Source organism: Manis pentadactyla, chromosome 5 (genome assembly GCF_030020395.1).
Source record: "Manis pentadactyla isolate mManPen7 chromosome 5, mManPen7.hap1, whole genome shotgun sequence".
In the NCBI taxonomy this organism is placed as follows: Eukaryota; Metazoa; Chordata; class Mammalia; order Pholidota; family Manidae; genus Manis; species Manis pentadactyla.
In genome coordinates this window covers 116,840,657-116,984,835 of record NC_080023.1, presented here as the reverse complement: position 1 = coordinate 116,984,835, position 144,179 = coordinate 116,840,657, and positions in this window count along the sequence as shown.

The window sequence follows — 144,179 nt, the reverse complement described above, 5'->3', positions numbered from 1 at the left end:
CCGCTGGCCCTTATAATCTCTTGATATGGAGATGGACTACTTTCTCCACCTCTTGGAAACACCTATTGATATAGAGATGCACTAAAGCCAGATGAAAGATTCTGGAAGTATTGAAATTTTACCCACAGTATGATTATGACCGAGTATATGATTGTGTAAAACAGGAAAAGTAAATCCTAGTGTGTTTCTAAATCAATTTCTTCTTCCTGTGTTTTTTCACACCCTCAGAATCTCTAGGAGTAGGACTTTTCTCTCCTTACAGTTCACTATTTCCTCACAACTTGCTTTCCAACTAAGGCTTGATAAGTAAAACTAAATAATTTTATCCTTTGCCTAAACTGTCTAATTTTAATAAAACTCATAATTTGATTCTTTTTAAATAATCAAAACAAATTAATAAGAGTGGCCTATCTGAAGGAATTGTGCTTTTTTTTTTTGCCTTAGGATCAAACGGAGGATTTGTGTCCAAGTGTTGTCAACATTTGGCCTTTCTTCTCCTGTATGATTGATTATGAGGAAGGCATTACCTCCAATACTTATCCACATTAACAAAGAGGTCAAATAGAGTTAAGTAAACTAAAGTGAGGAATAATAAGAAAGAAACATGTGATTAGAGAGAAGATTTGTATTTTTAAAACTGTCTTCCAAAATACCTCTATTAATACAATTTAAATTTTATTATATTTAATTAATATTAATTCAATTTAATTTTTGAATAGGTACCCATTTCTTACAAGAAAAAATTCTCCCCTCCTCTGAAATTTGAGTACATTTCTTAGAAATATTATTTATTAATTCATTCAAAAACATTTATTGAGGATCTACTCTATTGCAGACCAGTTTAGGTGTGGGGACTTCTGCTGTAGGTCCACATACTATCTCAACTTTCTTTCAGCAGAGGCTGCCCAAATAGAGGCTACATTCCCCAGCATTCTAAGGAGCCATGTGTGGCTGAGGAACTAACCTTTTTCATTGCAGGAAATATGTCCTACTTGTCTTAATGCAATGCTGAAATTCACAGAACCAGACTGAAGAGCTGCCAGTAGTTAGGGTCAGTGGATATTATCACTGTTCTGAGATCATACCTCCCAAGACCCCACACCAATATGCAGGTCATTTTGGCCCCTCTGCTGAATCTCCCCAGACCTCCTTAAAGCCACAATCTGGGAAGAAAGAATCCATGCCATGTACAGAAAGGGTCCTTGGGCCTCCTGAGGCATGATGGCAGGTGTCCACTCTGATCTCTCATTGTCTATAGCATGCTGATTGAACAAAATGTTGAAAACAAGTCCGGAAAAGAGTCTTGCTTGTACATTTGCCTTTAATTATTATATCTGAGTAAATTTATAAAGTATGTAACTAAAGCACATGAACATAGTTATTATTAAATAAAAAGCTTCTTCAAATATTTTTAAAGCACACTTCTTATTAAATATTATTACTTGGTAACTGAAAAATTTTAGCTTTAAGGTTCAAAATCCACTATGTTTGAACAGGTTTCATTGTTTATGGAAAAGGTGTGAAAAACATGAAGGGGAGACAAAAACAAATTTTGCTTTAAACTAGGACTTGAGGACTAATCTTTTCACCATAATTTACAAAGCTCTTTTAGATGCAATAATTAGCTAAATGTACATGTCTATACACAGGGGGACAACAAGAGTTGGCCTGAATATTATTGCTTTATTGAAAAATCAGTTTGCTGATTTTCATCTTGCTCACCCTCCCATTCTTATGATTTGCACATTATGAGTTTATAGTCTATTATGGGGACAAGCATACGGCTAAGTGATTGCACCAGCATTTGTAGGTTGTGCTAAGGTTTATCGTTTTGCCTGCATTTGGTTTCCATACAACTTAAAGTATTGAGGATTTGTTGAGAAGGAATTAAAGTGGTTCTCAAACTGGAGTGTGCATCAAAATCACCTGCAACTGGGTCAAATACCAGCTATGGAGCCCTGGAGTTTGTGATTCAGGCTTGTGAATTTACATTTGTAACAAGTTATCAGTGACATTCATGCTGCTGGTCTGGGGAGACACTTGAGAAACACCAAACCGTACAAAACTAAATAGAGTTGTAGTGTCCTACTTATCTATTGCAACTTAAGAAACGCCTTAAAATTTGGTGTCTTGAAGCAACTTATTATGAGAGCTCTTGGCTCTGTGGATTGACTGTGCTCAGCTGTGCTGGTTCTTCTGAGGGGTGAGGAAGAATCTGTGCTGTGCTTCCAGTGGCTTTTGGCAATTTTTGGCATCCCTTGGTTTGTAGAGCTCTGATTTCATCTTCACATGATATTCTCCCTTTTTGTGTCTGTGTCCAAATTTCTCCCCTTTAAAAAGATACCAGTCATGCTGGATGAGAACCCATTCTAATGACTGCATTTTTACTTATATATCTCTGTAATGATCTTCAAAAAAAGACACATTCTGAGATTTTGGAGGTTAGAATATGAACATGAATTTGCGGGGACATAATTCAACTCATAACAGATCATCCTTGATTCAAAGGGAAGGGTTAAAAAGGGTGTGAATACTGGCAGATTTGGTTCATTTATTGAGCCAGCTTTGCATATCAACTACATTTTCTCATTTTGAGAAAATTCCAGATGACAAGGTGTCTTGCAATGGGTTTCAGCCCTGGACAAGTTCATTATGGATTCAATGAGACCAAAGAAATGACAGTGGGATGTTCTCGGGCTGAAAGGTCTTTTACCCAACTTTATTTCCATGGGGGCATCTTGTTCACTAGAATCCCATCCACTCAGAGCGACTCTACATTCAGCAAGCGGGTCTCTGCCTCTGGACCTCTCAACCCCCATAGCTTTCTCAGTCTCTGTCTGTCCTTAGCACTGCCACCACTCCTCTCTGCTCTTCTGTAACCATGCAGCCTCACAGCCCTGCAGCTGTGCAGCAGCCGTGTTGCCCAGAGCACTGGACGGAGCTCTTTATAAAGAGTCAGTAACAACGTATTGCCCACAAGTGTGTAGTGATCTAGCCAACCAGAGCCAGGTGAGAATCCTGGCCATTGGAACCTTCACTTTATCCATACAAGGAAGTGTGGAAGAAATTGCCAATTTTTTTTTAATATACCCAGTAAATATTTCTGCTATTTCTGTCTTAGATTCACTCACCCACCCATTCATTCTTTTTTTTACAGCAAATTAATATTCACTGACCATTTACAAAACACCAAGCATAAAGTAAAAAACCAGGGTGACTAAGATGATCAAAGAAAAACTTTGTTTTGTTTCAACAATGAAAGGGATAAAATAAGAACTTTAACCTTTAAAAAATTGCCACTGGCATTATCAATAATTAAAAATGGAAATAAAACAAAGAATTCACTCATTTTAATTGTATATAATTATGGTTAAACTATTTTCCTACCCATTTGTACAGAAATACATGCCCCCCCTTTAGTTTTAATTCACATGCAGATTGAAAATTTATGTTGGAATGATAAATAATTAGGAAAAATATCCTGTCTTATATTTCACAAGAGTCCAGTTCCGCAGTTACTGTATCATAGAATTCAAGAATATGGTACTACATTAAATTTTTATTTTCAACCACTACAAATTTAAAGAAAAAAGAGGCCAATTGAATACTCAAAACTTCTACTTATAGAAGGTATTTCTAAATATATGTTAATTTATTTATGGTGAATATAGTTAAGTGAGAAGTTAATCACGTTACTTAAAGAAAGAAATAGGTGAATAATATCTTCATATGGATATTACCAAAGATAATTCTGTGTGTTGCTCTTATTTACATTAACATAATTCAGTTCAATGTATTTAAGAAACTATTCACTGATGATTTACCATCTACAGTCCCTGGGCTAGAAATTGATGCTCTAATGGTAAACAAACAGACACATCTCCCTTCTTGGAGTGAATTTTCTATTGGGAAGACAAACATCAAAAAGCTAGCCTGTTATGAATACAATGAGAGTGTACTAAATCATCTGAGTTTAAGAAAATAATATTTAATCTGAGAAGTAAAGGAGAAATAAAATATAATGGGGGTATGGCATTATCTTTGTAGTTTTTAGAGAGAGCTTACCAGAGAGTTGATAGAACTTGGGAATATTCAGAGATAACAGAATCTTCAACTGATTAGAATTTAAAGAATTCAAGTTTAACAGCTGGTTTGAGAAAGGAGCCTGCAGAAATAGTCAGGGACAAGATCAGTAAAGCAAGTGCAGATTATTTACTGCAATTAGCCATCTTTTATTTGTACTTGATGCTTAAGCTTTACACATTATTGAATATATAACACACATTTTATTTGTTATTGTATGAATCAGACTCCTTTTTATTATGCAATGTATCTTTATATTAATTACATATATTACATATATGTATTCATAATATGTTTTATACAGATAATTCTGTTGAAATAAATGGATTTTAAAAAATATATATGGTGTTTTAGATTTACAAATCCTTTTCAGTATCTCTGAAATCTTCAGCAAAATGTCTGTCTGCTATTTAATGCAATTGTAATACAAATATGGAAAAACCATACTCATTTACTTAGATGGGCACAAAGCTTATAGATTAAGATGTATGAATTCTCACTCTTTTTCTGAAGAATAAGAATATTCTTTATAGCACTCTTTATCTAGAGTGAGGATGAAACAAATCAATATATTATTCAGTATATTAACAAGCAAAACACAACCGATCTTTTTTTTATTAAGGTATCATTGATATACACTCTTACGAAGGTTTCACAAGAAAACAATGTGGTTATTACATTCACTCTTATTATTGAGTCCCCCTATACCCCACTGCAGTCACTGTCCATCAGCATAGTAAGATGCCACAGAGTCCCTTATTTGTCTTCTCAGTCACACTGTCTTCCCCATGAACCCACATAGACCGTTCCCCCACCCCAGCTCATCAGTGGAAGAAAGAGAAACAGAGCAGGGAGGGGGGTGGAAGCCTAGGACTGCTGAACACCCAGCCCTAGAGATCTGCTTTGGTAGAACAAAACTACATTGCATGGTGCTCTGGAGATTAGTGGGGTTGGAAAGCTAAGACAGGCAGAATACTTGGAAAGACTGAGATTCCAGCTGTTTATGGAGGAAAGGGATCCACATTCAGCTGCTCTGGGAAAAAGGAATGATGAGTGGTCTGAAAGGCTTTCTAGCAGCAAGAGGGCTACTGAAGGGGTGAGATTTGCACAGCACTTGCTGCACAGGAGAAGGGATAGATGAACAAGGTTGTCTCGGCACACTCTGCCCAGCAGGTTGGGAACTTCCAGGAGCTTTAGGTGCTCAATCCCCCTAGCTGGCTACTCAGCTCTGAGGTCCCCGACTGTGATATGCAGCCTGCTGCGCTGTCCTCCTGGCCTGCTGGCACTGGCTCACAAACTGGCAGCCCCTGCCATGGTATCAGGCCAGCCAGAGGGAAGTCCCACTTACAGGCACTACAGTTGCAAAGCACAGTGGCTTACACCTGTATGCTCAGTCCACTGGTTCTGACAGTGGAGCCATGCACTTCAGTCGGGTAGGAGGAAACAGCTCTTTCCTCCACCCAGACACCAGCACTGCTCCCCTGCAACCCCTGACATCACTCCAGGGACTGAACAGCCCCAGAGACGAGAGCTTCTGGGCACTAGAGGGTGACATACAAATATAAAACATCAAATGAACCTGGTTCAGACCAAAATCACAAAAACACCAGAAAAAGGCCCAAGTGATACTATATTCACCAATCTTCCTGACAGAGAGTTCAAAATAAAAATCATAAACATGCTCATGGAAGTATAGAAAAATTTCAAGAACTCAGGGACAAATTTAGAACAGAGATTCCATTATTAGGAAATTCCATAACTGAAATGAAATATACAATGGAGGGATTTAAAAGCAGATTAGATGTAGTAGAAGAGGCAGTAAATGAAATAGAAATGAAGGAAGAGGAATGCAAAGAAGGTGAGCCACAGACAGTAAAAAGGATGTCTAAGAATGAAAGAACATTGAGAGAACTCTGTGACCAACCCAAATGGAACAATATTCTCATCATAGGGGTACCAGCAAAAGAAGAGAGAAAAAAAAGGGATAGAAAGTCTATTTGAGGAGGTAATTGATGAAAATTTCCCAAATCTGGGGAAGGGGGTAGTCTCTCAGGCCATGGAGGCACATAGATAGCCCCACACAAGGGACCCAAGGAAGACAACACCAAGACATATAATAAATAAAATGGCAAAGATCAAGGATAAGGACAGACTTTTAAAAGCAGCTAGAGAGAAAAAAAAGATCACATACAAAGGAAACCCCATCAGGCTATCACCAGACTTGTCAACAGAAACCTTACAGACCAGAAGGGAGTGGCATGATATGTTTAATGCAATGAAGCAGATGGGCCTCAAACCAAGAATACTCTACCTGGTAAGATTATCATTTAAATTTGAAGGAGGGATTAAGCAATTTCCAGATAAGCAAAAGCTGAGAGAATTTACCTCCCCCAAACCATCTCTGCAGTGCACATAGAAGGGACTGCTATAGATGGAAGCATTCCTAAAGCTATATAGCTGTGACAAGGGGAAATGAAACCACAGCAAAGAAAGTAGAACAGTTAATTACTAAGCAGATGCAAAATCAAATATGCACCCAACAGAGGATCACCTATCTATGTGAAACAAATACTAACAGAATTAAATGGGGAAATAGAATGCAATGCATTCATTTTAGGAGACTTCAACACAACCACTAAATCCAAAGGACAGATCAACCAGACAGAAAATAAGTAAGGAGACAGAGGCACTGAACAACATATTAGAACAGATGGACCTAACAGACATCTATAGAACACTCCACCCAAAAACAACAGGATATACATTTTTCTCAAATGCACATGGAACATTTTCAAGAATAGATCATATACTAGGCCACAAAAAGAGCCTCAGTAAATTCAAAAAAATTGGAATTGTACCAACCAGCCTATCAGATCACAAAGGTATGAAACTAGAAGTAAATTACACAAAGAAAATGAAAAATCCCATAAACATCTGAAGGCTTAATAAAATGCTACTAAGTATTCAATGGATCAATGACCAAATAAAAACAGAGATCAAGCAATATATGGAGACAAATGAGAACAATAATTCAACACTGCAAAATCTGTGGGATGCAGAGAAGGCCTTGCTAAGAGGGAAGTATATTGCAATACAGGCCTACCTCAGGAACAAAGAACAATCCCATATAAGCAATCTAAACTCACAAGTAATGAAATTAGAAAAAGAAGAAAAAATGAGGTCCAAAGTCAGTAGAAGGAGGGACTTAATAAAGATTAGAGAATAAATAAATAAAATTGAGAAGAATAAAACAATAGAAGCAATTAATGAAAGCAGAAGCTGGTTCTTCAAGAAAATGAACAAAATAGATAAACCCCTAGCCAGACTTATCAAGAAAAAAAGAGTCTACACACATAAATAGAATCAGAAATGAAAAAGGAATAATCACTACCAACACCACAGAAATACAGGGAATTATGAGAGAATACTATGAAAATTTATACGCTCACAAACTGGATAACCTAGAAGAAATGGAAAACTTTCTAGGAAAATACAACCTTGCAAGGCTGACCCAGGAAGAAACAGAAAACCTGAATAGACCAATTACAAGGAAGGAAATTGAATTAATAACCAAAAAACTACCTAAGAACAAAACTCCTGGACCAGATGGTGTCAGTGCTGAATTTTATCAAACATTTAGTGAAGATTTAATTAAAGTTTGCCAAAAAGTAGAAGAGGAGGGAGTACTCCCAATCTCATTCTTTGAGGCCAACATAACTCCAACATAAAACAGGCAAAGGCACCACAAAAAAAGAAAACATCAGACCAATATCCCTGATGAACATAGATGCAAGAACCAGCAACAAAATATTAGCAAACTGAATTCAAAAATACATAAGAAAGTTCATCCATCATGATTAAGTAGGATTTATTCCAGAGATGCAAGGATGGTACAACATTCGAAAATCCATCAGCATCATTCACCACATCAACAGAAAGAATGATAAAACCACATGATCATCTCCATAGATGCCGAAAAAGCATTTGACAAAATTCAACATCCATTCATGATAAAAACTCTCAACAAAATGGGTATAAAGGGCAAGTACCTCAACATAATAAAGGCCATATATGACAAATCCACAGCCAACATCATACTTAACAGTGAGAAGCTGAAAGCTTTCCTTTAAGACGGTAACAAGACAAGGATGCCCACTTTAACAACTTCTATTCAACATAGTACCGGAGGTCCTAGCCACGGCCATCAGACAACACAAAGAAATAAAAGACATCCAGTTTGGCAAGGAAGAAATTAAACTGTGCCTGTTTACAGATGACGTGATATTGTACATAAAAACCCCAAAGAATCCATTCGAAAACTATTAGATCTAATATCTGAATTCAGCAAAGTTGGAGGATACAAAATTAATACACAGAAATCTGTGGCTTTCCTATACACTAATAATGAACTAGCAGAAAGAGAAATCAGGAAAACAATTCCACTCACAATTGTACCAAAAAGAATAAAATACCAAGGAATAAACTTAACCAAGGAAGTGAAAGACCTATACTCTGAAAACTACAAGACACTCATGAGAGAAATTAAAGAAGATACCAATAAATGGAAACACATCCTATGCTCATGGATAGGAAGAATTAATATTGTCAAAATGACCATCCTGCTTAAAGCAATCTACAGATTCAATACAATTTCCATCAAAATATCAACAGCATTCTTCAACGAACTAGAGAAAATCATCCTAAAATTCATATGGAACCACAAAAGACCTCAAATAGCCAGAGAAATTCTGAGAAGGAAGAGTAAAGCTGGGGAATTAGGCTCCCCAACTTCAAGTTCTACTACAAAGCCACAGTAATCAAGACAATTTAGTACTGGCACAAGAACAGACCCACAGAACAATGGAACAGACTAGAGAGCCCCGATATAAACCCAACCATATATGGTCAATTAATATATGATAATGTAGCCAAGGAAATACAATGGGGAAACGACAGCCTCTTCCACAGCTGGTGTTGGCCAAACTGTACAGCTACATGCAAAAGAATGAAACTGGATTATTGTTTAACCCCATAGACAAAAGTAAACTCAAAATTGATTAAAGACTTGAATGTAAGTCATGAAACCATAAAACTCTTAGAAGACAACATAGGCAAACATCTCCTGAATATAAGCATGAGCAACTACTTCATGAACACATCTCCTTGAGAAAGGGAAACAAAAGCAAAAATGAACTCACAGGACTACATCAAACTAAAAATTTTCTGTAAAGTAAAGGACACCATCAACAGAACAAAAAGGTATCCTACAGTATAGGCGAACATATTTGTAAATGACATATCCAACAAGGGGTTAACATCCAAAATATATAAAGAACTTACATGCCTCAACACCCAAAAAGCAAATAACCTGATTAACAAATGTGCAGAGGATATGAAGAGAACAAATGTGCAGAGGATACTCCAAAGAAGAAATTTAGATGGACAACAGACACATGAAAAGATGCTCCACATCACTAATCATCAGGGAAATGGTCAAATTAAAACCACAATGAGATATCACTTTCCACCAGGAAAGATGGCCAGTATCGAAAAGACTAAGAACAACAAATGTTGGCGAGGATGCGGAGAAAGGGGAACCCTCCTACACTGCTGGTGGGAATGTAAGCAAGTTCAACCATTGTGGAAAGTGATATGGAGGTTCCTCAAAAAACTAAAAGTAGAAATACCATTTGACCTGCGAGTCCCTCTCCTTGGAATTTACCCAGAGAATAAAATTTCTCAGATTCAAAAAGACATATGCACCCATATGTCTATTAGAGCACTTTTTACAATAGCCAAGATATGGAAGCAACCTAAGTGTCCATCAGTAGATGAATGGCTGAAGAAGATGGGGTACATATACACAATGGAATACTATTTGGCCATAAGAAAGAAACAAATCCTACCATTTGCAACAACATGGATAGAGCTAGAGGACATTATGCTCAGTGAAATAAGCCAGGTGGAGAAAGACAAATGCCAAATGATTTCCCTCATTTCTGGAGTATAACACTGAAGTGAAACTGAACGAATAAAATGGCAGTAGACTCAGAGACTCCAAGAAAGAACTAGTGGTTACCAAATGGGAGGTGTGTGGGAGGGAGGGTTAGGAGGGAGAGTCAAGGGGATTGAGGGGTATTATGTTTAGTACACATGGTGTGGGTGATCATGGGGAGAACAGTGCAGCACAGAGAAGGAACATAGTGTATCTGTGGCATCTTATTACACTGACGGACAGTGACTGCATTGGGGTATGGGTGGGGACTTGATCATATGGGTAAATGTAGTAACCACACTGTTTTTTCATGTGAAACCTTCATAAGAGTGTATATCAATCATACCTTAATAAAAAATTAAGAAAAATCTAGTTCTAAATCAGATGAGGAATTATTTTACTTCAAAATTCATTTACTTTTATTAAAATAACTTTAGCATCTAATTAGAGCAAATCTCTTTTGTAAGACATGCTTTCTTTCACATTACATAAATAATTGCTTTAACCCCTAACTTTCATAGTAAATGAGGAATAGCATACAGTGTGTTAATTTTTTTTTATTTTGGTATCATTAGTCTACAATTACATGAAGAACATGATGTTTACTAGGCTCACCCCTTCACCAAGTCCCCCACACACATACCCCTTCACAGTCACTGTCCATCAGCATAGTAAGATGCTGTAAAATCACTACTTGTCTTCTCTGTGTTGCACAGCCCCCTCCGTGCACACCCCACACTATACATGTTAATCATAATGCCCCCTTTCTATTTGCCCGCCCTTGTGCCTCCCTTCCCACCCATCCTCCCCAAACCCTTTCCCTTTGGTAACTGTTAGTCCATTCATGGGTTCTGTGATTCTGCTGCTGTTTTGTTCCTTCAGTTTCCTTTGTTCTTATTATACTCCACATATGAGTGAATTCATTTGGTACTTGTCTTTCTCCATCTGGCTTATTTCACTGAGCATAATACCCTCTAGCTCCATCCATGTTGTTGCAAATGGTAGGATCTGTTTTTTCTTATGGCGGTGTAATATTCCATTGTGTATATGTACCACACCTTCTTTATCCATTCATCTACTGATGGACATTTAAGTTGCTTCCATGTCTTGGATATTGTAAATAGTGCAGCGATAAACATAGGTGTGCATCTGACTTTTTCAAACTGGAGTGCTGCATTCTTAGGGTCAATTCCTAGAAGTGGAATTCCTGGGTCAAATGGTACTTCTATTTTTATCATATTGAGGAACCTCCATACTGCTTTCCACAATCTTTGAACTAATTTACATTCCCACCAGCACTGCAGTAGGGTTCCCCTTTCTCCACAACCTCACCAACATTTGTTGTTGTTTGTCTTTTCGATGATGTCAATCCTTACTGGTGTGAGGTGATATTTCATTGTGGTTTTAATTTGCATTTCTCTGATGACAAGTGATGTGGAGCATCTTTTCATGTGCCTGTTGGCCATCTGAACTTCTTCTTTAGAGAACTGTCTATTCAGCTCCTCTGCCCATTTCTTAATTGGATTATTTGCTTTTTGTTTGTTGAGGTGGGTGAGCTCGTTATGTATTTTGGATGTCAAACCTTTATCGTATCTGTCATTTATGAATATATTCTCCCACACTGTAGGATACCTTTTTGTTCTATTGATGGTATCCTTTGCTGTACAGAAGCTTTTTAGCCTGATATAGTCCCACTTGTTCATTTATGCTTTTGTTTCCCTTGTCCAGGAAGATATGTTCATGAAGAAATCCCTCATGTTTATGTCCATGAGATTTTTGCCTATGTTTTTTTCTAAGAGTTTTATGGTTTCATGACTTACATTCAGGTCTTTGATCCATTTCGAATTTACTTTGGTGTATGGTGTTAGACAGTGATCCAGTTTCTTTCTCTTACATGTAGCTGTTCAGTTTTGCTAGCACCATCTGTTGAAGAGACTGTCATTTCCCCATTGTATGTCCATGGCTCCTTTATCATATATTAATTGGCCATATATGTTTGGGTTAATGTCTGGAGTCTCTATTCTGTTCCGCTGGTCTGTGGCTCTGTTCTTGTGCCAGTACCATATTGTCTTGATCACTGTGGGAAACAAAATTGTATTAGACTCTGAGGTATGTAGTGTACATCATATGCCAGGTAGAAATTCCTTGTTGTGGGAAGTATAGTCTGATGACTGTCTTCTCTCATTATAATTGAATCAATAAGACTACTTTATTGCTCTTTCATCACATCTGTTTTAAGAGTGTTTCATTTTTTTAAATATGTTACACAACCAATTTTAAAAGAATAATGTATTTAATAAAATACATGTTTAAAAGGATTTGATTCTTTATCTCCTTATTATCAGGACTGATGTTGTAGAAGTGAATCCTCCTACACAGTGCAGCATCTGGTCTATTAAAGCTTGTATTATTTGCATGGCCATATGAAATCCCAAAGCAGTAATGTGGGGTCTGTTTGATGTAAGTGATGGAAACTATCTTTCTGGCTTAAGCCAAACAAGGGAAAGGATTGGGAGGATATTGTAGTAGATGATGTAATTTAAGAAGCAGTTGAGCAGATGAACAATAGGAATTTTTGGATTTTCTTTATGGAAAGACTGTTGATTCTGAAATCAGGCCATGTACTACCAGCTTCTTCAGTCAACGATTTCACATTACAAGTCCTACAGAAAAATCTTTACTTTTGATTGAATGTCAAAAAGTCATGGCCATTTGGGTAAGAAAATTCAGAACTATTTGGAACAATACCAATTTAATTATAAGAAAGTAAATATTGATTTTTAAAGTAAAAATGAGTCATTGCTACATGTTTCTTACATGGTTCTTAAATTCATGAAGAATTACACAAATCTGCTTTTTTTGTTCTTTTTAAAATATGTACCTCTTTCAGCCACAGGTACATCATAAATGATTTTCTGATGTGTAAATGCTTAATGTAAAATAAATATTAAAAATCATCTTAAGCATATTCTATAACTCAGATATATCAGTATGTGATGGAATTTTTTAATACACACTGCTTATGTGTCCATTCAGTTAGTGTCATTATCTTATTTATTAATATCTACAGTATTTTTATTGTGTCAATTTGTTCATATTAGTAGAAAACTCCAGCAGAAGTAAAAAAGAAGAAGAAAGGAACTATCCCATACTTTGTAGGAACTTTAATATTTAGTTAGCAGACTTCCACACATCTCTGCATTCACAAGTAAATACATATACACATGAACATTACATAAACAGACAAAATATTTTTATGAGAATGAAGTTGTATTATTTAAAGGCAATACCTTTATTTAATTTTATTTAATTTAAAAAGAAAACAATCATGAAATTTCAGGAAAAATTTTCCTATATTTCCAATAACTTTTTCTTTGCAACAATATATTAGTGACTAAAAGATCACTTTCAATATAAAAAGGTCATTGGAAACTATCAAGAAGTTATAGCTATTATTTTATAAGCTATATGTTAAACAGTTTCAGTGTTGCTCATCTTGTCTTTACTACATTCATGTTGTTCTTTAATCACAAGTCTTCTCAGTCTTCCATCTCTAGTTTTATAATAAAACAAACTCATTGCCCCAAACCAGTTATTTTACCATACCTTTTATAACTTATAGCCATTATTTCAATCCACCTCTTTTTTAGCCTTTATGATTTAGTCTTTAAAAGAAGTTCCCATGGGAGATGCGTTTCCTTGACTTATTGATATATGAGGATTTCCACCTTCTGTCTTTATACTAGATGAACAAACAGGTGATTATAATACTGTTGATCTTTTCTTTAATATTTCATGGCTAGTTTGCATTCATCTTCTGAAATTAATGTTAATCTCTATATACTTGTTTTTCTTATCTGGCTGCCCAAAGAAACAATCTTTGTAGTTGAATAATTTAGCTAGAATGTGCCTTGATTCTAGTAATTTTGTGTCAGATTTACCACTTATAATTTTCATCTCAAAATATTCAATTTTTCCTTCATTTTATAGAAAGCATCCTGTGATGTGTTTCAATTTTCTAGTCCATTATTTGCTTCTTTGTTTACCACTAGTCACTAATTATCCTTATCTTTAACAAGTAATATCTGTTCTCCTTATCTATAATTTCTTTCAACTGACTTTAATCACAATGTTTTCATTTTCCTTCTGAATTCCTCCATGACCATAAATTTATTTTATCTTTTAGAGAATGTATAGCATGATTTCATTTTGTTGAAAGCAGAAACTATAAAGACAAAGAGGTTGCATCCTTGTTTAACAATGTACTGGAGTTTGTGACCTTAGGAAAGTTACTTGGCCAGTTTGTGCCTTAAGTTTCATTAATTTTAAGATGTAGAAACTAGTATTTTCTATCTCAGTATGTTTTTGGAGGCCTAAAAGAGGTAGCACAAACAATGTGATTATAAGAGTTCCTGGTTTTTCAGTAAATATTAGATATTATTATTATTTATCAAATTTAATTAGAAGGTAAATGGTAGTGCAAAATATTGTTCTCATTTTTTTATCTCAAATTCAATCTCTCTATTGTCTCTTTCTATTGTTTGATCATGTCCTTTTTGAGCTTATATATAATGGAATTATTAATAGTAGTAAATTCTTCAAAGTACTCATAGGAAATTAATTTCAAACCTCTGGAAAAATGTTCTCTTTCAACCTGAATTCTTCATCTGCCTTTTAAATACTATTTTTCTTCTTCTTGTGATTTTCCCATTGTATTTGCACAATTTCTAGGCCATTTATTCAATTTTAATTTTGTATAATATGGCTGGCTTTGTCCTAATATTATACTTAAACATTTTAATGATGCGGGAAAATTCATTCTGATAATTTTCCCATCTTGTCTGGGATGAGTTTGCATATGCTCAGGCAATTTGGCTGGGATGGGAGGAGCCAAGAGGACATCCCCCACTCATATCTAGTGCCTCCACTGGGGTAGGTACAATGGTTGAAAACTGGTTGGACCTCTTCCCTTACAGTCTCTTATTTTCCCGAGTATCTGTGTATCCACTGGTTTCTCTTTCCAACAGGGCAGTGGACTTTGTTAAATGGCAGCTGGTTTCCAAGAGCACAAGATCATAAACTGCTGCAACTTGGAACTAAATAAATCACTTTGACTTTATTCTATTGGACCATCAAATCGCAAGGCCAGCCCAATTGTGGTGCTGGACATACAGGCCACCTTCCAAGGGGAAGAGGACCCTATGTGTACAGAGACAGAAATGATTGTTCTTCACTCTAATATATTCTCTAGCACATTTTATCTGGCCCCTATTTGTTAAATGGAGCAATGAATATCTCCTTCATCATTACAAAAAGTTTAGCAGTATATTTTAGAACATACTTCTTCTAAGTAAAGTTTATTGTTATTTCTTCCTCTTCTCTTTTTCTTTGTCCCTATTATTATTATTATTTTATTCTTTTTATGTCACCATAGACCCTCTATGTTTATGATAGATAATTTTAGAATGCAGTGTTAAATGTTGTCTTATACTATTGTTCTGAAATATTGTCTTTTAAGTAATAATATGCAACATAGTAAAGCAAATGTTTACATGTGTGTTTTTGTGTATTTAAAAATTGACAAACATTTTATAAATATGAGACTTGTGGATTCAGGAGATGTTTAATTGGAAAAGTCAAGGAGTTTGATTGTTTTTTTCTTTGAGAATGCTCTTTTCCCCTGATATAGTAATTGACAACCACTGTGGCATTCATCAGCCTTGAGCCCTGAGTGACTATGATAAACTGGAACCCCCTAAAGATCTGAAAATCTGTGGTAGACAAATAGACTGGTTGGGGTATTAATATTTGTTTTTGAAAATTACCAAGATTTGGGTGTTGTCTATTACTATAGCATAACCCAGACTGACATACCTTGCATTTGATACTTAGTGATAACCTCTATCTGTATTCTTTCATGTGGTTTTTAAATATAATAATGTTTTATAATTAAAACTATAAAAATCAGAATTTTTTTAACTTATAGATACAAGTTGCATTTAAGTGACTTTTCAATTATTTTTTTTCCTGTAGTGCTATGGGATTGTGGCTAATTCAATTATCCAAACTAAATAATTCAGTTCGACTTACTTATCTGGTGGAAACTAGTTCACTGTTCAAAGAAATAAGCAATAAGTTATGGAGAGACATTTTTACATTTTCTAATACCTGAACTCAAAAAGAGGCACCAAAGTATTTTCTGGAATTCAGCTATTCGGTATATGTGTTCGGTAATTGTGTATTACCACTTTACTGATATTCCAGAATATAAAGGCTTATAATTCATGTCTTGATTATTTAGTAACTCAAGTCCAGTGAGTGCTAATACACCGTATTAAAATTGTAAGTTAAGTTGAAAGATTCCTTCCCTCATTCTTTATTCAATTTATTCATATGGCAATAATTATCCCCCAAGCCGTATTTCTCTAATTTTTATTTAAATGTTTCAGTGGAAGAATACTTGTATTTAAATCACTTGTACATACTATTCAAATAAAATACTTTTCAACCTAAGTGATTGCATTCTTTATACAACCAGCAAAACATTACACTTGGAAGAGAAATAACAAAAAAATGTCAGGTTAGATTCAAACATTTTACAAAATACTGAAAGACAGAGCATGCCCTTTACCTAGTGGTTTACTCAGAATTCACTGAGAAATTAAACTAGAATTACTTTAAGAATAAATTCAAAGCCATCTGTTCTCTCATTCACAGTTTTCCACTTTTTATTCATAAAAATCAATTGGTAAGCAAATGTATTTTACCTTAGGTGGAGAAATATTTTCTGGAAATTGAAGATTATTTTATATGATGACTAAAAAAAGTATTTTAAATGAAATTTCAATAACCATAATTTATGTTTTGAAAAAATCAATAGAATAAAGTACAAAAGTGAAAATAAAATCTTGAAAAGTGTACATATGCACAGAAATTTAGAAAAGTATATGAATATTTAAAATAAATGTCGTAACAAAATAATTTTAGTAATAATTATGGAAAATATGTTAACAATATCCCCATATTAAGAAATCACCTGCCACATATTCTGATTGTTACTTACATGTAAAATAAATATGATGCTTAGAGAAAAACGAGATTTCTCTACAAATGGTTTGTTTTCTTTTTCCTGTATTAGCTTGAAAATTAATTTGTACTTACAAAATGTTCCAATAATATATTCTTGGAATTTTTTAGCATAAAATAACACCAGCAGGCTTATTAATTTACTTTCTAAGATTTTCAAAATAAAATTTAGAGTGCATTGTTTGCTAATTTCTTTATGATAGCCATCAATAAAAATTAGTACTATGTCTCTGAGAGGCTGATGCTACTAACTTTTGGAATCAGTGTAAAAGGATTTGAGGAATTTCTAATATGAGTTGATAGTGCCTTCTGTATGCATTTCATTAGAATTATAAAATGAGTTGAAATTTAAATCAAGGGTAAATATATTAGAACAAAATACAGAAGCTCATTAAAATTTAAGGTTGAAGAACTGTTCAAAGGAACTCATCATTTTGTTTCTGAAAGAATAGATTTTTGTCACAATTTTAAACATCAATAAATAGAAAAGAACAATAATTTACTTATATGATAAAACATAAAAAATTATTCAAGCTTGAGTCACATGCTGTATATGCATTTTAATTTCCTTATACAGCCTATTAAAGGGTAGCAAATTGTATATTTATTAAGGAGTTAATATCCAAGACATATAAAGAACTCATACAACTCAACAGCAAAAAAAAATTAAACAATTTTATTAAAAAATAAACAGAGGGGACCCAGATAGACATTTCCCCAAAGAAGATATGCAAATGGTAGTCAGCTATGGGGAAAGGTGTTCAGCATTATTAATCATCACAGAAGGCAAATCAAAGCCGCAGTAAGATATCACCTCATACCTAATAGAATGGCTGTCATCTAAAAGACAAGCAATAACAAGTGTCAGTAAGGATGTGGAGGAAAGGAACCCTTGTGTACTGTTGGTGGGAATGTAAATTGTTGCAGCCATTGGGAAAATAGTACGGTGGTTTCTCAAAAACTTAAAAATAGAACTACCATATGATCCAGCATTCCCCTTTCTAGGTATATATCCAAAGGAAATGAAAAGATGATATTAAGAGGTATCAGTATGTCTTTAAGAGTAGGTAGATAGGTAGATGTAAACAGGGAAAGGGAGGGGACTTCAGTTGGATGCTTGCTTACATTCTGCACATTTCATGAGAGCTGTTCTTGCTGGATGTGTGGAGTGAGGGTATCAAGAGTAGACTGGCCAAACTGGGCTACTTCCAACATGGAGGAGAAATTGATCCAAACTTCACCCCAGAATCCATTAACAGTAAAAATCATCCCCCTGTCATTAGTGTAGCAAAATTCATACCTTCCCATGCCATGACATTTCCAGTGAGAACCAAATATAGCCAAAAATCCTTCTGCCACTGTGAGGGTAGAGCAAGTCTGAACTCTGGAAAAACTCTGTTCCTTCTTAGTGAATATTCATCTCCCTGTACATAAAAAGGCTCCTTATTGTTCCCTCAGGACAAGCCCCTCTGAATCTGCCTGCACCCCACTCTTGGGCATGTACCATTATCTTTCCCTATACTCTTGTTTTCCAAATAAACTGTTAAAGCTCAACTGCTCTTTTGTGCCCATTCTTGAATTATTTCTCACAAGGAGACCAAGGCCTGTTTGGGTGTCACTCCCATGGTTTTTGTGGCATTATTCACAATATCCAAAATATAGAAATAACTTAATGTTAGTGGATGAATGGATAAATATGTGATACACACACACACACACACACACACACACACAAACACACACACACACACACACATTGGACTATGTTTCAGCTATGAAAAGTGTGGAAATCCTGCCTGTTGAAACAACATGGATGGACCTCGAGGGCATTATGATATATAGTGAGTCAGAAAGAGAAAGACAAATGAGGTATAACATCACTTATGCGTGGAATCTGAAAAACCTGAACACATAGAAACAGAATGTACAATAGTGGATACCAGGGGCTTGGGGGGTTCAAGGAAAAAGAGAGATATTGGTCAAGGAGTGCGAACTTCCAGTTATAAAACTAAGAATTTCTGGAGAGAGCTAATGTACAGCATGATGATCATACTTAACAACATTGTATTATATACTTGAAAGTTGCTAAGAGAATTGATCTTAAATGTTCTGAACCATAAGAAAAAGTAGTAATTAGGCGATGTGATGCAAGATTTAGGTAATGCCTGGTGGTAATTATTTTGCATATGAGTACTAGATCAACACTTTGTGCACCTTAAACTTGCTTCCTGTATTTATAATACTTGTTGAGTGAATAAATAAACTTGAATCCATGTTTCCTGGTTTAAAAAAATGCAGAGGAGGGGGAGTTGGTCTGCATAAACAGATTCTGTGTGTGACAGAGATTGGGTGAATTTTCATTAATCCCATTTCTTCATCCTGGGCACATGCGCAACAATACTTTCCATAATCACACTAATCTTATGGTGCCATACTTGCTATATGACTTGGCTAAGGACTGTGGGTAAAAGGGGTTACACACTCATGGACTTGGCCATAAGAACTTCTTCTATCATAGGCTGTTGATGTTCACTGGCCAACTGTGCAGAGGTTCGAGTGGTGATTCTGAGACAGGCCTAAGGGATAATGGACACACAGGACGCAGGTGGCCTCTAGATCTCTAGCTTCTTCCTGGAGGAGAGCAGGAGCACTGTAGCACACATTAACTGTGCTGGACTATGATGTGAGAAATAAATTTTTATTGTCTAGATTCACTAAGTTTTTAAGGCTGTTCTGAGCAGCAGCTCAGAATTATTATCCTGACTAATAAAATATAAAACCGAAAGTATACTGTTAAGGGTATTCAAATCTGTGCCAAATATTTAATAATGCTATTAAGTTTAATCTATTCTATTTTGATTGATCAACTTATAAGAAAAGCAGTATTAGTTATATGATTTTTGTTTCATACATTCAAATCCTTTAGGCAGTTCCTAAAAGCTTTAAAAATATAAAGTTTAGAGAGTTTTAAAACTGATTGCCAATCAAAAATAATATAAGATAGAAGTAGCAAATACAAACATTGATTTTGGCTTAAATATTATTCCATTCTTGGCATGCACTTGCCTGTATAAAATGAGGCTTAATAACACATGGATGTGACCATCATTAATGCAATTCACAAACCCATACAGAATGATTAAAGCAACCCAAATCACTCTTGATCGTATTTCTGACGACTTATCAGAAGTGTCTTTATACTGTCATTAACTGAGCTTCTACTTTATGATTTTCTGTGTCCTTGTCAAGTAATTGCTTCAGAACCAGATCAATGAGAATCTATAAAAAGAATTAAGATCAAACTCAGCTAAAATATCCTCTTCAGTGTAGAACTGTCCTCTTTGACAGTAGCATAGCACAATTAATATATGTATATGTTCACTGTGGCCTCCCCCACCTATTCCCTCCATTGGACAAAAGAATTTCAAAGCCTTAGGATTCTTTACAGAATTCAACATAACCTCCAGATGAAGAAAAAAAAGTGTACTCATAACATCTCAGATTCTACCAGTTCAATGCTTTTCCTTAGAAAGATTTTAAGTGTTTGATGGTTGATATGCCTGAAGAAAATGTTCTGCAGGATGGGAAAAAAAGTAATTAAACCTAGTAGCAGTCTTCTTCAAGCTGTTAAGGTAAAAGGCTAGAACTTACAGAACAGTGAATAAGTAGTAATTAAATATCTATTGAAATTTATTCAGGATTAGTAGTCAATATATTCAACTTCAGTACAACAATTATTGGCTGAAAATTATAGTGTGAGCAGGTGCATGTTGGAGTAGTGTTGTTACTGTGCTGAATGCACTTGTGCTCTAGTATGTATAGTTCACAAGTAAAATATAACTCCAACGTGCACACATTGTAAAAGATGTTCAAATATGTGCTATGACCAATTGAAGAATGTCAGTGACTCATGACGAAGAGTTTTTAAATTTGCCTCTGAATTTTTCTAGTTAAAAGAAAAAAGTGTGTATTTGTATAGATTGATTAAAATAATCTCTTATTTTCATGTTTCACATTCAGAGTTATTTTATTTTCCCTATACTTTCTTATAGGCTCACTTTTTTGAAACAAGTTATTGTGCATTACATAATCCTACCAAAACCACAATCAGATTTTCCTCACTGGGCAAAGCTATGTTGAGACCTTGATAGTCCATCCACATTGGGTGAGTCACAGCTTAGAACATTCCAGGAAGTTGCCAGTTATATTGTGCTTCATAAAGGTCAAATATGTGATTGACAAACAAATTGTGAAAATTGTTTTGGAAACATGGTTTTTACCACTGTATATACATACTTAAAAAATGCTAAAAATTGTTCTAAAGTACCAAGATTTTATATGAAACAAAATAACTCATTACCACTCTTTGTTGATGTTTATGAGAGATATTTCTGGTTTAAAAGTAGAAAATCACATAGCAAAATGAGGCGACCCCAAGAAATTCTAGAACTTTATACCATCATTTATCAGAATTGTGACTAAATAAAAGATTTCATTATAGTTCACACATTTTAGGATAAAACTTAGGAAGCTTTTGCTGCCAGTTTTGGGGCTGTTTTTTTTCTTTTAAAATATGACTATGACATAATAAATGGTATTTTTTCAGTAACATAATTTACCTACTTTTCCTATTAATTGTAAAATGTAAAAAATAGTTTCATCAATGAAATAGCCATGTTATTCTCTTTTTAAATTTCTCATTTTATTAGCTTAGAAGCAGTTAGTACACTTATTTACATCTGTTTTCTTTTTGGCATCATATATTTCTGAGTAAATGCTGTAAAATTCACATCAGTTGTATTTGTAAAACAAGATCTATACGTGGGAATAGGATGATAATTCAAATTATAATATATAAATTATGTATATATATTTATAGTATAATACATAAATGTAAAATCTTATAAAATGAAATTATGAATAAATGCTTCTTATCTGATGCTTAATCTTTCCTTTATTCCATATAAAATTCTCATAATAACTCTTTTTTCTCAGTCATAATTCTGTTTTGTTTTTATTTTGGGTGGTGGTGATGAGCCTAAAAAAATTAATGTCTTTTATTCATCTCTTCTAAGATACTGTCCTTTGTGCCTATCTTAGTATAAATTACTATATAATACCTACTATGCTTCAGGAACTATACTAGGGAACATAAAAAGTAATAAAACAAATTTAAAAACAGACAAAAGTCTGGCCCTTGGAGAGCTTATACTCACATATGGATAATACAGAATAAACAGAATAAACTATAAAAGGAGAAAAGAAGTGGAGAAGGTAACAGGTGTTGTGTAATGCTCTCTATGGGCTGGAAAAAGTGCGGGTATTTTTAATAGGGATAAGAACGTTCATAACTCAGAGGTATTATAGGTATAAGCTCTTGTCCTTGAACTAAATAATGCTTCCTCATTCATTGAGAATACCGTGGGGGCTTTGCTGAGCCTCATTGGAGACTATATGGCATAATCTTTCTGATATTAATGAGGCTTTATATTTTTCCTTTTATCTTAACCTTGAAGACTTTATCATGAGCACTGAGACACCCCCGACTTAAGCTTTCATGAAACAAGTGTCTATGAGGCAGGTGGAGCAGTTATTTAGTATAATGGTACTAAACTTCCATAGTATTCTTTTCTAGCTTTTGCAGAATGCTGCATGTTTAATAGAGATGTGTGAAAATAATAGACTCTTCTCATTTTCCACAGATGATCTGGTTCACCAAACTGTACCTGGGAGAAGACACAAGGTGTACAGAAAAAAAGAATTAAAATAAGAATCAGAGACTCCATGCTCCCATTTCAGCTGCTTAACTTTTTGCAGCGTAGCATCCCCTCTGAACCATGATTTATTTTGTTTAATTGTCCGAACAATTCATAAATCTCTGTGAGGTTGATGATGGTTGCCTAACACAGCTATTGTGAGTAGCCAAAGAGGTCATGTGTTTTAAATTCATTAATGAATTTTTAGACAGTAAATAAATATGAGGTGATATTTATTATTCTTATTAAACCTTTAAAGGTACATAAATAAACAGCATGTAAGGAAAAGAGGCAAGAAGGAAGTTTCTAGTTATTAACCTATGCCTGTCCATCTAAACAAAATTTTCTCTGAAGATTTATCTTTGCCTATTTGTGTTAATTTAGTACTAATAAATTGAATTTTATGTATATATAACCAACTGTTTTGATCTTGTATTAGCACTTATTTTACATTGCAAATATGTGCCTCTCATTTTCATTAAACTGAGATATTTGAAGATAAAAACAATTTCATGTTTTGTTCTTCCACAAAAATTTTCATATTAATAGGTTTTTCAAAAAGGATAGAATGAATAAATTAGTATAACATTTTATATTAAATTAAGTGAATTACAAATACCTTGAAATTTCCTCAGGAAAAAATGAAAGAATGCATGAGTTTGTCATCTTTGGGGATGTTTTAGTGTTTACCATATTCAGGTTATTCCTTGAAGCTTTCCTATTATTAGGCAATACATATTTTATTTTTTAAAACATTACAATCCTTAGAAGTTTCACTACAGAGAATAGAGATCATTTTTGAAGATTTACTGGAAACCAACATTTCATTATCTTGAATTCTATTCAGTTTCCAGCCAGATGCATAGTTTAATCAGTATCTCATTGCCATTGTATTTTCCAAAAATCTGTAAAATTTCACACCTATTCACTTGATTCTGAAATCATTACCTTTACTTTTGAAACCTTGGAAACTACTATGTTCCTATAATTATGTCTTCTTGATCTATATTTATAAAACTGTTAAGCATAGAATGTGAAATCATGTTGGTAACTATAAACATGATTTGTAATTTTTGATATCTTATTACCATGTAAGAACTAAATGGCATAACATTAGTTTTCAACAGGATCTTTTGTATGAAGTATATGTGTACATATAATGTTATTTTCATTTTCTCTCTCTTATGAAAATCATGTTATTGTTTGCAATTTGTTGAGGGTTTTCTTTCCTTCTATGAGTATAGGCTCATGTGAATTTATTTCAGTTGTACCAATTCCAAGTCCTTTCATTCTCACAAGTTGGGCAGGCTAAGTAGACACTTTTCCAGATACAGTTCTGGAAAATTTCTGTTCATATAGAAAGTACATAACTACTAAAGTCTTGTACAAGACTGATGATAATAAAATATTGCTCAAGGCAACTAAGTGAGGTTTAAATGAATCCTATCAGAATAACTAGAGCGAAATAAAGTGGTCATTTTGGTTTGATTAGCCTACCCTTTCTGAGAGCATCTATCACATGACTGCCCTTCCACCCTATGCTCAATTCACTGGGATCACTAGCATGTAACTCTTGCTGTGCTCTAATAGGCTGGGGACTTTACTTACGTCATTTCCTCTATTCCCATTTTTCAACTTGTGAAACCAATTGACGTGCTCAAACATGGCGTTAGAAGATAGAACTTAAGTGTTTAGATTCCAGTCAGAGACTGCTTGAGCTTGAATCCCAGCTCTGCTATTAATCTGGTGTATGCTCTTGGGAAAGCTACCTCACCTCCTGAAGGCTGCGTTGCTGCCTATTTTAAAAGGGTGAGATTAAGACTCTTTCAAAGTAAAATTAGCTCCCACTTGCTATGTTGTGGGAATGAAACCACTTTGCAAATACAAAGCACTTAAATGGCGTCTGGTATAGTAAGTGCCATGTAATTATTATTTTGAAATATTGGCTGCTGTCACCTTTCCTCTCCTTAGCTTTCCATTGAAATACCAGATCAAATACTATTTTTTCTGTTAGTCAGTTTACAACATTCTCCAAAAGATTCTCACTTTTCTCATCAGTTTTTCTATAGCACTACTGTTGTGCATTTATGAAACTTAACATGATGGGTCATAGTAGGTTGCATATGTTTATTTCTACTAATCTATGAGCTCATTGGGAGCAATGAATTACTCATTTCTATTTTTACTGATTTTAGTATGGAACTTGTTTATAGTAACACATTAAAATATTTGTTGAGAAAACAAATTATTACATATAATATATGTGTATGCATATATATGCACAAACATATATACAATTTTTAAATAGTTCTAAGTGAAGAATCCAGTTTTTAAAGGAAACACATGCTTTCTTTGCTCATTTAATCAATAATTAACTGTGATGAACATTAATATTCATTAAGTATCTGAAACTACAATGAAACTTCATTTTAACTTCAGGTCTGTTTTCGAAAATTATTTCAAATTTGTAACCTTATTAATTTAGTTCTTTGTAACTTTTAGAAATTTTAAATACATTTCCTCATTAAAGTTTCATAAGCACTCTGTGTGGCAGAACAGATATTGTTAGTCCTAATTTTTAAACTGAAATGATGGTTTGTAGAAGTTAAATAACATGTTCAAAGCAACAAATTAGAAAAGACAACTCAAGTCCAGAGTCTATGCATTTTGTTTATTCATCAAAGGCTTTTCTAATGCTTTGCCCAATCTTCTGTTTGTATCCCATTATGAACTAGATTTAAACAATTCACATACCACTGTTTATAATTTCAACCTATATATTTGTATACTCTTCACAGTAAGCATGGCCTTAAAATATTGACTCCTCTGATCAAGGTTAAAAAACAAAGAAATGGGGGACTTAAAGTTCAAGTTGTGAGTTTGACTGACAATGACTCTTCTTATTCGTATTTTATTATTTTTAAGGTGCCTTCAAATATTTTCATGTAAATTCCACTAATCACTCCAGGAAGCCACAAAAGTTTTCAGCTGAGATTGAGTTGTGCTTTCTTCAGATAATTTTGGCTTTCCTTGTGTTCTCTTTATAAAGAATCTCATATAATTTTGGCTTTCCTTGTTTTCTCTTTATAAAGAATCTCATATTGCCTGCAAATATTTCCATGTGAAAGCACATGACTCTTTATGGAGATAAGCACAAATATCAGATGCATCATTGACCTGTGCTTCTTTCATATAACTATTAAGCTGACTTAAAGAAAAATGATTTATCCATTGCACTAAAATTAAAAGTGCAAAATATTACCTTGTATTAAAGGAAATATCAAATTCAATACTTTTTGAAATTCATACAAAAACTTTGCCTTTCTTTTATGTATCATTTCCTCTTCATCCCAAAGGAAATTTGTAACTTGTAAATATAACTAATTTTTCTCAACATAATAAATGAAAATTGACTTATCCCTCCTAAATATATATATATATTTTTAAATGTTGTAAGTGACTCCATCTGCTATAATATTTTTTTTAAATGGTTGGAGATAATGATTTTTTCCCACTCTAATTTTTAAAATTTTATTGGTTTCAAGTAGAAAACAAAGTGTCTTAATAGTTGTCTACATTATTAGTTATTTATCCCAACTAGTGTAGTTACTGTCAACATAGAAAGATGTTACATAACCATTGACTATATTCACCATGCTGTACTACTATTCCTGTGATGAACTTATGTTATGATTGAGATTTTCTACCCCTTAATCCCCCTTGCCCTCCCAATCCCTCAAGGTAACCACCAGTTACTTCTCAGTGTCTATGAGTCTATTGCTGTTTTGTTCATTTTGTTTTGTTTTTAGAGTCCACATATAAGGAAAATCATATGATATATTTCTTATCTCCATGTGACTTCATACCCTCTAGATCCATCCATGTTGCAAATGGTAAGATTTCTTTCTTTTTTATTGCAGAATAATATTCCATTGTGTATTGCACCACATCTTTATCCATTCACCTATTGATGGATGCTTCAGTTACTTCCATATTTTGGCCATTTTAAATAATATGACAATAAACATACAAGTGTTATAACATCTTTTTGAGTAAGATATTTTGTTTTTCTCAGATAAATTCTTGGAAGTGGAATTATTGGGTCATGTGATATTTTTACTTTTAGTTTTTGAGGTACTCCCATACTATGTTCTATAGTGGTTACACCAATTTACATTTCTACCAACAGCATAGCAGGGTTCCCTTTTCTCCACATCCTCACCAACACTTGTTATTTCTTGTCTTTTGGATAATGGCCTGGTGTGAGGTAGTATCTCATTTCGATTTTAATTTGTTTTCCCTGATGATTTGTGATGTGGAGCATTTTTTATGTGCCTGTTGACCATATATATACCATCTTTGAAAAAAAGTCTATTCAGGTCCTTTGCCTTTAATTGGGTTTTTTGTTTTTTTCATGTTGAGTTGTATGAGTTCTTTATGTATTTTTGATGTTAACTTCTTATTGGGTAAATCATTTGCAAACATATTCTCCCATACTGCAGGCTGCCTGTTTATTTTGTTGATGGTTTCCTTTGCTGTGCAGAAGCTTTTTAGTTTAATGTAGTCCCACTTGTTTAGTTTTGCTTTTGTCTCCCTTACCTGGGGATACATATCCAGAAAAGCTTACTCATGTTTATGTTCAAGAGATTTTTGCTTAAGTTGTTTTCTAAGAGTTTTTGGTTTCTAGTCTTATATTTAAGTCTTTAATCCATTTGGGGTTTACTCTTGTGTATGGTGTTAGGGAGTAATCAAGTTTCAGTTTCTTGCATGTAGCTCTCCATTGTTCCCAATGCCATTTATTGAAAAGACTTTTTTCCCCATTGTATGTTCTTACCTCCTTTGTCATAAATTAATTAACCATATATCTGTAAGTTTATTCCTTTGCTCTCTATTTTCTTTCCTTGATCTATGTGTCCATTCTTGTGAGAGTACCATACTATTTTCATTATTGTAACTTTGTAGTTTGGTTTGAAATCACGGAGTATGATACCATCAGCTTTGTTTGATAGCCCCTTAAATAACCAAAGTACATACTGACCAAAGAACAGACTGTTATGATTTGATTTATGAAAGAATATAAAATCTAGTTGACCAATGAACAGTGTGAGGATTAAGGATATCAACCCCCAAGGCAGTTGAAAATTCATAAATAATTTTTGATTCTCCAGAAACTTAAATGATAAGAGCCTACTGTTATTTATCAATATGTTTATATTGTTTACAAGATGAATTGTCTGTCAGTACCTGCATCAATATAGTCTTATATGATACAACACCCTGTAGATGTTATATGTATTTCTAACAACAGACATCAAAAAAGAAAAAGATAATGGCAAGAACAGGTAAAATGAATCATGTACTGATAATGAAAAAGCAGCAATATAATTGTTTCATGGTAACCTAGCCTATACATCAATGAATGAATCAGAAATTTTTTATGGTACATAGTATTACATTTATATTCATAATATAGCTTTAGAAACATTGTTACATTATTTATAAATGTTGGGACCTTTTGCCTCTTTTAGGCCTGTGACGGCCGCAGACTGGAGGTTTCCATCCTCACTCGTTACTTCTGCATTCGTGGCCCGAGTTCCTGCGCACGCGCTCTTGGCCCTAACTCCGACTCCCCACCTAACCCTAAACCTGCCTAAAGACCCTAGTGACAGATGAGATAATCAATTCCCATTGGTTTCTGTTACTTCCTTATCTTCCCCTATATAACTAAGCCTCTGATGGAATAAAGCTGAGTTTGCTGCGCCCTTGAGGCTGACACATCTCCCGGCTTGGTGTGGTTTTGTTTTTCCCCGGATCTCAGGGGAGGGTGTCCAAGCCACCGACACTTGCCATCTCGCTCAGCCCCGGGGATAACAGGCTGGTCCTGCTTGTCCCCCCGCCTTCTTGCTGCTGAAGAGCAACATATAAACACTTATGATGATAGGCTGATATGCAATTTCTCCAATTATGAGAGAAAGAGGCATAGCACACTATACAGTAATGTAGTTGAAAACAAAGTTATAAATCAGTAAGAAAACTAATACATTATTAATTTATATTAAATATCATTCACCTTGTGCCTATGTAAGGATAGGCTATCCATCCAATTCCACACAAGGCTGGCACATGATCCTCTATATGATGAACACTTAGTCATAATGATGAGGAGGACACAAAAATATCTCATACAGTTCTTGCCATAGAGTTTTTAGATTTCCACACAAAGACACACATTCATACATAATAGGTAAGTTTAAGTGTATTGCATGATGCACATTTACTAGTCATTGAGTGGAAGTGGATCATCCTAAAAGTTTTCATCCTCATCATCTTCATGTTAAATAGGATCTAATGGTGATTATAGTTGATAACACAGTTTTGTATAAGTGAAATTTGCTAAGAAAGTGTAACTTAAATGTCCTCATCAAAAAAAAAAAAAGATATGTGAGGGGATGGCATGTATATTAACTAGATGGGAGGCATCCTTTCACAATGTGTACGTATATAAAATCATGGCAGTGTATTAAATACCGAGTAATTTTGTCAATTATCCTTCAATAAACATGAAAAAGTATGAGGAATTAGCAAGTAAACAGTACTGAGAAATTTATTCTTTTTGGTTTCCTTATTTTTTTTTTGTCATTCCCATTGAGCATTTAACATGGATATGCAGAAAAAAATACAAACGTATAATTTTTAAATTCTAAATAAAAGTTTTCTTTCATAACTTGCAACATTAAGTCATCAATGTATTTCATTTTACTTAATTTATTTATATTTTGCCTTATTCTTTCTCTATATTTTGCTATGTCAATTGACAAAGCAGCAGTTTAAAAGTATTCAGTTGGCTAAAACATAATGTGGCTTAAATTATAAATAGGAACAGAATGGTAATAAATAACCTTTCATTATTGTATACAACTGTGATGTCTGCTACCTTGAGCTAGAAGAATATTGACATCCAAAGTTTTAATTATCAAAATTTAAAGACGTCTAGGCTTGGGAAATAGGTGTTTCTTTGCAGCAATATAATACATGAGAATACATTATTAAATGATTATATTAGATTCTATTTTCCTTTGAGTGTTCTCTTGGTGTACACAATAAAAAACAGGTGCCAGCTTATTCTACAGATACCAGAGTTTAATAATTTTTACCAAGCTTGATATTATTCATCTGGAATCAAGCTGCTGGCATTGCTATTGCTTTGGAGAACTTAATTAAGAATTAGGAAATTTGAGGAACAAATAATATCGTTCACTCATGATAATAAATTATTTAGATGCATTATTTTGAAATATGAATATTATACATCCAATGTTTTGTGATTTAAAAATTATTAGAACAAAGAGAAGCAAATATGACACACACAAAAATGACTTCAAAGACTTCTGCCTTATGGAGTTTTGCTAACTTGGCAATTCAGTCTTCTGTTTCATCTATTAAAATCATTATAATAGAAACTATACCTGATATGTTATCAATGAAACTGTCTGTAAAAACAAAAAAAAATGGAGTTTCTGTCACAACTTCTTTTTTCCCTAAGTCTTAATTAAATTATTCTTTCTTTGAAAGCAATACTCTTATGAATATGAGACATATCTCTATTTTAATCCTTAAATTTTTCTATCTAAGAGAAGACATGTTTGGAAATGTAACTGGGGGATTGTTTTCTACTGGAATTATCTTTTCACTTGCTTGTAGTGCAATCTCCATATCATTCCCAAACCACATCTCTTACTGAGTATGAAGTAAGCTTGCTGATGAAGTAGCTGCTTCTGTGTGAAGCGTGCCTTCTCACTCTGTGATTGGAGTGGTCTGTCTTTCAGACGTGATGTTTCTCCACCCTTGGACCCTGTGGGTGTGATACCCATTGGTGAACTCTGCAAAGCATTCCTCAGCCATTTCCAGGCTTCTCTCAGAGATGCTGGCAGAATTTCATCTTCTGAGACTTCATGGTCTTTTATCGCACCAGGGTCAGTTTATTTGAAGTTTGTTTTTGTTTTTGTATCCATGACTGTATCATAAGCATTCCTCTTATGTAAGTGGTGGTAGATAACAATCCATTCTGCTAAAGGTGGAAAACAATTCTATTTTCTTTTATTAGTCTAATCAGAGGAGCATATTCTGTTCCACTGAGTTCTCTGTCCTTGGGTTGGTTCTCTTAATCTCTTGAAACCAATTGTCACCTTAAACCCCATTTTTCTATTATGAATGCTTGCAATTCCTATTATAAGAAGGAAGAATTCAAGTGTGTGTCCCTCATCTTTCTGTTTTTTTCTTACATACTTTCAGGTATCCATGAGGTATTAAAAAAAATGTTCTGTGCTAAATCTTTAAATTTGAAAGCCATATAAAAGAATGGATCACTTATACTCTCCTGAAAGAAATGAAAGAAAATCTCAAATCATGCCTGCTAGGCCCATGTAATTTGAAAAACTGCCCTAAAAACAATATTTCATTGAATCATTAATATCTTGACTTTCATAGATTGCAAGGAGAATGTAAATATATCTGTATTCTACTTACAATCAATTCCACCTATATAAATAATGATATGCGATTATGTTAGATCACAAATAATATCCAACTATTGATGAGCATTCATTTGTATTTAAAGTGGAAAAATGCTATTTTTAAATTACATCACTTATCCAACTCATTGCCTTCAACAAGATTTTATTTCTTGAAGACAATTAAAATTAAGGGTGCATTAAAAAAATACTTATTTCTCATCCCAATTACAATATTGACTATACTCTATGATGATAAAAACCATGTTTTCACCACCTCTTAAATACTTCCTTCCCAAATTTAATGTTTTGATTTAATAAATTTTTTAATATTATTTTTAAAATCATTAATTACCCTTCACAGATTGCTTACAAATACAAATATTCATTGACTTACTAGAAATTATAAGTATTGGTTGGTGTAGCTAAAAATATGGCATGTCAAGGCATATTTTTAAAGCAATAGATGCGAAATAAATTTTACTTACTATTTCACTTTCAGCAAGTCACAGTTTTCAGCATTAAATGAAATATACAGTTCACTTACATCAATATTTCTATGCTTTTTGTATGTGAAAGTTTACAAAGAATATATAATTGTAGAAATTGCTCATATGATTAGCCAGTATTTCAGGGATTTTATATTTCAAAAGCATTCCTAAGTTATCCAAACAATTATAAACATATTAACTTTTAGGGAACAACATAATGCATATAATAATATAATGTAATAATAAAATTCATCATTATTAATAAAGTCAACTGTCAGCATTTCAGGAATTGTATGTTTTGAAGGAGTTAATATTCCAATAAACCTTTAAGACTCGTTAATTCTGTATTGGTTCTGTCTTATAATATAGTACAAACTATTCCAAGTTTTAAGTATATATCCACTTACAATCTGAAAGAAGGAACGATATTTTAAAAAATATTGTCCTAATTAGTTTCAATAGACCAAATTCTATTGTGTATGAACTAACTAAATGAAGTTTTACCAAGATTTGCACATGATCTTGCATGTCAGTGTTATTAACTTCATGTTGAGAAAGTTGATGAAGAAATTGAATCTTAAAGGGACTGTTACTTACTCAAGGTAACTCAGCCAGTAAATGTCATTATAGTTCAAACACACATTCATGTGACTCTAATTCATGAAACTTTCCCAATTTTCACACAAAATAGAATTTTTTAAAAATTAGGTTTTGAATTTGACATGCTGAGAACCTCATTTACTTAAGCAATACAAGTAATTTGAGTAGAGAGGGTATTCTTTGCTTTGAAAAGTTCGGGCATATATACTTGTGTCTTGATTTAGGAAACACTTCTGGAAAATATAAAACTTGGGACAAGATAGTGAGTCTATTGGTTTATGAAGTATCACAAAGAAACAATGTTAGAGATCAAGTAAAATGGTTTAGAACCTGTGTATGTGTGTATTTTGTATTATGAAAAAAAAGTTGGTTGCATTAATTGTTTGAGCAAAGTACAGTGCTCCCGTGCAGTTCTAAATGCTAAAAATTACTTCATAGGGATTATTTTTATGTGTATTTTGAATTATATATGGACTAATTTTACTGCATGAAGCAAGAATTACAAATGAACATTAAATAAAATGGTGATTATTTTGCTAGTCTGTGGATGAGGGAAAAAATAGGGAGGATGGGAACTCCTTGAGTTTTGTTTTTTCCTCCAAAATAGTCAAAACAAGCAAAATAAATTTTTGAAATATTCCATATTAAACCCTGTAATGGAATGCATCCCCCCAAAATTAATTTGCCCAAATCCTAACTCCCAGTGTAATAGTATTAGGAGGAGGAGCTGTCGGGAGATAATTAGGTCATGAAGGTGGCACTCCCATGAATGGGATTAATGCCCTTGCTCTAAGAAGATACATGAGAAATTCCTCTCTCTCTCTCAAACCTGTGAGGTTACTATGAGAGGTGGCCATCTGGAAGCCAGGCAGAGGGGTCTCAACCAGACTTTGGATCTCTTGGCACCTTGATCTTGGATTTCCCAGCTTCTAGAACCATGAGAAATAAATTGCGTTTGCTTAGCCTCTGAATTGATTGCAATTTATTATAGCTGCCCAAACTAAGACAAACATTTTTCTCTAAAAATGGGCACTTATATTTCTTATACAAGGGCTCTGATTATTATGTATATTCAGCCATTGTAGAACAATAATTACACCAGGAATGCATTAGGGGTTTAATTAAATTTCAGGTAATCAATTATTTCTTATCTTTCCCTTGGCATATAAATTTTTTCCTGGACTATCACACAGTTGTTGGAAGATTTAAACATGAAGTTTGACAGTATTGATCACCTGCTTACTAAAGGCCGAGGTCACCAAGAATGGATTTTTTACCTTTAATTCTATGCCATAATACACATGACATAAGTAAAATGGCCAAAGTTATACAGAAAAATTTATGTAAAGGAATTAATAAAATTAACAACTTCTACTTACCTCCTCAATTTACTTAAAAAATACATTAACATCTTGAAATAGAAGATTTATTTTGCCTCTCTACTACATTTTTGTGGGAAAATAGTTCAGAAATAAAGGGGTTTCTATTTTATCATGAAGTTTTGATAGCAGAGGAAAACTAATTTCCTCAATAAATTAGTGACTTTGATGTTGAAGAGGATATAAATCATGTTCATGAACTTTATATCTCCGTTCAGTAGTGTATTCAATATACATAAATCTGCAGATAATAAAATGTATATTGATTTAAGTTATAATTATTTTTATCTTTTTCTAAATTAAAGATAGTAGATAATAAGAATACCATGTTTCTTATTTACTTTCTTTGTAATATTCAAAGAACAAATGTTATTAGTATTACAGTAAAATGAAACTGTGTAATCAGAGGACATTGATGAAAAGCATCAATTTGAAAGATGAATTTGAATTTCATCTTCTCAGTCACATTGAATTAGTGTTCATTTATGAGTTTTAAATATCAAGAAACACATTATTTCTTTTGCCTCTAAATTATTTTCTAGCTTCAAATTATGCTAAAAATAATTGACTGAGAGCCATTGTAATCTGAAAGAAACAATGAGTTAAATGTTCAACCCACCAAGTTATCATAATTAAAAGACTGTTATTTTTTCCTGTTGGGCTAAACTGCTGATTCTGCTAAGTAACTACTTAGAGTTAAAATGTAATGCTTAATTACATTAGTAATGCAATTTTCATTTAGTACATCCATTTTTTCAATAGAATTATTTTCAATGTATTATAAAGGTTAGAGAAGGAAGGAACCAAACATAATGCCAATCAATACCAGATGTAAATTTACATTTTATCTTTAAACATATTTTCTTCTGTATTGATCCAAGGGTATAATGTCCACAGTTCAGTACTAAATCATACAAAGCCTAATTGAGATTTCCTTAAAAGCATTTCATTAATACACCTGCCAACACATAAGTTAACTTTATAGCACAACATGGTGGATCTTGATAACGTTGGTTACTATTCCCGGTGATTTTTAATGAGGTGAGAGCAATGAAGGGCTATGCACAGATTAGATATGTATATCAAAGGGTATTTGGAGGTTAGCTGCATTTCTAAGGTGATCATGTCTTTTATAATAAATAGAACACTTCATTAGAGTATGCAATTTCATGACAAGTCCCCCAGATTTGCTATGAACTACTTGGGATTTGATTAATATGAAAGAAATGAATATGCTATTCTACTATTCTCTCAGGACATTCAGTAACTTAGAGAACTTGGGTGACCAAAATATTCAGGCAATATAGCTACTGGGCAAACTGGAAGCTGTAATTAAATGGCTAGACTCTTTCTGTAGATATATTTCCTGTGCCTGACTTAACTCTTGCTGTTGTATTTTCTGGGCTTTAGCAGATATCCAGTACATGTTCATTCCCTTTAGAGAAACAAGGAAGGTTCTTGTTAATAAAATAAACTCTAAATAGGAATTTCTAAATCATGTAATCACTCTGCCTTATATTTAAGAAGTAATTGTAAATTTAGTTGTATAGTGTATTTCAGGTCCAAAAGGATAATTTAAAGGGTAATGGTCTATTGTAAAACAAATAAACAAAAAAGTAATGAACCTACTAATACTACTCTAATAATGGTTCATAAATTTCAACCAGTGGTTTGGTTCAAGACTGTCTTTTTAAGGTTTATTTCATCATACAGGTAGAAGCCAATTAGCTCTATATGCAAAGGCTGCTATTTTTAAAACTAATTATAAATGAGTATTTGTCAATTGGTCACCAGGTAGGAACTGAGTTTGATATTTAAAAAACCTAGAATCCAGGTCCTATAGAGTAATTGGTTCATTATTAAGCAAAAACCAGTCTTTGCCTACTAAGTATATAATAGCTTGATGGGTACGGACTAAGAATAGAAAGACAAATTATAAAAGATAGATATTTGAAAGAATCTCACAATTCTCAGGAAGTTGGGGGAAAAGAAGGCAATAACAGTAAAATATTTACTTAATAAGATATGATAGGTCCAATAAAACAGAAAATAATTAGTGTAGAAAACAAAACATTAAAAGTTTCTGTTCCTGGGTCAGTAGCGACTCTTTTAGCAATTGGGTGTGTACGTGTTTTAACTACTTTGAGATGAAGTCCCATCTTTCCTTTCAGAGACTCATCATTTCTCCACTGGGGTTATCTTATAATGCAGCCAGTTATCGGTGTGATTATCAGGAGGGAAGTGGAGGTATATCTTGGTGGGAGGACTGTGCGTTTACTTGTAAGGCAGAGGCCTATGCATTACCTTCAGGAAAAAGGTGGCTTTCACAGGGAAGAGTTCTGAATGGCCACACATTTTAGGAGAATCTGGGGATTCAAGATGACCAAATGTATTGGCCTGAATATTCCTAATGTAATCTCAAAGTGTTATTCCTTTCCAACTACGATGTCAACCTGGCACAGAGGAATTGATGAGATTGGGAATTGCCTCTTGTTTGGAGTTCTGCTATTCTTATAATTAAGTTCCTGGGTCTGGCCATATTTGGTTGCCTTTCAGATTCAGGTGATAAGAGTCTATTTATATGCTTCCGAAGAGCTCTTTGGCTTTCACACTTAACTTTTTAATAGTGATTAAACTCCATCAGCACTTTTTGTCATTTTCCAATTCATAAATTGCTTCAAAGCCATCATTACACTTCATAATTCTTATAGACATTATTTCACTGAATTTCAGAAATTCCTGATACATTGCATGCCTTGGTCCATCGGCCTGTATGCCAACCCAGTTCACCACTGGTGAAAGTTTCACAGTTGCAATACTAGTCTATGTCTGGGCTATCCATCTTTCCCTATTACCCATCACCAGGTGGCATGCCAAGCTAGCTAGTCAGCAACTGGTCCAGTTTCATAATCCTGCTTTAAGGTCTTCTGCCTTACACCACTTTCAGTATGAAATATTGTAAGTCAGATTCTCCACAAACAGAAGTTGACCTAGAATTTCATAGAAGTTATCGAGAATAATTTTGGGGATCAATATCTGTGGGAAAATGAAAGAAAAGGATTGTGTAGAAACACAATTTGTACTGTGAATCAGTGGGAGCAGACACCTCAGTTGTTCCCACGGAAGCTCTGCAGCTGGGATGGTCGTATGGATTGAATTGTGTCTCTCTCAAAATTCATACTGAAGTCCTAATCCACAGTACCTCAGAATGTGACCCTAGCTGGAAATAGGGTGATTTCCAATATAATTAGTTAAGGACAGATAGGAATGTGTGGGCCTGTGATCCAATACAACTCCTGTCCTTAAAAAAAAGTGAAAATCTAAACACACACCCATACACAGGGGAAATGCTATGGGAAAACCAAGGCAGAGATCAGGATGATGGAGCAAAAGTCATGGAACACGAAACCTTTCAAGTCAACCACCAGAGGCTAGGAAAGAGGTCTGGAACAGATTTTCCACAGAAATAATCCACCCTACCCTGCTGACATTTCAGTCTTGGACTTCTAGCCTGTAGAACTGTGGGGACAATTTTATTTTTTTTATTTAAGCACCCAATTTGTGGTACTTTGTTACAGAAGCCCTAGAAAACTAATATAGATTTTTTAGAGTGTTTTAAATTAGGACACTGAGTCCAGATATCTGTATCTATCAACCAGTCTCTTGATATGAGTTGCTCTAATTAGGAGATGAGAAGAGTGGCCTTGAGAAAAGTGGTTTTATTCATCCAAAGCAACTCCCAGAGGTAGATTCATCTAAGAGCTCTTGAGTGACAATACTCCGTGCACTTAGAAAAATGAATGCTTCAGCCTTAGGGCTTGTAAAAGGGAGATCTGAGGGACACATCAGACCATCTGTTATATCTGACTAAGGAATTAATTCCATTGTCAGAAAAGTAAATATTCGTTAATACAAATAAGCAGTGCATAGTTTAAGTTCTGGACCAGCAACTAGGGTTTATTTGCATTAATCCTTCCAAATCTAAATGTAATTATTATGCTACTCAATGATTTTGGGTCCACTAAAATATATATTCCAACATTCAGACGTTTGCTGATGGATTGTAAGGAGCTACATCTGGGTCTAAACAATAAGGTCAAATATAAGTCATAGATATGTTAGCAGAGCAATTAAGCACAGTAACTAGTGGAGACCTGAAGATAACCTGTTTTGCAGAGAGTTGAGCATGGTTTATTTTGTATGTCAAGTTATGGTAGTGAAGGAACTGTTGGAGTGCTATTAATTCCTTTATTCAACAAACATTACATTCAAAATTATAATGTAAAAAAGAGGTACATGAGTCTTTGAGAGAGCATGCTAAGATTTTACCCTATTTGAGCATCAGACAACATATCTCTGAGGAACTGGTAATTGAGCTGAAATCTGTAACAGCTGAGGTAACTGGGTGAAAATTGCAAGAAAAAACAATTCCATTCATAATGAAAAGTATGGACTATGTGCAAAGGCCCTATGATATGAGGGAGGAGTACATGTTAAAAACTGAAAGAAGGCATGACTCTTGAATGGAAAAACAAAATTATAGGAGTCAGCACCAAATTAAATCAGAGAAGTAGATAGAAGCAGACAGGTGCGATGTTTTTAAAAGTATATTAGATTTTGGTTGATGAGTGATATTATCTGAATTTCAGATTTCTTTGGCTGCATTAGATGGAAGAGATTGGAGGGCAGGGGAGGAGAAGATAGGGAACATATTGACCAGCTAATGTGGAGTTCCAGTTGTGAGATGATGGCAGAATTGGCTGTTACTGTGATAATTAAGATGAAGAGATGTTGAAGAATTCAAGAAATAGTTGAGTTGTTAAATCTCTAGGTGGTAGAAATACAGTGACTTTAGCAGTAAGGGAGAGGAGACAGCAGTTATTGGGGGGCAGGGTGATGGAGATGCAGGCCACTAGAAGAGAATTAGGTGCATGTCTGCATGCTTGAGGAAGGATGAAGGGGACAATAACATGTTTTTAACTAAGACATGTTTAACTAAAGGTGCCCCTAAGACCAAAAGAGAATTTTAGCATGTCAGTTTGATGTAATACCTGTAGCCTAGAGGGAATGGTGGCTCAGCTGGAGGTACAGAGTTTTAGCCATCTCTGTATATGTGGATACATATACGTGGATGAGATTGCTTAGGGAGGGAATGTAAAGTAAGGAAAGAGAAGTGGACCAAGCACCAAAATTGTTGGTGCTTCAAAATTTAGTAGCTAGAATAAGGATGGTGAATGTGCAAGAAGCACTGAAAAGAAATTGGCCGGAGATGCGAGGGAAATAGAAGTAGTGTGGGGTCAGTTCTGTCAAGGGAGGAACTTCTTAAGCAAAGGTGAGGAGGAACTTCTGGGAAGTTAAAGTCTGTCAAGTTCCAGACTAAAAAATGTTTCTTTGATTTGAAACAAGGAAGTTCAGTGTAGCCCTAATGTTTCAGTAGAATGACTGAAAAAATGTTTCAGTAGAATGACTGAGAAAGCTTGGACTGAGCTAAAGAAGTGAAAGAAAAAGAGGCAGAAGCAGTAATTTTAGGAGACATTTTTCATAAATCTGCATGTGAAAGAGACACGAGAAGAGTAATGGCTGCATAACTAGAGGATTATATCCAGTCGACACAGGAGTTTTTGTCTTACTGTCTGTGTGGTGGTGTGTATGTGTGTGTGTGTGTGTGTGTGTGTGTGTGTGTGTGTGTGTGTACATGTGTGAGACAGAGTAGATCTGGGAGACTGGGAGCATTTGCTGTTCTGATTGACTCAGCAGCCCTTTTCTCCTTTTTGGGGTAACAGCTCCCTGCACTTTGTCAGAATGCTCACCCCCTTTGTCATGTGTTTCCAACGGTACCTGGCTAATCAAAGCATCGTGATTCATCACCATACTGATCCAGACAATTAGAGCCTTCTGTTCTGTTTTGTTTTGTTTTGATTTTTATGTGTGTTATGAGGGGTAGTTTTCTATTTCTTTTGATTGGTTGGCAGAATAAAGGAAGCCTGGCCTCAGGGACTTCTGCTACCTGTACAAACACGGGGACAATTGGGAGATCAAACCCAGCCTGAACACCACTTGCCCAGCCGTGTACCCCAATGCAGGGGGCTGCTTCTACTGTGGGAGGAGGCAGACTTTTCAGCAGTGGGTGCTGCTGCAACTCATATCACTAGGTCTGTTCTTTAGGAATATGTTTTGATAATTTGTTTACCTACACAGATACATTTTCAATTTTATATAAATTTTCCATGAAGACCAGTCAGTGGCCATTTTCTTGGACTAAGTGCATAAAGAAGCCGGTGTAAAGTTTTGTATAAGGTCTATGTAGAGTGAGAAGGAAATATGAATGAGAACACAGAGCAAGAAAAGATTAAACAGAGAGAGAGACAGAGGTGGGGAGACACAAAGAACTCTGAATTTATATTTTGTGTCCTTTTTAGCCGTGAGAGCCACCACATCTGTATTTACCAGTTACAAAATTAATTTCCTTTAAATATGTTGTCATATTAGCAGCTAGTTAGTTTGACTTAACATTTTGCCATTTCAACTAAAACATTCTGATTAATATACTATTATATATATATAATAATATACATATATATATATGACTCGATTTCTAGCACAGTACTGGTAAGTGTGTCTGCTGGAATGAGGGGAAGATGGGTTTCTTAGGGTGTCTCCTCTGGTCTCTATGCAGTAGGATTTTTCTAAACACTGCTAGCCTCTAGCCGCATTACCACATGTTCTAAGTCAGATGGGAAGTTGGAGTAATTTTTGAGATGGTTAATTTGGAAACCTGAGGCCCAGAGAAAGCACATTTTCTGCCCTACTCTACCATGACATGTGTTTTATATGGATTGGTCTCCTGTGCAGAAAGGTTATAATTATTCCTGTGATTAAATGAGGAAGACTCTCTAATTTGAAATCTGGGTTTCACTACAGGATGCCTGTTGCAGGCCTAAAATCCAATCTAGGTTTTGTGAGTATTAAAATAATCTTCTTGACTCTTTCCTGTCTGTCTCACTTTTTACTGAACATAGAGAAAAAGGGTGTTGTAATCTCCTCAAATTCTGAATAGGTTCTCAGCACATTCGCTAAGTCTTAATTTTGAACTTATAAGTGTATATTTCTGTGTCATACTGTTTGGCATCATAGTCCTACACCTTGCCTAAGTCCTGGTGTCATATCCAGGGGTCTGGGATGCTTTCACAGAACCTTACTCCTTGTACATTGACCTACATCTTTTGATACTGTCCCCTGTTCAATTATAAGAATATTTGTAAGTTAACCATTACTTTGTTCTTGGGCATATTGCTGCCTTGCTGAACACATTTCCCCGCACATATGTGACCCATCTCCTGACCTTCTAGCAACTCTTGCTCAGTCTCCTTGTCTAGTTCCTTTTCTTCCATCAACTTCTGAAGAGTAGATTTCCCCATTACTCTCTTCTCAGACATCTTCTCTTCTCTCTCTGCATTCTCTTCTTAGATTATTTAAATGATGTCTTTGTGAGAGTGAGCACTACATATATCTTCCAGAGCAGACCGCTTCCTTGGTTTCCATACTCATATGGCCACCTTTCTAATTTACAGCTGGAGTGGAATATCTTTCAAGAATTTTAAATGTATCAGGTCCAAAGGTGAACTCTTGATTCCTTTTAATTCAAAATAATTTCTTTCTCTCTGCTTTCATCTACTCAGATATTACCATTCACCTGAAGAGGAAGTGTGGGGGTCATTCATAATGCTGCTTTCTCTTTCACATCTTAATTACATCCATCTTCAAGTTCCATAATTGTCTCACCTAATTTCATGTATAAATTCATTTTCTTTGTTACTGCCTCTATCTTAGAGACCAAAGTATCTTTCTTTCACCAGAACACTGAAATAATTTCTAAGTTGGTCTGCATTGCCAACATGTTTACGAAACTGTTTCAGTAGCTCCTCATCACACTTAAACTCATGGCTAAATTTTTAAGTATGGCCCACAAGATGCTGCATGCTGTCTATTTCATCTGTCTCCTGTTTCATTTCAAAGCCAGCTAACCCTAGATACATTCTAAATACATTGATCTTCTTTTAATTCCCCAAATAAGTAAGCTCTTTTTTGGGTCAGAACTTTCATATTTATAGTTCACTCTCTCTGGAAATATTTCCCTAAAATATTCATATTTCTGGTTCCTTCTTATCTTCAGGTTTCATTTAAAACATCATCTCCTCAAAGGAGCTTTCCCATGGTGTTCATCAAAAAAAGACACTTCACAGTGTTCTGTCATTGGAGATGTTTCTTTCATTGATATCACCATAATATCTAATGACTTCTTTTTTCTTTTGTTTATTAGCTTATTTCTTCACCTGCATTTTTTTTTCCAACTGAACACTCAGGATTGAGTCTGCCTTGATGATTACTTTATATTCTGGCACAGCACAGCATTTGAAATAAAGCAAGTTCTCAAAAAATACTTGTTGAATGAATAACAAATATATTCAAGAAAGAAGCCTAATTAACAGTCATGAAAGTATTTAAATGTGTTTATGTGTATATGAGTGTAAAAATGAATCATGCCCCATCTCCCCAAATGAATCTATCTAGTAGCCAACTGGCTTCACAGTGTAAGTCCCTTGACTAGTTGGGTTGTTCATTGTGTACACAGCCCCTCAGGGTCATTAGCTAGATATTCCACAATGCATAGTAACCTCTAGATTCAAGCATTAGTAACTAGCACTTTAAAATAATTTGGCTTATTGCTGGATGACCCTACATGTGCCTAAAATGAAGACTACCTACCATTTTACTACAGGAATGTGGTACAGAGTTGATTGCATAGGCGAAGAACTAGGGAGTGGATGACATACAGCTACTGTGTTCATTCTATTTTGTTCCCTTTTAAAATTATTTAAATATTTTGGTTATCACTTTCTTGAAAATTTGTTGTCATATCATTTCATCAAAGGCATTTTTTAATTTGGATTAATAAAACATTTTTCTAAAATATAAATATAGGCTATATTGGGAATTGTGCCCATTTAGGTGTCTCCATTTACTTGGCATTTACTAAGAATGGGAAGTAAGAGAAGGAAAGATAGGAGAGAAGAAGGAAAAAGCAAGTTCAAATGAAGAGAAACAGGTAAGCTTTGACCTCCACTGCCACCCTTACCCTTTTCTTTTTTGTCATAGTGACCACTGTGGCCAAAATATAACCATTTTAAGAGAAAAATAAATTGATTACATGAACTACACCTATCATGATTACATTCCAAAAATACTTTCCCTCAGTTATGAAAATTTGATTCCAAAATTACCCTTAAAAGTGTTCTCATTCCTAATAATAGCATCAAAGAAATAATTTTCTGACAATATTAATTTAACTTAGTTTTTCAAGCTTTCTCTTAATGAGATAAAGCCCTTCCTGATTTGGGAGGTAAAATCCCACATGATTTTGTTTTTTAATAGGGCCATTTGATTCAACAGGGCTTTAACAATAAGTGGGTGAAGACACAAATTAATTTAATGGATGAGCCACCAAAGGGCTGATTAGGAGCTAGTTATTGACACATCTTTAGCTGATTACAAGATACATCCAATAACCAGGGGTTACCTGGAAGCAGAGACAAAGGGATTTTTGCAAGACTCCTGAAAATGAAAAGAAAGTATAAATGGTCACATTTATCTTAACATAGTCATCTTGAATAGTACATTAATAATTAAACTTTTGTGACCTAAAAATACAGGTGTAATACCAGTCTGAGGACACTATTAATCAAATGCGCATCCCAGAAATTGGCAGCAGTTCTTTCGATTAGCTATTGCTGGTGCTTTAAAAGGCAAAAGGCATCCTCTGGATATTTCTGAATTTAATTGCCTCTTATAAAAAGACACTTTTTTTCTGTCATTTTGCATAAAATTAGGACTTAATTTTATAATTAAATTTACTTTTAAAAATATTGATTATATATGTGTTAAAATAAATATACATAAATGTATGCATATATTTAAAACATATTTAAGATATACAAAAAAGATCTCTTCCAATAATTGTAATAAACATTTTTAGAGTCTAAGGTAGTTAATCTCAACTACCTATCATCCAAATCAATGAATTGCCTATTTGATTAATACTTGCAGATTGAACAGCAGTGCACTTTTGAATTATTATGAATTATGAGGAACATCCTATTGGCATATTATTTCCAGTTAACACAATTCTGTCCTTCATTATGAGGCCACTTAAAAAAATGCTTTTATGTCTTTACAAAGCTAGTCTCTTAAATCTTTCTTTCAATTGTTGCAAAGTATTATTAAATTACTTCTTAGCTTTGGGTAATATGTTGTAAGTATGAAAGAAATGAGCATATAGATTTAATTTTTCAAATATTTCTAAACGTGATTATCGTTCTTTTTCCTTCATTGACTTGGGCAATCAATCAGTTTTTCTTTTGTTTCCATGTTTATATTCACTTAATTACACAGTGGTACAAATCTTTGTAATGTTTATGCCAGTAATAAGAACAAAATTACCCATTTGTGTTTTTGCTCATAGACAAAAAGAATGGGCTGGAAAATTTGAATTTGACAGTTAGGTCATGCTTTTGGTTTATCTTCCATTCTATCCTCCTCAGTTCACATTCTCTAACATTCTCTCTTCTGGGGAGCAACATACTCAACTACGCTTTCACTATTTACTTCTTTGATTTTCATGTTTTCCAACCTAAGTAGATTAAAATGTACTATATATATATATATATATATATATTAATATATATATATAATGCTACACTACAAATAAAAATCTGTTCATTCAATTAAAGAAAGTAGCAAAGCAAAAATAATAATAAATGAAAACCTGCATACTAACTCATCCCCAATAAAAACATTACCAGTATCATATGATCACCTGAGATTTCTTCCCTTACGTCATCCCATCTCTACCACTTCTATTAAAAAGTATCCTAAAGTTGGTGAACAAATCCTTGGTACTTTTTTCAAATATTTCAGTCATCTACGTATGCTTCCTTGAAATATATATTGCTCAATTTTGCTTGTTTTTAATTTTATTTAAATGTAAGCATATGGTATATATTCTGTTATTTGCCTGACCAGTAAACTGTTGTAATGCAGTTATGTCATTGTTTGTAGCTGAGGTTGATGTCTTTTCACTGGTGTTTTGTTTCATGATTGGCCCGAATTCTTTACTCTTCCCTGCATCCACACCCTTTCTAAGGCCTTAATGGCCAAGTATACTTCCCTGCTCTTTGAATTTGAGCTTGACCATGGCATGTGGACATATTTTGGCCTTGAACTGAACAAAATCTCAAAATATATGCTGTTGACTTTGCAGAAATAGACAAGGCCAAAATATTTTAAATTTCTTCTAAGAATTTAAAAAAATTATGGTGACATTCTGTTTCCATATCAACTGGAAATGAACTCCTATAAAGAGTAGAGAACAGACCTACAGAAGCCTGTTCTGTTCAGAGCATTTCTACTTGACTCTACAGAGAGAGACACATATTAAAAAGAATTGTGCATGTGACTTTTGGCACACTAACTTGATGGGCACCAGATGTTTAGAAAGCCCAAAATGTTTTAAGAGAAAGCCATATTGGCAAAAACATTGACAGCCTGAAATAAAAGGGAGTGAAAGTCTATGTTACATAAGAAGACATCTGAGCCCCCAACTTTGTATCAGCAGGGAGCAAGATATGCCAATAGTATGCACTACAATGTCCTTTTCAGAAATAGCCAAGAAGGATAACAGAAATATGGAAGAAACTTCTAAAGAGCAGAGCCAAGAGCATTGGATAAAAATGGTCAGAGAAGGCATTTCCACATTGTGTAATGAGAACCTAGCCATGGTACTTTCCCTTCTCTAAGTAAGGGTGCTAAGCACCATTTTCCCAATGAGAATTCAGAATTTGTATGTTCTAAAGACTGTCACATGTTTCCCATTCTTCCCTTTTTAATGGGTGTGTTTATTATGGTTTTCCTGTCAAACTGTGTTTGATGGTTGAAACTGGTTTTGTCCAAAGACAATAATTTAACTTTTTAGCTAACAGGTCTGAATTGAGAACATTTCAATTTGACTCCAGTAAGTATGAGGGCCTATTGTATTCAGTGAGATCTTGGTGTGATAATTAGATGAGGTTTACAAGATCTCAAAATGAGGGTGAGTGTATTTTGCATGTCAGAGGGTTATAAATAATTGTGACCAAGAGGGAAGACTATGGTAAATTGAACGGCTGGCCACAGTTCTTTACCTCTCACACCTATAAGCTTGGCATAACCTCAGGACAGGGGGCTTGGTGGGGGGTGTTTTGGTTGCCTGATTTTAGGCTTGGTAATGTGATTTGTTTGGGCAAATTATATGTGGCAGAAGTGAGAGTGCCAGTTCTAAGCCTCGTTCTTAAAAGATCTTGCCTTTTTTCAGCTTGTCCTCATGTACTTCTGCCATCACCAGTATTGCTGCTACTCCTGTAGTTGGAACTCTAAAACAAACCAAACACAGCTAGAGTTGGACCTTGAAATGGGACCACCCCAGTCAAGCCTAGACTAGGTCAGCCACTGTCTAACCCCCCACCCCCCACAGATAAAGAACCCTCCTGCTGACCTGTGAGTACATGCTTGCTGTCTGATGACTGAATCATCTAAATCAGTAGTATAGTGTATCAATTCAGAAGTATATTATATCAGTTAACATACCACAATATTGTATCTTTAACAAAATGCTAGAGATTTTGATTATTTCCAAGTTTGGCAGTTATAAGGTTGTTGATTGTCAACTCTCATTTTATAATTCTATACCCTGCTTTGTAATCTTGGGGCTGAATTTCTGAAAATTGCATACCATTTGCCAGCTGACTCCCCATTAATACAGGGAGACTAGAGGGCTAGAGGGAGGGATGGCTTTGCTTGTTCCCATTTGCTTCCTATTGCTTCTGTTTACTTCTCATAGCAGTAGTTCCATCTGCTTTGTAATTTTACCAAAATTTGCAAAATTTTATTTTGTCCCCTCAGAAACACAGCAATAGACAACTGGTGCCTCTGCTCATGGATCTATATCCCAGTCCACCACTCCTTCATCAGAGGTCTCAGCTATATTCCATCCCTGAAAGTCTTTTTCTCTAGATGTCTGAGTTTAAATACTTTTAATCTTTTCTGTTATTTCCCCTTAGTCCTAGGGTTGTTAGCTGCATCCTGCAACTTTCCGTATTTTTTCTGCCTTTTCTGATACCTACTTAACAAATTTATGCCTAATTAACTTTTCTTTTTAGTATTTAATTCTCTCAAAATAACTGATTTCCAAGTTCTGACTGAATCCTCACCATTTTTTGGAACATTGTTATGAATATTTTTGAGCATTACTACCAATGCACACATTTAAAAGTTTCCGTAGCGTATACCCCTAACAATGGAACTGGATCATAGGCTATTCACATGTTTACCCCGGAGGTAATCCCCACCATCTCTTCAACATGGTTATATTAGTTTAGACATCCAACAGTAGTAAATGAGGGTTCCAAGCCCTCAGCATCCCCATCAACACTGATAGTCTGATTTTTTTTTCCTTGTTTTATTTCTGAAATTATTTCATGGTCATTTTGATATGGATTTTTTATATTACTAGTAAGTTTAAAATCTTTACATATATAGATACCATTTTATGTTTCAGTGGTGATGAAAGTAAGTGATGATACACTCATGGGACCCACGTCTCTGCTTAACTCAGCCCAGTCCAGAATTCAGCACTGCAATAGAAGCATCATTATAAAGGGTGAGTGATTTTCCTAGTCTTTCACACAATGCAGCAAATGTAGGTTCAAGGCTACTGTAAAAAGGGATGATAGGATAAAAGCAAGCAATTGTAGAAAAGAAAATGTTAACATTGATAGAGTAAGAATTAAAAAGGACTCCAACCATTTTCCTCAAATGTAATAGTATAAAGGGATGTATGAAAGGCAGGAAATAAGCTGCCTAATGACAGTTTTAAAGCATCCCCCATTTTAAACCCAAAGGCAGTGTCTCCAGAGCCACTGTCTCATGGAAAATTGAGGACAATTGTTTTGTCTGTTTTCACTGAAAATTTGCCTCTTTATCCAATATTTTCAAAGAAAAATGACATGTGAACACTATTAAGAGAAAGTCAGAAATGGGTTACCTGTGAAATTAAATTCCTTAAATATTGAGATAACATAGCCAGAACCACACGTCAACACCTCTTCATCTAGTTTACATGATTAGATTTTGTCCTAATCTTACAAAGGTAAAACACTTTATCTCTACTGAAGTTAGTGAAGGGTGGACATTAATTACACACAGACATTGTCAGTACTGAGGAGACTGACACCAGCACACATACAATCTCCAAACATATATGTGTTTTCTATCCATACAATACTCTTTGAAGTCAAAGTACAAAGCATGAGAATATGGTCCACATTTGCCTGAGACAAGGGTTTTCCTGTACAGAAAAATCTGGTATTTCTGACATAATGTTTAAAAGTATACCAGGAACAAATTGCACAGAGCTCTTGTAGATTTACTGCATATCCCAACTCCCACCATGTTGATAAAGTATTCACAAATCTTTGAGATGAAAGCCATGTTTTAGGAACTAAGAAACATTCCATTTGGAGCAAGTGATTAAGCTGCCTAGAAGATATTTTTAGCTTTCTTTACAGCCACCAGAAATATTACAAAGAAAAAGAAAAATATTGCTGGCTACGGAGCCTGAGCAAAAAATAATATCAAATCAGACATTTGTTATTTTGTTAAGAAATTTGTAATATGAAGTGGTTTCTCAGTTTCCAGGGGTAATTACTGTAGATGATGCTAGTGTTGAGAACGTAGGCACAGATTTCTAGGGTCACTTGATCTCAGAAACACAGTGACATGTTTCACGTCTTTTCAGATTGATGCTCTGGCCCAGTCCTCCCTGTGGCATGCTCTCTTGTGCCTTCCTTTTCCTTCTGACTCCTTCCTTTGGGAAACTCACCTGTATTTTGCTCATCCTATGGTTTGCCATGGTTATCTTCTTCTCTAACTGACAAACAGATGTGACAAAAACTTCCTTATTCTTCTGGGGAAATCTGTGAGAGAAATGTGCAATTGGGCAGAAACTGTCAGAATAGCTTATATCAAAATTGGCAATTCCTTATTTAACACAAATGACACCCAATTAAGTTTCCACTTATAGTGTGAGTCTGGATTATATCAGGATTTCCCATCACTTTCTCCTGACAGAGCTAATATCCCCTCATCAAAAAACCAATAAACAAAACTCAGAGCATTTATGGCCAATTATGTTTTATGGATCTTAAGTCAACCTAATATTAAACTTGGACTAGAAAGTATGTGTTTTTTTCCCCCTGGTTAGTTTATTATATGATAACCACATTGACTTTTTTTTCTTTTTTAGATAATTATTTTTTATTCAAGGGTAGTTGACACACAGTATTACATTAGTTTCAGGTACACAACACAGTGATTCAACATTTATATACATGATAATTCTAGGTACCAGCTATCACCATACAAAGTTGTTACAATATTTTGACTATATTCCTTATGCTATACATTACATCCCGGTTACTTATTTATTTTACAATTGGAAATGTGTATATATGTGTATATATGTCCATATATATATATATATGAATATATATATATATATAATTTTTTGTGAGGGCATCTCTCATATTTATTGATCAAATTGTTGTTAAAAACAATAAAATTCTGTATAGGGGGGTCAATGCTTAATGCACAATCATTAATCCACCCCAAGCCTAATTTTTTGTCAGTCTCCAATCTTCTGAAGCATAACGAACAAGTTCTTACATGGAGAACAAATTCTTACATAGTGAATAAGTTCTTACATGGTGAACAGTACAAGGGCAGCCATCACAGAAACCTTCGGTTTTGCTCATGCATTATGAACTATAAACAGTCAGTTCAAATATGAATACTCATTTGATTTTTATACTTGATTTATATTTGGATACCACATTTCTCTCTTTATTATTATTATTTTTAATAAAATGCTGAAGTGGTAGGTAGATACGAGATAAAGGTAGAAAACATAGTTTAGTGTTGTAAGAGAGCAACTGTAGATGATCAGGTGTGTGCCTGTAGACTATGTGTTAATCCAAGCTAGACAAGGGCCATAAAACATCCACGTATGCAGAAGATTTCTCTCAGAACAGAGGGGGTGAGGTTCTAAGCCTCACCTCTGTTGATCCCCAATTTCTCACCTGATGGCCCCCCTGTGACTATGCCTGTCTTATATTGTTCCTCCCTTGAGGAATCTTACCCGTCTCTGGCTAACCAGTCATCTTCTGGGGCCATACAGAGAAATATAAAGTTGGTAAGTGAGAGAGAAGCCTTATTGTTTGAAAAGGTTAGCTTTTTACTTCTTTGCATATTTATGCCCTGTGGCTTCTATGCCCAGCATTTGTCTTGAGGTGTCTTTACCACTTGGAAGAATTATGATACTCGGTAAACTTGACATGAGGCACGAATTCTATTTAAGGGTTGTAATTAGGAAGGAAGAAGAAAAGCTATAGAAGTAGCAGGCAGAAGAAAACATGGGAAGATTTATTATTTCTTTGACATATCTTCTTGTAGAGTAACTTCAGCATGGATAGGTTTTAAACTACTAATTTAATTGCACACACACATTAACATAATAGGAGTATAGTTACATAACCAAAGCATACCTGTAATTACCAGCCATCTCCAGTGAAACCAAGAAAACCAGTTAGGCACCTTAGGCATTTGTGAAAACTTATCTATGATATGGTGGATATTGTCCAACTGAACTTGAACAGTCTGAGAGAAATCAGACAAATTAAAACAACCCATTCCTGGGGACTGTTCACATCCCATATGTTCTTTTAACAGTAAATAGTCTGTAGTTGTAAGATTTTGGAGAGCTACAATTTGCAGTTCTCCTAATTCTTGTTTGAGTTCCAACAGTATAGATCCAGTCAAATTTGTTGTTTTACTCTATGCACAGGCCAGCTTAGATATCTTCTTCATTCCCATGGCAAGTCCAGGAACTGGTGGGATGAGTGCATCTACACCTGTAGCAGTGCGTGGATCTTTGTTGGGGTTTTTGATGATCATCTTCTGGCATGAGTCTTCCAGAGAGTGCTGATGTTGGAAGTTCTTTTTCATATTGTATCTTAGTTCATTTTTGGGGTAGCCCAATTAGGCTTTGATCCTCTGTATAAACACAAACAGACCCTTTGCCTACACTTTTATATGCCCTTTATATCATTGTGTAGAACTCATTGGAGGTCACCACACAGGAACTGCTTTTTTTCCTTTTTTTTTTTATCATTAATCTACACTTACATGATGAATATTTTGTTTACTAGGCTCTCCCCTATACCAGGTCCCCCCTATAAACCACTGTACAGTCACTGTCCATCAGCATAACAAAATGCTATAGAATCACTACTTGTCTTCTCTGTGTTGTACAGCCTTCCTTTTTCTCCTATCCCCCCATGCATGCTAATCTTAATACCCCCCTTCTTCTTTCCCCCCCTTTATCCCTCCCTACCCACCCATCCTCCCCAGTCCCTTTCCCTTTGTTACCTGTTAGTCCTTTCTTGAGTTCTATGATTCTGCTGCTGTTTTGTTCCTTCAGTTTTTCCTTTGTTCTTATACTCCACAGATGAGTGAAATCATTTGGTATTTCTCTTTCTCTGCTTGGCTTGTTTCACTGAGCATAATACCCTCCAGCTCCATCCATGTTGCTGCAAATGGTAGGATTTGCCCTTTTCTTATGGCTGAGTAGTATTCCATTGTGTATATGTACCACTTCTTCTTTATCCATTCATCTATCAGTGGACATTTAGGTTGCTTCCAATTCTTGGCTATTGTAAATAGTGCTGCGATAAACATAGGGGTGCATTGGTCTTTCTCATACTTGATTGCTGCATTCTTAGGGTAAAATCCTACGAGTGCAATTCCTGGGTCAAATGGTAAGTCTGTTTTGAGCATTTTGATGTACCTCCATACTGCTTTCCGCAATGATTGAACTAATTTACATTCCCACCAGCAGTGTAGGAGGGTTCCCCTTTCTCCACAGCCTTGCCAACATTTGTTGTTGTTTGTCTTTTGGATGGCAGCCTTCCTTACTGGTGTGAGGTGATACCTCATTGTAGTTTTAATTTGCATTTCTCTGATAGTTAGTGATGTGGAGCATCTTTTCATGTGTCTTTTGGCCATCTGTATTTCTTTTTTGGAAAACCATCTGTTCAGTTCCTCTGCCCATTTTTATTTAGGTTATTTGTTTTTTGTTTGTTGAGGCATGTGAGCTCTTTAAATATTCTGGATGACAAGGCATTATCGGATCTGTCATTTTCAAATATATTCTCCCATACTGTAGGGTTCCTTTTTGTTCTATTGATGGTGTCTTTTGCTGTACAGAAGCTTTTCAGCTTAATATAGTCCCACTTGTTCATTTTTGCTGTTGTTTTCCTTGCCCGGGGAGATATGTTCAAGAAGAGGTCACTCATGTTTATGTCTAAGAGGTTTTTGCCTGTTTTCTTCCAAGAGTTTAATGGTTTCATGACTTACATTCAGGTCTTTGATCCATTTTGAGTTTACTTTTGTATATGGGGTTAGACAATGGTCCAGTTTCATTCTCCTACATGTAGCTGTCCAGTTTTGCCAGCATCATCTGTTGAAGAGACTGTCATTTCGCCATTGTATGTCCATGGCTCCTTTATCAAATATTAATTGACCATATATGTCTGTGTTAATGTCTGGATTCTCTAGTCTGTTCCATTGGTCTGTGGCTCTGTTCTTGTGCCAGTACCAAATTGTCTTGATTACTACAGCTTTATAATAGAACTTGAAGTTGGGGAGTGAGATCCCCCCTACTTTATTCTTCTTTCTCAGGATTGCTTTGGCTATTCGGGGTCTTTGGTGTTTCCATATGAATTTTTGAATTACTTGTTCCAGTTCATTGAAGAATGTTACTGGTAGTTTCATAGGGATTGCATCAAATCTTTATATTGCTTTGGGCAGGATGGCCATTTTGAGTATATTAATTCTTCCTAGCCATGAGCATGGGATGCGTTTCCATCTGTTAGTGCCCCCTTTAATTTCTCTTAAGAGTGACTTGTAGTTTTCAGAGTATACGTCTTTCACTTCTTTGATTAAGTTTATTCCTAGGTATTTTATTTTTTTTGATGCAATTGTGAATGGAGTTGTTTTCCTGATTTCTCTTTCTGTTGGTTCATTGTTAGTGTATAGGAAAGGCACAGATTTCTGTGTGTTGATTTTGTATCCTGCAACTTTGCTGTATTCCGATATCAGTTCTATTAGTTTTGGGGTGGTGTCTTTAGGGTTTTTTATGTACAGTATCATATCATCTGCAAATAGTGACAGTTTAACTTCTTCTTTACCAATCTGGATTCCTTGTATTTCTTTGTTTTGTCTGATTGCCGTGGCTAGGACCGCCAAATCTATGTTAAATAACAGTGGGGAGAGTGGGCATCCCTGTCAAGTTCCTGATCTCAGAGGAAAAGCTTTCAGCTTCTCACTGTTCAATAAAATGTTGGCTGTGGGTTTTTCGTAGATTGCCTTTATTATGTTCAGGTACTTGCCCTGTATTCCCATTTTGCTGAGAGTTTTTATCATGAATGGATGTTGAACTTTGTCAAATGCTTTTTCAGCATCTATGGAGATGATCATGTGGTTTTTGTCTTTCTTTTTGTTGATGTGGTGGATGATGTTGATGGATTTTCGAATGTTGTACCATCCTTGCATCCCTGAGATGAACCCCACTTGGTCATGGTGTATGATCCTTTTGATGTATTTTTGAATTCGGTTTGCTAATATTTTGTTGAGTATTTTTGCATCTACTTTCATCAGGGAGATTGGTCTGTAGTTTCCTTTTTTGGTGGGATCTTTGCCTGGTTTTGGTATTAGGGTGATGTTAGCGTCATAGAATGAGTTTGAGAGTATCCCCTCCTCTTCTATTTTCTGGAAAACTTTAAGGAGAATGGGTATTATGTCTTCCCTGTATGTCTGAAAAAATTCCGAGGTAAATCCATCTGGCCCGAGGGTTTTGTTCCTTGGTAGTTTTTTGATTACTGCTTCAATTTCGTTGCTGATATTTGGTCTGTTTAGATTTCCTGTTTCTTTCTGGGTCAGTCTTGGAAGGTTGTATTTTTCTAAGAAGTTGTCCATTTCTCCTAGGTTTCCCAGCTTGTTAGCATATAGGTTTTCATAGTAGTCTCTAATAATTATTTGTATTTCTGTGGGGTCCGTCTTGATTTTTCCTTTCTCATTTCTGATACTATTGATTTGTGTTGACTCTCTTTTCCTCTTAATAAGTCTGGCTAGAGGCTTATCTATTTTGTTTATTTTCTCGAAAAACCAGCTCTTGGTTTCATTGATTTTTGCTATTGTTTTATTCATCTCAATTTTATTTATTTCTTCTCTGATCTTTATTATATCCCTCTGTCTGCTGACATTAGGCCTCATTTGTTCTTCTTTTTGTAATTTCTATAATTGTGACATTAGACCGTTCATTTGGGATTGCTCTTCCTTTTTTAAATATGCTTGGATTGCTATATACTTTCCTCTTAAGACTGCTTTTGCTGTGTCCCACAGAAGTTGGGGCTTAGTGTTGTTGTTATTTGTTTCCATATATTGCAGGATCTCCATTTTAATTTGGTCATTGATCCATTGATTATTTAGGAGCGTGTTGTTAAGCCTCCATGTGTTTGTGAGCCTTTTTGCTTTCTTTGTGCAGTTTATTTTTGTTTTATGCCTTTGTGGTCTGAAAAGTTGGTTTGTAGGATTTCAATCTTTTGGAATTTACTGAGGCTCTTTTTGTGGCCTTGTATGTGATCTATTCTGGAGAATGTTCCATGTGCACTTGAGAAGAATGTTTATCCTGTTGCTTTTGGATGTAGTGTTCTGTAGATGTCTATTAGGTCCATCTGTTCTAGTGTGTTCTTCAGTGCCTCTCTGTCCTTACTTATTTTCTTTCTGGTGGATCTGTCCTTTGGAGTGAGTGGTGTGTTGAAGTCTCCTAGAATGAATGCATTTCATTCTATTTCCTCCTTTAGTTCTGTTAATATTTGTTTCGGGTTTGTTGGTGCTCCTGTATTGGGTGCATATATATTTATAATGGTTATATCCTCTTGTTGGACTGAGCCCTTTATCATTATGCAATGTCCTTCTTTGTCTTTGGTTACTTTCTTTATTTTGAAGTCTGTTTTGTCTGATACCAGAATTGCAACACCTGCTTTCTTTTCTTTGTTGTTTGCATGAAATATCTTTTTCCATCCCTTGACATTAAGTCTGTGCATGTCTTTGTGTTTGAGGTGAGTCTCTTGTAAGCAGCATATGGATGGATCTTGCTTCTTTATCCATTCTATTACCCTGTGTCTTTTGATTGTTGCATTCAGTCCATTTACATTTAGGGTGATTTTTGAAAGTTAAGAACTTATTGCCATTGCAGGCTTTAAGTTTGTGGTTACCAAATGTTCAGGGTTATCTTCTTTACTATCTTACTAACTTAACTCGCTTTTTGCGCTATTATAAACGCAGTCTGATGATTCTTTATTTCTCTCCCTTCTTATTCCTCCTCCTCCCTTCTTCATATGTTGGGTGTTTTGTTATGTGCTCTTTTTAGGAGTGCTCCCATCTAGAGCAGTCCCTGTAGGATGCCCTGAAGAAGTTGTTTGTCGGAGACAAATTCCCTCAACTTTTGCTTGTCTGGGAATTGTTTAATTCATATTTAATGATACTTGTGCTGTTGCCCTCCTTGGATCCCTTGTCATGGGAGTTCTGTGTACCTCTGTGGTCTGAGTGGCCATTTCTTCCCCTAGTTTGGGGAAGTTTTCTGCAATTATTTCTTCAAAGAAACTTTCTATCCCTTTTTCTCTCTCTACTTCTTCTGGTGTCCCTATAATGCATATATTGTTCCTTTTCATTTGGTCACTCAGCTCTCTTAAAATTCTTTCATTCCTGGAGATCCTTTTATCTCTCTCTGCATCAGCTTCTCTGCGTTCCTGTTCTCTGTTTTCTAGTCCATTCATGGTCTCTTGCATCTCGTCCATTCTGTTTTGAAGTCCTTCCAGAGTTTGTTTTATTTCTGAATTCTCCTTCCTTAGTTCTTGCATGTTTCTCTGCAAGTCCATCAGCATGGTTATAACTTTTGTTTTGAATTCTTTTTCAGAGAGACTGGCTAAATCTATCTCCCCAGGTTCCTTCTCAGGGGAAGATGTAGCAGATGCCAAAGCTGTCTGGGTTAGTCTTGTCTGGATCATATTTTTTTGCCTTTTCATGTTGACAGGTGCTATTGACTGTCAGCTGGGAGGGCCAAAATTTTCACTTGCTACTGGACTTTCTTTACTGGGACAACTGCGACCCCTAGTGGCTTGTGTTGGGTAATTGCGTGTAGGCTGTGTCTTTGTGTCTTGCCATGCCCAAGTGTAGGAATTTTCCTTTCTGTGGGCGTTTTGCCTTAGGCTGTTTCTCTGCTTTCGCAGCGCCCGGAGGGGTAATGGACGGGGGGCTGTTTGGCTGTTTACCTCCATGAGGGGTCTCAGAGATATTGCCCATGGGGTTAGTGAGCCCAGTTTTCCCTGTAATTTCCAGCCACTCTGCTGTGACCTGTGCTGTTTCCGTCTCACTGTTAAATCCCTGTCCCTTTAACACTTTCAAAAAGCACTGACTTTTCTTTGTCACAGGGGCAACAGCTTCAGCATCTGCTCAGAGGTCTTGCTGCCCTGTTTCCCTAGTTTCCAGCCCTCCACGCATGCACTGTGCCTGTGCTCTGGTGCAGGTGCCTGGGGCTGGGTGTTTAGCAGTCCTGGGCTCCCTCTCCCTCCCGCTGGGAGCTGGGGGGTGGTGTGTTCAGGTCCTGCCAGGCCGGGGGTTGTATCTTACCCCTTTCACCAGGCTCTGGGCTCTCGCACGTGTGGATGTAGTCAGGCTGTTGTTCTGTGTCTTCTGGTCTCTCTTTTAGGATTTGTTGCATTTGTTGTATTTTCAAAAATATATATGTTTTTGAGAGGAGCTTCCCACTGTCCTACTCACGCCGTCATGTTGGCTCCGCCTCCAACCACATTGACTTTTAATTTCCTTTTTGAAATATAAAATGTGTCAAAGCAATTTATTAACTTTTCTTTATATTTCTGTCTGATCCAAGTTGATCTGAGCATTTCAGAACTGTGATTGGGAAATAATACATAGAATTGGATTAAATTAGCTGATTATTAAACTTCTGGGTCTAACTGACATATATGTATAATAAAAAAAGTATAACTTTGACATAATTGTGTTATATGGCAACAAATACTTTGTGTGTGCAAAACAGGCTTTTTAATTTAAGCAATTTTCAAAAAATGTCTTAACCCTAAGCCTATTCTTCATCCCTGTACATCTATCTAAAAAGTCATAACATTTCTTAAAGATAATATTTATCTGCAACAATGTCTTCCTTAGCCAAAGGAAGATAATGTGCAAAAATTAACACACTGGAGTTCTGGCCAAGATGGCAATGTGAGTAGAGAAGCGGAAATCTCCTCCCAAAACTACATATATTTTTGAAAATACAACTCTTCCTAAAAGAGAGACCAGAAGACACAGGACAACAGCCAGACTACATCCACATCTGCGAGAACCCAGTGCCTCGTGAACAGGATAAGATACAAGCCGCAGCCTGGCAGGACCTGAGGCCCCACAGCCCATCTCCTGGCAGGAGGAGAGGAGAGTTGGAGCGGGGAGGGAGAGGGAGCCCAGGACTGCTAAACACCCAGCCCCAGCTATCCGCACCAGAGCACAGACACAGTGCATGTGTGGGGTGCTGGAAACTAGGGAAACGGGACAGTAAGACCTGTGAGCAGGTCCCCGCAGCCAGGGCCTGTGGGACAAAGAAGAGTGAGTGCTTTTTGAAAGTCTTAAAGGGACAGGGACCCCACAGCTGGATGGAAGCATCCTGGGACACTTAGCTTAGCAGCTAGGAATCCCAGGGAACTCTGGGCACCCTAACTCCCTGGGCAGCAGGGCAGCTCAGAGGCCCCTCACGGACATACACAGACTCCCAGACATTTCCCCTCTGACGCGGCTCCGCCATATCGGAGCAGCAGCCTGACACAGACCATGCCCACAGCAAACATGGAGCTAAACTCCACAGCGGCCAGGCAAGAATCAGAAGCCCCATCTGCATGCAGCTGCCCAGCACAAGCTACTAGAGGCCGCTGTTCTCCCAGGAGAGGAAGGACACAAACCAACAAGAAGGGATGTTCTCCCAGCATTCATTTGTGCCAACTCTGCAAACTACTTCAATCTCCAGGAAAAGGGAGAAATATTTGATACAGAACAAAATCACAACCCCTGAGAAGAAGATAGACTTAACCAGTCTTCCTGAAAAAGAATTCAAAATAAAAATCATAAACATGCTGACGGAGCTGCAGAGAAATATACAAGAACTAATGGATGACGTCCAGAGGGAGATTACAGAAGTGAAACAATCTCTGGAAGGATTTATAAGCAGAATGGATAAAATGCAATAGGCCATTGATGGAATAGAAACCAGAGAACAGGAACACATAGAAGCTGACGCAGAGAGAGATAAAAGGATCTCCAGGAATGAAACAATATTAAGAGAAATGTGTGACCAATCCAAAAGGAACAATATCCGCATTATAAGGGTACCAGAAGAAGAAGAGAGAGAAAAAGGGAGAGAAAGTGTCTTTGAAGAAACAATTGCTGAGAACTTCCCCAAACTGGGGGAGGAAATAGTTGGTCAGACTATGCAAGCACAAAGAACTCCCAACAGAAGGGACACAAAGAGGACAACTCTAATAAACATAATAATCAAAATGGCAAAAATCAAGGACAAGGACAGACTATTATAGGCAGCAAGGGAGAGAAAAAAGGTCACCTACAAAGGAACACCCATCAGGATATCATCAGATGTCGCAACAGGAACCTTACAGGCCAGAGGAGAATGCAATGATATATTCAATGCAATGAAACAGAAGGGCCTTGAACCAAGGATACTGTATCCAGCATGATTATCATTTAAATATGAAGGAGGAATTAAACAATTCCCAGACAAGCAAAAGTTGAGAGAATTTGCCTCCCACAAACCACCTCTACAGGGTATTTTAGAGGGACTGCTCTAGATGGGAGCACTCCTAAAAAGATAACAGAACAAAACACCCAACATATGAAGAATGGAGGAGGAGGAATAAGAAGGGAGAGAAATAATCATCAGACTGTGTTTATAACAGCTCAATAAGCGAGTTAAGTTAGACAGTAAGGTAGTAAAGAAGCTAACCTTGAAACTTTGGTAACCATGAATCTAAAGCCTGCAATAGCACTAAGTACAAATCTTTCAATAGTCACCCTAAATGTAAATGGACTGAATGAACCAATCAAAAGACACAAAGTAATAGAATGGATTAAAAAAGCAAGACCCATCTATATACTGCTTACAAGAGACTCACCTCAAAACCAAAGACATGCACAGATTAAAAGTCAAGGGATGGAAAAGTATATTTCATGTAAACAGTATGGAGAAAAAAGCAGGTGTTTCAATACTAGTATCAGACAAAATAGACTTCAAAACAAAGAAAGTAACAAGAGATACACATTACATAATGAAAAAGGGCTCAATCCAACAAAAGGATATAACCATTATAAATATATATGAACCCAATACAGGAGCACCAATATATGTGAAACAAATACTAAAAAAACTAAAGGAGGAAATAGAATGAAATGCATTCATTTTGGGAGATTTTAACACACCACTCACTCCAAAGGACAGATCCACCAGACAGAAAATAAGTAAGGACATGGAGGCACTGAACAACACACTAGAACAGATGGACAAAATAGACATCTACAGAACTCTACACCCAAAAGCAACAGGATACACATTCTTCTCTAGTGCATATGGAACATTCTCCAGAATAGACCACATACTAGGTCACAAAAAGAGCCTCAGGAAATTCAAAAAGATTAAAATCCTACAACCAACTTTTCAGACCACAAAGGTATAAAACTAGAAATAAATTGTACAAAGAAAGCAAAAACGCTCACAAACACATGGAGGCCTAAGAACATGCTCCTAAATAATCAATGCATCAACGATCAAATTAAAATGGAGATCCAGCAATATATGGAAACAAATGACAACAACAAAAACACAAAGCCCCAACTTCAGTGAGACACAGCAAAAGCAGCCTTAAAAGGAAAGTATATAGCAATCCAGGCGTATTTAAAGAAGAAAGAAAAATCCCAAATGAATAGCCTAATGTCATAATTATCGAAATTGGAAAAAGAAGAACAAATGAGGCCTAATGTCAGCACAAGGAGGGACATAATAAAGATCAGAGAAGAAATAAATAAAATTGAAAAGAATAAAACAATAGCAAAAATCAATGAAACCAAGAGCTGGTTCTTCAAGAAAATAAACAAAATAGATAAGCCTCTAGCCAGACTTATTAAGAGAAAAAGAGAGTCAACACACATCAACAGAATCAGAAATGAAAAGGAAAAATCACAACGGACCCCACAGAAATACAAAGAATTATTAGAGAATACCATGAAAACCTATATGTTAACAAGCTGGAAAAACTAGGAGAAATGGACAACTTCCTAGAAAAATACAACCTTCCAAGACTAACCCAGAAAGAAACAGGAAATCTAAACAGACCAATTACCAGCAATGACATTGAAGTGGTAATCAAAAAACTACCCATGAACAAAACCCCTGGGCCAGATGGATTTACCTCAGACTTTTATCAGACATACAGAGAAGACATAATACCCATTCTCCTTAAGTTTTCCAAAAAATAGAAGAGGAGGGAATACTCCCAAACTCATTCTATGAAGCCAACATCCCCCTAATACCAAAACCAGGCAAAGGCCCCACCAAAAAAGAACACTACAGACCAATATCCCTGGTGAACATAGATGCAAAAATACTCCACAAAATATTAGCAAACTGAATTCAAAAATACATCAAAAGGATCACACAACATGACCAAGTGGGATTCATCCCAGGGATGCAACGATGGTACAACATTTGAAAATCCTTCAACATCATCCACCACATCAACAAAAAGAAAATCAAAAACCACATGATCATCTCCGTAGATGCTGAACAAGCATTCGACAAAATTCAACATCCATTCATGATAAAAACTCTCAACAAAATTGGTACAGAAGGCAACTACCTTAACATAATAAAGGCCATATATGATAAACCCACAACTAACATACTGAACAGCAAGAGGCTGAAAGCTTTTCCTCTGAGATCGGGAACAAGACAGGGATGCCCACTCTCCCCACTTTCATTCAACATAGTTCTGGAGGTCCTAGCCATGGCAATTAGACCAAAAAAAGAAATACAAGGAATCCAGATTGGTAAAGAAGAAGTCAAACTGTCATTATGTGCAGAGGACATGATATTGTACATATAAAACCTTAAAGACTCCACTCCAAAACTACTAGAACTAATACTGGAATTCAGCAAAGTTGCAGGATAAAAAATTAACACACAGAAATCTGTGGCTTTCCTAAACACTAACAATGAACTAATAGAAAGAGAAATCAAGAAAACAATTCCATTCACAATAGCATAAAAAAGAATAAAATACCTAGGAATAAACCTAACCAAGGAAGTGAAAGATCTATACCCTGAAAACTACAAGACACTCTTAAGAGAAATTAAAGAGGACACTAACATATGGAAACTCATCCCACGCTCGTGGATAGGAAGAATTAACATCGTCAAAATGGTCATTCTGCCCAAAGCAACATACAGATTCAATGCAATCCCTATCAAATTACCAACAGCATTCTTCAATGAACTGGAACAAATAGTTCAAAAATTTATATGTAACCACCAAAGACCCCGAATAGCCAAAGCAATCCTGAGAAGGAAGAATAAAGTGGAGGTGATCTCACTGCCCAACTTCAAGCTCTACTACAAAGCCACAGTGATCAAGACAATTTGGTACTGGCACAAGAACAGAGCCACAGACCAGTGGAACACATTAGAGACTCCAGACATTAACCCAAACATATATGGCCAATTAATATATGATAAGGAGCCATGGACATACAATGGGGAAATGACAGTCTCTTCAACAGAAGGTGCTGGCAAAACTGGACAGCTACATGTAAGAGAATGAAACTGGATCACTGTCAAGCCCATACACCAAAGTAAATTCAAAATGGATCAAAGACCTGAATGTAAGTAATGAAACCATAAAACTCTTAGAAAAAAATATAGGCAAAAATCTCATGGACATAAACATGAGTGATTTCTTCATGAACATATCTTCCTGGGCAAGGGAAACAAAAGCATAAATGAACAAGTGGGACTATATCAGGCTAAAAAGCTTCTGTACAGCAAAGGATACCATCAATAGAACAAAAAGGTATCCTACAGTGTGGGAGAATATATTCATAAATGACAGATACGATAAAGGTTTGACATCCAAAATACATAACGAGCTCACCCACCTCAACAAACAAAAAGCAAATAATCCAATTAAGAAATGGGCAGAGGAGCTGAATAGACAGTTCTCTAAAGAAGAAGTTCAGATGGCCAACAGGCACATGAAAAGATGCTCCACATCACTTGTCATCAGAGAAATGCAAATTAAAACCACAATGAAATATCACCTCACACCAGTAAGGATTGACATCATCGAAAAGACAAACAACAACAAATGTTGGTGAGGTTGTGGAGAAAGGGGAACCCTACTGCAGTGCTGGTGGGAATGTAAATTAGTTCAAAGATTGTGGAAAGCAGTATGGAGGTTCCTCAAAATGCTTGAAATAGACTTACCATTTGACCCGCGAGTCCCACTCCTTGGAATTTACCCTGAGAATGCAGCACTCCAGTTTGAAAAAGTCAGATGCACCCCAATGTTTATCGCTGCACTATTTACAATAGCCAAGATATGGAAGCAAATTAAATGTCCATCATTAGATGAATGGATAAAGAAGGTGTGGTACATATACACAATGGAATATTACTCCGCCATAAGAAAAAACAGATCCTACCATTTGCAACAACATGGATGAAGCTAGAGGGTATTATGCTCAGTGAAATAAGCCAGATGGAGAAAGACAAGTACCAAATGAATTCACTCATATGTGGAGTATAATAAGAACAAAGGAAAACTGAAGGAACAAAACAACAGCAGAATCACAGAACCCATGAATGGACTAACAGTTACCAAAGGGAAAGGGATTGGGGAGGATGGGTGGGAAGGGAGGCACAAGGGCGGGCAAATAGAAAGGGGGCATTATGATTAACATGTATAGTGTGGGGTGTGCACGGAGGGGGCTGTGCAACACAGAGAAGATAAGTAGTGATTTTACAGCATCTTACTATGCTGATGGACAGTGACTGTGAAGGGGTATGTGTGGGGGGGACTTGGTGAAAGGGTGAGCCTAGTAAACATCATGTTCTTCATGTAATTGTAGACTAATGATACCAAAATAAAAAAAAATTAACACACTGTATGCTATTCCTCATTTTCTAGGAAAGTTAGGGGTTAAAGCAATTATTTATGTAATGTGAAAGAAAGCATGTCTTACAAAAGAGATTTGCTCTAATTAGATGCTAAAGTTATTTTAATAAAAGTAAATGCATTTTGAAGTAAAATAATTCCTCATCTGATTTAGAACTAGATTTTTCTTAATTTTTTATTAAGGTATGATTGATATACACTCTTATGAAGGTTTCACATGAAAAAACAGTGTGGTTACTACATTTACCCATATGATCAAGTCCCCACCCATACCCCAATGCAGTCACTGTCCGTCAGTGTAATAAGATGCCACAGATACACTATGTTCCTTCTCTGTGCTGCACTGTTCTCCCCATGATCACCCACACCATGTGTACTAAACATAATACCCCTAAATCCCCTTGACTCTCCCTCCTAACCCTCCCTCCCACACACCTCCCATTTGGTAACCACTAGTTCTTTCTTGGAGTCTCTGAGTCTACTGCCATTTTATTCGTTCAGTTTCACTTCAGTGTTATACTCCAGAAATGAGGGAAATCATTTGGCATTTGTCTTTCTCCACCTGGCTTATTTCACTGAGCATAATGTCCTCTAGCTCTATCCATGTTGTTGCAAATGGTAGGATTTGTTTCTTTCTTATGGCCAAATAGTATTCCATTGTGTATATGTACCCCATCTTCTTCAGCCATTCATCTACTGATGGACACTTAGGTTGCTTCCATATCTTGGCTATTGTAAAAAGTGCTCTAATAGACATATGGGTGCATATGTCTTTTTGAATCTGAGAAATTTTATTCTCTGGGTAAATTCAAGGAGAGGGACTCGCGGGTCAAATGGTATTTCTACTTTTAGTTTTTTGAGGAACCTCCATATCACTTTCCACAATGGTTGAACTTGCTTACATTCCCACCAGCAGTGTAGGAGGGTTCCCCTTTCTCCGCATCCTCGCCAACATTTGTTGTTCTTAGTCTTTTCAATACTGGCCATCTTTCCTGGTGGAAGGTGATATCTCATTGTGGTTTTAATTTGACCATTTCCCTGATGATTAGTGATGTGGAGCATCTTTTCATGTGTCTGTTGTCCATCTAAATTTCTTCTTTGGAGTATCCTCTGCACATTTGTTCTCTTCATATCCTCTGCACATTTGTTAATCAGGTTATTTGCTTTTTGGGTGTTGAGGCATATAAGTTCTTTATATATTTTGGATGTTAACCCCTTGTTGGATATGTCATTTACAAATATGTTCGCCTATACTGTAGGATACCTTTTTGTTCTGTTGATGGTGTCCTTTGCTTTACAGAAAATTTTTAGTTTGATATAGTCCTGTGAGTTCATTTTTGCTTTTGTTTCCCTTTCTCAAGGAGATGTGTTCATGAAAATTTGCTCATGCTTATATTCAGGAGATGTTTGCCTATGTTATCTTCTAAGAGTTTTATGGTTTCATGACTTACATTCAAGTCTTTAATCCATTTTGAGGTTACTTTTGTCTATGGGGTTAAACAATAATCCAGTTTCATTCTTTTGCATGTAGCTGTACAGTTTGGCCAACACCAGCTGTGGAAGAGGCTGTCGTTTCCCCATTGTATTTCCTTGGCTACATTATCATATATTAATTGACCATATATGGTTGGGTTTATATCGGGGCTCTCTAGTCTGTTCCATTGTTCTGTGGGTCTGTTCTTGTGCCAGTACTAAATTGTCTTGATTACTGTGGCTTTGTGGTAGAGCTTGAAGTTGGGGAGCCTAATTCCCCCAGCTTTACTCTTCCTTCTCAGAATTTCTCTGGCTATTTGAGGTCTTTTGTGGTTCCATATGAATTTTAGGATGATTTTCTCTAGTTTGTTGAAGAATGCTGTTGATATTTTGATGGAAATTGTATTGAATCTGTAGATTGCTTTACGCAGGATGGTCATTTTGACAATATTAATTCTTCCTATCCATGAGCATAGGATGTGTTTCCATTTATTGGTATCTTCTTTAATTTCTCTCATGAGTGTCTTGTAGTTTTCAGAGTATAGGTCTTTCACTTCCTTGGTTAAGTTTATTCCTTGGTATTTTATTCTTTTTGGTACAATTGTGAATGGAATTGTTTTCCTGATTTCTCTTTCTGCTAGTTCATTATTAGTGTATAGGAAAGCCACAGATTTCTGTGTATTAATTTTGTATCCTCCAACTTTGCTGAATTCAGATATTAGATCTAATAGTTTTCGAATGGATTCTTTGGGGTTTTTATGTACAATATCATGTCATCTGCAAACAGGCACAGTTTAATTTCTTCCTTGCCAAACTGGATGTCTTTTATTTCTTTGTGTTGTCTGATGGCCATGGCTAGGACCTCCGTTACTATGTTGAATAGAAGTTGTTAAAGTGGGCATCCTTGTCTTGTTCCTGTCTTAAAGGAAAGCTTTCAGCTTCTCGCTGTTAAGTATGATGTTGGCTGTGGATTTGTCATATATGGCCTTTATTATGTTGAGGTACTTGCCCTCTATACCCATTTTGTTGAGAGTTTTTATCATGAATGGATGTTGAATTTTGTCAGATGCTTGTTCAGCATCTATGGAGATGATCATGTTGTTTTTGATTTTCTTTTTGTTGATGTGGTGGATCATGTTGTTGGACGTGCCATCAACATGTTGTTGTACCATCAAAATGGTATACCATCTTTGCCTCCCTGGTATAAATCCTACTTGATCATGATTGATGGTATTTTTATGTATTTTTGAATTTGGTTTGCTAATATTTTCTTTAGTATTTTTGTATCTATGTTCATCAGGGACATTAGTCTCTAATTTTATTTTTTTGTTTTGTCTTTGCCTGGATTTGGTATTAGAGTCATGCTGACCTCATAGATTGAGTTTGGAAGTATTTCCTCTTCTACTCTTTGAAAAACTTTAAGGAGGATGAGTATTAGGTCCTCACTAAATGTTTGATAAAATTCAGTGGTGAAGCCATCTGGTCCAGGACTTTTGTTCTTAGGTAGTTTTTTGATTACCAGTTCAATTTCGTTGCTGGTTATTGGTCTGTTTAGATTTTCTGTTTCTTCCTTGGTCAGCCTTGGTACGTTGTATTTTTCTAGAAAGTTGTCTATTTCTTCTGGGTTATCCAGTTTGTGATCATATAATTTTTCATAGTATTTTCCAATAATTATTTGCATTTCTGTGGTGTCCATATGATTTTTCCTTTCTCATTTCTGATTCTGTTTATGTGAGTAGACTCTCTTTTTTTCTTGATAAGTCTGGCTAGGGGTTTATCTATTTTGTTTATTTTCTCAAAGAACCAGCTCTTGCCTTCATTGTTTTTTTCTATTGTTTTATTCTTCTTACTTTATTTGCTTATGCTCTTATCTTTATTATGTCCCTCCTTCTGCTGACTTTGGGCCTCATTTGTTCTTCTTTTACTAGTTTCAATAATTCTGAGTTTAGATGGCTTATATGGGATTTTTCTTCTTTCTTGAGGTAGGCCTGTATTGCAATATACTCTCTTCTTAGCACATCTTTGGCTGCATACCACAGATTTTGCAGTGTTGAATTATTGTTGTCATTTGTCTCCATATATTGCTTGATCTCTGTTTTTATTTGGTCATTGATCCATTGGTTATTTAGGAGCATTTTGTGAAGCCTCCATGTGTTTGTGGGATTTTTCATTTTCTTTGTGTAATTCATTTCTAGTTTCTTTGTGGTCTGAGAAACTGCTTGGTACAATTTCAATATTTTTCAATTTCTGAGGCTCTTTTTGTGGCCTAGTATAAGATCTATTCTTGAAAATGTTCCATGTGTACTTGAGAAGAATGTGTATTCTGTTGCTTCTGGGTTTAGAGTTCTGTAGATGTGTGTTAGGTCCATCTGTTCTATTGTGTTGTTCAGTGCCTCTGTCTCCTTACTTATCTTCTGTCTGATTGATCTGTCCTTCAGAGTCAGTAGAGTGTTGAAGTCTTGTAGAATGAATGCATTGCATTCTATTTCCCCTTTTAATTCTGTTAGTATTTGTTTCACTTAAGTTGGTCCTCCTGTGTTGGGTGTATAGTTATTTATAATGGTTATATCTTCCTGTTGGATTGATCCCGTTATCATTGTGTAATGTCCCTCTTTTTCTCATGACTTTCTTTGTTTTGAAGTCTTTTTTATGTGATACAAGTACTGCAACTCCTGCTTTTTTCTCTCTGTTATTTGCATGAAATATCTTTTTCCATCCCTTCGCTTTTAGTCTGTGTATGTCTTTTGGGTTTAAAGTGAGTCTCAGGTAAGCTGCATATAGATGGGTCTTGTTTTTTTATCCATTCAGTGACTCTATGTCTTTTGATTGGTACATTCAGTCCATTTACATTTAGGGTGATTATTGATAGGTATGTACTTATTGCCATTGAAGGCGTTAGATTCATGATTACCAAAGGTTCAAGATTAACTTCATTACTATCTAAGAGTGTAACTTAATTCACTAAATATGTTGTTACAAACACAGTCTAAGAGTTCTTTTCTTTTTCTCCTTCTTTTTCTTCCTCCTCCATTCTTAATATATTAGGTATCATATTCTGTTCTCTTTGTCTATCCTTTGACTGACGGGAGATAGTTAATTTAATTTTGCATTTCCTTTCTTTACTGTGGTTTTATTTCCTCTGGTGACAGCTATTAAACCTTAGGAACACTTCCATCTATAGCAGTCCCTCCAAAATAGACTGTAGAGTTGGTTAAATTCTCTCAGCTTTTGCTTATCTGGAAATTATTTAATCCCTCCTTCAAATTTAAATGACAATCTTTCCAGATAAAGTAATCTTGGTGCCAGGCCTTTTAGCTTCATTGCATTAAGTACATCATGCCACTCTCTTCTGGCCTATAAGGTTTCTGCTGGGAAGTCTGATGTTAGCTGGATGGGCTTTCCTTTGTATGTGATCTTTTTTCTGTCTCTGGCTGCTTTTAACACTCTTTCTTTATCCTTGATCATTGCCATTTAAATTTTTATTGTCTTTGTGTTGTCTTTCTTGGGTCCCTTTTGTTGGGAGATCTGTGTACCTCCATGGCTTTAGAGATTATCTCCTTACCCAGATTGTGAAAGTTGTCAGCAATTACTTCCTCAAAGACATTTTCTATCCCTTTTTCTGTCTCTTCACCTTATAGCACCCCTATAATTCCAATATTGTTCCGTTTGGATTGGTCACACATTTCTCTCAGTATTCTTTCATTCTTAGAGATCCTTTTTTCTCTCAGTGCCTCAGCTGTTTTGTACTCCTCTTCTCTAGTATCTATTTCATTTATCATCTCCTCCACCATATCCAACCTGCTTTTAATACCCTCCATTGTGCTCTTCAATGATTGGCTATCTGACCAGAATTCATTCCTGAGTTCTTGGATATCTTTCCATATCTCCATTAATTTTGTTGATGATTTTTATTTTGAACTCCCTTTCAGGAAGAGTCATAAATTATATGTCATTTAAATCTTTCTCCTGATTTATATTAATTTTCCTCTGGACCAGGTTCCTTTGGCGTTTCATATTTGTGTATGGCACCCTCTAGTGTTCATAAACTACTTTCTTGAGCTGCTCAGCCCCTGAAGTAATGTTATGGGTCACAGGGGAGTGCTATTGGTGCCTGGGGGGAGGAAAGAGCTGTTTCCTGCTTCCCGACTGCTATGCCTGCCTCCACTGCCTGAACCAGTGGGCCAAGCACACAGGTATAAGCTTTTTGTCCCAGAGCAGCCGGATATGGAACCCTGCTTTTCACAAGTGGCTGGAATCTCAGTCTCTCCAGGAATTCTGCCTGTCTTAGCTTTCCAACCCTGTAATCATGAGAGTATCATGCAAGCACCATGAAATGTAAGATTGTGCTCCCAGAGAAGATCTCCAGAGTTAGATATTCAGCAGTCCCAGGCCTGCACCCCCTCCCTGCTCCATTTCTCTTCCTCCTGCTAGTGAGCTGGTGTGGGGAAAGGACTTGGGTCCCACCTGAACACAACTTTGGTACACTATCCTGTTCCATGAGGTCTGCTCTTTTCTCCAGGTGTATGCAGTCTGGCGCAGTCCCCTTTCCTGTTGCTCTCTCAGGATTAGTTTTATTAATTATATTTTCATATTATATGTGGTTTTTGGAGGAAACCTCTGTCTCACCTTTCATGCCATCATCTTTAATCTTTTGTTGCAATCTTCTGATTTAGAACTATTTTAAGAGTGGAAGTGGGAATGTTGGATATTCTAGTACTTTTTATACTTTTATTAATTAGACTTTCAGATAAATATGGCATTTTTAGTTTATAAGTCATCTCTAGGAGTATTTTTATTAGATATCATTCTGAATATAATTTGCTATAATTTCTTATAGATACCTTGGTTTGTTATCCTTGAGGCTAAGTATGTGAAATACAGAATATTGCAAAATAAGCTGCAGCTGATTCATTTTATCAACATTTAGCAACAAAAAATAATTCAATTGTAATTAATCAATCGTTTTAGTAAAAACAATGCTAAGTGATCAATGAGCTTGTTGGAGAATACACAATTAAAGATTAGTATAGTATTTGTATGCACAGAAATTTCCCCATTAAGTAATAAAATTCTTTGTTCATTCATTTTGCAATTTCTATCATATGGGCATACAGTTAACATTAAAATAATATTATTTGGAAAATTAATTACCTAAAGAAGCAATTATCTTAAAAAATCATAATTTTCTCTACCATGTTTTATCTGCATTAAAATCCTAAAAGTTTAAAATTCATTTAAATTCATAACAATTTTAATTCTTTATTTTCAAATTAAGTATAAAAAAGTAGTCATTCTGCTAAAAAGTGTAAATATTACTGAAAAAACAAAGAACCCATACTGATACATTTTTAATTTGTCTGCTTCTTCAATGTTTTAATTTGATGACCAAATTGCTTCAGGAGAAGTTTGAATTGGAAAGAATAATTGTTTATCTGTAAATGATACTGGTTTTAAAAATTTTGCCTGAATTCACTGAGGAAATGGATAACAGAGAATTAAATATTCTGCACATTTGGAGCCATATTTGAGATTCAACTCTGATACATAATACCAAAGACAACAGCCTATTTGTGAATAGCTCATTTAGTTACTTTGGTTTTTATAGAAGAAATAGATTATAAAAAAACATATTGAAACATCCTCAAATCCATTCCCAAAATAGTACAGAACTAAATAGGAAATTACTTCCAAACTTCACTCTCTTTACTTAAATTACCTAAGCAGTTCTTGAAATTCAACACTTCTATCTTTAATCTTTTAGAAATTTTTGCAGAACAGTGGCCCAGATAATTTATGCTATTACATGACAACAATGTTGGTTGAAGTCATATGATTGCAAAGGCAGAAATGTCACAATCATCAAAAGATCTTGGTAGAACCAAGATTACCATAAAAACCAACTCAACTCTTTTATTATTAGTGGGAAAAAAGAAGGAGGAATGGTGGAAAGAATGGGAATTGAATAACATTTGTATACATAGTTTCATTATTTTAATGTCCTTTTTAGGAAAATAATGACTACTTGAATTGAGAGATTAAAAACTATTTCAGCAAAGATTGTCATACATGGTGCAAAATCTTTGTGTAATGTTTCCATGCCTGCTTTGTTACTGGCAGTTACATAAACATGTAGATACAGAGCTGTGCTACCTACAGAGCAAATTCTCTGACTTGCCTTATTTCTCTAATTCCTTCTGCTCTCTATTCTGCACTATTTACTCTCAAAATGACTACTGAGTATAAAAGTATCATAAAATTTTGCTTGTATTGTTGATGACAGAGAAAAATAGATTTTTAAGGTTATTCCTATTTTCACTAAATGAAATAATTATTTGTTAAATTTTGGTATGTTTAAGTAGTTTGCTAAAATCATAAGTTTACTTAAGTTTCTGCAAATATCAACTGGGATTTTGGGTTTTGGTAGTATATAATAGTAATTAAATCTGATTAAAAAAGAAATACAGAACTGATTAAAGTTCACAGAATCAATTGCTATAATTAGATATAGGGGGAAAAGTGGGTAAAAAACAGGAACAAAAAGTGCAATTATTAGGGTACCAGTGCTAGCAAGAAAAATTATAATGGTTTATTCCACTATTGTTATACTATGTTTAAAATTAAAAATTTCTTGGAAAAGTTTAATGGGATGAATTAAGGTCATATGGCTTCACATTGACTCCTCTGGGGAACCAGGGCTGCAAGAATCCCAAATGCTTCCAATGGTTGGGCTGGATATCTTTATGCTGTTTCATAGAACTAACTGTTTAGCTGTGGATGTGATTTTAAAAGTTTTATTAAAGTTCATTGTGACTATGGATAATACAAATTAGAGGTGCTGTATATCTTCAGCCATACTTAACATCAACATTTTCTTATTATATGATTTCAAAGCTATTGACCACACAGAAGTAAAAAGCAGAAAATTGTGAAATGAATGACTAAATGAATGAATAAAAAAATAAGCCATGGCACTCGTAAGAAGTGAGGACATAGAGTCACATATTTAGCTTTTTAATTTTATTTTTGTAATTTCATTCAATATTAAAATTATAGCATTGCTTTGTGTTGTTAACTATTCTTTGTAATCATAATGTTAATTATTATATATGGTATATCACAAGTATTTCTGTTCCTCTACATTTATGCTTTTTTGTTTGCTTGCTGACTTTAAAAGTGTCCTACACAACTGTCAGAATTTGAAAACTTAAAAAGGAAAATCACATCTTTCTTTTTCTTTACCCTAAGTTAGACAACCCATGTATTTTATTATTGGAATTAGGACGTATTGTTAAGATGATGTATAACTCACAATTATAGTTATAATTATCTTACAATCAATAGCATTAGAACTGATAAAATACAGTGTGGAAACATGGGTTTTAGGTATTTGGGTCATCGCTAAACTGAAAATGAAAAGCTGAAGGTGCTAATTCAACATAAGGTATGTTAGTAATGTGAAGGCTAAAAATTAAGTCCATTCAAGAAAATAAAAGAAGCAGAGATTTTTACTCTATATTTTGTCTTTTGGTGAGTGTCTAATGAGGTATACTTTTGACCATACAGATGTTTATTTAAAAACATGAGATGATTTCTGCTTCTAAAATAGCAGGGTGTGCATACATCCCTATATGTCCCTTTCGGTACAACTAGACGCTTTGCTGTTTACATATAAAGCAAGCACAAGAGAATTCTGAACTGTGGAGTAATGGTGGCAAATCAGCTTTGGACCTCTACCTAGGGAGCAACTAAGTTAGATCCCTGATTTTCTTTTTGCATCACATATTCCAAACTTGGAGAAGCTAGAAACCCAGTAATACCAACGTGAGCTGAAAAAAACCCTCATAAAAACCTGCTCTTTTAAAGACAAAGACCATGTAAAGGGCAGCCTAGCAGGACAAAAAAGCTTTTAGAGAATAACATCTCTACTCCAGACAAACATCACAGAAAAGACTGTGGGTCAAATCCCACTTACATCAGCAAAGACTGAATGGGGGGCCTAGACTTCCACACTTGCTAAGCTGTAGCAAAGCCTCCAACTTCCTGTTTGGGGTAGTATCAGAGAGGGCAGAGTTGAGACCCAGGACTTTCATGTCCACAACACATTAATGAAGCCACATGTTGAAATGTCAGCATAGACTGGATAGAGAGTCTTGACTTCCACTGCAACCTGCAGCAGTGAGGTGCTCTGCCCCCTCTTTGGGGGGTAGTATCAAATCTGTCCTATTGAATGATAAAGATTTATACCATAGCCTTGCCATTAAGAGATTACCACATTCCCTCCTTTGAGTATCACTGGTGGCCACGTGGAAAGCAATAATGGAGTGTTCCTGTCTCTTCCAGTCAAGGAGATGTCCCTGGAGGTCTAATGAGGAGCCAGACTGGTCTCTCCCACCCAGCTGTCATGAGGATTACCCCTCATGTCAAAGAGGCCAAGTGAAGAATTTAAACTTCTATTATAAGAAAAGTTCAGAGGAAACCAGGTGAAACAAAGTTGGAATAAGATGTACAGTCTCATAACACAATATCCTAAATGACCAAACTTCAATAAAAAAGTTGCTAATCAACAGAGAACCAACTGGAGGTTACCAGAGGAGGGTGTAGGGTGGGCCAAATGGGTGAAAACTTCCAGTTGTAAAATAAATAAGTTATGGGGATGTAATGTACAGCTTGGTGACTAGTTAATAATATTGTATTGTGTATTTGAAAGTTGCTAAGAGAGTAGATCTTCAAAGTTCTCATCACAAGGAAAAAATTTTGTAATTATGTATAATGATGAATGTTAGACTTTTATGGTGATCATTCTGCAATATATATGTAAATATCAAATCTTTCATTATGTTGCACACCTAAAACTAACATAATGTTATATGTCAATTATAACTCAATAAAAAAATCTCTAATAAAAGAACCAGGACAATCCCAAACTGAATGAAAAAAGCCAATCAATAGATGCCAACATTAAGAGGAGAAATAACAAAATTATCTTAAAATAGTTTGAAGTTGCTATTACTAAAATGCTACAATGACCAATCACAAACATGTTTGAAACAAATGAAAAACAGAAAGTCTCAGCCAAGAAATAAGAGTCTCGGTAATGAAACAGAAGAACCAAATGCCACTTATAGAACTGAAAAATATAATAACCAAAGAAAACCCCAGCAACACAAAAAAAAGAAAACACAGCAAAGCTCAATCCATAGGTGCAGCAGTAGAACAGAAAGAACAGAGGAAAGAATCAGTAAACTGGTAGATAGAACAAAATAATTTACCCCATGTGAACAGCAAAGAGGGAATAGATGAAAAAACAAAAACAAAGGACATGGCCTTGGAGACCTGTTCTGCATGTCTGTACCTAGTAGTATAATGAGAGTCCTATCATTTGTGTCATCATCTTGCTCCAGAAGGACAAGAGAAGGTAAGGCTGGAAAAGAGCTCAGAGTAATCATGACTGAAAATTTGGCAAAAGACACAAACTTAAAGATTAAGGAAATTGAGTAAAGCCCAAACAGGATTAACCCAAAGAAATCCCCTTCAAGACACATCATAATGGCATTTCTGAGAAATAAGGACCAAAGAAAATCTTAAAAGCACTAAGAGAGAAATGACACCATATCTTTAGGGGAAAAAACAATCGGATTGACAGTAAATTTCTTATCAGAAACCCTAGAGACCAAAATGAAGTGGCATAACCTCTTAAAGAAAACAACTATAAAGCCAGAATCCAATATCCAGTGAAAAATAACCTTCAGGAATAAAAGACAAATCAAGACATTTGAAGACTAAGGAAAATTAAAAGAATTTGTCACCAAAGACCTAACATAAAAATATGGCTAAGGGAAGTTGTCTAAACAGAAATAAATGAGAAGAGAATGAATCTTGGAACATAAGGAAAGACAAACATAATAAGCCAAAAATATGGCTAGATATAGAAGACTTCCTGTTTTTCAACATTTTAAATTATGTTTGATTATAGAAGTAAAACATTTAACTCTGGTTGTAAATGCATGCAGAGGAAATATGTAACACAATTATGTTATAAACCAGGACGTTAAGTGGTGTGAGGGAAGTAAGGTTCCTAAACTAGTAAAATGACACCACCAGTAAACTATGATGAGTTATATATAATGTAAAACTTTCTAAATTACATTATTAAGCCATCAATAGTGTCTACAAAGCTCTACAAAGACATACAATAAAAAATACTACATATTCAAAACAAAATTCCAAAAATATGTTAAAATAACAGAAATGGAGGCAGAAATGACAAAACAGAAACAAACGTCCGACAGAACAAACTGAAAACCAAAAATGAAATCTCAGACTTGAGCCCTTACATATCAATGCATATTACATTTTTGTAATTAAATAAAATACATACTATTTTGTTAAATATAAATGTGTAAATATGCAATTAAAATACAAAGATTCATGAAGTGGATTTTTTATGTCCCATTTTTTCTTTTTATTAAAGTGTAGTTGCTATACAAGTGGTTTCGACTATACAACAGAGTAGTTCAACAGTTAACCATATAATTAAATCCTCACCCTCACTAGTACAGTTACCATCTGTCAACACAGGAAGATATTTTTTCTTTTTAATTGGAATGTTTGGGGGCTTTTTTGCTATTGAGTTTAATTAGTTCTTTATATATTTGAATATGAACCCCTTATTGGATATATCATTTGCAAATATTTTGTCTGATTCAATAAATTGTCCTTTCATTATGTTTATGTTCCTTTGCTGTGCTTTTTAGTTTGATGTACCCCCACTTGTTTATTTTTGCTTTTTTTGCCTTTGATTTTGGGGTCAAATCCACAGATTTTTTGCCAAGACTAATGTCAAGTAGCTTATTGAAGAAGTTCTATCTTTCTTCTAAGTTTTATTGTTTCAGGTTTAACATTCAAGTCTGTAATACATTTAGAGATATTTTTTTCATATGGTGTTACGACAGCAGTAGTTTCATTTTTTTGTGTGTGGCTTTCCAGTTTTCTCAACACCATTTGTTGAAGAGACTATTGTTTTCCCCACTGAATATTCTTGCCTCCTTTGTCATAATTAATTGTCCATATGTGTGTGTATTTATTTCTGAATTCTCTATTCTATTCCATGATCTATATGTCTGTTTTTATGCCAATAGCGTACTGCTTTGACTGTTATAGCATTGTGATATAGTTTGAAATCAGTGAGCATAATGCCTCCAAATTTGTTCTTCTTTCTCAAGATTGCTTTAGCTACTCAGAGTTTTTTATGATGCCATGTACATTTTACAAAGAAGTAATACTGATGGCCAACACACACATGAAAAGAGGCTCCATATTGCTAATCATCAGGGAAATGCAAATCAAAACCACAATGAGTTATCACTGCATACAAGTTAGTATGGCCACTATCCAAAGGTCAAGAAATAACAAGTGTTGGCGAGGATGTGGAGAAAAGGAAACCCTCATACACAGTTTTTGGGAATGTAAATTGGTGAAGCCACTGTGGGAAGTAGTATGGAGGTTCCTCAAAAACTTGAAATAGAAATACCATACATCCCAGTAATTCTACTTCAAGGAATTTACCTGAAAAAAACAAATTGATTCAAAAAGATGTTTGTCTCTATTTCAATCCTTTCTTTTCTCCCTTTTCTGCCTCAGTATTTTCAAGCTTCTATCATGTTTTTTTTTTCTTCAGATAGGTTCATTGAACCTGAATCATATTCTCTAGATACTTCTTAGGGCTGGCTATATATTTCACTAAAACAAATTTTATTAACTTCTATGTTTGCATCTGTAGTAGTCATGCACAATGAAAGCACTGTGCCATTATTTTTCAGATTTATTTCCCTGTAGGCTGAAATAGAGATTGTTGAAGCAGAAATTCAAAGGCAAATAAACCACTTTAAAATAATATCAGAAGCAAGAACATACATAAATTCTAAATCCTAAATCCGCTTATTCTCCTGCTCTCCCCCTCATAACAAGAGTCAGGCCTGGGGAACTACATCAGACTTCTGCAATGCATTGGTACTTCAATTTTTGTCCCCATTTATACACTGAACTTTTTTTTTTCCTCCAGGTGATTTTTTGTTATATTTGGATAACAAATTCATTATTTCAATGACTCTGTATCAATATACTTAAACATTTATTTTCTTCTCCCATATTAGTATAACATACACATTATAAAAAATTCACATAAGTATAAAATAAAAATTAAGCAATAGAAAAGAAAATATTTCTAAAATTTATTTTGGATGATTTCATATTTTCCAATTGAACAAGTCAAAACATACACTTATGGTCTGGTCCAGCAATAAAGATCACAGAGTTATTTTCATTATAATCTTGATAAATCACATTTTGGTAGACATCATGTCAGAGCTGATTAGATAATTATCATTTCCAATCATTTTTTATATTGTACTTTGCTCTTATGTTATTAGTATCTTCAATCTAGGGTTTTTTTTCTGAAAAATGATATTAGAACACTTACCCATTCATGAGTCTTAATTTAACTAAACCTAGAAAATAATTAAATACACTTTAGAGGACACACATGAATTCTTAAATGATGCTGTCCACCATGAGAAAAGAAAAAAGCCATCATGATCCTTTATATCCTCTACTCCACAGAATTCCTTCTTTCTCAAGATATTTTAGTTCATATGTATTCTTCTTAACCATCATAGGTTAGAGGCAATCAGTAATAGATGAGAATTTCCCCATCCTTACATCTCTAACAATACTTAGAATTCCCAGATATTTTGAATTATATGAATATGATGGATATGGTTTAGTGTCTTGATAGGGTGTTATTTTATACTTACCTGATTGCCAATTAAATCAAGTTACTTTCCATGTTTATTAATAGACAGCCTCTTCACCTTATCTAGATTTTCATTACTTGAGTAGAAGATCAAAATCACATATCTTATAAACATAGATGTATTAAAACTCTCATGTCCATTCCCAGGCCTGTTTCTTGTGCTGTCATGCTGTCAGTTTAAGATTGCTAATCTGACTTGCGGTTTTGAGTTTTTTCTTAATATCTAGTAGCTCCCTGGAGAAGCCTTTCCTCATTTTTCCTTCTTATTTGGCTAGCATTTCTTTCCCATTTATTTCTGAACACCATATTGAATGCACATTATGTGCCAGGCAAAATGTCTTTTCTGCTTTCTCACAGTACACTGAGAAAACCAGGTATAAAAATGACCACAGAGTACTGCTTATCATCCTGCTGGTTTTCTTGTTGATATCTCTGTGCAGATTCTGTGCTACTCCAAGTTATAGTCACTGTATTTTTTCCTTTAAAATTTATTTATTTATTTATTTTACACTGAAGTATCATTGATAAACCATCTTATGTTGGTTTCAAATATACAGCACAGTTACCCATATTATTAAATCCTCACCCCCTTTAGTGTGGTTACTATCTATCCATGTAGAAAGGTGTTACAGAATCATTGACTATATTCTCCATGCTGAGCTATTGTCCCTGTGATCAATTCATATTGTGATTACAAATTATTGTGTCCCTTTATCTCCATCAACCTCCTCCCCCAATCCAACCCCTCCCCCTTGGTAACAACTAGTCACTTCTCAGTGTCTATAAGTCTTATAGTCACTGTCTTTTAAATCTAAGTGACCTAGTGATGAATACTATTCTAAGTAATTGGCTATAAAAAGATTGCAATGTATGTACACCTGTCATTTGGTGTAGTTAATAGTGCTTCTCTTTCTGACTATGCGAATATTATTTCATTCGCATTCAACAAATCATCACATAGCTTTAATTTAATTACCTTCTGTTTATCCCATTTTTAAGAGAGGGATTTCCACTTTAGGATTATGAGGATGGCCAGATGCATGATACACAACACGGGACAGATGAATTGACAGATTTTCAGTCACATATACTCACAGTTCCGGGAAGAGGACTTCATCTGCCAGGGCCATATGGAGTTGTACTAGGAAGCTGAGTAAACCAGGAGCTATAGGAGGTGGTAGACTGTAGTGTCAAGAGGGTGGGGAGCCCCTGTTTCCCATGGAAGGATGTGATTATCTTGTCTGCATAGTTCCATAGGCTGGTAGAGAACTGAAACCTGTTACTCATGGATAAGCAGGAATTGTGTCTGGTTGCTTGTGTAAGGAGTATTGTTTGGCTAAGAGACCTTATCCATGGAAGCAGAGTAGAGAGTCCTACTTGCATTTAGTCAATTTGAGGCCATCCCAATTTTACCAAATGTCAAGGCAACCCATAATAATGATCTTAATTTTAGGCCTTATACCCATCTAAGTCCAGATGTACAAACTAAGTTTATTCTCATTAATAGTATCTTCATGCAGGTATTAGCAGGCTTTGATTCCTTGTTTTGGTTAGAATTTTCAGTGACCACAAACCAAAAATATTACATAGAATTTTTCTGAAATTTTGCTCCTATAAAGGGAGATTATTCCCACACATTATAATAGTTCATTAATAATGTTTCCTTGCTCTTTGTTAATCTTACAAATCTGAATGTATCATTCCTGAGTGTACAGAAAACTATTCTCTGGTGGCTGTTGAAAGGTGGCTATCAAGGTGAAGAATATACATAAGCTAAAAATTATGCTACATGCACATTAGTTATTAAAATGACTTCTCTACAAACAACGAAGGAGAAGTTCCTAATATGCACAACTGTTCTCCAAACTTCATTCAGTGAGTAAAAATACCTGTGAAATTGTTGAATCTCTAGAGAAATTGAGTATAAATAAAAGATTTGTGCTATTTTCAGTGCATTACAGAAACACAGTACAAAGAAAAGTTTGCATAATTCAAATTTAGATGATGCAGTGAATAGTCATTGGAACATAGTAAAAAGTCCACATACTTGTAACTTGATAAAACACTGTCATAACAATAAATGAGTATTGGAAATACATGAGTAAAATACACTGGGAATAGTACTGAAAAATTTGGTTCATTTTTATTTTTATCATACTCAGAAGGCAAGTATTATTCAGACTAAATTGATTGCTATTTTGATGGATTAAATTTTACAGAGTTAACCAATGTGCAAAATATGTAAAAAAATATAGTATATTCAAAGGGGAAATTAATTTGGGATATAGAGCACTATAACAATTCTGAAATTATGAAACACAAAACATATATGGAATTATTACCTTTGTATTGAAGAGGTAGAGTACATGACAATCAACACAAGATCATACACTAAATTAGACACTGAGTAATTGCCTTCCACAGAAATATTAGATATACAATTAACTTTAAATCATTTATCTTGACCTTTTTATTCACTCAATCAGTCATTCCCCTACAACTAATTCGAATGGTCTACTATTTGTAGGGATTCTGCTAAAAAAAATTATAAACATAATAGAGATGGTTTCTAGTATCATGAAATATGCAAGTATAATATGGAGTTTATGACTATTATTCTGCAATCATATATCTTTGTTTAATGTTCAATTTAATTACTATTTATATATCATTGAACAGTCAAATAGAATTTTCTGTGATGATAGAATGTTAAATCTATTCTGTCCACTAATATCGTGCACTGGAAATGTGATTAATGAGACTAAAATTTAATTTTGTTCAATTTTAACTAATTTAAACTTAAATAGCCACATGTGGCTACTGGTTATAATATTAGACTGAGCTATATAACTATTATAAATATGTGCTGTACATAAAGCAGTTAATATAGTGGTATGGGAGGTTGCTTATGAAATATTGTTTTTCTTGATAAGAAAAAAGATGTGCATTGGAGAAAATATGCAGATTAGTTGTTTGCATTTATATAGTTTGTTTTGTACCAATGGCCAATTATTTTTTTTTATAGTTTGAATAATCTACAGTAAAATATTTAGAGAGAGGTTCTGATTGACCAGAATTTCAGACTTTTATAATGACTTACATTTAAATATAATGTCTCTATATTTAGATATAGAAGGGCAGTGGACATTGTTGTCTGCCTATTTGTTACCTACCATGCAGTAGTTTTTCAATATGGGTAGGTTTGACTCCATTGCCCATCTTGAAGGTCCATGATGGGCATACCCTCTTGCAAAGCTCTTGCTTCAAAATCTGAACCTAATTTGTTAAAAAAACAACCAAGTCCAGAATGTTAGGTAATGGAAGAAATTAAGTTTTCTTTTCTGGATAGTGTTGGAAAGAAATATGAGATCTTAAGTTTCAGTATCTATTTTACTGCTGCAAGATAAGCTAGCCTTTGGATAAAGGTGACATTTAGAAAAGGACAGAGATGAGAGCGTTTCAGTTATAGTGAGTGGTCACTTGATCTAAATTAACCTGGGCTTTTTAGTTATTTGTAAGATAGAAAAAATATCTCTATGGACCCTATTCTTTGTGTGGATGCAAGGCAAGTGCCTAAATCTCCTTTGTCATTTGTCTGTGTGAGTTGGATGTTTTGTTACTTGTAATTGATCACACTTTACCTGATGTAATTGATGTAATGAAGATCTGGATATTGAATAGATCATTGTCTGTAATGCTTTCTTATTTTAGATTTGCAGATTTTTAAATTGTTTGAGAGATAATTCCATATTTCAACAAACAAATATTATCTTTTATTCACATATGAATAAAATCACAATATGTAAGATATATAATAGGTAAACAAAAGGTAATCTAAAAACTGCCTGTAGGGGAAATTCAATTCTTTAACTTGTAGGTTTTGACCTACTTTTTCTATAAGTTATATTGTAATTTGAAAAAAAAATCTCTAAAAAGTAAATATAAGATCCCTCATAATTCCAAATGAATATAAAAGGTTTTCTACAAAACTGAATGATTTTGGTCATTTCCCTCATTTGTGGACTGAAGCAATGAAGCAAAACTGAAGGAACAAAACAGCAGCAGACTCACAGACTCCAAGAAAGGACTAATGGTTACCAAAGGGGAGAGGTCAGGGAGGGTGCTGAGGAGAAGGGTATTAAGGGATATTATGATTGGTACATATGGTATTGGGGGTCACATGGAAGACAGTGTAGCACAGGGAAGACAAGTAGTGACTCCGTGGCATCTTACTACACCGATGGGCAGTGACTTCAGTGAGGTATCGGGGGGGCTGATAATATGGGTGAATGAAGTAATCACAATGTTTTTCATGTGAAACCTTCATGAGAGTGTATATCAATGACACCTTAATAAAAAAAAAAACTAAACAAGTTTGGGCATGCATGCAGTTATTTATCACAGTTCATAAAGTGAAATTTGCATTCTATAAAGCATAAATTAAGTGTTTATTCCTGCTAGCCCTAACATTTCAGATACCACCATTTTAAAATTTAACCGTGTTTTCTTGCCCCAAATTCCTTTCCCACATTCCCACAGAACTCCACCCATTTCATATGACCTAACAGAAGACTACCACCTCATTTGAGCTCAGAATGGCATTTCTACAAAGATCTGACTGCTCAGGAAATATCAGAGTGCCTTCAGAGACAGATCTTAATAAGAATGTTTTGTAATTATAGTTATTAAAGCCCAGTTAAAATTAGTCATTGAGTGAAACCAGAATTCACTAACAAAGTAGGTAACTATAGGTAAAACCTTGTTTTGAACGGCAGGTAAATGCTAGAAACTGAACTATTAGAAAAGACTAATGCATTTCTGCAGAAATATGTGCCTTGGTCTGAATTGAAAAGTTAATTCTAGGATTTGTTAAATATGTTAATTGGTTCAAATCATAATTAACATATGAAGAAGAAAGGAAAGACATTGAAAATAGATTGTGAATTAAAGCAGCTGAAGAAGTAATAGAACTAAACTTTACATGTGACGGCCTGTCACCTCCATAAAATAGATTGCGTGGCCAAAAGACAGCCGTCCCAAAGCACCATAACACTGATATTCAAGAGCAGCTCAAATGTTGGTCACATAGACATTTTCTTTGTAAATATTCATGTCATTTATAGTCTTTCAAAAATCGCTGAGGTATAAAAATGAGACAGACTTGCATTTGTGCGCAAAGAATGCACAAAAAAATGAATGTGCTACTCTCTTGGTTGCTATCTGTGTCTGTTTACACATATTGTAGGAAGTAGATATGATAAGAGAATGAGTCTGATCTTTTGAAAACTTGGTTTACCTGCCATACATGAACAGCTCACGTATACCTTAAGAAATGTAGAAACCCTGTGTATGTATGTATTATGTCTTTTATTTGCTTTACAAAGTCATTCCTAGGATGGGACCTAAATGAGATTTACATTATAGAAATCCTTTTTACTTCTAGACTGTGGTACAATAAACTATTCATTACCCATGTAAACACACCCACACCTATAGACGAGAAAAGGTTGTTAGAAAGAGAGAAAGAGATTGAAATCTCTATATACAATCTAAAAATTATAGTATACAATAGAAAATACAATACCTGTTCCTTAATGTGTACAGTTAGCAAACACCTATATGTTCAAAGCACTGTGCAAGGGACTAAAGAAAAAAGACAAACAAAAAGAAGGAATCCAAACAAAAAGAAGAAATAAAATGGAATCTTGGTGCTCTTTACGGGGTGTTAACAAAGCATTATTGAGTGTGGGAAGAGAAAATCTGCCTTAAGAAATGGCAAAAGGCTTTGTAGACATTTCATGAAAGAAAAAGAAAGGGCAATCCAGGTAGAAGAGACAGTATAGGTCATATTTGTCGCAAGAGGAGTAGACTGTTGTAAGCGCAGTCCATTGTGGTTTATTCTGGCTCTGGTGTAGTTTGCACAGGTAGGTGCAGCAAGGGGATTCTCATCAGATTTGCTGGACTCATTTACAAAGAGTTTGTATATCTCCTGGGACATCTGAAAGATCACAACCAACTGAGAAAAGATCAGATGTGTAGGACTACACTCTCATTTTAATAATAATGCTAAAAACGAAATGCAGTGGTGTGGGAAGGTGACAGAGAGCAAGGTATTAGTGTTAATGTAAGTGAGATTTCATGGGGGCTGTTAGTAGGCCAGTGGTAGTGGAGATTAAATAAGAAATGTCTGAAGAAGGTATTTGGAATCAAGCATCCTTGGGATTTCAAGCTACATTTTGGTGTCAAGGAAAAGATAGACGCTCCTCTGACTGTGCAGGGTTCTGACTGGGTACCTGGAAGGTGATGGTAAGGAACATAAAATTTTTTTTAAGAAGAATTAAAGTGAATTTAAACTTTGGGCATGTAAATATTGAAGTTGTTGTGAAACATATGTTTGTGTCAGGTTTTCAGTTAGTAATAATTATGAAATTTGAGACACAGTTTTGTCTGTCAAGTAGAGATGTTGAAGTTGTTACTATATAAAAAAATGGAAGATGTTCATTAAAACTACAGAGTCAGAACCTTAACTTATAAAAGTTGTAATGATTATGAAACTAAATTTAGAGACTGTGTAAAAGATCTTTACTATTCAGCTCTTGAGCTGAGTGCTATTATATAGACATCTTATGTGGAGAATGGGTACTCATTCAAGGAGGCAAAAAAGAATGATACAGAACATGAGTTAAATAATTACTCTGGTATTTTAGATTTTTCCCAGTATCACATAAAATTTGTTTCATGTAATTGGTGAGTTAATGAACCAAGTATTTTATTTCAATTTTTAGAAATAACATCCTCTACAATATTAGTATCCAAAGTCTTTTTTTAATTTAAGTTAGAATTTTTGTGAGAAAGCATGACTCACAAATTATTTACCAACCTTGAGAAGAAATGTAATACTAAAGCTCTAGAAACTATGAATAGCAACACTTAGTTAAGCCATCATCCCAGTTCTTTAAAGGAGTTAGAATAGAAGCTCCTTAAGTCAAAATATCTGTTTACCTCTTTTATAAATTTTGTTCCTGTTTTTTTTTTTATTTGTTATCCCAAATCTGGGATACTTGTTATCTGTATCTGGGATGTAGCACATACTTCACAGCTATTTACCAAACTGAACTCTACAAATCACCAAGATTGCATTAATCTTACTTTGTAAAGTCTTTCATAACATACATAAAAATTGTATATTTTGATCCATATTATTGTTAGATAAACCCATTGAAATCCATTTCACACTTGTTATCTCTAATTTACTAAATCAAGCCATGTAGAGTTCAAGAAACTGGACATGGTTATTTGGAAACAGTAGTAAACTCAAAGCTAGAATGAGTGTTTTCACCTGTAGGGTTAGAATTCATTCAGCTACAGCTACTCCGTGTGTGACACTCCAAACATATAAAGAGTACCATTTATGTCCTTCAATAAGGAACCTACATGATAGATAATTGAAATATGAAATATCAGTGTTATGTAATAATTTACTTCAAGTTATTATTATGAATGATACACTTTATAATCTTTATATAAAATAAATATTCCTCAATTTTTTGAGAATTATTGAAAAATACATGGAAAAATCAGCATCATACAGATGATATTTAATGAACACAGTAGTTTGGTAAAAATGTTTAATTTTATAAAAGATAAAATGTACATATGGCTGGAAATTCCTTTGTGTACTCTCTGACATCATTTTTATTTCTCCCAAAGGTAACATTATGATATCTGAAATTTGCATATATCTATCCTGAATATATTATTTAATATGATGAGGGTCATAGATATATATACTGTATAGTTTTCCTTCCTTTACATTAGCAAATATTTATTATAATACATAGTAGAGACAAAGACACTTGTAATATCATAAATACTCTAAAGTATCAAATGATTAATAGAGCATATATAGAAGTTATGGGAGTTATTTTTAAATTTTATTAAAATAAAGAAGATCATGTATATGTGGATAGATATATCATGTTTGTGAATGGTATATGGTTCTTGTTATGAATCATGTGATGAATACAGATCATTATCTATATCGTCATGATCAGCACCTTATCATTTGTTTTACTTAAAAGGAATCTAATAAAAATTCTAATAGGGAGGTGTGTGTGACTATGAGTGTGTGAAATTCGGAAATTTCATTTTTAAATGAATACAAAAGAGTAAAAGAAAATAATTATTGGCACAAATTAAAAGAATTATACTGATAAAATTGATCTAAGAAATATGTAAGAAACGATTTATACAGTATTAGTACAGGGATAAAGAAACCAAAGGAACTGATTAGAAAAATGAAGAAATAGTTCTACATATATGTGGAAATAGGTTTGTCAATAACAGTAGCATTAAATTGAGCAAACTCACTCCTATAAGGAAAATAAAATAAAGACAGATAATCTTCTTCATGCCATATTTAGGTATACATTCTGTGTGGATTATAGAGACAAATGTGAAAGCTAAAACTATAAAATGTGACAAAGACTACTTCTGCTCTACAATCTGCTCTCCCTTTTCATAGTAAACAGCATAAAAACAATAAAACAATAATAGACAAAAATATGGCTCAAATATGGGCACACAATAAAGAAATATATGTTCAAAACTAGATTCTATTTTCCAGATTCCATTGAAATTAGGTGTGACCATGCAACTAAGTTTTCTTCAGTAGAAAGTAAACAAAGGTTATATTAACAAATTCTGAGATAAAGCATTTAAGCAACTTGTGTGCATCTTATTTTCCCTTCCATCAGCTAGACAGAAATGATAGAAAGGCCTTGGGGGATGTTCCCAGAATGACTACTACAAACCCAGGCTGTCTGGATTGGAGCCAACTCAAACATTATGATCGGCACTAGTGATGAGCCCCCTATCCACAGTCTTTCAGAGTAGCTAGAAAGAGAATAACAGCATCACTTTGTTAAGATCCATATAAAAGTTGTTGTTTCCTGAGGCTGTGTTGAGATATAAAGGTATATATTCCTAACACACATGGTGACATAAAAATCTGGTGCCTTTTTTTTTTTGAACAGCACCTTGGCAAGAACTTTCTCTTTCCAGTTCTTGAAATGCAAATGGAAGTACAAATATATCCAAATAAGAGGAATTCATCTACATCTGCTGACTTACATGTGTTTATAGCTTGTTAAGTATGGCTTCCATAGGAAAAAAATTACTGTGCAATTGAATAAAGTATTGTAAGATGAAGCTATTTTTCCTGATTTACTTCTAGTACCTCCTAAATTTTGAATATGCATGTATAAACATTCAGTAACATACATGTGTTCAATATTTGTGTGCATTACATATACAAAGCAAACAAAACAAAAAAGTATGAATTCAACTTGAAAGGGAAAATAATGAAAAATTAACAACCTCAAGGATTTATTCTCTGTAAACATTTGTAAATTTATACACTTTCTAGAGGGACATAACCTATTTAAAGAATAATTTTAATTGTAAAAACTCTAACCTTTTGATCCAGAAATAGATATTTCTGAAAATTTATTTTATTGAAAATTTGTACATATATAAAATGATTTTTATCTGGTAAAGATTATTATTTGCAGGATTAGTTGAAAGTTCAAAAGATAGAAATCTAATTTGTCCACCTATTATTAAATAATTATTATAAAATGAAACAATAGCATATTATGTACTTATATAGAGTAAGTCATTTATGTTCTTTAGAAATTCCTTCAACATAGACTTTTTTAAAAAAGCACAACATAAAGCAATATGTTTACTGTGTCACTATTTAGGTAAAAATGTAAAGAATTCACATTTTTTTAATATATACAATCAATTATTTTAATAGGATTCTCAAGGAGCTGATTATATTATCTTCCCTCTGGGAAGAAGAAATGGGAGGCTGAAGGAAATAGCAACATGAAGACTTAAACTTAAAAAATTTTTTTAAATGTTGCTCAATATCAGTAAATTACCTAATAAAAAAGTAAATTAAATAAAATACATTTATGGGGATAGGGAAGAGATGGGGGTCAATGAAGCCGAGTCTTCAAAAAGAAAATGGAAAGTATATACTCTATGACCCAGAGAATGCTTTCAGGGGATATACCTTTGGGAAAATTAGTCATGAGTTTCTAAAACAAAATACAGGAAGCTGAGTTATGAAGAATGCATGCTATGGGATGCTCTTCTGCATCTAGAGAAAAAGATTACTAGTTACACACTTGGCAAAATTGGTAGGTCTTAAAAATGTTAAACAAAATGAAACAGATGAAACAGAATGGCATCTATAGCACAATGACATTTCTGTAAATTAAAAATACATGCACAAAAATACAGCATTATATATATATATATATTTCAAGGACATATATATGCTAGTAAAGGATCAATATCAAACACATTAGAGTGTCTCTTGTTGCCTAGAAAATTACTCCAAACCTTGGCAATTTAAAATGATGAACATTTTTACTTCACATTTTCTGGCAGGAATCCAGAAACAGCTTAGTGGGATGGTTCTGGTTCAGGGTTTCTCTTCAGGTTGCAGTCAAAATGTGGGTCAGCCCCATGAGCATCTAAAGACTTAACTGGGATTGGAGGACAAACTTCAAACATGGCTTGGAAAACAAACAGTTGTTGCCTGAGGACCTCAGTTTTTGCCTTGTGGGCTTCCTCTTTGGGCTTGTCTGAATGTCCTCAAGATATGGCATCTGGTTATCCAGAGTGTAAGTGATTTCAGAGAGAAGGAGAGTGAGCAAGATGTAAACTGCAAGGTCATGTTTAACTACCTTAGAAGCTGACGCATCAATCACTTCTGCTGCATTCCATAGGTCACAGAGACCAACCCCGGTAGACATGGAGGGGGCTGCACAACAGCTGGCAAGCATCACTAGGGACTACCTTTGAAGTTGACTATAACAGATAGTAAAAATGAAGATCATAAAAAAGGGATAAATTAAAATTAATATACAATAAAACAAAAATTATTAATCTTACACTGATTATAAGAATAGCATGAAATGATATAATTAGTTTGATTTTATGTACTTTGGTACAAAGGAAAGCACATATACAAATGTGTTATATATATATGCTCATTGTTAGTCATCAGTTCTCTTGTTGATAAGCATATATATTTCTGTTTTTCTATTACAAATTATGATGCAGTGAAATTTTTTGGATAGATCTCTTTGTGCACATACATGAATGTTTTAGTGAAAGATACATACTTATAAGGAGAAACGTCAATTTTTTTGTGGAAATCCCTATACTAGTTGATGGTAAATTTCTCCCTGAAGTGGACATAATTCATAGTCCTACTGGTAGGAAATGAGAGTTCCTATATTTATTATTCTCCCAAAATTATGGTACATACCAACTTGAATCTAATAGATATGAAATGAAATGATTTTATTGTTTCAAATTAGTGTTTTTCCCCTGATTACTACTTAAGTTGAGCACCTCTTCACATTTATTTCATTTTCATATTTCCACTTCTGTGAATGTTTTTTCAAACCTTTTGTCTATTTTTATTTGGGGTTATCCTTTTTTATTTTGAAATTCTTTTTTGGTAATCTGATTAAGATCTTTGACTATGTACTTCTTTGCAATTATTATCTCTGAGTCTGTGACTTGTCTTTTTTGTTTAGAGTATCTTTTAATGGACAGTAACATTCACTGCATGGTAATCCAATTTATACAATTTTCACTTTTTGATTTGTACTTTTCTGTTTTGCTTAAGGAATTCTAACCTAAGATAATAAAGATTCTTCTCTAAATTTTTAATACAAGCTTCAATAATTTATTTTCAGTTTGGGTCTTTAATATGTCTGAAGCCTAAATTTATTTACAATAGGATGGAATTATAATGCATTCTCTGTAGTGATAGCCAATTCTCTTACAATGAATTTTAAAAGCACATAATTTCCATACTGCTTTTGCATCCTCTTACATCCTCAGTTTCAATATATACAAGCTCCATTCTGGGTTCTCTCAACATTCCTTTGTTATATTATCTATGAAACTGCATCTATAGCAAACTGCCCAAATTACTGATTTCATAATAACTTTTTGTAACTTTTATCATCCCCCACTTTACTATTCTTCATATTTTTTGACAGTTTTAAACCATCGAATTTTTTCATCAACTCGTTAAATTCCACATGAAATTTTTTGTTTTTAATTGAAATTTCTTTGAATTTACAGTTAACTTTCAGAGGATTACATCTATAAAATTTAGGGATTTCCATCTAGGGAAAGGGTGTATTTCTCCATTTATTTAAGTCTTTTTTATATCTTTCAGAAACATTTTGTAGTTTTCTCTATAAATATCTTAAGTACCTTTTATTAAATTAATTACTAGGTAGCTTACAATTCTTGCTATTATTGCAGAATAACATTTTTTTATTATTACATTTGAAAATTAGGAGTTACTGGTATATAGAAATGGTATTGATTTCTGGATCTTGATCTTATATCAGGCAACCTTGCTGAAATTTCTGATTAATTCTTATTGCTTCTAGATTTCATTAGATTACATATCTCTGTAATCATATCATCTTTAAATGACTAACTTTACAATTGTTATATTTCATTTATTTTATTGCTTTCTTATATTATCCAGGACCAGTAAAATATTCAATAAATGAGGCTGATACTGGGCATTCTTTTCTTGTTTCTAACTTTAATGTGCTTCTGAAGTTTTATTTCCAGAATGATGTATGCTCTCTACATTCCACAGTGATAAAGCACTTCTCTTCAAGTTTACTAAGTCTTCTTCCTAGTTACAAAGATGTTATATGATGAATGAATGTTAAGCTATACAGAGCACTTTTCTGAATCCATTTAACTGATTACATAGCTTTTTTATAATCTAATATGCTGTATTATATTGATTGACATTTTCTGACATCAGATTTTTTTTATTAGAAAAACTACATTGTTTTATATAGTTTGATTAGTAGATATTTATATATACCTTTCTAATGCTCGACCTATTGCTTTGTCGATAAGATTGGTATGTTTGTTTTTGTTTGTTTTAGCTCTATAAAGTACTTAAGATTGGTAACAGTGCTATATTAGTGTCATAAAGATGAACAAGGTATATGCTTCTTTTTTTTTCCTAGCTTCTGAAAAACTGTAATAGTTCTTTGTTCCATGAAGTTTTGGTAGCATGTTTCTAAAACTGCTTTGAACTTTAGATAGAGTTTTTTTACTATGATTTCCGTATAGGAAAGTATTTCCTCTTAACTTAATTTGACATAATTTCATTTGAAACTGACATTTTGTCTGTTTTAAAATTTATCAGCATACAGTTTTCTTTCATAAGGTTCTTTAAACCTTTTATAGCAACATTTTAAGTGCTTTTATGAATCTATGTTGGATTACATTTTAATTTTGATTTTATTAATTTCTTCTCATCTTAATTATTTCAAGTTTTATACTTTCCTTAAGTTTATTTTATTCTAGTTTATTACATGAAATACTTGTCTCATTCATTTTCTTGTATTTTTACTAAAAGAATTATAACATAAAGGGTGTTTTCAAATGCAGCATAATCTCTGTCCTGTAAGATTTGATGTTTGATTGATTTTTCTAAATTTTATTCAGTTTTAAACTTTTTAAGTTTACAATAATTTTTTTCGAGAATCAGTGAGGTTTTTAGAATACTTTATATGTTTTTAAAAGGTACTTTGAATATTTGTCTCTTTCTATAGGTGGTCAAATTTTTCTTCATCTTTTAATTAGCTCTTCAAGAGACCCGCTTGATCCTGTGTATCTCAACCCCTCTTTGCCAGTCTCCGAGGACTCAAGGCTTTGCCTCCTGTGCCGTGAGCTCTGTTGAAAGGTTAACCTCCTCTTTGTCAAGCTAGGCACATGGCCCACATCATAACCTTGGCTCCCAACTCTATCTTTTTAACTTCTTATTTGTTTTGGAGTCTTTCACATTTTTTTAAACTTATATTTGATAATAATTTTCATACAGTACTTTTAATATCTAGAAGATTTTCAGATGATCTTCATAGAAATAAATAAGCAAGCAAAGTATGTCCAAACTCTTCTATGACAGTTTATCTGGGAAGTTAAATCTGAACTGTGATATGTATTACTTCAGCACAGAATGAAATATTGCATTCTGTTATCTCCTTGTTATCATTAAAAAAAAAAAAAAAAACCCTGCTGTCATCTAATCATCACAATTTGGTAGAAAATATATCTTTCACCTCTGGTAGCTTTTAAGAATTTTCTTGTCATTTTTGGTGTTTTACAGCTTCATCAAGTACCTAGTTATGGATTTATTTCTCTTTATCTTCTTCAGAACTCAAAATAAATTTTCAAACTGAAGATTTATTTATTTCTTGAATTCTAAAATGTTTTAGCTCTTATGCCATAATATAACAACATTATATAATACCATTATAATTAATCATTATATTATAATCATTATTATATTATGTAGTATTTATATTATAATTCTAGTTTTATCATTGAGCCTGGTATTAGTTTCTTGTTCTTCATGAAATGTATTTAATGCTCCTTATCTTACTTCAAACCACCTGACTTTTCAATTGTTGAACTCATGGGCCTGGACTTTCTGAACCACATATATAATTATTTTGTTTCAAAGAGTTGTTTATTTTTGCATTTTTAGATTGTCAACATTTTTTGTTGTTGTTGTCTTTTTATCTTTTATTTTCGTTATCTATTTGGACTGAGAGGGAGCTCAGTGAATGAATTTATCAAATTATTTTAACTGCAAATCCCCTGAATTATATATTCTAGTGGGTGGAGAAAATTGCATAAAGGACATGTTTATTAAGTTTTAAATTGTCATAAATTTATAACAGATATTAGATGCATGGGTTATAGAATCAAATTTTAGAATTATTCACATGTTAGATTACTGGACTGAGAAGAAATGTTGAACAAGAATAGCTGTAGTTTTTGACATTATTAATATAACTAAAAAATTGGCAACCTGTTCAGCAGTTAATATGTAAAACATCTTGAATTAGTTGGTTAAAAAACACAATATACATACATTACTTAAATGCAATTGCTGAATTCCTATAATTTACTGGAAATTATGCCAGACTCTGAAACTCCAGCAGTGAATAAAACATCTTGGCAGAAGAATATTAAACAAGTTAACAGATAAATATATATTAAAAACGTGATAAGACCTGTGAATATACAAGGAGATTGTGAAAGAAGAACAACTAAAGGAGGGTTGGAGGTGAGGCTCTTCTCGAAAGACAAATTTCACTTGAATGAGAACTGAACAAGTGAGGTGATTGCTGGTCAGGAATGCTGGACTGTGCTTTAGGCAAAAAAGAAGAATTTGCTCACAAGTTCTGTTTTAGAAAGCAGTAACTGTCTTCTTGAAATTAGCAATGGAAGAAGTGACAGGAGATGAGTTTGAGAAGCTAACAGGGCCCAGGTCCCAAAAGGATATTAGGTCATGTTTAGAGTTTGGATCATCATTGAGGTTCAAAGGGAAACCATGACACAGATTCAAGCAGGCAAGCTAAATGGTTCTACTCACAATATATACTTGCTGTTGCAATAACTGCTATAACGTGGTAGCATCAGCCGAGACATGTAATAGTAATGACTGACAAATATACATATCATCCAGTCACACTCACTAAATTTGCACTTTCCTTGCATCAGTTGGGTCACTTGGATTTGAGCATTTTGGATGACCTTTGCTTTCTCACTTCAAACCGTTTCTTGTCCTTTTGAGAAAATATAAGAAGTAGGGCTTAAAATTTCCTGAAGTAAATGTTACATTTCTGTCTAGGAATATCTGGGTGTGATGGTTACTTTTATGTGTCAACTAGCCACTGTGCACAGAAATGTGGTCAAACATTATTCTGGATATTTCTATGGGAATGTTTTGGGGTGAGATTCACACTAGAATCAGTAGGCTTTGAGTGAAGCAGCTTGTCCTCCATCGTGTGGGTGGGCCTCTTCAACCAGTTTAAGGCCCAGACAGAACAAAATACTGACATTCCCAGACAAAATACTGACATTCCCAGAGCAAGACAGAATTCTGCCAGTGCACAGCCTTTGGATTCTTCCTGCATTTCCAACCAGCTCACCCTGCAGGTTTTGGACTTGCCAGCCTCCATAATAACATGAGCCAAATCCTTTAAACAAATCTCTCTCTCTCTCTCTCTCTCTCTCTCTCTCTCTCTCTCTCTCTCTCTCTCTCCTTCATCTTGCCTGCCTGCCTGCCTGTCTGTCTGTCTCCTATTGGTTCTGTTTCTCTGGAAAACCCTGACGAATACATCAGTAAGTATTCATCTTTGCTTAGTGACCCTTCGACTGGTGCTATTATCAACAATGCTATGTTCTGGTGTCTATGGTCACACTTAAACTCCTCTGCTCTCATCCCTGTGAGAATCATTTTTCCATTGCATGCCCCTTTGTTAATTTTCATTTATCTCTTAGAAGATCAGCGACACCTTGTCTTCCTCAAATGCACTGGAGGCCTTCAGTTGGGAGACTCTAAGCTACCAAGCTCTCCTTCATGCTCTGTGATGAATGCCTTCTCATGCATATCCATATAATAGTAAGTGCTTTTATTTACACCTTAAATATAGTGTCACACTGGGGCAATTTCTGAAGTCTATGCTTCACTTAACAGAAGAGATAATTCTCTGTTCCCAGGATTATTCTTGAGACAACTTATTATTTTATTTCATTATTAAATTATAATAACACAATCCTTAAATTGTAGAATTTATATCCAAGCAAGGTCTGTAACTAGAGGAAATTTTTATTCCATATGATATCACTAATATCATATCAGATATGACTCTAGCAAATTTAGCAAAATTTACATAGGGATATTCATTAATTTTTACTTGTGAAATTCATTAATTAGAGATTTATATTTAAGAATATGGCCTTAATGTTTCTCTCTAATGAAAGCCTGAAACTCATGGGTTGTTTTGATCATTTTAGTTATGTGGATGGTATGATTTAGTGGTACAGTTGTGTTTGTATTTAACTCAATATGCTTTTAGAATATATGATTCTTATGCTTATGAATCCTACTCTTGTCAAATAATATGTATTTGTAAAACAACTATTCACTTAAAAAATACTTACTGGAGGTGGGGGATTAAAGATGGTGGCATGAGAGATGAGACAGAGGCTTCCTCCAAAAATCACATATAATATGAAAATATAATTAATACAAGTAATCCTGAGAGAGCAACAGGATAGAGGACTGCGCCAGACTGCATACACCTGGAGAAAAGAACAACCCTCATGGAACAGGGTAACATACCAAAGATATGTTCTGGTAAGACCCAAGCCCTTTCCCCACACCAGCTCACTGGCAGGAGGAAGAGAAATGGAAAGGGGAGGGAGCAGAGGCCTGGGACTGCTGAATATCTAACTCTGGATATTTGCTCTGGGAGCAAAAACCTATATTTCATGGAGCTTGCATGATACTCTCATGATTACGGAGTTGGAAAGCTAAGACAGGCAGAATTCCTGGAAAGACTGAGATTCTGGCCACTTGTGGAAAGCAGGGGTCCATATCCGGCTGCTCTGGGACAAAAAGCTTATACCTGTGTGCTTGGCTCACTGGTTCTGGCAGTGGAGGCAGGCATAGCAGTCAGGAAGCAGGAAACAGCTCTTTCCTCCCCCCAGGTACCAATACCACTCCCCTGCGACCGCCAACATTGCTTCAGGGGCTGAGCAGCTCCAGGGAGTAGAGCTTCCTGACACTAGAGGGCGCCATATACAAATATGAAATGCCAAAGAAACCTGGCCCAGATTAAAAATATTAATACAACCTCCAGGAAAGATTTAAATGACATGGACCTCATGACTCTTCCTGAAAGGGAATTCAATATAAAAATCACTAACATGCTCATGGAAGTACGGAAAGATATCCAAGAACTCAGAAATGAATTCCGTTTGGAGATCCAATCGCTGAAGAGCACAATGGAGGGCATTAAAAGTGGATTGGATATGGTGGAGGAGAGGATAAATGAAATAAAAACTAGAGAAGAGGAATACAAAGAAGCTAAGGCACAGAGAGAAAAAAGGATCTTTAAGAATAAAAGAATATTGAGAGAATTGTGTGACCAATCCAAAGGGAACACATTATAGGGATACCAGAAGAAGAAGAGAGAAAGGGAGAGAAAGTATCTTTGAGGAGATAGTTGCTGAAAACTTCCCCAATCTGGGGAAGGACATAGTCGTTCAGGCCTTGGAGATTCACAGATCTCCCAACACAAGGGACAAAAGGAAGGCAACACCAAGACATAGGTAATTAAAATGACAAAGATCAAGGATAGGGACAGACTATTAAAAGCAGCCAGACTGAGAGAAATAAGATCACATACAATGGGAAGCCCATCAGGATAACACCAGACTTCTCAGCAGAAACCTTACAGCACAGAAGGGAGTGGCATGATATATTTAATGCAATGAAGCAGAAGGGCCTGGAACCTAGATTATTTATCAGGCAAGATTATCATTTAAATTTGAAGGAGGGATTAAATAATTTCCAGATAAGCAAAAGCTGGGAGAATTTACCTCCCACAAACCATCTCTACAGTCTATTTTGGACGGACTGCTATAGATGGAAGTGTTCCTAAGGTTTACTAGCTGTCACCACAGGTAATAAAACCACAGTAAAGAAAGTGAACAGCTAATTACTAATCAAATGCAAAATTAAATTAACTATCCCCAAAGTCAATCAAGGGATAAACAAAGACTACAGAATAGGATACTTAATATATAAAGAATGGAGGAGGAAGAAAAAGGAGGAGAAAAAGAAAAGAACTCTTAGATTCTGTTTGTCATAGCATATTAGTGAGTTAAGTTAGACTCTTAGATAGTAAGGAAGTTAACCTTGAAACTTTGGTAACCACGAATCTAAAGTCTTTGATGGCAATAGGTACATACCTATTGATAATAACCCTAAACGTAATTGGACTGAATACACCAATCAAAAGACATAGAGTCACTGAATGGATAAAAAACGAGACCCATCTATATGCTGCCTACAAGAGACTCACTTTAAACCCAAAGACATACAGAGACTAAAAGTGAAGGGATGGAAAAAGATATTTCATGCAATTAATAAAGAAAAAAAGAAGGAGTTGCAGTACTTGTATCAGACAAAATAGACTTCAAAACAAAGAAAGTCACAAGAGACAAAGAAGGACACTACATAATGATAAAGAGGTCAATCCAAGAAAGAGTTATAACCATTATAAATATCTATGCTCCCAACATAAGATCACCTACATATGCAAGGCAAATACAAACTGAATTAAATGGGAAATAGAATGCAATGCATTCATTCTGGGAGACTTCAACACTCCACTCACTCCAAAGGACAGATCAATCAGACATAAAATAAGTAAGAAATCAGAGGCCCTGAACAACACATTAGATCAGATTCACATAACAGACGTCTGCAGAACTCTATAGCCAAAGCAGCAGAATACACATTCTTCTCAATTGCACATGGAACATTTTCAAGAATAGATCATATACTAGGCCACAAAAAGAGCCTCAGTAAATTCAAAAAGATTGAAATTGTACCAACCAGTTTCTCAGACCATAAAGGTATGAAAATAAAAATGAATTACACAAAGGAAATGAAAAATACCACAAACACATGGAGGCTCCATAACATGCTCCTAAATAACCAATGGATCAATGACCAAATAAAAACAGAGATCAAGCAATATATGGAGAAAAATGACAATAACAATTCAACATCACAAAATCTGTGAAATGCAGCCAAGGCTGTGCTAAGAGGAAAGTATATTGCAATACAGGCCTACCTCAGGAGAGAAGAACTATCCCATACAAGCAGTCTAAACTCAAAATTAATGAAACTAGAAAAAGAAGAACAAATAAGGCCCAAAGTCAGCAGAAGGAGGGGCATCATAAAGATTAGAGCATAAATAAATAAAATCGAGAAGAATAAAACAATAGAAAGAATCAGTGAAAGCAAGAGCTGGTTCTTTGAGAAAATAAACAAAATAGATAAACCCCTAGTCAGACTTATCAAGAAAAAAAGAGTCTAAACACATAAACAGAATCAGAAATGAGAAGGGAAAAATCACTACGGACACCACAGAAATGCAAAGAATTATTAGAGAATACTATGAAAAATTATATGCTAACAAACTGGATAACCTAGAAGAAATGGACAACTTTCTAGAAAAATACAACCTTCCAAGGCTAACCAAGGAAGAAAGAAAAAATATGAACAGACCAATTACCAGCAATGAAATTGAACTGGTAATCAAAAACCTACCTAAGAACAAAATGCCTGGACCAGATGGTTTCACCACTGAATTTCATCAAGCATTTAGTGAAGTCCTAATACCCATTCTCCTTAAAGTTTTCCAAAGAGTAGAAGAAGAGGAAATACTTCCAAACTTATTCTATGAGGCCAGCATCACACTAATACCAAAACCAAGCAATGACACCACAAAAAAAGAAAATTACAAACCAATATCCCTGATGAACATAGATGCAAAAATACTCAACAAAATACTAGCAAACCAAATTTAAAAATACATCAAAAAGGTCATCCATTATGATCAAGAAGGATTTATTCCAGGGAATCAAGGATGGTAAAACATTTGAAAATCCATCAACATCATCCACCACATCAACAAAAAGAAAGACAAAAGCTACATGATCATCTCCATAGATGCTGAAAAAGCATTTGACAAAATTCAGCATCCATTGGTGATAAAAACTCTCAACAAAATGTGTATAGAGGGCAAATACCTCAACATAATAAAGGCCATATATGACAAACCCACAGCCAACATCATATGCAACAGTGAGAAGCTGAAAGCTTTTCCTTTAAGATCAGGAACAAGACAAGGATACCCACTTTAACAACTTCTACTCAACATAGTACTGGAGGTCCTAGCCATGGCAATCAGACAACAGAAAATAATAAAAAGCATTCAGATTGGCAAGGAAGAAGTTAAACTGTCCCTGTTTACAGATGACATGATATTGTACATAAAAAACCCTAAAGAATCAATTTCAAAACTACTAAATCTAATATCTGAATTCACAAAGTTTCAGGATACAAAATTAATACACAGAAATCTGTGGCATTCCTATACACTAACGATGAACTAACAGAGAGAGAAATCAGGAAAACAATTCCATTCACAATTGCATCAAAAAGAACAAAATACCTAAGAATAAACCTAACAAATGAAGTGAAAGACCTGTACTCTGAAAACTACAAGACACTCATGAGAGAAATTAAAGAAGATACCAATAAATGGAAACATATCTCGTGCTCATGAATAGGAAGAATTAATATTGTCAAAATGGCCATCCTACCTAAAGTAATCTATAGATTCAATGCAATTCCTATCAAAATACCAAAAGCATTCTTCAATGAACTAGAGAAAATCGTCCTAAAATTCATATGTGGAACCACAAAAGTCCTCAAATAGCAAAAGCAATTCTGACAAGGAAGAATAAAGCTGGGGGCATTAGGCTCCCCAACTTCAAGCTCTACTACAAAGACACAGTAATCAAGACAATTTGGTACTGACACAAGAACAGATCCATAGACCAATGGAACAGATTAGAGAGCCCAGATAGAAACCCAAGCATATATGGTCAATTAATATATGATAAAGGAGCCGTGGATTTACAATGGGGAAATGACAGCCTCTTCAACAGCTGGTGTTGGCAAAACTTTACAGCTACATGCAAGAGAGTGAAACTGGATTATTGTTTAACCCCATACACAAAAGTAAACTCAAAATGGATTAAAGACTTGAATGTAAGTCATGAAACCATAAAACTCTTAGAAGACAACATAGGCAAACATCTCCTGAACATAAGCATGAGCAACTTCTTCCTGAACACATCTCCTCGAGCAAGGGAAACAAAAGCAAAAATGAACTCATGGGACTACATCAAACTAAAAAGTTTCTGTACAGCAAAGGACACCATCAACAAAACAAAAAGGCATCCTACAGTATGGGAGAATATGTTTGTAAATGACATATCCAACAAGGGGTTAACATCCAAAATATATAAAGAACTCATACATCTCAACACCCAAAAAACAAATAACCCATTTAACAAATGGGCAGAGGATATGAAGAGACAGTTCTCCAAAGAAGAAATTCAGATGGCCAACAGACACATGAAAAGATGTTCCACATCACTAATCATCAGGGAAATGCAAATAAACCACAATGAGATATCACCTCACACCAGTAAGGATGGCCAGCAATGAAAAGAATAAGAACAACAAATGCTGGCGAGGATGCAGAGAAAGGTGAACCCTCCCTCACTGATGGTGGGAATGTAAGTTAGTTCAACCATTGTGGAAAACAATATGGAGGTTCCTCAAAAAACTAAAAATAGAAATACCATTTGACCCTGGAATCCCACTCCTTGGAATTTACCCAAAGAATACAATTTCTCAGATTCAAAAAGACATATGCACCCCTATGTTTACTGCAGCACTTTTTACAATAGCCAAGGTATGGAAGCAACCTAAGTGTCTATCAGTAGATGAGTGGCTGAGGAAGATGTGGTACATATACACAATGGAATACTATTTGGCCATAAGAAAGAAACAAATCCTACCATTTACAACAACATGGATGGAGCTGGAGGACATTATGCTCAGTGAAATAAGCCAGGTGCAGAAAGACAAATGCCAAATGGTTTCCATCATTTCTGGAGTATAACAATGAAGCAAAACTGAAGGGAAAAAAATGGCAGCAGATTCAGAGACTCCAAGAAGGGACTAGTGGTTACCAAAGGCGAGAGATGTGGGAGGGGAGTTGAGGAGGGAGGGAGAAGGGGATTGAGGAGTATTACGTTTAGGACTCATGGTGTGGGGGATCACAGGGAGAACAGTGTAGCACAGAGAATGCACATAGTGGATCTGTGGCATCTTGCTGCATTGATGGACAGTGACTGCATTAGGGAATGGGTGGGGACTTGATAATATGGGTAAATGTAGTAATCACATTGTTTTTTCATGTGAAACCTTCATAAGAATGGATATCAATCATATCTTAACAAAAAATTTAAAAATATACATAGTTACCTGTATTTCATATTTTATATTTGTCCCTATCTGTTTAGTATTGACAACTTCCTTTTTCCAAAATGGGTAGAAGACAGCATGAAAAATAAATAAAATACAACAGTGAAAACTACTAGCCAAGGTAAAAAGAAAGGCAGTGATACAATAAGATGAAACAAACCTGAGTTTAACAACTGATCCTAAAAACTTGTTGACATTGTTGAGGGTGGCCACACATCAGTGCCTCAGAGCAAAAATAAGAACAAATTTCTTCACTTTAGAAAAAAAATTCACTTGCTAAGAAGAAAAGGCTGAATTCTCACAATTGAAATTGAGACCTTATGGAAATACACTCAATTATGAGTAATGATTTCTTTCTTGATTTAATTTAAGAAATGTGAAATAAAGTTCCAAGAGTCATGTCATGTTGTTAATTCTTTCTGTTAGTAGCTTTCTCACTTTGTGTTAATATGGGACTGAGTTCCGTAAATTTATAAGTTCCACAAACTTACCCATTGTTTTGGACACTGCTAGTATCATCAGCTAATCTGAAGATGGGGTATGTGTGTATATATATATATATATATATATATTTATCTGTGTATTTATTTTGAGTGTCCTCATGAATTATTTCTCAGACTCATTAGAATTCATTAATTTAATTTTTAATACTATTTGACAAAGCTTTGCAATGTTATAACTACATTTGTAAAAAAAATTTAATCCCCATTAGCAAATAACTTAGATACAGATATTTATTATCTAATAATCACTATTATTATTTCAAGCAAATAACATAAACAGGGGAACTTTTCTTAAGGGATATGTATAAAGGATAACTTAAGAGTGGTGTTTTCTGTGAAAGGCATATCTTTGTAGTTAAACATGATTTTATTCAGTAAGCACATATTAACGAACTTAGTAACGAACTAAGTTGGAAGTTTAAAAGGATGTAAATATGGTTTTCATCTTCAAAGAGATTACAATTAAGAACTAATAGATAGGTCAGGAAAAACAGTATTAGATTCAAAACTTGACGGATGCATGAAAATTTAGCAAATATAGATAAAGGGAATAAGATAAACTCCATGTAGGCAGTATTTATCTATTTTCTTCATTTCTGTGTGTGGTGCATAAAGAACAGTTGATTCTCCATTACTATCTATTAACTGAATTAAAAGCATTTCAAGAAAAAGTCTTTGTAAGCAGAAGAAACAGTATAAATTGTGTGTGATTTTCTCATTTTAATGTTAGGAAAAGATCCAATTCTTTCACACCTCTACAATGTTCTGGAAAAATATAACCATACTGAAGATGTCAAGAAACTTCGCTTTATTCACTAACATGGTAACTGATTTGAAAAGTGGATGAGAAATAGTTTATAAATGATAATACAGATTAAAGAAAGAAAAAGCAATGGAGATCATAATGGAAATTTAGCAAACTACATATCCTATTTATTTAGCCTTAACACTCTCTCTTTTTCCATGAGTTCAGTGTATATGTAGTACATCTCTTTTGTTGTGGAACAAATTATTTCTTATATGGAATTCACAGAGATATTGGAAACTCAAAAAAAGACTTTTATTCCCAGTTTAAAATGTCATCTGGCTAGCAGTCCTTTAAGCAACCTCCTCCACCTTCTCATTAAAGTAGTTAGGAAGATACTTAAAAAAGATGAAATTGCACAACACTCAACTGGGACTCACTGTCTACTTATTGTCAGAATATGAAAAGAATTTCCATTAACTACAAAGCCAAGGGGAGTGGATTAAGCAGACAATCAGTATGCTGCTGCTAGAGTGCCTGTCTGCCAGGAAGTAGATAGAAAGACCTTTATTTCTTTCCTTTCTCCAGTCTCCGGATCAGAAACAATATCTCAACCAAGCAGAAAACTGACCAGCCAACCTTATATTGACCATAAATTTCAGGCCATGTTACAGTTTCCCATGCCCGCTGACATGACCCCTAATACTATGTCTCACTCTTTATCCTGATATTTTTTCTTTTAAACCCCATAGAAATAAAAAATTGGGACAAGGTAAGGAAAAGGATTACTGGAAATGACTTGAAAGCTGAGACTATGTCTCCTTTGACTAGAGTACTAATTAAGGAGATCACAAGATATGCTCTAACAGAGTCCTTTTCTATTTTTACTGCCCATCTGTTAAGGCCATTTGACACATTTAATGTAAATGGGAGAAGACCCAGCAACCTATGGCTGAAAACACTCCTAGATAAATTGCAGATAAATATTGGAAATTGGACTGGGAGTTATGTATACTATGATCTATTATTTTATGCAATTACTCACTAAAGTTGACTAGATTTGGATACACACCCACCTTTTCAATGGTAGGTAAACATGAAAAACATAATGGCAACATCCACACAGATGTCTCTCCTCTCCACACACACTGAATCTCTCAAGTTCCTATTATCTTACATTATTTTCTTCATAGTGCCTATTACTTATGATTTGTTTATCTTTCTGCTGGTGGTGGTTTGGCGAACTAGATTACATGCTCAATATGGGCAGAATACATCTCTGTTTTGTTCCCTGTTCTATTCTCTGCACTCACAAGAATGCCTAAGACCTAGTAGGCCTTTGACAAGTATTTACTAAATTAAATAGTAAAAGAGAATGAATGAATTCTGTCAAATAGGGGAAGAGTGTCATTGAAATGATCCACTTTAAGAGAAGAAGATTGTATTGTGGTCAGTTTAGCATCAATGATTGGATACAAAAAGTAATGGCATTCCCATAAATGGAAATGGGAATCCTAGAACACCTGGTTAAAAAGCCAAAATCAAGTTAAAATAGAGATTTAAGGGAAAAAATTGAGAGAAAAATCACAAAAAATATGTTGATGTAGGTAATTGTCTCTGGCAAAGCCTTAGAAGATTAAGTAACCTTGTGCCTTTCAGCATTTACTGGGACTTCTGATGTCTTTTCTAGATGGGCTCAACTGATTAGTTAGGCACTAATGCCATAGAGACTTAAAATAGAAGGTTATTCATAAAGACTATCAGGATATGAAAAAATGGTGTAAAGAACTTCTTCCCCAACTTTGGTCCTAATGAGAAGCTACTCATGCAGACATACACCTGAAGCTATGAGACTGATCCTGTATCTCTGAGGCAGAGACAGTGATTATGATGCTTCTCGGTAGCTTCAGAATGAAAATGGGTCAGGGCCTTTTGCCAGACCCTGATGGATTTTTTTATACAGAGAAGGCAGAACTTCAGGATTATCAGAGAACGTCTAGCAACATTACCTCAGTGCATTTGTCTTGGCACTGAAACTTACATTCCAGATGATTTTATCTGTATTATGTTTTTCTTAGATGAGACTTATAAATAACTCTTTTGAGTCAGACTTACTGTGGCATTATGCTACAATTATATGAAACATTATGTGCTTGCAGCTAAGAGATTTCACATCAATTAATATAAAGATTTCAGGAAAGATAGAACGTCTATCTGTAGCAAGGTATATCAAGAAATATAAACATTTAGGCTATCATATCCTATTTCAATTACCTGAAAATCCATATCAGGCATAATAAGATATTATGATGTGGAAAAAATATCAATCATGTTGACAACCAACTCAGGATTCTTTACGAGAATGAAGAGAAAAAAGTGAGAGGAATAAAGAAAAATATTGAAAAGAACAGAATATAGCTGAAGACAGAAAAATACAGATCCAGTATTAGAATTAAAAGTGTCCTTAACAGAGAAACCTAAAGACTTTTAGGAAAATTGTTATACAAAACATAGCCATGAAAGTACTGACTTAAAAATAATATATAAGTATTTAAGTTGAAAGTCACACTGTATTCAACATCAAAATTAATGAGAGTTTAAATGATAAGAAACAGCTCCTGTTCACATTTCTGTTGGCTCATGTCTTTGTCAAATAGGGACAATAAATTGCTAAGAGGAAAGTGATCAGTGCTTACAAATTTTTGAGGCTACACAATCATGTTCCCTAAGTTTGATATCCTGGAAATTTAAGGTGCATGTATATTGGCAGTCCCATATATACAACTCAAAAATATTTTACTCAACTTCTCTTACTCTTAAAAGCCATCATGAATACAAAGAAAATCACCCAGGATTCTTAGAAAGAAAGTAAAATCTGAAAATCAAATCCAGATAGTTTAGTCAGTACACTGATTTATTAAATGATATTAGGTAGGGTTTCAGAACTGCATGGAAATTTGGAGAAACGTGCTTTACTCTGACTGCTGTACTGGTGAGGTCCCTCTGCTGGAACCAGGCTTGCCATCGCCGAGAACCTGCGGCACTACAGCCACCTCACCACGACTAGGGGCTGATGTTCTGCTCCTTACCATGCCAGTAAAAATGAATGTCTGATAAAGGCCTACATCACAATGCCCACATCTGATTTAAATTCCTATGTAGATGTTCTGACTGGAAAGTTAAATTGCAGACACATGACATCCCTGTAAAGGAGTCTGGGTACTTAGCTCTGACTTTTCTGTGTGAGGAGCATGTAGGATTCAATACACAGGAAAAGCTCCCAGTATTAACAAGATTATTCAAAAGATCAGAGACAATAATGAATATGGAAAATACCCATTACAACAACACAAATATCAAAATAACACAGAAAAGCAAATTGATCAACTCACCAAATATCTACTGAGAGCTAATAACCAAGATAAGATTTTTTCCTGTTGCTGGAGGCATGAAGTATTAACATCTCAAGAACAGGCAAACCATGGTACAAAATAAAGCAACCTTTTGGGTTAAACTATAAACCTGGGAATCCTGAAGCATCACGTATTCTAAATATGGGTTATGCAGCCTGGGAAAGAATGCTCGACCTGCTTCCCAGAACCATTCCTTTTCTGGTTGATTTCCTGAGACATAAGAAATATATGCCTAGCCTCACATCCTTCAACCAATAATTTACAGTGCATTTATTCTTATGATTAGTAACATCTGAAAATTATAATGAATCTTCCATAAATTTCTAAAAGTGTTAAAATTGTTGCCTTATTTGGGAAAACAGTGCTAAGAGAACTACTGAACAAAAGATTCAGGTGCTAAGAGCATTAGTGAACACAAGCTTTTTGGCTCCAAAATGCAGTGCATAGAGCAACTTAATTGACTTCTGCATTTCCAAGGAACTTGAAAATTATTTCCTCACATTTAAAATTCTTCTTGAGTATGCAATTATTGGATAATAACTCTGTGAAATGGCAGCTATACAATGGCAGGTATTATCTGCCGTCAACTGTTATAACACTGTCCATTTAACACTTTGAAGGAAAAATGTTAATTGTGCTGGCCTTTTTGTAAATAACATTCGGAGGAGTTCCTGAAATTTTAATCGCAACTTCACTTTTTCAAAAAGAATATAAAGTCATTATAAAAATAATATCCAGATATACAAGTTCCCAATGTATTGCACATTATATAAAAATGCAAATATACCTAGTGGTTGGAAGAACACATTTATGTTTAAATTATTATTCAAATGTATAATCTTGGGGACAGTTGACCAAAGATGTTGACATTGGAGGCTCCTAATTCCCATGGCCTCACACAGATGCACCAAATGTACAGCTACAGTGGAGTAATTCCCTCTGAAAGAGATCCAGAAACTAGTTGAGCATCTCTTACACAATAGATAAATTAGAAAATACCGACACTATAATGTATAGGAAACATGAAACCCCACACCAAACACAGTGCAATACAATTGGGAGGGAACTCTCAACTCCTACCTTCTCCCTGTGGAACAAGTGTTTGGACCTCACATCTAGCACCCCAACTTTTAAGACTCCCAGTGGAGGGACTGGCTCCCCAAACAACTAGCTCTGAAAGCCAATGGGGCTTGCGTCCTGAAACGCACAGACTACAGCAAACAAAGAAGCAATTCTTAATGGACATGCAGGCACTAGCCTGTGCACAGGAGGAGCAGGCAAAATCACTTATCTCCCAGTCAACAATATATTAAATCCCATCATGATCAAGTGAGATTTATTCCAAGGATACAAGGATAATTCAAAATCCCCAAACAATGTAAACACCACATCAACAATATGAGGTACTTGCATATGATCATCTGAATAGATGAAGAAAAAACATTTGACAAAGTTTAATATCCATTCATGATAAGAACTCTCAACAAACCAGATATAGAGAGAATGTACCTCAAAATACTAAAAGCTGTATATGACAAACCCCCAGCTAACATCACAGTCAGTGGTTAAAAGATGAAAGCTATTCCTCTAAGATCAGGAACAAGACAAGAATTCCCTCTCTTGTCACTTTTACTCAACACAGTACTGGAAGCCTTGAACAGAGCAATTAGACAAGAAAGAGAAGTAAAGGGCACTCAAATTGGTAGGAAAGAAATAAAACTGTCTCTCTTTGCAGATTACATGATATTATATGTAGAAAATCTTAAATACTCCACCAAAAAATGTTAGAACTAACAAATGAAGTCAGTGAGGTTAAAGGATACAAAACATAGACAAAGTTTAATAAACTGTGGTTCCATAGAAATGGATTGTTAATATCAGGTTAAAGAATTTAGGTGTTATCCCTTTAGCTATATACAAAACTGAAAATTTTATATAGAGACCTATGCTAATAAAACAGTGATTTGAGAACACTAGTTAATTGTTAAGACTTATTAGAAAAAGGCAACAATTGTGCAATATTGTAATAGCGTATATATTTTTAAAAACATTGCAAATTAACATGTTAAAATAAAAAAAAAGTGACAGTGGTCTTCATGCACTTTTGCTTAGAAAAGAAAAAAAAAGAGTAACTGCAAAAACAAAAAATCACACCATGAGAAAGGTTTCTTAAAAAAGAGTCATCTATAGTGTATCATTATTTCCAGGGAGTCATTGAATGTGCTTGATCTTCTTAGAACCTGAATGGTGTCTATTAATGAAGAAAGTTGTTTCCTCCTTAGTACTTGATCATGAATAAATTACATTGTGACAGTAACAGGGAATTAGAAACAAAGTATAGACACAGACAAAATATAATAAAGAACAAGACTTGCCTTCCAACTATCAGGAACTGTTGGGTTTTGACATAAAGTGTTTTACATTTTGGACATTTTCAATTGAGGACCATATGACATACAATACATTGGATATTTTCATATTTGAATATTATTTTTATGATTTCTTTGTGTTATTGTTGTAAAAGTTAAGGTTAAGAATTTAGGAACTTTTGATACTATTTATTTGCAAAATAACTATTTTTCCTTCAAGTGATAGAAAATAAATAGTAATACTGCTTCTTTCATATTTTAATTGAAGAATTAAACAAATTAATGTACAAAAAGCACTTAGCACAGCTCATAGTACTTGGTAAATGGTCAGTACACAGATAATTATATTGTTTTATTATTGATTTTATTACTGTTAATATTAATGCACAAGTGTTAAGTTCAAATTTATATCTAAATATAGATACATGTATGAATGAGAAGAAAAACAACAATTCAGAGTATCTGCTTAAATTATTGTCATAAACTAAAACATATGGCAGAGAAGAAATGACTATCAAATACTTGAATTTTTGTATTATATATTTATTCTATATACAGAAGTTAGATTTGTGAAAAGATAGTATTTGTTACTATCAACATTTAAAAAATAATAATATATTACTATTATGGATTCTGAATTATTACTTTTCATGCACACAATGTATCTTGATTAGATTTGGTCTCAATGACTTGACATGTTTTACACCTTATACAAATCCAAATTTCCTTTTTTATTTCGATATTGTTTGGTTTTGAAATCTTATTGTAATATAGAGCATTAATTTTTTAATAGTTTTTATCATTCTAATAAAGAATTCCATATATTCTATATATTTCATGTGCTTATTTTATCTGTTCTATTGCAATTTCTGTTTATTAAGTGCAAATATTATGTCAGCTCTATCCTTTTCCTACTTACTGTCTATTGGACCTCTAAAGTAAATATCTATTTTGACAAGTTTGTCCTCAAATATCAACCATCCCTCAATTCCTGCCAAACTAACAAGAGAATTTAAGGAATTTAGGAACTTTAAGCAAGCTGGACTTCATAAAAATTGAAATGTTCATCCTTCAAAGGGCATTATCAACAGAGTAAAAAGGCAACCCACAGACTGGGAGATAAAATTTACAGATTATATATCTGGTAAGGGATGAATACCACAATATATAAAGAACTTCCAAAGCTCAAGAATAAAAAAACAATAACATCAGTTTAAAAAATAGACAAAGGCCTTGAATAGACATTTCTCCAAAGAAGGGTGTGTCCTATCGATTTACTAGCTCTTGTCAGTAAATGTATTAGCTATAAAAGGGTGATTTTTGTTTATGTATTGTACATAATCTAAAGAAAGTCTCAGCCTTTTAATAGGGACAAAGCTCCTTTAAGTGGAAAGTATAACAATTCAGGGAAGTTTCATAGCAAAATAAAATATGAATCCTAATACTAAATTGTAATTTGTGGCCTCATGAGTTGTATTTTAGAAAACATATTGGGATAGTTGCAGTAAATAATAAATTGTTTCAACTTTAATCTGCTAGTCACTGGGCACTGCCTACAGTTCAATTTTCATAATGAAGCTATGAGGAGGTATTATCCCCCTCATTTTAGAAATGAGGAACCGATGTGCACAGGAGTGGACTTAACCAATATTTAAGAGAGAGAAGTTGAGAGGCTAAAAAGACACATTAACATATGACTCCAGACGTTATCTTAGTATTGATGCCATTCTGTATGCATTCAACAGTATCAACATTCTGCTCATCCATCATTTTGAAATGCCAATTTTTCAACTAAAATACCATGCCTTAATTGATGAGGTAACACTGAACTGAAGAGTAAAGTTTCTAAACTCCAAGATATTTCAACAAATATACAGGTAAGTCCAAGCACCATGGTCCAGGAATCAAGTGGCCATGCTATGAATCCTAGCTCTCCCCCTTCTACTCTGTAAATGTGGCCAAGTTTACCGGAATGCCTCCTTTTTTCTTGTATTTAAAAGAGAATAAATAATCCCTTAGTGCACAGGTTGTTGAGATAGTTAAATAATTTAATGCAGTAAAGAGCTGAGACACTGTCTGGTATTTGAGAAGTACTCAATATAGATGTATTATTAATATTATTAATAAAATTATTATTATCTACATTATTTTTATTTTATTTCTTACTGAAGAATAGTTGATATTAGAAATATTAGTTTCAGGTATACAATGTAATGATTCAACAATTATATATATTATGAAATGCTCACACAACTGAAGTTATCATCTGTCATTGTAAAGTTATCACAATATTATTTACCACATTCCCTATGCTGTACTTTTCATCCCCATGAATTATTTTATAATTGTATGTTTGTACCTCTTTTTCCTCTTCACCTGTTTCACCTATACCCCACCTCCATTCCCCTCTGGCCAAACCATCAATTTGTTCTCTGTATTCATGAGTGTATCTCTGCTTTGTTAGTTTGTCCATTTGTTTTTGTTTTTTTGTTTTTTAGATTTCACATATAAGTGAAATCATATGGTATTTGTATTTCCTCTGACTTACTTCACTTAGGAAATGCCCTCTAGATCCATCCATGTCACAAATGGAAAGCTTTCATTAGTTTTTAGGGCTGAGTAAATATTAAGCTGTATATTACCATGTTACTTACTTCTGTATTTACGGTCTTTTTATATGGAGTCACTAATTATATCCAATCAAATAATAATATGGAATTGCACCAGGGACAATTACCCAGCTTTATCATACAGCTTTCAATAGAAAAGTTTTATATTAGTGCAATCTTCCTGCTTTTTAATATTAGCCATAATTATGAGTACAAAGTATTTCTTAATTCCCATTGCCATAATATGCTTTTATAAACAAGTCATGTAAACTGCTTATATTCATATCTGTAAAGCTAAAGAGATCTAGGTATGTATCTTTTTGCAATTAGCACAGACTATTACTTCCACATTTTATGTCTTTCAAAGTAAATGACACATGCAGCCACCCTATAGATGATTAATATGCTTGTTCAGTTACAGTGAGGTAGTAAACTGCTTTCTGTCACTCTCTAAATCTAAATGGCAATGGGTTGTTAAAATGTACATTTTAAGTTCACGTGGCATATCACAGTTTTAGTCTGAGCTCCGAAGATCTCTGCTTCCAGGAAACATTACCCAGCTGCCCTGTATACTTGTAATCGACACAGTAAAGATGCATTTGGATCGAGTACTACTCATTTTCAGGGGCTTTGGCAGAGTCAGAAGAAGAGATTATTATTATTCTGTGCCACTTCTAGGAGTGGACCTCTTTTTGAAAAGTTTTCCTTTATGTTCTTCAATTTTGATTGGGCTGAAGCAATATAAAAAATTACATAATGAGATGGTTGAAGCTCCCCAGCTCCTTATCCTGCTACATGATTTTCATGGCCACAACTCAAAGCCTGTGATAAACAAGTTTTTGACGATTTTCTCTGTGGAAGTACAAATAATTGTGCATCATGGGGTACCAGTCCAAGCAAAAAAGCCTTAGGCTGCACTGATGGTATCTACTTTTAATTATGCTTTTGAATATTGGTTATTACAACATTTTAATTTTTGTGATATCTGTGATTTCCTCTGTTATCCTTTATATTGATCTCATTATGTTATAAGGAACAAGAACAATTTTTTTTTTGGAGAGGGAGATTTATACTTTGACTCAAGTATTTACATGTGTTATATTCATTGCTTATGTAATCAGAAACTTTAATTTATCCAAAATTTCTTTCAAATAAATAAGTAAGCCTTCAAGTGAATTTTGCCTATATTACAACAAATTCGAAAACTTATACATTGTAAAAATGGAGAATATAGGGAGCGGGTAAATTAATAGTAAAAAGTAAAAAGCAGTCTAAATGAGGAAGCTGAATTACATAAAAATAAACTCCTCTAGTATAGTTAACGTTGGATTGTAATTTTAGAAATAAATAATTTTTGATAGAAATATATTACTACACTAAGAAGACAAGTTTTAATGAAAATGAAAATAAATGATTTTCTAATTCACCATACAGTTTAACTGTGAACACTTCAACAACAGCTTAACTTTATTTTTGTCATTGTGTTTGAGGCAAGACTTACTTACTGAATAATTAAAATAGGTAATTAGTCAAAAAATAGGAGATTTGTTCATTTTAGGCATATGTAATACAAATAACTTCCTACAATAGATCATCAACCTTTATCAAAATATGGAGATATACTAATTTCAGGTATATTATACTATCACTGTTAATAGGATTTGATATTCTTACTTAGGAATTTAGAGAATAGCTTTATTAACACAATTCAAAAAGTACAATTTTCTGCTATTTATTCAGCATAATCAGGAAACTGCATATTATTTAAAACTACAGCAAAGTACTTCTTTCTTTTTCTCTTTTTCTTTTCTTTATGTATATATATTTTATAAATGACTTGGAGAAGGCCTCAGCGAAAAGATAACAAACCTTAAAATTTATTATTGTCAATAGTCTGCATGACCTTTACTTTAACTGCATCTTGGCTGTCAGTAATAATCCAAGGCTGCACTTTCAATGATAAAATGAGAGACTTTGCATATTGAATCTCTGGGTCTCCTTGAAAGTGTTCAGATATCACAGTCATTTATTCCCATTGTCAGAGCAAGGTCCATTATGAAAGCCCATTCGTCTTTACTTGAAGATGAAGAGTGGAGAAGCTCCACTTCTGCCTTGAATCAAGTACTAACTACTTCAGAGCCCTCAGACACATCAATCTGCTGACTCGCTGTAGGTCTAAGATCTCTCTCTCCCTCTCTCTCCCTCTTTCTCTCTTTTTGCTCTAGGCACGGGTTGTTTAAGAATTCGTTTTACCCTTATAATACACAATTTCCATGGCACAAAAAATAAGGCTTTATCACATGCCTGAGAGTCTCTTTTAAATTGGGTTTTAGTTTGTTCTTTCTTGGTTTTGTTTCTTTTTTTCCCCTAGCTTAAACTGACAAGCTAGATTACCAGTAGGATGTTGAAAAACGCTTACTTTTCCTGTGTAGAGTAACACTTATGGGAATCAAATAACTTAATGTAATACCCAATTTCAAATTTTATTTTGAAAGAGTAACAAATATCATTGATTTATGATTAAATAATCTTATTAATACATGGCCAGAAGAAAAAACAATGATTATGTACTAGTGGCCTGGATTAATCAACCAACCTTATAAATTATAAGAGACTGTAGGAAATACATACAAAATAAAGATTGTAAATATTGTGGTATACCTGTTATTAGGTGATGTTTTTGTCCCAAATTCCAGTTCAGATAAATATGGTAATTGAATAGTCTGACAGGCAGAATCCTATTTTCCTAAAATTGTCACCTCTGAGTAACTTCAGACCAAGAACTTTATTTTAGCTGCTTTATTCCCTACTCCCTTCTCAGAAAAACACAAGTCTCAGATTTTAGTCTCAGACTTCTTTGGAACAGGGTTGGTTCTGGTGGATGCAAAATAAGAACTGGGAAAAACACTATTTTTACTTTATCTAATATTGTATGCAGACATATTGCAAAATAAGAGAAGTGAGATTGGGTATATTAACACAGTATTATCGACTGCCTAGTGTATGTCAAAGGAAGGAGTGGATCAGAAGTGGATTCTTTTGAGTGTATTTAATGATGATTGAATTGATTCCTGACAATAAGACTACTTACATTTGTTTTCCACATATAGTGATAAAGCTCTTCAAAAATGTGGATTAATTTAATTAGCTGGCAGTCCTTCGTTGCAGTTAAGAAAATGTGCTTTCTGCAATACTTTTGTATTTCTTTAAAGAGTGGGACTAAATTACATTGATGCAAAAATCATCAAGGAGGACTCATCTGCTAAAATGCAAAATGAGGATGCTTTTCTATAGCTCTTCTTGGGCACGCTCAAATCAAGTTTTTTGATTCCTAGATTGGCTGCCTCACACACCCCTTATTTACATAAACTCTGGTGCTTTTGTAGTCATCTCCATTGTGAAGTGTAGTTTTTCTGCATGCATTCTGATTAGACTTGTGCAAAAATGCATAAATTTCTCATCCAATCAAAGACTGACCTGAGGGAAACTGGCAGGGAGTGGGCAGAATAGGAGATTACTAAATTGCAATTGCTTTTTAACTCCAGTAGTCATTTGGATGAAATGAACCAGATCTTAAAGAGGGAAGCAGTATTGTTCTAAATAGAAATAGAACAGAACACCTTTGACCATAGAAAGATACCGCCACAAGAAATATACAGAGAATCATTGGGAATAGAAGATAGAAGATCAGTCTGGTATTTTTCTAGAATACAAAACAAGTTCAATATCTCAAAGACTATGTGAGTTTTTTATATTATATGGCGACTCATTTGTTACAAAGCAACTTACCATGATAAACAACTGATTAACTATATTTTACTTCTGTTTCTATCAAGTTACACTGGAGAAAGGAAGTTAGATAATTAGGATAATTATTATAGATCATTTTAAATTTTAGTCATCATTTTAGATGTCTGGATTATACTTGGTAATAAAGCACAGTTGAGAAGAATGTAAAAATGCCCGTGCATTTCTCTGCATTCTATTCCAAATAAATATGAATACATTGTAAGGCATTTCAAACTATAGAATGTAAAATAGAATGGTGATAATATGTAAAATGTATTCAGGTGAATAATACTCTTTAATTATCCTGACAATTTAAGAAATTCTAAAACTACTCTGTATTAATTCCTTTATTAATAGAAAATGCACATATCATAAAACAGAATTTTATTTTAATCCCATAAAATAGCCCCACATGGCTATAATGTTATGAAATATAAGCAACAATATTTTTACTTTCAAATTTTAGTAAAGCTAATATTATAAAATATTATTTAAGTCAACCATATAATATTGTCAATTTAAGGGGTGGAGTCCTTGCAAATTAAAAGATCAGAGGGAAGGATATATATTTTGGAAGCAAATTTATAACATGCCTGAATGAAAGTTATTGAATAATACAATTATAATTAAGTGAAAATTGGAAAACATTAAATTATATTTAAGATTATTCTATTGGGCATACAATACAATATTCTACTGTGCCCACTTCCTGGCAGTTTCCCCCAGGTCAGTCTTTGATTGGAGAAATGTATGCATTTTCGCACAAGTCTAATCAGAATGCATGCAGAAAAACTGTATGTGAGCATTTATATAGTATATGAATGAGCATCATAAACTTCAGATTATGTTAGAAATTAAAGAGATACTAAAGAAAATCACAGCAGGTTAGTTAGTTAGTTACAGAGGTAAAATCAGATTTTATTCAAGAACTATTGCAAAGGGGAAAAGAACCCTTAATATAAAATGGCTCAATTATGAATATGACCAGGAAAAGTGGGGACTTACAGTCAAGGAACAGGGTTGGGGGAGGTTGGTGAATGGGAAGTTACCAAGAGGTGATATCAAAGGTAAAGAAAACCCTTGCTAGACTACCCAAACATGATTCTTGCTGATGTCAGGCCAGGGGGATCACCTGTCACCCGGGTGGAGGGTGGGGAATGTGGATTTTGATTAGACACCTAGAGTGATCAGACATCAAGGGTGGTAGACTTGCTCTAAACTGACTTAGAATTCTTGCTAACACTGGGCTGTGCCAGACCTGCATCATCTGGCAAGGGCTGGGCTTAGCCCATAAGAGGGTTGAAAGGAGCCTGACCAAAGTTTAGTCAAGAAGAGGGTCTTTGTGAGAGGTTTCTATTCTGACTTTGTTTGAGCTATCCTGAGTATAGGACAAGAGAGAGAGAGAGAGAGAGAGAGACAGGGAGAGAAGAGAGACAGAGAGAAATAGATACAGTTTTACATATATATATGTATATATATGAATTAGATTCAGAAGTTCCTCAATTTTCAAGTGAAGCCAAAGTACGAAGCAAGTTTTCTAAATAGGGAACCTACATTAAAGTTGGAAACACTACAGAGGCAACAATGGAACAATAAAACTAGCTTCCCTGAAGGACTAATTGGGCCATTAGATGCTCATACGTAACCTGAGGCCCTAATTACCTAGGCTTTATATAGAAATTTCTGCCTGAGAAGACATCAGTGGATTCTTTATCTAAAGGTATTATTACAAAATATTTAGCTTGCAAGAAGAAAAGTACTTGTCTTTTCCAAAAAAAAAAAAGTAGATAGCAGTGCAGAATACTTATGCCTTCTGTCTGTGCTCCTTTGTAGTGATTTATTTTTTTAATTTTTCTTTTTTTTCCCTGTGATATTTACATTTTCATTACATTCTTCCTTTTTTCCTTTCTTCTTTTCTTTCTTCCTTTCTTTTTCTTTTTGTTGTGGAAATATTTCAAGTTGAGGGGAGAAACCAAAAAGGGATAATGTGATTTTTGGTAATTACAACCTTTCACTATCAAGTGTCAGTTCTAGAATTCTCCTTCCAAAATTCCCTCTCGTCTACGACTTCAACCCCCAGACCTGCAGCCTTCTTCCTATTAACCTATCATCACATTAATGTTACTCTCAAATGAATACTCAGAGGAGTAAGAACACAACAAAACCATTTTCTTCCTATCCATTCATCTATCCTTTTCCTAACATCAAAAAAAAAAAAAATAGATGCTGACTGCCTTCAATTTGTCATTTTCTACAACTTTTTTAATCTAATATTTATTGGCCCTGATTTCAAGCTTGCACTGTTATTAGTCATCAAGGGCCTCCTGATTTTAACTTCAGTCACTAGTTGGTGTGTTCTTCCGCTGTAGCACGTTTTAACATGCTTGTCTGATTTCTCGTCTGGAACTGAGTTGTTTGTTTTTTTGTGAATGCTAGTCATTCTCAGCCCTTTGACTTTGTTAACTATTTATTCTCATTCTGTCTTATGCACTATGTATCTTTTCTATGTTAAAGTATCACTGATCCTTAATAATCTGTGATCTTTCTTATTCCTAATCTAGATTTACTCCCTGAATGACCAGAACTACTGCTACAGCTTTAACAAATACTCATACAATGAAGAATAAAAACCTGAAATTCACTTTGAGACTCTAAAATCATACATATAACCATGTGCATGGGATCTTCCTCATCTCATATGCTTTTCAGAGAGGACATTTGTCATTTGTTTACTATTTTATTTTCACCTAACATTTGAAAGCACTTTTTCTTTGAGCAGAACATGCTAGATGTTTTCCTGGGTGGCAGGGCAGGACTTGGTCTTCTAGGAAAGAAACAAAAAAAAATCCTGACACCAAACTAAGACATATGATGTAGATTTGGCTGGGTAATTAGCTCTTGATACTTGAATCCATAACAAAATAGCAGGAAAATTCAGGCAAAAAAATTAGAAATTGTTAATGATGCAGGATACTGTGACAGTGCCAAGAGGTCACCAGCAGGCATGCATGGTAGTACCTACTTATGCTCAGCCTGCATGGCAGTGGTGTATGAATTCTTGCTGCCTGGCATTTCAAGGCTTCTGCCAGTATTCTAAGCCTGGTTCTGTAGACAGAATTGATTTTGTAACCTACTCAATAGCATTCTAATAATTTCGTATTTTCTCTATTTAAAAATGGCAGTTCCTATTGTTTGAAAAAAAGTAGTCAATGATCTCCCCCAACCTCCTTACCAGGCTAGCCACACACTGAACACTCTGCTTCCTCAGTGTTCACTGTAGTAGCGAAATGCACTTTTGACCAAACTACATCTAAGTAGTTGCTGTGTCCTATTATTTCATAGATATTACATCTCTCATGCCCAATATCCTCTGGCCAGCCCACTTGCCCATTTCTTACTTAAGGACCCAGTAACATTTCAATTTAATATTGTAATGTTTTTCTCATCCAAAACACATTTTAATGTCAGAAAACATTTTAAAGTAATAGCAAAGAAATACTTCTAAACTACAAATCTATAGATTTGTTAATGGCTACCCATTGTTGATTGGATCAAAATCAAAACTAGAATAAGAACCAATAATAACGGTAGTGATTGCTTTGTTACATACAGTACAATAACAGGACATAGACATACTCTCGCTCTCTTACTAACACACAATGTGTATGACTTGTGTTTTTATCATAATCATGATCTTGTGTTGAAGAAAGTCTCCAAAGTCTTCAAACAAGGCCTTTCAAATTAATGACTCAGATTTAGCCTTACTTGTACCACCTTTTTATTAGAAATATACTGCTGTAGGAGACCAGATGAACTGGATTTTTCTTTCACAGGGGTGGCCACTTTCCCAAACCTAAGCCATCTGCTTTCTCTAAAATTCAGATTAAGAAGCACATGGTTAGGTAGTGATAGACACTGGATTTAAGAAATTGACTTTGAGTCAGGGCTAGAACTGGACAGTGGTAACCAAACCCACTTTGCTCTCATGAGAGAATAGAACTAAAAACCTTAAAGAACAAAAGCTGACAGAGAAAGAGCAGAGAGGGCAGAAGTGGGAAGAGGAGGAGGACAGACCCAGGCAGACATTTAGCAAGACTGTGTGAATATTTTCCTAAGATCACATTCCACGAGATGCTTTAATGCATTATCATATGCCCTCCTTTCTGTAAACCCACGTGAGTGGACTTTGCACTTTACAACTTAATTATCCCTCTATTAGATCCTATACTAAGTCCATATTTTCTAAATTTAATATATGCTTTATTTTTCTTTCCCTTCTTAAATATTTAAAATACTATAACATTTTATTTCCCTTTTCTTCTGTGTTTGTGACTATACAGGTTTTATTTCAATATCAACTTTGACTTAAACCTGTATTTTCTTAAGTGTGTTTATATTATTTAAGCATATTACCCAATGAGTGTACCTGCACTGATTATTTTAAATTAAAATACTTCTTTTTCTAATATTCTCTCAGCATGCAACCAGTCAGTAAGGCTCTTCTCAACTTGCTGCTCTCATAATATTTTTCTACTATCATGACCCTTTTGAAATAACATAGTCATGTTTGCTGCTTTCAAATCCTCTAGAATCTCTCCCAAGTCTAGTGAACTTTAAAAAATGTCAGTTAAAGGTTCACTGGTTTTCTCGTTCACTTCCTTTAAAATTCATGGATAGCCACCACCAAGATCGCCGTGGTGTCTACTTGAAGCAAAGCGCCTTGAGAAGTTTGGCTTTTTTATCTGTACCTGTCTAACTCTTTTTCTTACAATCTTATGAAATCCATTCTTGGTCAGAAAATATGTCTCATCTTTTTCTGAACATAAATTTAAGTAAATATTTTCATTTAATATGAATGAAATCATCATGAAAGAATTCTGCTATTGGAAAAAGTGATTTTTAATATGTTTAAATTAAAATAGCAGCGAATACATGTAGTTTAAAAATAATGGCTTTGCAAGTATTTCCTCAAAGGTGTCAAATAACTTATTAAAGGTTATGCTTATGTGGAAAGATTCAGGGAAATTTAAAACCCACTGTCTTATTCCTTAGAATTCATGTGCAAAACACGCCTGCATACCTTATAATACTGAGACAAAGGAGTTCAGTGAAGCAGTAGCTAAACATTTATATATATATGCACATTCCTTTAAAAATGAGCTTTCTATTTCCAAACACTGTACATTTATTCATATTAATTATGGTTAATCAAAAATTCCATGGGTATGTATAAAGAACTATGTTGAGATGGTATTTTAATAAAGATGACATCAGTGTAAATATAGCTAAAAGAAGAGTAATTCTCTCAATAGTTTTAATACAAATTATGATTTCAAATTTATAGATTTAATAAGTAGATTTATACAGCTTAACTTTAGGTACATTTTCAGAAATTTACCATCTAAGTCTTAATAAATCACTTATTTGGAATGTGGGAAATATTAGGCAATCCAAACAAATACAACATAGGCCACATAGATAGGCCTGGGATTTCTTGAAATATTCTTAGTAGTGAATAAATAAACATTTGTTCTTCAGTTTTCTGTGACAATTCAGATTAAAAACAGCTCTATTCTTTTGTGGAAATTGTTCTACTTTCTGTGTGTTTGTAGGTTCTATACAATTATCTAAAAAGAGAACAAGTTTTTACATTGTGGATTCATCTGCCTGGAAATAAATTGTAATCAGAAAATGTCTATTGGGTACTGACAGATTAGAAGATTGCATTTTGTAAAACACAATGTAACTCATATTGTAAAGAAAAGATGTTTTATTCAAATGCAGTAAGTTGCTTCAAACTGTATGTATTGTAAGAAATTAATGTGCATGAAACCATGCTTATATGTAATGATAAAGGGTTTGCCTTTTTTTAAAGATAGAAACTCTTTAATGATTACTTTTTATTAAAAGAGTAACATCCCAAAATTTTTCTTCACCTCCTGGGGAGGTTTTCAAATTAAAATTAAACTTCCCTTGTTTTCAAGAGAAGTTTAACTAAAATTTGTCATGGCTCATGACTTCATTTTAGTAAGTTTAATAAGCTCTAGGGCTGGGGAGGGAACCTTACTATATTGGGGTTGATGAGAGGATAAAAGAAAGGAAGAGGCTTTGGGAGGGAGAAAAATATGGTTTTTGCCAGTAATAAATTGAAATCAATGAGTAGAGAAAAAGGTTTCACAAAGTTTGAAGCTGTTGTAGGACTGAGAATCTGGTGATTAGTCCTGGATGTGAGGGGAGAGGGCCTAGTAGGAATGGCATTGGAAGTCCTGATCATGGTACTGGTAACCCTGTGGAAATGGAATTTGAATCATCAACCACACATTCGAGTCCAACCTCAGGGGCAGGGCCACCAGTGTCCCCATGCCTTGGGACTGGGAACATCAGCTCTTATTTTCCCGACACCCACTTCTTCAGCATTCTTCAGTGACTCCAGAGGACTAAAGCCACCATGATGCAAGAATTTTCCAGATTACATCCTGCTTGGAAACCCTGCTGACACTACCCAGGATACCCATTCTCAGCCATGATGCGTTATATTTGAATGTACACTGATGGACTGTTTCCTTAAATTTTTATTACAAATTTTCCATTAATTTTCATAAGACACAGTCCTACAATTTTCCTTCCTTTTTAATCCTTATCTTATTTTGGAATTAGGTCCATAATAATTTATAAGCATTATGGAAAGTGTCACTTAAAAAAAAATTCTCATAGGGGATTTTTTTTGTGAAAACAATACAATCTGTCCATACAGAAGTTAAAAAAACATTCTCAGTCTTTTTTTCTTTTAAACCTGGGAAAATGTTAACCTACTGGTTACTTGATTTTAATGATTATAGAATAACACACGTTTTTAATTTTTTCATTAGTAAGTTTTCGTAAGTTTCATGCTTTAGAAATTTTCCTCCTCCCAACTAATGTTATTTGTGCTTTTTCTCCTTTTTTGATCAATTTCGCCAAACACCAATTTGTACAGCCTACTTCAAAGAAAAATTATTGGCTTTATATTTTTATAATGAAATGAATTAATTTCTAATCTCACACTTCTCACATTCATTAGTTCCTTTTTCCTGTTTCTTTTTTATAACATCATAAATGGTAGACTTAAGTAACATATGAAGTAAATATTAGCTTCTCCTCTTTATTGATATAACCATTCAATGCTAGATTTTCTAAGTAGTATTTTAGTTTCATAATTTCCAGTTAAATGTGTACTAATTTATTATTGTTTAGCTCTAAAATTTTCCATTTTTTAATGTTTTTTGTGAGTATTTTTCATCTTCAAGTAATTATGACTTTTTAAAACTATGACTTTATTCATTTAAATGCTAGTATTTCATCATTCTCTCCTTTTGCCTTCATTTATTTTTTTTAATGTTTTTGTATGTCTCAATTCATTTTTTATTTTCTGCTTATATAGACATTATTCAGTTACCGTTTTTAAGGGATTCAATCATAGTAACTCTGATCACTCCCCTGTGAATTTCGATGACATTTTCTGATAGTAAGTTTTCTCTTTTTAACCCAATGATTTGTACATTATTTTTACTCTTTTATATGGTCAGTGTCTTTTTATATTTACCTATAAAATGACTGCTATTTGTTATATTTTGTATCACAGACTTTCTTCTGGAATTATTTTTCTTCTTACTGAAATGCTTCCATATGAATATCATTCAGAGTGGTAAACTCAATCACCTTATTTATCAGAAACGTCCTTAAATCAGCCTTGTTTTTTAAAAAGAGTTTCACAAACCTTTCTCTTGGTAGTGATTTCCTTACTACCGCCGTCTACATTTCATAGTCAGATTGTAGTCAAAACTCTAGAATGCCAAAGCCAATGACAGAATCCTAAATATTTTGAAGTGAATTTCAAGGGCTTCCTTTTTATTAAGCATATCTGCTTTTTCTTAAATATTTAGTTTTTGCCACCTCTTGTGTGTTTTATTTGCAGTTTTATAATGCTTTATTTTCTAGCTATTTGTCTCATTGTTCTCAGCCTCTATGCCTATTTTCTTATACAGGCTTAATAATGTATAAATGGAAACTTTATAGTTTCTTAGTATTCACTGGTAAATAAAAATTCATATTATTTTTATTATTTCTTTGGCTCTCCATAGATAATGTCCACTTCTGCTATGAAGCAAAATGTTTTTTCATTGACCTTACAGTGTTTTTTGTGTGTACATGTTTGTTAACTCATCTTTGAACTTGGAAATATTTTTATAGGTTTATTTGCCAGTATATAATTTATACATTCTCTTTGAACCTCTCACTTCACACTTGGGTGGTGATAGACTTCCTACCTTAGGCTTTTAATGAACTGAAAAGTGGTATGAAAACTCTTTGGTCAAATACTGGCATCTACTAGGCATTTATCTTGGAGCAAGTCCACCTTCTAGCCTAAAAGCACCCTTTCCCACAGTTTAATTTATTTACTGATGGATGAAAGATTTATCCTTTGCTAATTTAAGGCCGTCTCTGTTTTTAAGTTTATTAGAAGCAATGCATTTAAAATGGTAGAACCATAATTCATTGTACTGGAGCCTTTTGGCAGTAACAGTGCCACAACATTCATTGAAGATTTAAAATGATTTTAGAAATAAAGGTAGAATTGGAGCAATGGAAGAGTGGGTGGAAATGACCCTGGCCTCATCACAGAGCCTGTACTCCCCATGGGGATAATGACTGCCTGATTTGCTGGCTAAGACAGATTCTGTGTTTTTGAAATAGGAGCAGTTAGGTGGTTAGAAATCTTTCCCAACCCACTATCTGTGCTACTATCACTACTTTAAGAGGTCAAAGTGCAGAGTTTCAATTGCTGTTACTGTTCTTGCTTTGGTTCAGGAGCTCCATGGTAGTTGTGGCTAGAAAAAAATCATCCAGTTTCTAAAACAGAGTTTATTTTGGCCATATAACTGAAAGTTTAATGATTTTCCATCTTCTTCTGAGATTCTTTTTCCATACTTTTTGAATTCACAGTCCCTACCCCGCCCCCCACTACACACTATTGACACACACTCACATACTTACAGAATTTGTCCTGGAGTTTCAGTTTTAGACTCACTTTTATTTTATTCTTACACTATAGTTCTTCCACATACAATGTAATCTAAGCACCTGGCTTTACATACCATCTGTACTACAGAAAACTTACATATTGACATCTCCAGGCTAGACGCAAGCCTTTTCTCTGAGACTCAGACTTGAATTCACAATTAGTCCTCCCACATCCACTGTGTCCTTCTCCAATCTGTTTTCTTCATGGCAACAAGTAAGGATTTTCAAAACACAAAACCAAATCCTTCAATTCTGATGTCAATGTGTAATGGCTCCACAATGCTCAGAATGAAGACTAAAACCCACAACATGAAAAAGACTTATGTAATTGGACTTTACCAAATTCTACTAGTCTTTAACTCTACCCATGTCTTGCTTTATTCTCCCACAGTACTAGAAACATTATAGGTGCTCAATAAGTATATACTGAGTCAATGAAGAGCTGCATATGGGTGAAAATATCATCATGGATAGTTATCTTGAAGGAATATTAATCCTGAATGTCTTGATTTCAAATTAAATTAATTCTCATTGCCTATAGAGGTCGTAGCATTATTTTAACTATAAATGGCTCATTTTCTTATAGTTACCAAGAGAAAAATGTAGGGTGAAGGCCAGCAGAGGTGTACATGGGTGACACATCAATAACAATGTTGTATTCAGCATTGAGGACCAGAAGCATAGAGGTTTTCCAGGAACTAAAGGGATGCACCCATAGATTTGGTCAAGGAACCCAGTGTGGTGGTTTCAGCCCCCAAACCAGAAAGCATTATTTATTTTTCCTGTTTTGTTGTTGCCAAGGTTTGCCAGGATCATTGTCACCTGCACATGATTAAAGAACCAAGGAGGGCAATTTCTTTTTTCTTCCCATTTAACTCTAGCCTTCTTGGCACAGGGCCTCCAGTCCTTCCTAGGGAGTCAAGGACATAGGCTGAATCTCTATTCCAGTTTATTTCTGAACGTTGGACTGCTGAGATCTGAACAAAGACTGGCAGATCCGTCTAACCACAACCAGGCCCATGGGAGGAATGGAGGGAACAGAACCCTTGTCAGTTTTAAGAGCTGCCCATCAAGATACAGACATGCATCTTCAGGGTTGGAGCGAGGAGATCACATGGCTGGTGGAGCAGCCAGCAGGAGTGGACAGTGGTTTTCCTGCAGGGCTCTAAGGGGCTGTGGCTGCTCCTGGTGTCCCTTTCTCGACAGCCTCTGTTTTCTGGGCATTCTGAGGATGGGCTTTGTAGTGATGTGCCCCACATGGCACCACTTTCCCTTATTAGCTTAAGCAAGAGAGCTCCTGAGAAGATTTAACTAAATCTGTAAATTCTTTTTGGTGCCATGTTGGGAGCCGGTCAGAACTGCCAGCCTGATGACACAGTCCAGGCAGTCGGATGGAAGGGACTGCACAGCAGCCTTCCCAGAGGAGCAACCCTGATATCCCTCCTGCTCTAAATGTCCCTCCTAATAAATTTGCTTATTTGGGTTTCAATTCAAGCTGCCCCTTCAGGGAAGAGGCCATATCCAATCCTCCCTGAAAATTTTAGGTACTGGCCCTAAAGGAAATTGGAAAATACCACTACTGCCCCTGTGACTACCCCTGATGATGGGAAAGTGAGACCCCATGAGAACTGAACCCAAGTTTATTGGAAAAAGATATGGGAAATTACCTGGGTAGAGGTTCCTTCCCCCGCCCCTACGTGGCCTCCAAATAACATATCCAATGATTAATGATGACATGTGGGTACAGAGAACAAATGATATTCTGTGGTTAGCCAGCCAGAGAACAACGTGGCAAACTATAAAACAAATTACAACAGGGCATTACCTAACTCCAGATCAGAAAAATCTTCATTGTCTTACTGAAAATGGGTCCAAGGCACAGTTCATAAAATTTGTCCCTGCCTGTCAAAAAATCACTGTGTTCTTTTAGAGAGAGCTTCCTTCTTTCCTACTGAAGATGAAGAATGGGAGTATAGCTATGAAGTAATGAGGGCCTTACATAAAACCAATAGAATAGTGAACTTTAGATAGTCATCTGTAAAGAAACCAAGAGTCTGGCACCTACCTAACCTTTGTGAGATTTTCTGGCTGCAATAACTAAAAACCAAGCTTACTTAGAAACAAGTTAACTGCTAAGACCTGCCAAATGATGTAAATTCACTCTCCAAACTCATGTAACCGTGCTATGTGTCAGTTTTAACTATATGATTAATATCTGTATTTTACTGTATGTAATCAAAGAGTATATAATAAAGCTGCTACTTTTCATTAAAGGCCAGGCCAGGTTCAGCTTTTGCTAGTGTCTGTGTCCTTACTCATTCATATAGTTGCCGACCCTGTTCATCCTTCAGGGACTCCTGGACTCTCTGGAGCTGGACTCTGGCAGTGCCACAGGGCAAATCAATCCTGAAAGGCTCTATACTCTTGTTTTCTTTTTTAATTTCAATAACTTGCTGCTCTGCTTGATTTTGGTCAGCACCAGGGAGCTACTTAGAGTTACTCAACTTCCCCACCCATCTCTAGTCCTATCGTTGGAAGGCCACACACAGTGGGCAGGGAGCCTCTTCCCTAGATTTTTAAAGTCCCATTGTTGTATTTCTAATCTGATATAAGGAGCTCACCCAGGAGTAAGGGTAAAAGAGAAGGACCAAGATCATCCTTCGAAACAAAAACCACATATCTCAATAACCTAGCACACTCCAAGAACACTGCACTTACGCTGTGAGCATCTCCTGATCTGCCGGAAGCTATGCTACTCAAGCTGTGTAGCGAAGCTCAAACTGGAGGAAGACCCCCGCAAGGCAGGGGCCTTCGCAGCTGGCTCCCTCTATTACCCACCTTGATTTTATTATTTTCCATTATGCTATTGGCTTTGTTTTTGCTTGCATTGTTGCCAAGGGTTAACTAACCTTTGCTGAGCAGTGTGGAAAGGATGAGAACATAAACTTCCCAAAAGCTTTTCAGGACAGTGCTCCTGAAGAATAGAACACGCAGGGGCCAAATGGCAATCTTAGCATAAAAGTACCAAAACCTTCTGTGAGTTAGTCAAACATTGACCACCCCATTTCCACTGAGAATGCCCCCTTGTTTACAATGCTAGTGAAACTAGTGATGGAAAGTTTTCTAGAAATCAAGTTATGAGAGAATGTTGAATGGAATAACCCTGTTGACACTTAATTAATCATTTCATCTTTTCTTCCCTCTACTACTTCTATAGTTTGTTTTTCTTCTTTCCTAATTACAGCCCTTTACTAGAATTTGTGCTTCATACGTGAAATTACCAAATACCATAATTTTCCAGGAAGTAAAAATACCTCAAAACAAGTGCTGGGCATAGAAGCCACGGAGCATAAATCTGCAAAGAAGTAAAAAACTAACATTTTCAAAGAACATTACTTCTCTCTCACTTGCCAACTTTACATGTCCCTGTATGGCCCTGGAAGATGGCTGGTTAGCCAGAGACGGGTAAGATTCCTCAAGGGAGGAACAACCTAAGACAGGCACAGTCGCAGGGGGGCCATCGGGTGAGAAAAAGGGGGCCAACAGAGGTGAGGCTTAGAACCTCACCCCCCCAGTTTTGAGAGAAATCTTCTACACCTGTGGATGTTTTGTTGCCCTTGCTCAGCTTGGATTAAGACCTAGTCTGTAGGCACAAACTTGATCATCTACACCTGTCTTCTTACAGTTCTAAATCATGCTTTCTATCTATATCTTGCATTTACCAACTACATTTTATTAGATTCACATATAAAGAATAAAAATCAAATGAATAATCATACATCATATTTGACTTGATTGTTTATAGTTTAAAGTTTGTAGTTAAAACAGAAACAGTTTCTATGATATGAATGCCCTTGCATTGTTCACCATGTAAGAACTTGTTTAGTCCTTGCAGTAGTGGAGTCTTGGAGACCTGTGTAGCATATGTCAAGGAGATTTTGGTATCCACATAGAAGAAAGAGAAGTGTAGATAAAAAGGGGAAATTTAGTTTGCTGCCTACTGTGCCCTATAAAGGAGTATAAGATGAAGATATGAGTTTATGATTTTAGATTGATTATAAATTTATTAAAGCCTCTAAAAATGTTTTTGTGGGAAAGAATCCTAGCTAACTGTGGCACTAGGTGACCTGCATTTCACCCTGAGCTGATAGACTCCATAGTCGCTGCTACATACTGCACACTCCTACGGTCACATGCACTACTTAGAAACTGCATTGCATAGAAACATAAAACACAATAGAATACATGTTAATAAGAAAAGTTTCAGTCAAAGAACAGAAAAACAATCACCTGTCTAACGCTTGACCAACCATGAATAGATTAGAAAGGAAAAGAAAGGAAAAAGCTTGCCTATGCTTATTAACCAACTGCCTATACTAATTAATCATCAGAACAATAAAAAATAATCATATCCTTGTGCAAAATGATATAAATAAAGCTGTCATCGGCACTTTGTCGAGAGACACCACCTCCATCTGACTCCGTGTCCTGTCTTTCCATACGCCGACTCCGTCTCATCCTTTCGGGCTTCACACCCCCTCCGCTGGAGCTGGACTCCGGCACTGATCCACTGGCATGGCCGCCAAAGAGCCCCAGCAGCAACTCCAGCACTTGTGAAAACTCATTAGTGAAGTGCTCCTGAGACCTTCAGACACTTCCCAAAACTCACTGAAGTGCTCTTGAGACCGTCAGACTCTTGCAAATGATCCAGTAGCTCCCATGTAGAAAGTACTAGACTCACAAGTGTTCTGTGGGATTTCCAGGCTGTTTGCTCTTCACAACAGTATTGCGCTTAATCAACTACCACCCTGCTCCCTAAGCTGGTTTGTCAGGAACTCATTTGAGCAAGGAAGAAAGTTAAGGTGCCAGGTGTCAGAGTAGGGGATAAAATCTTCAAGTTAAAATGCAAGTAAGAATAAGGACTTAAATTACTTACTGCTATAGTGTAACAAGGAATTGCCTGCTGACATTTTCCCACAGGGGAACAGTACACCCATGGCAAGTCATGTGAATGAGCAGAGACCTGAGAGGCATCTCCCTGCCAAGGGAGTCCTAAACAAAAGGCTTCTGCAGTTTTATGGACCCAGGAGCCAGGGGGATGAAAAGGGACAGTGCGGAAGGGAAAAGTACTGGTTACTGAAAGTGGCTCTGCAAATTTATTTGAGTTTTGCTGATATTCTTGGATTTATAAATTTATGTATTCTAGCAGTTGAAGGTAATTTTCAACTATTGTTTTTTCAAATGTTTTTCTGCCTCACTTTTTTCTCCTGAGATTTCAGTTACCCAGTACTTCAAAGATCTCCTACCCCTGGTCCACAAAGAAGCCTGAAGAAGATCTTGGCTGAAAGACCTAGATAAAGGAATCTAGGAATGAAGGCACCTTGGTTAGAAATGCAAAGGCATAAGAGCATGGCTGGCCAGAGGAGCCCAAGTTATTGTTTCCCCCAAGAAACCAGCCAGGTTAAGCCTCTGTTATCTATGATCTGGACTGAAAAATCACTCCTACATTGTTGGCCAGGAGCCAGATTCCTCAAGAGGTAGAGACAATCAATTCTAGAACATACTCAATCTGACTTCTGTGCCAGGATGCTAACACTACAATACCTTTCCTCCATGTTACATGCTATTTGGGAGTAAAAAGTACTTACAATGTTTTTTCTTGATCTTTGGTTCTTAATTATTTAAGTTGTGACCAAGAGTGGTTTTTCTGTAAGTTTATCCCTTTTGAGTTTTGCTTATATTCTTGAATTTATGAATTTATGTCTTTTACAGTTTGAAGTTGTGGTAGGGGGATCCAGTCCAGTGAGGGCCCCCTATGTGCTGGGTGATGCCTTAAGCCTAGAGAGGGTTCTTGTCTCTGGGCAAGAAAGAATTCATGAGCAGGTGGAACAGATGCAAGCAAACAGGAATTTATTAAGCAAAAGTACACCCTAAAGGAGGGAGTGCAGACATGCTTCAGAGGTCAGTTGCCCTCAGGTGTGGTTTAAAAAAGGCCTAAATGATGTATATTGGTGGATATAGGAGTGTGTAATTTGCCTAATGGATTGGATTGTGTATGCCTGGTGAGGGAAAGAGAAAATGTTTCCTCTTAGACAGGAAATGACTTGATAGGCAGACCATGAGACTTTATGTTTGATATGTTCTGGTCTGCAAGCATCCTGCTGTATTGTACCTTTTGTTTTGAACCCTGAGCATCCTGTTACTTTGTACTTCTTAAGCATCCTGTTATTCCACACCTTCTGATTTGAACCCTGAGTCATTCTGCTCCCTATTCTAGCCTGCCTCAAAAGTAATTTTCAACTATTATTATTTTGAATATATTTCTGCCTCATTTTCTTTTTCTTTTTCCCTTCCAAGATTTCAGTTACCCACATTTAGACCTTTAACACTGACCACCAGATCCATGGAAATTTGTTCATTAAATGTCCAGTTTTTCTTTCTTAAGAGGATAATTTTCATTCATCTATTTTCATGTTCACTTATTCTTTTACATTTCAACTCTTTTCTGCCACTTTATCTAGAGGATTTTTTTTTTATTTACGATACTGATTTTAGAGTTTTATAATTTCCTTTTAGTTCTTTTCAATACTTTCTATTTCTCTGGGGTTTCCTATCTTTTTTACTTATGTCAAGAGTAAATTCCTTTAACTTACTGACCACAGTTATAACAGCTGCTTTAAAATACTTGTTTTATAATTCCACTATCTGGGCCATCACAGAGTAAACTATCTTGGTGGTCTTTTCCTTTGTGAACATTTTCATATTTCTTTGTAGGTTGACTAATTTTGAACTATACTGTAGACATTATAAATGTACTGTCCTGTAGATTATTGATTCTACTATATTCCTTTGAAGACTATGGATATATTTATTTTACTAGGCAATTAACTTTATTGGACCAAGTTGCAAATTCTTTCTTGCCTACCATGAATGACAGTTCAAATCTCAATTCAGATTGACCTTAGTTTACCTTTTCAGTACATGGTTCAAATGTCAGCTTATGACCTGGGTAGAATTTATTCATGTATTTTATTGTTATCTTTCTTGGGCTTTCTCCTTTCCATGAACCCTCCTCCAAGACTGTCTAGAATTCTGTGTTGCCTTCACCCCTTCCCCTGATGATGCAAACCAAAAGCCAGAAAGTCTGTGGCATGGAAGAGCCAGAGGAATTAGAAACTCACCTGAAATTGCTTGCTTTCTCTATGAATAATCTGTCCTTTAAATTTTGCCTATTTTGTTCATTCTCCAGAGCCTTCTGGTAGTTTCTGTTTGTTTATTTTGTTATTTATCAGTATTTGTTTAATAACTATGATTACAATATCTTCAGGAGGGTCAATCTATTACTCCTTCATAAAGGAATTAGTAACCCAGACTTAATTCCAATACATTTGCTGCTATTTAGAGAATAGATTGTTATGGGGTTACTGAAATAGGTCAACTAATAGAAGGCCGTAACTTGAAATACATTAGTGATTGAGAATCTGTTAGATTTTAATTATATGTCTAAGGTAGGGTAATATTTAAAACTATGGCACCAGATATCAAAAAGGAGAACAGATAGAGAAACTGAAGGCTGGTGGACAAACACCCAGTTATGGCCATATTTAGAGATCAAGAATAAGAATGATACAAACCAGAAGACTGAGACAGAAATTACAGTGGAGGAGGGAGGTGTAGAAGATTGTATGACAGAAGCCAAGTGAACATGGTGCTTAATGAAGGTAGACTGAGACATTTGTTAATAGTTGTCAAATATGAAAGCTTAGAATTGATCACTGGACAGGATACTGTTAGCAGGAGACTTTGACGAGAGTAATATTTTAGAAACAAAATGATGTGAGAAACTAGACCTAGAATGAAGGCACCTCCCTTTTGGGCATGTTCCTTTTCTTTAATCAAGGAAACTTCATCCTTTTTTTTTCTTTTTTTTTTTTTTTAAGGGCATGTCCAACTTTCACTTATCTGTAACTCTACTTGGCCTACTTTCTTGAGTAGAAGGCCTCAGCATACATTTGAAGTTTTTATAAAGTACAGGTTAAACAAAATGTTACGTCTTCCATAAAATTTACTGCAATCTTTCTTATTCAGTGAACTTTTCCCCTTTTTTAAGCGTCAATGGCATATAAAAATCCCATTCTCAGACTATCACTTTGTACTTTGTATTTGCAAACTGAGGATCATGGCTGTATTATTTTCAAATTCCAGTCCCCAATAGGACCAGACAAGACACTGTTTGCTAAATATATTTAACATTGAATTCATACATTAATATTTAGCCACTCAATAGAAGTAAAATCTACAGAGAACCTGAGTGAGGTCAGAATTTATGTTAACTCTAAACTTTCTGTTAAACTTTTCACATGAGCAAAAAGCTTAGAGTTGTTATCATAAAATTTGTTCAGAAACAGTAAAACTGAAGCCTGATTCCTGAATATAGCTAATAGATATTGTCCCAATTGATACATACTTCACAAAAGAGAAAATATATTTAGACATCTTTTTTACTTAACCCAGGTTTATTTCTCCATGTACTTTTTCTGTACTATTATGAAAATAAGAAAATAATAGTGAAAGAAATGGGTAATTTGATCAAATGTTCCCAATTCCTTAGATTGTGGTAATACAATGCACAATTCTGAATAATTTCCATAAATATGGATTCAGATACTGAACTTCTATGCTCTCTGAGCTGGAAGATTTTTGGAAAAAGACCAACCCTTCTAGTTCACTCCAGTATTACACAAAGATTAAGAAATGTTAAGGTCACAAATTTTAATGCATAAGTTTGCTGAAGAAGAAAAGGAAATAAACACTTTAGAGAAACTCTTTACGTATAGGCAAGTATACTCAGCAATTAAAACCCTCTACATTCATTTAAATTGTGTATCATTTATTTGCAAATTAATCATGATGGGTCAAGTTAGTCATGAATAAGAATGAGTAATGATTACATATGAAATAATTTTTACATCAAAGTATAATTCCATCACAGTCTTATGTCAGAATTGGACCAGCAGCATTTAACATATTTAACTTACCACTGTGAATCTGTATCATGATAGCAAGGGTCAAAATTGCTTTTATCCAAGTTATTTTTGAAGCCTCATAGTCTGGCTCTATCAAATATGTGCAATAATAACTTTCAGTCACATCTAATAAAAATAGTTGATTAATCATAGAACTGTTAAACTCAACTGGAAACCATAAATCAATTTGAGATAGGTGAGTTTTGTCCACACTAGTTTGTTTTCCCTAAACAAACACTCCTGGAGTCTTGCTTCACAAAGGCAGGATGAATTACTTGGCAAGAGTTTAGCATTGATTTGTCCATATTTCTTGACTAGGGAAAGTTAATCTACTGAAAGTTTGTAAGTGTAAGGGACACAGGAATTATATTGCTTAAGTTGAAATCCTGGTTCTACCACTTACAGTATGATTTTGGGCAAATAAACACTTTTTTTGTCATCACTGAAAGAGGGAAGATAATACCAACACCTACATTATAAAGTTTTAGTGATATTTAAAATAGTGAATATGTTTAAAATGCTTAGAAAAATTGCTTCCAGGTAGCAGATAGCCTAGCCAAGCTGACAAGGTGTTTGGAAAAGTAAAAAGTTGGAAGATGAGTGACCAGAGGTATGTGGTTGGAGTGTAAGCATGGAAAGTGGAGATTTTTGTGTCACATATTAATTCCCATTAGAAAACATCTAACATTGAAAAGGCATAAACAACCAAATAGAAAAATGACTCACTTTTCAAAGCCTGCCTTTGTCATTAGTCATTCCAGGACTGGCCAGAGGGCATGTGGATATTGTAGTCACAGTAGTAGAGAAGGAGGCTATAGATAAATGCAACAAGGTATCCTACTTACCAAGTCTGTTTATCTGCTATCAATTCTGATCATCCAATTTACCCACACAGAGACTTCTGTCTCCCAGAGGAACCACATATCATACCATTCTAACAGAAACCCTTACTCACTATGTTACCAGATAGAAACCTAAATATACCTTAATCCACTCTTCTTGTTGCTATTCTTACAGTGTAAATTCATTCTGAATATTGTGAGGCTAAAATTTCCACCCTTATTTCAGTCATAAGAGATTCTAATCATTATTCCTTTCCCTTTTATGTTTTGAAACTCCATCTCTCTATTATTGCCATTTAATCTGCATGTAAACAATAATTTCAATAATAAACCCTCAGTAACCCCTCAAAATGCTCTACTCATATAAATGTTTGCTTGTATTCATTTTTAACCTTTTTTTCACTCCTCAGAACAATATAATCTGGGTTTTGTGACATTTCTCTGAAACAGCTCTTAATCTCATCTGAGACCTGCATTCTGCTAAAAACAAGGAGTATTTCAGTTACTGTCTTATCTTCCAACTGAAGAATCCAGTTACCTGTATGAACTCTCATCTTGCTGGGCCCAGCACCTCAAATTGAATGTATTCAAAGTTTAACCCTCATGATCTTCTTCAAAGCCAGCTGTTTTCCATTTTTTGCCTCTCTTGATAAATGATGTCACCTTCCATTCTATCATATAATAAGTCAGTAATATAAGACTTTGCTTTAATACTTATACTCTGACCATTTTCTGTTGAGCCCCAGTCCATTGGCTTTAACTTTTATCATTTAGTTTGCTCTCTGCTCCGAATCTTCATTGCATTATCCTTTTAAAATTAATCTTCAGGTTTTGCCACTACATCAGCCTCCTAACTTAATTTCTTTCATCTCCTCCAGCTTTCCTCCAATCTATAACCATACTGCAGCAAATAGGATTTTATCAAAATACAAATCTGATAATGCCATTCTATCCCTTTCTGATAAAATTCACCACAGTATATTTCCATTTATCTTTGAGCTGAAGAATAACATTAAAGTGGCTAGCAAGGTCCTATAAGTTTGCCCTTTGGCCTCTCCTTCCTCCTTTCACGCTTTCCTCCACCTCGATATCACCCTGCCCTTCCTGCAGTTCCTCAGCAGGCCATGCCACCACTTTACACAGGTGGTTTTATTCATTGTTTCAGGTCAAAATGTTTGTACCTTTTTTCCTCATTAAAAATATCTTTGGAAATAATGAGTAGTGTGAATGACTTAAAATACAGCTTAGTGGGAAAAGTATCATAGTTCAAAAGCCAAGCCAAAATTGTGAATCAAGCACTGCAAAAGAACAAAAAAGGATACTTTGATACTGGGGTTTCTATGCAGGAAGAGGAAGGGTCACAGTTGGACAAGAGATTAGGATACATTTGGAGATGATGGATAATTTAAAAAATTATGAACATTGGGCACATAGCATTTCATACTTTCTATTTAAAGCCAAGCATATATTTGAGGCAGCTGTTAGTGGGACAGGCAGATAGAGCTCAAAGCCCCTGTAAGTTTCAAGGCCCCCTGGTGAGTTGCACTCAGGAGGAACCTAGGGTCAAGTCTTCACAGTAAACAAAGAAGCCATGACCTGGATATCTGGAAAATTCAGCCTGAAAAACAAAGCAGTTTTTTTATTTGAACTCATCTCAGCCGGAGCAACAAGCCCTCTGCTCCCCAACCTCCTCTCCACCGAGCATGTAAATTTCTCTACACTTTTAAACCCTAGACACTGCAGGTCTGATGGCATCCTCCTGGGGCTCCTCTTGATTAGCAAGATCCATTTTCTTTTCACTCCTCATTAAAAACTTTGCTTGTTGCTCTGCACTCTTATCTGCTGGCTTTGTTTCTCTTCACCTCTGAGACACGATCCTGGGAAAAACAGTATCTCAGCTGGTAACATATTTTAGGAACCCATTCATTTTCAACATCTTATTTTATAGTTCTTCTCCAAACATACTTTAATTCTTTCAATATGATTATTTAACTATTCACTTACCATTGATAACCATTACTCACTTGATAGAATCTAGACAAAATATCAAGTCAACTTCCATGGAATATCTTGTGCCTGTTGATAAACTTTCATTTCCTCAACATCAAGAGATTACTCTTCAGTGTGTATAATCATTCATACTGGTAGCTAATACCAACAATAGAAGTCCATATACAGTATGACAAAATCTGTACAGAAAGTACTAGTATATTTAGTGAAATTGTAGCCTATTTCAAAAACATATTCTGAGCTATTACAAATACTGAAGGTATATATATATATATATATATATATATATATATGCCAAAACTCATGCTGTCCACTCTTGTGGTGATACCTATCAGAAAAATTACTTTGTCCCCCTATTTATAGGAAGCATACCTAATAAAAAGAATATTTGTGAATAGATTATATATTTTTTCAATTTAATCTTAAATTAGTAATTTTAAAAATTATTTCAGATTTTCACTTACTGTTTAATCCTGAAGATGAAGCTGCATTTTTTTACATATTCTGGGAAAATGCATTAACCTTAAGTAGGCACCCTTGACTCATTCAGCCAAAAATGGCCATTATCTGAACATGTTTTGTACAGTTCTCTTATTTTTCTGTAGAAACACAAGATACAGATTTCTCTTAATTTTTCTGATTTTAAATGGCAACAATTTGATTTTAACATGGCCCAAAATTATGAATACAAAGTGTATTTATCATACACACAAATTAAGTATAATATATTATATATACAAGTATTATATAAAATGAACATATAGATATAAACAAAACACAATGTAATACATTTAAAACATCCTTGTATATTTACACAGTCAAAAACTAGAACATTATCAAAATATCTAATGTCTCCAGTATGCTGTTCTCCATCTGTTGCCAAATAAAAAAGTTTTTTTTATTATAGGAAGTGTATGTAGTTCAAACGGAATTTACATTTATTTGCACTAAACTACACAGATTTTATTTCATTGGTGACATTGATTTCCCTCGTCTTCAGAAGTCCTGTGCTATTCAAAGGCAATAATGTGACAAACTTCTGTGCTATTCAAAGGCAATAATGTGACAAACACAGTACAAATAATTAAGTGGCAAATTTTATAAGCAGTGACTTTGGAAATAATTTTCAGAGATTATGCCTATGTATTAGCCAAATAAAAATGTTTAAAAAAATAGATAAAAATAGGGACATTTTCTCATTCATTGATCAAACTGCCATAAAAACATCTAATTTCACTGATTTTTTTTTTTTTCTTGAACAGAGATTACCTATTGGGATTTCCTATTTGCTCTAGGATAAACGTGATGAAAAGCAGCTTTCAGAGAGATTAAAGGTGAGGAGAGCTTGGAGAGTGGCTCTTCAGAGGACCAGACTGAACTGTGTCTCACTGTTTTACCCGGCATAATAGCCGAAAGGAGTCTTTTGACGCCACTGAGGCGGCAATTGCAGCACAGCATTAGTGGCATTGCCCCAGTGGGTAGTCGTGCATCAGTATTGCTGGAGAAATGGGAATGAAGCAAGAACCTAAGAATGCAAGTGCAATGGTAGTTGTGATTTAATTACCACTTTGCTATACTTTGGGGAGCAAAACTGTAGCCAGAGCCTAAGAATGCAAGTGCAATGGTAGATGTGATTTAATTTCCACTTTGCTGCACTTTGGGGAGCAAAACTGTAGCCAACATTTGCTTTAGAACTTTTCATTTTGTCAGTTTCAACTGTGTATTCAGAGGCATTATCATCAGAAAATGTTTTCTAAAATAAATATAAAATCCTATATGTATAGCAAATTTACTACAGGTATACCATTTACATACCTACTGTCTGGAAATAATTGTGTAGTGGAATCAAGGAATTTCCCGTACTTTTCAATGCCGAGTTGTTTTATTTCCTTTTTTTCCATTTGTTGCATTATCAAAGCAGTATCGATAATGTGTATTCACATATTTGTTTTACAATTAAATTGTACATAGACAACTTGGCTAGACTTAACTTCCTAAAAAATGCTTTAAGTACTACATAAGACAAAAATTACCAATATTCTTGAATCTTTACTAATTTTTGGTACTCATGTGATTCACCTACAGTTCATAACTTCAGTCAGTGAAATTTCTTTATATAAGCTTTACTGCAAAAACTGGAATTGAGATAACAATATGGTTTGTAGAAAAAAAAATTGGAATATTATGCATTAAGAGCACTTATGGCTTCAAATAAATCTAAATATTGTAATTAATCTAAACAGCCAGGAAATAGCCTGAAACCTTCTTCATTGTGTTGTAATGTTTTATGAAGAATTTTATATTCCATGTGTTATAATGTCATATCCTTTTCATATCAATTTGGAAGGGGGACAGGAAACAGTTCATGAATTTAGAGTGTGTTATAATATACTACCTACATGACATCTCATAAAACTCCTTCTTATGTCAGAAGGGTAAATCAGTTCTGTTTTATGATACATTTACTGGTGATACCAAATTCTATTGCTTAATTCATATGCTTTGCACAATAGTTTTTAGAACCTCATTGTACAAAATTTAGTAATATGTCACGTAATATTCATGAATTGTTTCCTGATTGCTTTAGCAAATGTACAATTTAAAACTATGCATTAAGGACATAATATTTTTTTCTGTGTATGTAACTGTATCAAATATTACAGAACCTGTAGTAGACTTTTAAATATTTGTGTTACATTGAAATAAATTAAAGAATAGTCATGGCTTAAAATTGCATCCCAGATTATTGATTAAAATAAAGTGAAGGACATAATGGTCACCAATATTTGTTTTTGTATTCTTTTAAAAAAACTTAATCTAATCATATTACAATGGAATAGTCTATCAAATCAAACTATTTTGGCAATAGATGTAAGAAGCGAAGAATTGTAGTAAATCCTCAAATTATTGGATAAAATATAAAATATTTAAAAAATATAAAAACATCTTGTCCATTAATGTATTTCAGAATTTTACAGTTTGCATATCATGTAATCTTTCTATTGGCATTGGGGCTGCTACATATTATTATTTCTCATTAAATATATACATATTCTTTCCAAGGGGCAATAATGAAGTCTGCCCATGTTAGTTTGAGTTGACAAAGATTTTGCTCGAATTTGCTATCAAATGAGTTACAAACCTTCAGTTTTAAGCATTTTTCTACTTCAGATTTACAAATAATACTATCAGAATTTAATTGGATTGTACAGAACAGAAACAGTGGAAAAATAAATAAAAAGCAGAATTTACTGTGATGAATAGGAAAGGATTATGAAAACTAAAGAGCCATGCTTCAAAGGACAGCAAGGAGGGAATCTTAGACTTAGGTGCATATTAAGTGACTTTATGTAGCTATACTAAAAAGCATCCCCTTGTATCCCAATTAAAAATCCAGCGAGAGAGTTCAAATTGTCACATAAAAATAGAGTGCACTCAAAAAAATTTTCTGGCTTTTGGTAATCTACCAGACCTAAAAATAATTGTAGACTTCCATTTCACCTACAACTATTATATTTGGGAGATTAATGTATATATATTTCTAAAAGGAAACACAGTGATTGTTAATTTCAGAACTATAATCCATAATCTGGTGAATGTATTCCTGCTTCTTTTATGGAACCATGAAATTTATTTCTGAATGACATTTTGTGGATGATATATCAGTAACCAGAAACATATTTGGGAAACAAATTTGTAATGTAAAGAAATTAGCAAACAACATGTTCTATCATCTTTATGATGTGGAAGTTCACTATAACTTTTTTTCTTAATGACTGAACTTGAGGGAACTGAGTTTTACATTTACTGTGGTCTAAAAGTAAGTCCTGAGTGTAAGTAAATTACTTGTGAAAAGCACAGAGGAATAACTACTAGTCTAAACTTCTGGTATAAATCATTACTAATATAACTACCAGCATAACAGAAAGATAAAGACTATCTCATTATATGCAGTGTAATTGATTATACTTAGAAACATCTGTATATTAGTTCAGAATGGACTATTAGCAAAATAGATTTTAGAGAGAAACAGTTAGTAGGTAAAGATGCAAAGATAGATGTTCATAAGAATGATTCATTTTAAAAAGAAATGTGTTAGATAATTCATTAGAATGAAGATCAGAACTTGCCCAAATAGCTCATATAACTTGACATCAATTGATGATGATTTCTAAGACTGAGAAACCAGATCAAAAGCAAAAAACATATTTGTTCAAAATGCCACTTATCTTTGAGTGTATTCATTTAAATTTATTTTATAGTATTCCCCAGAATTTCCTCTGATGAGTCAAAGGAATAAATAATTTGTCCACTGTCACATAAGTAAAAGTCGTAGAGGAAACGTCTCAGCCTATGCCTTCCTGTTACAAGTCATTACTCTTTCCATAAAACAACATAAGCCAGTATTAATCATAAAGGCCTATGAGTTTTTGGCAAGAAACCTGGTTAATATTTATTATAATAGCATGTAGATTGAATATAAAAAATAAAAATAAAGTAGTAACTGATATTCACAGACTTCCACTTCACCAAAGTCCGGAAATACAGGAGTTCTTTATTCAGAGAAGGGAACTTCATTTAATAAAATGATACTTTGCAAAAATACTTTTAAGTGTCAATGTCATTAATTGCCTACAAAGTACTTTATGTATAATAACAGTTAATGTTAAGTATAATATCCTGAGATAAATTTTTGTTTGTTTTCCCAGATGAGAAAATGAGTCACATTGGAATAATTTGCACATGAGAAATACAGGAATCATGATTCAAAACCAAGTTATTATGACTGCTAAAGCAAAGCTTTACATTTTTTTAAACAATATTAATAACTACTCATTTCATTACATTAACCTAGTAAAGATAATATCAATCTTTGATGGCCTTAAAATAGTTATTTATATAAAGGAAATTTAGGTTGTGTCTCCACTTCAGAATTGTGGTAACCCCTGTGTATTTTCTAGTCCTTTTATATAGGCATTAATATATAAATGCAAACTATGGTATAATATGATAACAGTGGTTTGATCAGCAGGAAACAAGCATATGTATTCTGCCACCCACATTCAGATACAAATGAAAAGAGAATTTCCAATCCCAATTTCATTGTTCTCTGTTTCCATGCTCCTTACCTTAATCTGTACTAAGTTTTACAAAGTTTATGATTCCTTCCTCTAAATTCACAGTTAGGATTTGAAGTTTGCTTTAGAGTAATAAATAGATATGTTTTTCCTTCCTGAAACACCATTTCTATGTCACTTCTCTGATAACTTGGAAAAACTGCTACATTGCATTGAGATTTTCAGCTTTAGAACTATTTCTGCAGTCAAGTGGCTCTTCACTTTAGTTCAAAAAAGAGTTGTCTACTGATTTCTGAATACAAACTATCACTCATGATGAATATGTTATTGTTTCTCATATTTATTACAGGTAACCCTTAGGTTTATGATATTGGAATGTTTTAACAATGTCAAGAAGCACAAAGATATCAATCACTCAGTACTCGTATGTAGTGTTATTTGTAATTGAACACTGTACAACTTGACAGGAAATCGTTCTGTTATTCTCGAAGTGAAGAGGTTCAACAACTACTCCTATGGCTAGGTCTGACAAGTACATTGTTCTTTAAGGATGCACCTATCCTCTTAATCATTTCAAGTACATGCCATGTGGGAGTCTATTGCTGAATAAATATGTGTGTATGAATAAGAAATTTAATACATATTCAGCTTGAGCAAAACTCAGATTGTGTTGTACCCTTCCTATTAAAAAATTGCTTATAGTAAACCTCTCTGGCCTAGCTCATCTAGCTGATTATATTTTATTAATACATATATAGCACCTCCAAATAACTGACTTCTTCATATAGTTGTGGAACTATGCTTGGAGAGATGTTTTTTGAAGAAGTATTATTATTAACTTTTCTGACCCTAAAATATATCTATTAGTAGCTTAGTGGAAAGAATGGATGAATGAAAAAGTAATCAACCAGTGGATTAATAAATAAATAAAAAGAATGAAATGTAGGGCCCCACAGATTTATACTGAGCATTCATTATGAAGCCTATTTCTACAAAGCTCTCATTAATATATTAATTAAAGTTATGAGTGGTGATGACATAGTTCTTACCTTAAAATGATTAAGTAGCAAATTGATTATTCATATACTAAAATTACTACACTAAAGAAAGATGATAATTTTCCTATAATCCTTGATTTATACCACTGTTTTTTCCAACGACCATTTTAATACATTTTGTACCTTTGTTTTTCAAAATGGCTACAAACGTGTAGGTTTTCATTGTAAATTTCTTATATGAGAATATCAATTTACATCAAGTATTTTCAATACATATGTTGTTAAGTTCATTTTTCCCAGGAAACGGATTTGTTCTCAAGTCAGAAGAATTTGAAGAATAAATAGGAAGGAAAACTATCATTGTAACAATCTTTTTCTTAAGCAATTTATCATATTTAATAATAGTTTTCTAATAAGTTTTAAAAAGTAAAATTGAATATCAATTTTGTATCAGTAAAGCTATATTTTAAGTAAAAAAAATACAATTTTTAATTACTTTCTTACTTATCCACATCTATTGGATTCCAGTGGGATTATTATCTCTAGACAGGAAAAAAAATATTCCCAGGCAGGAAAAAATAAATAAAAAACTGTTCATTCTTATTCTATAGAAACAGCCACCCCTATTTTTTATGAGATGCATGAATTTAGCTTGTTTCACTTTTCTAACTTTCAATTTCCTCTTCATGTATAATTGGGTGTAATACCTTATAAAGTAAGAATTATATTTAATAATGTGTGTAAAGTACCTAGCTTAAAGCCCAGGACATTGTAGGCTCTCATGAAATATTAATAACTATGTAAATGGACCAAAACGGTTTCCTGACTAATTGGGGTCAGAAGTCCTTTACCTTAAAAAATACATTTTAGATAACAAAGGGATTCATGTTGACCACTCTCAATAAAATGTTCACAGCATGATCTAACTGTGAGAATCATGAAAAATATCTTTTGAAAACCACATTATTTTGATTTTTGTGAGTAAAAGCTATAGATGACTCATGGAAAATATAAATAAAGGAAACAAAAATTTCAATTCAGGCACAAATGCTGAACTAATCTCATCAAGTACATTCAGACTTACAGTGGAATAACTTATATGATATTAGGCGAATTTTCCCCTAGACCTGGATATCTCCTAGATAACTGTAAAAATCACCTAGAAAATAAGTTTATCTTCAAACAGGATACTGGAACAAACCAAATCTAGGACTTAGAAAGATTCAACAATTCTTAGACTCAACAATTTGATAAAGGGGTTTATTGCTAACACAGTTATCTAATAAAAGTAAAACAGGGAATAGCTTGTAGAATATATGTTACTTTCTTTGTTTCCATGTGGTACTCCTTTTTTATTCTGGTATAGTTTCATTCAAGAACTTTAACCTTTCCTCAGATAAGCTGTAAAGCAAATAGGGAAAAGACATATAGGTTTGGGAGAATATACAATAGAAGGGTGTATACCTCAGAACCAGCAGGAGAGAGGACGCAGGAGAGAGGCAGAAAGAATTTACAAAAAAATACTTTATACTTCAAGAGACACATTTAATTTCTGTGAGATGTAACTAAGTCAGTGTGAGAATTCTTAACTAATTTGTAAAAATTAGAAATTTGATGTTTATTATTGTTGGTTCAAGCACTTCTATAATAAGATAACAACAAAAAGTCTTCCAGTTAATATAGATTATTTTGATTAAATACAGAAAGTAACATATATTCTAAAGAGAGATAGACAACAGAAGTACAAAAACCATGTTAGAAATTGTGTGAAATCTATAGACCTCTCTTGGATTAGATAGAATTTTAAATTTGTCATGCAGAAATCATAATTTCTTTAAATTTTTCCCAATGCAAGTTTAACAAAATAGTTCACAAGTCTCTTGCCTTCAATTTCCTAAGATTATAATCAGTTACACATAAGAGTAAAAAAATTATTTCAACTAATATACTCTTTTATGAATAAAAATTATTAAAAATAATTTTGAAAGTATTTTTATTTCTGGCAAAATTTTAATAGTTATTTAAAAGTGATTTCATTATGAAGACAAAGCAATTAAAGTGTGTAAAAATTAAAAATCATGAGAAACATATTCAACAAAACCAGGTAATAAATTCTCTTTACTGAACCTAGATACTATTGGAGGGACAAAATAACAATACATTCCTTGCAACACCCACCCATTAATAGATAAAAAAAAATTAAAGTTATGTCATAACTTTTCCTTACTTAATATCTAACTACATAAATGTGTGTTCTGCCAATCATTCATATAGATGAGTATTACAAAGAAGCATCCAATACAAATGTCACAATTTATATTCAATAAAGTAACCAGCAAATGCACAAATATAAACACATAGAACTGTGCAGCATCATTCAACCTCAGTTCTGAGAGTTCTGGTATAGTATTGTGTTCTAAGCAGAAAAAGCACCAGCCTGAGGAAAATGGCTAAAAATATTTTTTAAATTAAGCAGGATAGGAACACTGGGAAAAGAGGGGACAAATTTTAGTGCCTAAAAAGGAGTATAAAAAAGTCTAACCTCAGCTTTATGAAACAATTACAAATAGAGGCTTAATATTCCTAATATTTTGTATTAAATGAGTTCCCTCAAGAACTAATGAGGTAAGAAACCTTCCTGGCTTACTTCCAACCCCAACACAAGAATCTTCCACTAAAAGCTAATATATAAAGCACTATTTTATAGAGAAATAATGTAAAAATTTGTGATTGAGTCTATATGAATATTTAATGGATGTATAAAACAGAACTAAATATATGTACTGAAAAAATTTTTTTAATACTAAAAAGTTAACAAAACAGATTATATGCTAATATTATAAAATGAGCTAAAAGAATTAAAGGAAACTATAAATGTCATAATAGAACACCAATAAGAAATATAAAGCCAGAAATATTATGATTGATGAATGGGAGGATAACAATAGTAAACTGAAGCTCTCAATTAA